We start from the raw sequence: 144,179 nt of genomic DNA, 5'->3' as shown, positions 1-144,179 counted from the left end.
TAGAGAAATTAAGCATTCACTCAGTCTTTAACATTGACATTTTTTACACAAAATGCTAAGATAGTATTTTTTTAAATCCATTTCAGTTTCACAGAATAAAATTTGAGCTATTTTATTTCAGATTCTATGCCACTACTGTGGTTTGCTCCTATTTAACTAAACGATTTAGTAACTCAGATCATCGTAAGCCCTTTTTTGAACAGGCTTCCATAGCAAATCTGAGGGTAGTTGTGGAAAAGATGGCTTAAAACAATCAGAAATCAGAATATCCATCAAGAATCCTTGAAAAGCCTTTAGAGGAACCACTGTTCAGTATAGACTGTTGGACATATATTCAAAGAATGCTCTTTGTTCATGACTCGAAATATAAGTTACATTTAATGAATATTTCATTAAGTTCAGTATATTTATTTAAAGAACCCATATAAAATGAGATACAAGCCTATATAGGTTCCTTACAATGGACTAAAGGTATCTGGCACTAAAACATTAGCAGCAGATCCTTCAGGTCCTGTCATCAGCTGGAGCTATAGATCAGACTTTTAACATCATCTCCTGCAGAATAAACCAGACAGATTATCCTCCTTTTGACTCTTGTTTGTTGGCAATTATTGAACTGACTGATTGAATTTTGAAGATATTTTTACAATTTAGCGATTTATTCATTTAACAATCAGGTAGCATGTGGAAGAACCACACACAGTCAGAACAGTCTAGACTAGATCTCATTTCAAATAATGCTGCAATTTGATTTTGTGGAACACCAGCTTGAAGTTAGCAAGGACTCTATCCAGATCAGTCAAATATGTCATGCATAGAGCAGACTCCAACTGACTGCTGTAGCAGAGTCTATGCTCATACATCTCTGGGCATCATATCGGTATTGAAACTTTTATTGTTAAAAACTGCAGTCGTGCCCAACAGGAAAATATGTGAATGCATTATAAATAAACTACTGTATAAGTGAACACACACATACACACACAAATACACAAACTGACCACAAATAGAGAACTATCTAAATAAATGAACACAGGATTTGGTTGACGATAGCATCACCAGCATGAAGGGTTTTTTAGTTTCTCAGAGTTTTGCTGTTGCTAAGAAATAATGAGGATGTCTCACTTACCTGGAAGTAACATGAAAGTTGTGCACACAGTGTTTCAAGATCCTATCAATACCATGGCTTTGACCAAAACTGGTGTTTCCACTGCAGGTAAATAAAGCTAATGTAGCAGAAGCAGGATTTTGGTAAAATGAGATTTTGGGATCTTATCTAACATGACCCATATCCATAACAGCAGTCCTATAGGAAATAATCTCATATATGCAGTTAAAATACAGTATAATATGTCTTGATGCATGCTCAATCGTCCAGGTAAGTAAATCTCCAAAAGTGGATTCTGTTCATCTGGACGTAGCGTTTTGTGGGAGAAACGTTTCGTCACTCATCCAAGTGACTTCTTCAGTCTCAGCTGACTGCAGGTTTCATCTTATAAACAGTACATTTGCATAATGACTGAAACCAGCCCAGTGAAGGAACAAATTCTCATGACCATTGATCAACAACCACTGACCCAAAGCCACTGACCCAAAGCCACTGATCAAAGCCCATGAGTTCACATGGGGCAGCAGTTGTGTGGTGGAATGAATGAGGACCCAAGATCCAGACGGCGGTGGAGATGCGAGTGAGATTTTATTTACAGTGAACAATAAACTAAGGTGAGGGCAGAACTGAACCTAAACTGAGAAAAACTAACAGACAAATCTGAAAACATAAGGGCAGCGGGGAATACACAGAGATGACACGAAGAAGGCTGGGCAGAGAGATGCGGAGTAACACTGACTTACACGGAGAAACACAAACGACATGACCAGGAACACAGGCAGACACACACTAAAAATACACACAAGGTAATGAGGGAATGACACACAGGAGGGGAGCACAGCTGAACCTAATTCACAAGACGAGACACAGACCTACAAAGTAAAACAGGAAACTCACAGACTGTTTTACAACACAAAACTCGGGGTCACGAACAGAGCACAGAGGGAAGACACAGGTGGGGATAATAAGACACGAGAACCAAACCTAAAGAATTAATACAAAATCAGAATAAACTAGAAAATAATAACAATAAACTCTAAACACTGGGTCACGACTCAGGATCGTGACAAAACCAGAATGGATGCAAATCAGGTTTGCTCACTGCTTTGATTTATTAAGCTGCAGATGTTACACTGAGCTGTTTTTCTTAAATTAATGAGCCTTGTGGGTAAATGGTAAATGGCCTGTATTTATATAGCGCTTTTCTAGTCCCTAAGGACCCCAAAGCGCTTTACATATCCAGTCATCCACCCATTCACACACTGGTGACAGCAAGCTACATTGTAGCCACAGCCACCCTGGGGCGCACTGACAGAGGCGAGGCTGCCGGACACTGGCGCCACCGGGCCCTCTGACCACCACCAGTAGGCAACGGGTGAAGTGTCTTGCCCAAGGACACAACGACCGAGACTGTCCAAGCCGGGACTCGAACCGGCAACCTTCTGATTACAAGGCGAACGCCCAACTCTTGTGTATTGTGTATCACAAACTACTACAGTATGAACAGATGCTCGCTCGTTACACCTTCGTGCTATTGAAATGGGATTTTTGGTACAGCGAGGAACAACTGACAGATTATAAAATTAATCTTTAGCTGTTTGGCACATGGACCACAATAAATGATAAACTGAAGCCTTATGGTATAGGGATTATAGTGTTAAGTGCTTGGGTGGTTTTCCAGAGAGGATTTTCTTAGAAATGTCTTGTAAAATTTCTAGTAAATCTTGCCATTTTTTACTCTAAAATTTGTAACTTTCCTTACTTCAAATTTCCTACTTTTTTCTTATAAATTTGCAACTTTCATCTTGAAGATTTGCCATTTTTTCCTTATACATTTGATAGTTTTCCCTCACAAATTTTGCATTTTAATGTAGAAAATCTTTTGAATTTCCCCCCACACCTGCCTCTTATTTTTTTCATACTTTTAGTAGCCCTTTGTAATAATAAAGCATATATAAGTACATGTGAAACAAAATGAAAAAAACAAAAACAAACAAACAACAACAGATCAGCGGCTGACTCAGTTTAAAACTAGAAACTAGAAATTATATTTTTAATGTGAGGAAACGCAGACAGTAGTTTCCCGCCTCTCCACGTCCTGTCTGCCACATTAGAGGGCCTGGCCTCAGACACTAAGATTAGCTTCAGGGTTCACTTACAAAGATGGGTTATTTAAAACAACTAGATATTGAAAACTTTAAGTCATGGAGAGGAAAACAAATTATTGGGCCATTCTTGCGATTTAATTGCATAATTGGCACAAATGGCTCAGGTAAGTAAAGTTTTTATTGGTGACGTGTTCTAGCTAGCTAGCTAATGGTAAATAATTGTTAAGCTAGCGGCTAGCCTGCGGAGTATATCTTTCTTTCTTTTTGGTTTGCTAAGTAAAGATACAATTTCTAAGTAGATGATGTAGTCCTAAGAACTACATCATCTACTTAGAAATTATATTTTTCATGTAAGGAATACAGAAAATAGTTAAACAACCTCTAAATCCCGCCTGTTATGTTAACAGACTTTGCCTAAAAAGTCAGGCTAGCTGTATGGTCGTCCTACCAGAGCTGGGTTATTTAAAATAAATTCATATTGAAAACTTTATGTCAATGATTTTAAATCATACTAGGTAAATCTAATGTGATGGATGCCCTAAGCTTTGTCATGGGTGAGCGGGTTTCTTCTCTCCGAGTCAAGCACTTGAAAGACCTGATCCATGGAGCTCACGTTGGTAAGCCCGTCTCCAACACTGCCAGGGTGGCCATGAGGTACTGCAGTGATAAAGAGGAAGAGACGGTCTTTTGTAGGATCATTACAGGTCAGTAGACTCTGCCAAGTTTTTTCTTACTTACATATTGCATATGCAAGGCCAAAAATAACAACTGTAAAACGTAAATTAAAATTATAGCGAATAATGTGTATATTTGTTTATGCATGTTTTCATATATAATGATGGTCCTTTAATATAAGTTTACCACATTAATAACATTCAATATTTATCTAGGATAAGAGAATCATCTAAGAAAAAAAGATAATATAAACTGACAGCTGGGTGCTGACTCATAAAGAAGCCAGATTTATATGGAAAATGCTAATAAAGCAGCAACCACCTTTATTATCATGTACTGGCAATGATCAGATAATAAGCATACACAAAGTACACAGTTATAACTATTATACACCAGCATAGCATGATTAGTGATCTTACCTAATACTTATTATCCCAAGTGTTCCTTTAGTTGTGATTCACAGTGGTTACATTTTTCATAATTTGGTATAATGAGCAATAATTTGGATATGATTTTATTATTATTTATACTTTATTCTCACATGTAACTTAAAGAACCATTAAGACAGGAATGATTCGATTTTTTCCTAAAAATACAAAAAAATTGTATTTGTGGCTGTTGATAATTTTCCTTGTGTGATTTATGGAGGTTAAGTGTTTTGTTTGATTTTTAGAAGTAATCAGGTTTTTGGCACCCAAGGCTGATTCATGTTTTACCTCAGGATACAGTTTTTAATCCAATCATTTTCATTTGATATCTGTTGTATTTTTCAGGGGACTCCTCTGAGTATCACATTAATGGCCTACGTGTCACTTTTGCCAAGTATGTGGAGGAGCTTGAGAAGATTGGCATTTTGACTAAAGCTCAAAACTGTCTGGTGTTCCAGGTAAAGTGCCAGAGCCTTGCACTTCACTGATTTACTGAAAGTCAACATGAAAAAAATTAACTTTGCCAGATTTGTTTGCTGTAGTGTTTTTTTTTTGTCAGTTTTCACATTATAGCTGTGGTGACTGCAGTATTGTACAACAAACTGAAAAATATGCCCCAAAGTGTTTGTATTTACCATATAATGGCATATTTTGTGGTGCAGGGATTAGGGTCAGTGATTTACAAACAATAAGAAGTTAATTAACACATAACCAGTCAAATATAACACGCTAAAAATACTTACTCAAACATAGAAGATTGCTAACAGTAAACTGTCACATTAACCCTTGCATTAATCCTTAGATGCACGAGAGACTGGACCCTACACTCTTCCATAAGTGGGTCTGCTTTTTTTCTGTGGCTCAGTTGTGGCTTTTGTCACCCACACCTTCCCATTGCTTCAGTGATCGGGGTTTGCAGTTGGGGGCAACTTTCCAGTTGACTTCTCATATGTGGTGTGACAAGCTCCTTTGAGAGCTCAGTGAGGAAGGCCTGCCATGCTGTGGTGATGCCGTTCTTTAATTCAGGGTGCTGAGCCATGAAAAAGGTGTAGGCACTGGTATCTACACCTCCTTTGGGCTTGTTGTAGAATGTGATAAATTATGTTTTTCCTCTTTCTGGTATTTTCATCCACCATTTTGTTGTGATCATCATGCTGAGGACTCATAGCCATACAGCTATTCCTTTCTTGGTGATGTAGCTGACCATGCAAAGGTTTGAGTGTAAACTCTGTGCTGTAAACCTCCCTGGACTCGGAAACCTTCATCTTAGGAAGGATGTCTGCCTCGTTCTATTGTAGAGTCCCCACAATAGTGTCTGCAGCAGACACTGTGGAAGAGGCACACTGGAGAAACAGTTATCTGTGGTGATGTTGTCTCTTGTATTTCGCAATTTACTGCACAAGTGCTGGACAATGTTTTCCCCTCAGATTCTTCTTACCTTCTTCCCCTGTTTGTAAACCATTCCAAGTATTGCACAGGGGATGCATGCATCATAAACCCAGAAGATCATTAGGCTATACTTAATGGGCTTGTTTGGCATGTACTGTAGAAATTTGAACCTAACCCTGAATGGCACAAGCTGTTCATCCACAGTGACACTCAGACAAGGATTGAATCCTTATCTGAATGCTGAATGTGTAGATATGTGTAGACATTGCATAAAAGCAAGCTCACCAGGCCATTTGCATCTAATTGTTAATAAATAACTAAATGTGAGAGTTTTTTTTAACTGGCACTGTTGGTAAGAGATGTCTTACAAAGATTGTACTCCGCTTGCTTCTCACCAGGGGGCAGTGGAGTCCATAGCTTTGAAGGACCCAAAGGAGAGAACCAAGATGCTGGAATCGATCAGTCAGTCCAAAGAATATGCTGCAGAATACAACAAGAAGAAAGAGGCCCTGCTGAAGGCCAAAGAAGACACTCAGTTTCACTTTAACAAGAAGAAATCTGCTACTGTCGAGAGGAAACAGGTGTCTCAGGAAAAAATAGAGGTAGCATACCAAGAAATTATTTTTCTCTATTCTGTCATGCTTCTACATCCCCAAATGTGGAGTCTCTAGATACATGCGCCTACAAATGGCATAAGTGTGCCTGACAGCAGATAGATTATAATGTCACAAACACCCCAAAAGTCTCAAATGATGTTGAAGAACAGTTTTCCTCTCCCAGTCTAAACTTGTGAGATCTAATGGGGTGTTCACATCCTTGCAAATTCACGTTTTCCCTGGTATTACCTGTGTGAATTCATTTGCGTTGGAAACATCTTCATAGTCACCATTACCAAGCCAACATTACAATGAGGAGTAAAGCTAATTGTTGAATCACTCCATTTAACATGACCAGGTTTTACCCAAAATTTCTCCAATTATCCATGAAGCCCATATTTAGACACCACTCAGAAGGCAGTTATAAGGAGAGCATAGAGCTCAAGATGTCACTAGAGAAAACTACAGAGTATGGCAATGATTTAGCAGAATTACACACCGACTAATTTTAGTGACCTTGGATTGATGCAGTGTGTCATCACTCCCAATGTGAATTACAGTCTTGTAGTGCTGTGTGATATGACCAAAATCTCATATCCCGATATAAGACATTTATCGTCCCGACAACAATATATATCACAAAAATGTTACATCTTCTGTAAATTCTGTGAATCTCGGGCAACTTGACTTGCGTGAAGTGTTTTCAGCTGGGCGTTGTGTACCTGGAGTCGAGTGTTAAATAAGTTGAAACGGCCACAATTTTCTTTGTGAGTACGTATTACACGGTGTGCTGCGGGGAAAAGCCTGTTCTAAGGTTTATTTTTTTTAGCACCTGACGGTTCTTTTTAGCTTCTCGTCTGTAAACACTCTACATACTATTTCATGTGATTCAATTTATTTTGAAAAATCTCAAAAGGATCATCAGCTTTATTGTGAAAGGTTTATGTGGAAAATAAACAACGACAACGCATAAAAACAGTCGCTTGTCCTTCCATAGTGTGGTTATATTAAATATAAGAGAAAGATAGAAGTTTAAGAAATTCTACAGTGACCATCAAAACGATGAAAAAATGTTGCTGTAAACGGTTTATTTTGCGACACCACGAAACAAACGATAGCATAAAATGAAACGATAGACGTTTTCATATCGTCAACCGATATATATCGATATATCGAACGGCCCTACAGTCTTACCAAATCCACATTTAACCTTACCCAGCCTGCTCTGGCCCCATGAATACAGTCAGGTATGGTTGATAGAATCTCTACCTCCATGTTTCTGAGAATAGTTGCCAATAAACAGTTTTTTCGATCCGATATATGAGAGGGTTAGTGATGTTCCGCGGGCCTTTGCGTCAGAATGACAGTGAGTTGCCGTTATTCATCTTTGCTCATATTTCCAGGCACAGAAATACCAGGCACTGTTGGATGAACTTCACCAAAGCCGCCTGCAGCTGAGCCTCGCTGAGCTCTACCATAATGAGCAGGGGATCAGTGCTCTTAGTGACACCCTGAAGAAGAGACAGGAGGCTGCAGCTGCAATGAACAGTAAACTGCTGATTGGGGAGCAGACAGTCAAAACTCAAAAGAAAGAACACGGACGGCTCACAAGAGAGCAGCAACACATTGACAAAGAGATCTGGTGTGTTAGTTTTCGTATATGGCTTCAAATTTGAAGGTCTATAAATGGATGCATTATATTTTCATTTCACTAATTTTGTTTTCATTTACAGGAAAGCCACTGGTGACACCTTTTTAATCCAAATCAAATCAGATATAATTAAAAATCTGTTATTAAATTAAGTAAACTGGAAACATTCTTTCACACAGCACACAGGAGCAAATCCTGTCCCAGTCTCGGTCCCAATACATAAAAGCGAAAGTGAACACGTCTCATCACGTAAAAAAGGCTGAGGATCTCCGTGATGCCCTGAAGAAGAGTCAGAGGATGTTTTCAACCAAAGAGCAGGAGCTGGAAGAGCATCAGCAGGAGATTTCTCAACTTAAGAAGTCCTGGAGGAACTATGAGAAGCAGGTCCAGGAACAGGGAGCTGCCCGTGGAAGAGACATTGAGCTCGACATGGATCAGGTCTGTTAGATTTCATTCCTGCTAATTTTTGTTTGAAGTGTCGGGTACTTTTCACTACACCATGCCTTAAAAGAAACAATAACTGGAGATAAATTATCTGAATTTTAGGAGCGGGACTATACCTCCCAGCATGCCCCTTCCGGTTCTCGATCTATATATGACCCCCGGCTCTACAAGCTGTTGTTCTCGTTTTCATGCCCCATCCTCCCTTTTTCAATTCTTTCACTTCTCATTAGTACAGCACTGGCGGTGACTCACTTCCCCAAACGGCAGCCTCAATTCATGTTCAAGTCTTCTGCCCTTATCTACTAAAAATGCTGTCAAACCTAAAATGAGGATGTGGGCCCAGCTGGTGAAGTAACATTTAAAAGTTATAGTTATATAGGGACTCTGTTATGATTATTATTTTTTTTTTATGCTACAGTCAGAGCGATACAAAGAGCTGAAGGAGCTTGCCTTGAAGCAGGGGGCTGTCCTCAGCCAGCAGGCAGAGAAGCTTCACTGGGAGGTGAAAACAGACTGGGTAAAGATAGCCTTTGATGAGCGCAGAAAGAAGGAAGTTGAGGTACTTTCTATGACACAGTTCTTTTTGTAGCATTGATATATTTAAATCAATAAAATAGCTGTTCAGTCTAATCTTACCTCTGTTTCACATCACAGAACGCTATCAAGTACAACCAAACACAGCTGGAAGATTTGACATGCAGAGCAGAGAAGCTAGAGGAGTACACCAAGACCTGCAAGTATGTTGTGTTTAGCTCAACCACTAAACGCTAAAAGGAAGTTGTGCTGTTTTTGTTCTTTTTTTTTTTCACTCTCAGCGAGGTGTTAATATATGTTGTATAGTTGGTCGTTAGATATATATATGTTGTTTTGAAAGCACTGTATGCCTCAGGTCATCCCTTGAGGAGTACCGGCAGCAGGAGGAGAGCCTTAGTGCAGAGCTGCAGCGGGGCCACCAGCGTACTAAGGAGGTGAATCAGGAGCTGAATCAGGTGATGGAGGAGTTGGGGAATGCCTGTTTGGACAAACAGGAGAACAAAAGGCAGCTGCAGCACAAAGAGCTGCTAGAAAAGCTCCGCAGACTCTACCCGGAAACTGTGGTGAGAAGCAGTAAATAGTGAGGCTGCAGCAATTCCCCAAAACTGTGGTTCGGGACATAACACCTAACGTACCTTGTTCTTCTTAACACTAGCACTGCCTGTACAATTTTCTTAACTAATTTGTGACACGTGCTGTTTCAGTATGGCCGTCTGTCCGACCTGTGCAGCCCTATCCATAAGAAGTACCAGCTGGCTGTCACTAAGGTGTTTGGCCGCTACATGAATGCAATCGTCGTAGCATCAGAGAAAGTAGCCTGCGAATGTATCGCTTTCATCAAGGAGGAGCGGAGGGGACGCGAGACGTTTCTTCCCATCGACAACTTGATTGTAAGGGAAAAATCAAGCTGTGCTTTCTAAATCATAGCTTGACTTTTTGGGTTTGTTAAAAATGGAAAACCTTATAAAAGGCCCTGAGAAATAATGGTGTAGTTCAAGTAGACCAAGTAGTATAAATTTGTTGTTCCTAACATCACTTCTGTGTGCACAGCTGAGTCCACTGAACGAGCGACTGAGGGAGATGCCTGGTGCCAAGATGGTGGTGGATGTTGTGCAGGTTATTGCTACCACAGTTGCTACCCAGCTGAGGAAAGTGGTGCAGTTTGTCTGTGGTAACACTCTTGTGTGTGAAACAGTCAAAGAAGCCAGGAGTATGGCCTTTGATGGACAGGAACGCTTTAAGGTAAACTTTCCTCTTTTGAGATCCACTAATTTGAGACGGAACCATAAAAAAATTTAATCTGTCACGTCTACTCTAGACAGTGTCTCTTGAAGGGACAATGTTTGAAAAGTCAGGCGTAATCTCCGGAGGCTCCAGCAACCTGCGAACTAAAGCTCGCTGCTGGGAAGAGAAGGACGTGTTGCAGCTGAAGGAGCGCAAGACCCAGCTGACCACTGAGTTACGCGTGAGTCACACTAAGTGCTCTCCTTATTCTCTGTTTTCTGCCTCCTCTCCTCCTCCTTTGTCCTCTTCCCTTTGACGTCTCAGTCCATTATTTGAAGGATGTCTCAATGTTAATTGAGGGAACGCTAGCTGGAGGAGCTGTGAACACAGCAATAATAATCTACTCTGATATCCTTTGCAGACGTTTTTCAAGCATGCAGAGATGTTTTAGGACTGGGACATGAAAACCAGAGAACAGAGCAATTAAATATTTAAAGATAGATGATAATTTCAGTAGTCACTGGGATATTACATTTGGTTGCTGATACAACCAAATTTTGTCTTGTGGGGGAATAAAGGATTATTCTATTACAACCAGGAGAACTGATAAATATACTAAACTACCAGCTTAACAAGTAGGCACTCCTCTCACTATGTGTTTGAAATCTGTGAGCATGTGTTAGTGCAAAGAAAAGGAATTTAGAACTCTGAAATATAATAAATTGTTGTATTTTTTGTTGTTTTGGTTTATACACACTGTATTTTATGCACAGGAATCAAGTTGTGTTTTGGTTATGTAACAGGATTTGATGAGGCTGAAGAGAAAAGAGCTGGACCTGAAACAGATCGTTGCACAGGCTCAGGGTGCTCAAACCCGGCTCAAATACTCCAAAAATGACTTGGAAAACCTTCAGAAGAAAAATATCCCTAAATGCCAAGCGGTATGATCTGATATAAAATGTTCTGGACTGCCACAATCATTCTAAGTTTAGAGACTTAATAGGGCGCAAAAGTGTTTTTCACACAGGTGTTGAAATCATCTGAGCTTACAGTTTCTTGGTATTTACTCTGTCATATGTTTTCAGGACATTTCTTGTCTGGAGAGTGAATTGGCAAACCTGGACTCTCAGATTCAGATGCAGATGGAGAGTGTGAAGACAAAAGAGGCAAAGATTAAGGAGATCAGAGACAAGCTTGACCAGGTGCTGCTCTCAACATATCATGACTTAGATTGAAATGTTTGCCGTTGAACTTCTGTTGCAAGTGAATTCATTGTTGGAGAAATTTCTTTGTCTCTGAATTTTCAGTTTTTCAGTATTTTTAATCAGTAAATCCTAACAATTGACAGAACTTATAACTTTTGCAGTGTTTTGTGCTGGCTTCATGAATGTTGGCCCATTTAATTCTTAACACTGTAAAGTGATTTAGACTTTTACAAAAGCAAAATGGAATTTGAAGTGTTCAGTGAGTAACTTTATTAACGGTCTGCTAGAATGGTGGGTTTCCAAATACAGTGTTTGTCTTGTGGCTGGTTACACTTGCACATATCGGATGTTGTATGGATCCTCTCTATTCTCTGTATTTAGATAGAAAACTTGGTGTTTTCTGACTTCTGCGCTGAGATCGGAGTGGACAGCATCAGACAGTTTGAGCAGGAGCGCTTGAAACAGCAGACAGAGCTTGATAAGAAACGGTACTTCAGTCACACACCAGTATTTTCTGTGTCACATGACGAACTTTAAAAGCCAAATCTTTAATGGGTTTTATGATAAACAACTCAGGCTGGAGTTTGAGAGTCAACATGCCCGCTTAAATACATGCATTGAATATGAACAAAAACAGCTTGAGCAACAGAGAAAGAAGGTCCAAAAACTGGAGGACACCATCAGTAAGGAAGAGAAATTTATGACTGAGCAGAGAAAGGTAAGTCTCAGTTTTTTATGTTGTTATAAAGCACATGACAAACATTCATAGCAATATATTTTCCATCCATCCCATTCTCCCCTTCTTATCCTTGGGGGGGGGGTTTCCCAGCTGTCTTAGGGCGAGAGGCAGGTTACACCCTGAAAAGGTCACCAGTCTGCCACAGGGCTTACACATACAAACAGACAACCCTACACACTCAACATTCAGAGTTACCAATTAACCTAACCCCACTAATTACATGTCTTTGGATTGTGGGATAAAGCCAGAGTACCCGGAGAGAACTTACGCAAACACAGGGAGAACATGCAAACTCCACACAGATTAGCCCCGGGGTGATGGTGAACTTGATATCAGGACCTTCTGGCTATGAGGCAACAGTGCTGGTTACTTCTGGTTATTTCTGGCTGTTGCCTTTGTGGATCTTAAGTTCGATTTTTTCAGATTTTTCAACCAAGCGCTCGTTTTCCCTTCCAGGAAGAGCAAAAGTTGTTGGCAGTGGTTGAGGAAGGTCAGAATAAGCTACTTGAGCACAAGAACAAGCTTTTAGCTAAGAAAAGTGAGGTGGCTGCTGCCAAGGCTGAGCTGGATCAAAAAACTCAAGTCCTTCAAGAGATGAACAGGTAACATCTCTGCAATGCTTCTAGTGCCACTGTTTTTGACATTTTGTGTAGTTATTACTGTCACCATTTGCACCACTGCTGATTGTATTGATTGTTGTGTTGCTGTGAGGTTTCCCGTTTGTTAGGTAGCAGAAAAGTTGCATCTAACCCACTACAGTTGCTGATATGCCTTTATTTCTGTTATTTAAAAAAATATTCTGTTTTTGATGCATTTAAGTAATTTTTTCCATCAGTAATATACATGAAATGAGTTTCTTTGAGCTTTGTTTCCAGTAACAATAATGTGTTATAATTGGCTGTTTTCTCTCCACCATCACTCCCAAAACGTTCCCTTCTTCCTAAGCAACCTAATGCCATGAGTTACCATATAAGTCCATGTCAAAACTTGACTTGTGTATCATGTTTTGTCATGGACTCTGTTCTCTGACTTTATTTCTTTTTATTTTGCCAAATAGGGATTTGGCGAAGCTTCAGCGAGAGGTGATGACAACAGAGACGGCTATAGAGCAAAAGCGCTTGACTAGACACAACTTGTTGCTGGCCTGCAAAATCCAGAACCTGCCCATCAGCCTGTTGTCAGGGAGCCTGAATGAAATCAGCGAGGTGCAGGTAGGACACAGAGATGTTTGGTATCTACTCTGACTTGACTGATCATTCCTGTCCTGGACTGTTTATCAAATTCAGCTCAAATTTTAATTTGAAAGAAAGGTTTAAAGTACTGTAGTGTTGGTATAGATGATCATTGATTTGTCCGGTCTATGCAGCTGGACACAGATTCTGAAAGCACTACAGCCACCATGGACATCTATGAGAGAGAGGCACGACTAGTCATTGACTACTCTGAGCTGGAGACAGAGCTCAAGGTGAAAAACAGGGCAGCATACTTATTCTCTATTGGTGTTCTTTGGTTATAGAACCAGCAAGTATCACCCATTGTGTATGGTCAGAATTTGCAGGCTGAGCAGGAAGTAGAGGCCTCCCTGGAGAACCTGAGGGAGTCAGTTTCCTCCATAGAGGCAGCGCTGCAGCGCACCACTGCCCCTAACCTGAAAGCACTGGACAAAATGAGGGAGGTGAAGGACAAGTTACAGGGAGTGAAGGAAGGTATTTGTATGAATCTGTTGAGTTTTTCACCTCAAACTGAAACAGCTGGTGCAATATAAACCCATCAGGCATAACATTATGACCACTGACAGGTGAACTGAATAAAACTGATTATTTAATGGGAGCAGTGAACATTTTGTCCTCAAAGCTGACGTGTTACAAGCAGGGAAAATGGACAAGTGTAAAGATTTGAGCGAGTTTAGCAATTGTGATGGCCAGACGACTGGGTCAGAGCATTTCCAAACCTCCCCGTCTGTAGTGGTCAGCATTTATCAAAAGAAGGAACAGTGATTGCTGAAAACCTTAAGGTGTCAGGATTCTTGGTCGCATCTTGGTGGCAGATACAACTGCACAACTTCAGGGGTCAAGTGGAGTTCATTCCTCGACAGGTTAGGGCTACATTGCATGCAGAAGGAGGGAGAACAACACAATATTACACAAGTGCTCATAATGTGATATCTGATTGGTGTATTTCTACAATCAGCAGAACCAGTTTATCTATACGTTTATATTGTTTTCATAAGATATTCAAACTGTTTATTTGATTAATTAATGAACAGAGGACTGCTTCTGTCTAAGCAGACAGATTTTTCATGTTGAAATTCATTTATTCCCACGGGTGCATTTTGCATGTTATAGTGTGTTAAGTGAAGCACCTGGACTGATGATTAAGCTTCCTCTTTCTGTCACTCAGCCTTTGAAGCCAGCACTAAAGCAGCCAGGAAGTGTAATCAGGAGTTTCAGCAAGTCAGATCCCAGCGCCTGCACCTCTTCAGTCAGTGTTTTGAGCACGTGTCTGTCATAATCGATCAGGTCTATAAAAGAATTTGCAGGAACAACAGCGCCCAGGTGAGACAGACAAACCTCACTTTGATGTTTTTTCTTCAATTTTTACATTTTCGTTGTTCTTTTCTCCTTCAACGTTATGTTTGTAAAATGTGTTTAATTACTTCTCCGTATGCGGAACAAAAACAGTGAATTTTGTATATATTCATATTGAATATGTATTATGTTGTATATAAGTCTTCAGTGATGATTTACTATACATTACACTGTATACAGGAAACAGTATATATAAGAATACAGTGGCTTGCAAAAGTATTCGGCCCTCTTGAACTTTTCCACATTTTGTCACATTACAGCCACAAACATGAATCAATTTTATTGGAATTCCACGTGAAAGACCAACACAAAGTGGTGCACACGTGAGAAGTGGAACGAAAATCATACATGTTTCCAAACATTTTTTACAAATAAATAACTGAAAAGTGGGGTGTGCGTAATTATTCAGCCCCCAGAGTCAATACTTTGTAGAACCACCTTTTGCTGCAATTACAGCTGCCAGTCTTTTAGGGTTTGTCTCTACCAGCTTTGCACATTTAGAGACTGAAATCCTTGCCCATTCTTCTTGGCAAAACAGCTCCAGCTCAGTCAGATTAGATGGACAGTGTTTGTGAACAGCAGTTTTCAGATCTTGCTACAGATTCTCGATTGGATTTAGACACCAGACAGGTCAGGGATAAAGTTATTGAGAAATGTAAAGCAGGCTTAGGCTACAGAAAGATTTCCCAAGCCTTGAACATCCCACAGAGCACTGTTCAAGCAATCATTCAGAAATGGAAGGAGTATGGCACAACTGTGAACCTACCAAGACAAGGCCGTCCACCTAAACTCACAGGCCGAACAAGGAGAGCGCTGATCAAAAATGCAGCCAAGAGGCCCATGGTGACTCTGGACGAGCTGCAGAGATCTACAGCTCAGGTGGGGGAATCTGTCCATAGGACAACTATTAGTCGTGCACTGCACAAAGTTGGCCTTTATGGAAGAGTGGCAAGAAGAAAGCCATTGTTAACAGAAAACCATAAGAAGTCCTGTTTGCAGTTTGTCACAAGCCACGTGGGGGACACAGCAAACATGTGGAAGAAGGTGCTCTGGTCAGATGAGACCAAAATGGAACTTTTTGGCCAAAATGCAAAACGCTATGTGTGGAGGAAAACTAACACTGCACATCCCTCTGAACACACCATCCCCACTGTCAAATATGGTGGTGGCAGCATCATGCTCTGGGGGTGCTTCTCTTCAGCAGGGACAGGGAGGCTGGTCAGAGTTGATGGGAAGATGGATGGAGCCAAATACAGGGCAGTATTGGAAGAAAACCTCTTGGAGTCTGCAAAAGACTTGAGACTGGGGCGGAGGTTCACCTTCCAGCAGGACAACGACCCTAAACATAAAGCCAGGGCAACGAGGGAATGGTTTAAAACAAAACATATCCATGTGTTAGAATGGCCCAGTCAAAGTCCAGATCTAAATCCAATCGAGAATCTGTGGCAAAATCTGAAAACTGCTGTTCACAAACGATGTCCATCTAATCTGACTGAGCTGGAGCTGTTTGCAAAGAAGAATGGGCAAAGATTTCAGTCTCTGTGCAAAGCTGGTAGAGACAAACCCTAAAAGACTGGCAGCTGTAATTGCAGCAAAAGGTGGTTCTACAAAGTATTGACTCTGGGGGCTGAATAATTACGCACACCCCACTTTGCAGTTATTCATTTGTAAAAAATGTTTGGAATCATGTATGATTTTCGTTCCACTTCTCACGTGTACAGCACTTTGTGTTGGTCTTTCACGTGGAATTCCAATAAAATTGATTCATGTTTGTGGCTGTAATGTGACAAAATGTGGAAAAGTTCAAGAGGGCCGAATACTTTTGCAAGCCACTGTATATCTACTGGCATATATCAAAGTTTCTCTCCTGCTCTGATTTCCTCATGAAGGGCATTTAGTACAGTTGAATATATGTGATCCAGCACAAGCTAAACTGGACATAATTTTCGTTAACTTGAGCATTTTAGAAGCTGTTACCTTAAATAATAAAACCTCATTAAAAATTTAGGCTGTCTGTGATTTGTGCTCCAGGCCATTTTGAGTGCAGAAAATCCAGAAGAGCCGTACTTGGGTGGCATCAACTACAACTGTGTAGCACCAGGGAAACGCTTCATGTCCATGGACAACCTGTCTGGTGGAGAAAAAGCCATCGCAGCCCTTGCTTTCATATTCGCCATACACAGGTAACACTGAAGTCACCCCATGGTAGAATACATGAAAAATGTGTTACATATATTAAATGTATTCTTTTCAGTGAATTATAGTTTAAGGTCAAAGAAAACCCTGTTTTTTTATTTTAATAAATGTATGTCGCTTGTTAAGCTGCAGAATAATCATGTTAAATAATAAACTACTATTGACCAAAATAATGTGATTATGGTTTTTGAGCAGCCCTAGTGATCAGTATTTGATTATGTTGACTGACACAAAGTGATGCCATATTCCTGACCCACGTTCCCAGTATACTGTGTCTGTTCTGTTTCCTTCTCTCAGCTTCCGGCCTGCTCCTTTCTTAATCTTGGATGAGGTGGATGCAGCCCTGGACAACACTAACATTGGAAAGGTAAGAGTCAAGCTGCATAAACATTCACTATTAATATCCACCACTGGGACAACCCAGTATCCCGGCAAAACGTGTAATAGACACACCAGTCCACCGTGTCTATTTCACGCTTTGCCTTTCAAGACGTGAAATCGACACGGTGGACCAGTGTGTATATTACATGTTTAGGCGTGATTTGGAGTTGGCTGGAAACTATTAATATATTGATTATATCCATTGATCAACCTCAGGAAAAAGTGTCACCAATCTTCTCCATGATTGTGGTTGTGGGTACGGAACTTGACCCACAGATACACACTACTGGTACTCTTTGAATAGTAGCCTGTCAGACTGAAGACTAGATTTAAAGGACTATTCAGTTTGGCACAGAAGCACCTTAATGCAGAACTGTTTGACCTGCACTGTGGATGGGACATAATTATGCTAATAACTTATTCTTAGTTGTAAGAAGCAGTGACATAAGCTGGTGTTGGATTGGGGGCTTCTAATAGAAAGGGATGCACTGCAGCAGGAGAACCATGTATTATTATTCAGATTATATTATTTTTGTATATTTACCAAATACATTTTGCCTACTGCATTCTGAAAGGAAACTTTTGTGGGCGATATATCAAGTGCAAATATTCACTGTCTCCAGGTGACCAGTTTCATCAGAGAGGAGTCCAGGGAGAACATGCAGATCATCATCATCTCTCTCAAGGAGGAATTTTTCTCCAAGGCAGACGCTCTGCTGGGCGTCTATTCAGATGTAACATAGCTTTCATTAATTATGAAAATTAGTGAAGAAGTTTAAATTCCTACAATGCCAGGCAATAGAGTCATTATTCTTTTGTGTTTGGCAGTTTGATGAATGCATGTTCAGCTGCGTTCTGACCCTAGACCTGCGTCCCTATCCTCTGGTTGAAGATGACAATGGGAAACAGACTGACAAAGAGACCAGCTCCGACAAAAGGCAGGATTGAGCTTTACAGGAATCAGCTGCATGAAGCCATTATGTTTTCTTCTTGTCTAGTGGCCTGTTGCATTGTTTAATGGATGTGGTTGTTTCTTAGTGTTCTTCTATTTTGACTACACAGAGGAACTGTCCAGACTAAATGTGCAGGCAGTGGAGTTATCTTGGATATCAAATGATGAGCTTTATGTTTGACTGTTTTAGAGTCGTTCTTGTTCTTTAAAGTAATTGCAATTCACTGAATATTTTTTTTTCAGATAAATTTTGACCTCAAGTTATGTTTATGAGAAGGTTGTGTGTTTTAATTTGCTTACAAAGCAAAGTTTTTAACTGAGGTGAAAAATGAAAGAAGAAGAAAAAACCCTTCATATAAAATGTAGCAACCACACATTACAGCCTCTGAAGGACTGTGTTTATGTGCTTGTTCTCCCATTAGGCACTTTGAAGTTATTGGTGTAAATGTTACCACTGAAGTTGGAAAATGCTCTGTTCATTAAATCCACTAAGTTTAATAAGTGTGATGTGTTGCTGTTATATTTTCAGCCTTTTTTAAAAAGTGTTTCCCATTTAAATGCAACAAATTCTGCTTTACTACCCATTACCCAGTACCATTGTGGATTGAGTTATGATAAAAGCATAATATCGTTGTTTTATATTATTTGCCATGTACAAATTACAGAGCCCATGAAGGTGCATAAGGTGATATTACCCAAACGCAAACTCACAGAGACAAAAAGTAAACTCAAAAAACACAGCTTTATTGCTGGCGTGGGACACGAAAAACAATACTAAACTAAACTAACGAAAGCACAATGAGCCACAGGGAACAATCACACAGCTATGAGGGAGGACGCAACACTGACAAAGAGAAACATGGGACTTAAATACACTGAGGGATAACGAGGGGGAATGAGCCACAGGAGGAGAGCACAGCTGAGAGTAATTAGGCAGGACGAGGCAAGGGAAGCAAAACTAGAAACATTAACATAGGACAGACTGTGAAAGTAAAACAGGAAACACACTGACGGAACTCAAGATATGTAAACTTAACAGACTGGGGAGTTAGAACATAAGGACCTGAAACATGGAACAGAAAGGCACAGTAGATACAACATGAACATAACGCCACAGGGGAAGAGTAAAACAAAATGCAGGAACACAGGACCTCTTTCAAAATAAAATGGGAAACATAATGAAACGCAAACATGACAACATAAGAAACACAGACATGAAGCACATGAAGGACAAGGGAGACTTAACGGGGTTGGATACACAAGGGGAATCTAATAACAAATGAACTTAGATAACCTAATGAACAAAATAAACTCAAAACTTAAAACGCTGGGTCAAAAGACCCAGGATCATGACAGATATTTTGTCTACTGCAGACAAATTATTTGTGCTAATAAGATGTAGTGTAGAAGATACTGTGATATCAACCTCCTGACCATCTGTCGCATTAATATGCAAATAACTTATTATGTATGCACAGGATAGATACAGTCATAACATAATTTTAGTGCTAAATTGAATTTAGGATGCACACAGCTACCATATAATTGAGAACACAGCAATGTGTTTTATGTTTTTGTGATTCACTGAAATTCTTGCTGATTCAACATTAAGATACAATTTACTGTAGATATTAAAAAGTAGCAAAGTGTTAAAGACTCCATACTGCATAGCTTGAAAAGCAATGAGACCTGGTTATAAAAAGATCTTAATAATAGTGAGGTGGAAGTAAAGGTTGTAGCTGAGTAGCTGAGTTATTTCTGTGATGGCTGTTTGCATCTGAAAGTATTCACAGTAAACTACAAAATAAATAACTTGAAATAAAAAATAGCACTTTGTAGGGGCTCCACTGACATTTTTTGTTGAGATACAGTCTTGTTTACGCAGAGCCTTAGACATAAATATACGTACAATAAGGCTGTATATGCGACCTGGCCACCAGTAGGGGGCGGTAATATTGAGCACTTTACAGCTAAGAAGCAGACCCCGTGATCACTATTTACGGAAGTGTATCCTCGTTTCGAATTGAAGTCTGCTCACAGGCATTTTTGTTGTGCTGTCATGCAGATATTTCTTAATTATTCAGAGCTAAATCGCTACATTGAAAAACATTTGCTCGGGATTCATTTATCAAACGAGCTTCCGGTAACCCCGTTTGTAACACATCCTAGCTGGCAATTAGTAGCTAGCCTAAACCGGTGAGCCCACAGCCCTTTTACTTCCTCTGGTCCTACATACTTGGTCCAGTAGTTATTTAGGGTCCGTTTGTAGACCGTATGAACTCTGCACAAACTGGTTTTTAGCAGGAAACTCCAGTTTTTGAAAACGTTAACTGAAGCTAACTGCTAGTTTGCTAACCTAACGTCAGCACCATGGGAGCGGAACAGAGCGGAGATGCGGAGCACAAACATTCCGATTACAGCTCATCAGGTAAGGCTGTCTGCCGTGGTGGTTTTCTCTGTTAAGGTTAGTTTTAATGAAAAGTAAACCGAGCTGAGGTTAGGATTATATGTCAAGCCACCTGCACCAACAGTCATCGGTATTACAAATCCTATTTGCGTTCACCCTCCAGTAGTAGCACCACTACTAGTAGTATACATATAATAATGAAAGTCCTGCTGTCAAATTGTGTGGGTACTGAGCTTTTTAAAAGTTACACATATTCCACATGTGCTGTGCTTCAGATTTGGTTTTCATTACATTTCTGTCGTTGCAGTGGTGCCATCTCCAGCAAAACAGAAGGCAAAGATGGATGATATTGTGGTTGTGGCTCAGGGGACTCAGTCAATGCGAAATATCCACAACGACCCAGATGTCATCAAGCTTCAGGAGATACCTACATTTCAGCCGCTTTTGAAAGGTAACGTTTAAGTCTCCGGAGTGCTGTCACGGATTTTTGTTTGGCACTTTAAGAGACTGTAAAAGAGGATCTGGGTATAGGGTTTTAGTGGCGGGTGCTCATATTAAATATGGCCAGAGTTTAAAACAAGCAGTATACCACCCGGTGTGCTGCTGCATGGTGGAGTAAACACAGGGCAAGATTGACTCATGTCCCATACCCAAGTCAGTTTTGGACCGATTTCAATTAAATGAAATAAAAATACAGTACCAGATCTTTGCATTCCTATTTACAAGGACTGATGTTGTGCCAAAAAAGTGATTTCTGTGTTTCTTATATCTTAACTTATATTGGTAAATACATGGTATGTTTATAATTACCTTAATTTTACTACATGTGTAAAGTGTAAAGTAAAGTGTGCGTGTTAGTCCCCATAGGGAAATAGTTCCTCTGCATTTAACCCATTCACCCAGTGAAGCAGCGGGCAGCCGCCAGTGCAGCGCCCAGGGAGCAGTGTGTAGGGACGGTACCTTGCTCAGGGGTACCTCAGGGTAGCCGTTCAGTGGAGTCGAACCCCCGACCTTCCGATCATAGGGCCACCACTCTACCTACTGAGCTATCCCTGCCCCCTTTGTAGTTAATCTAGTTCTTTTTGGTGACCCAAAGTATGTTTAAAGAACTATAATGATATATTTGATACATGTCTCAACTCTGAATATTTTTATATATTTTATTTATTGTTTACTCTATTTAATTTGTAAAATATGTGTACACACACACACACACACACACACACACACACACACACACACACGTAGAAAAATATTTAGTATACACATCCAGAAATGCATATACTATTATATATTGTACATATATTTATTAGTTTCAGATGTAGCCATTCTTGTATTTTGCTTGTTTACATTATTGTTTTTTGCACAACTCTGTTGCTTGTGAAGCTCGCACACAAGAATTTCACTCACATGTGCTGTACCAATGTACCTGCACATGTGATGTGACAATAAAAGTGATTTGATTTGATTTGATATTTGTTACAATTTCTCTCTCTTAAAGATATATAGATAGATATAGAGGTTGCACAGGTGGTCCAACTCCTCCACGTTGGTTCGTCAATACGTGCCTTTGCCAGAGGGTTTGCTGTGTTTCCCAGCACAGTCTCAAGAGCATGGAGGAGATTCCGGGAGACAGACTCTTACTCTAGGAGAACTGGACAGGGTTGTAGAAGGTCCATAACCAATCATTACTGCCAGAGCTGCAAAATAACCTCCAGCAGGCCACTGATGTGAATGTCTCTGAAAAAACAATGCGAAACATACTTCATGATGGTAGCCTGAGGGCCCAGCATGTTCTAGCGGGCCCTGTGCTTACTGCTTGGCACCGTTGGCCATTAAATACCTGAATTGGCAGGTCCATCTCGTAGTGTACCTGCTCTCATCTGTGAAAAGATGAGAGCAGGTACACTCCGAGTGCATGTGACAGCAACCTCACTCCCATTGGGTATCGGAATAAAATCCTTGGACTCACTGTCAGACCCTACGCTGGTGCACTGGGTCCTGGAAATAATTGATGTAAATAACAGAATATGCATTTAAATGCATCCGTAGCACAATATATGACCTATGTTGTATTTTTACATTTATCAAGTGGCAGCAAATCCAATTTGGTGCAATGTACACGTTAGCTGAAATACATAGACTGCATAGTGACCACAGTTTTTATTTAGTTATTTATTTTTTGCTTGATTGAAAAATAGAAAACTAAATAACTTCGCACTGCAACATTAGCTGTAAAGGCAGTGTAACAGTGTTTGGATTTCTGTGATCACCTGAGGTACGCCTTCATTACTCTCTTCAGATGTTTTGTCTGGCATCCTTCTTTTCAGTTTTCACATGTGCTGAGTTTTCATCTTGATTCCAATCAGTTCATTTTAAAATTCTGTGTAGTGGAGCTGAATGCCGCTGCAACCTATTAGCACTGTGTTAGAAGGCTGATAACCAAAGTTCCTGTGTAGGCACACTCCTGAAATAGCAGCCTGCAAAGCTCTGTCACATCCTGTGCATTGCTAATTACTGTAATTACCAAGTGTTACACTGTTGTCAAGTGTTACCGTGTTCCTGCATGTTCAAGTAAGTCATTTTTTGGCTTTTCTCTCCACAGGAGTGCTGAGCGGCCAGACGTCACCCAGCAGTGTGTGTCTTGAAAGGTTGGACACCGCTCAGGTTCTGCAGCTCTGCATCCGGTACCAGGACCACCTACACCAGTGTGCTGAGGCTGTGGCTTTCGACCAGAATGCTCTTGTAAAGAGGATCAAAGAGGTAAGACTGTTTTTAAGTCCTTAAATAACTATATTAACTACATGGGATGTAAACATATTTTGTACCAGTACCATAAGCACTGCTGGCTGTTGTCACAGGCTGGCTGCTCTCTCTACAAGGGCAGATTTTTACTCCAGATTCTCTTTGTGACGCAGCACCAAAGGGATTTCCGTCTCCTCCCAGGACTGAGCCGTTTATCTCTTGCTTGTTGGGTGCATGTGTAAACCACTACACTATGGAGCCACTCACAAAGACCACAAACATGTTTAAATAAACTCAAAATATCCCAATTAAATATACAATATACAGTTAGATGGAACAAGTCTGCAGGGTGTGCACTTGCTAAATGGTAGGTGTGGAGGGTGTAAAACAGAAAGCACTAAGAAAAGGTCAGGGAGAAGACCAGGTGAGGAGAATGAGGCCATTCTGCAGATTTGACCTATAGCCATATAATCTCCATTAACTCAGTTGTGGGTGGGAATAGTCTGTTTTACTTAGAAAGTTTCCTAACTGAGAGAAGTGACTCAAATGTCCACAGGGCAGCTGTATTAAGAGCTGGACAGATTCCCTAAATACTCGGGAAAGGAGCCTCTGTGCTTTCTTTATTACCTCCTTTAACTAAAGACACAGTGGAATGTTCTTAATGAATAGATAAACAGTAATGCTGAACCACAATTCAGTGCAAGCACACAGCTGCTCACAAAAACAATAAACATGTACAAGTCTGTGCATTAAAATAAAATTGGGCCTCCTTATCAATCTAAAATTGTTACATATCGTAGAAGAAAAATGAAAAGAATATAAATAAATAATCAAATTAAAAGGACATTTTGGTTTTTTTCACCTCTGTTTACTCTATATTATTATTTTTATATTATTATTATTTATATATATATATTATTTATATTATTATTTTTACTCAGTTGTATATAGTATTTGTATTCTATTTTTATCTTATTGTATATTTATTTTATTTTATTCTACTGTATATAGTATTTTATTTTATTCTATTCTGTACAGTTGTGTACTGTATTTATTCTTATTGTATTCTAATTTTTGCCTCATAACTTTTGCACTGTCCACTTCCTGCTGTGACAAAACAAATTTCCCACGTGTGGGACTAATAAAGCTTATCTTATCTGTTTTTCTGCAGATGGACATGTCGGTGGAAACCTTGTTCAGTATAATGCAGGAACGCCAGAAACGGTATGCCAAGTACGCCGAGCAGATCCAGAAGGTCAACGAGATGTCCATGATCCTGAGACGCATCCAGATGGGAATCGACCAGACGGTGCCGCTGATGGAGCGCCTCAACAACATGCTGCCTGAGAGTGAACGCCTGGAGCCCTTCAGCATGAGGCCTGATGGGGAATCCGCCACCAAGTAGACTCTTGAAAATAAACACAGCTGCTTCCTACCTGAGTCTCCGTGCAACTCTCCATCCAGGAGGAACAGCAGCTCTGTCCACCTGGAGAGAATCTAAGACTTGTAACATTTAAAGAGGCCTGCAGCTTGGCTGTGTGCGATTGCAGCTGCTTGGGTTCGTTCTCCAAGTCACAAACAATTATGTGTATTCTTTTATTTATTGCAGCCGGGTTTGCTGAACACACATGCCAGTAATCAATAGATCAGCAAATACATTTTCACACCTGCAAGCTATCCTGATCAATAACCTTCTGGGTGCATTCATAGGTACACGTGACACGTGACCCAAGGGAATCAAGCTGGGAGTTGTTGAGATGTTTTGCATGTTTTAAAGATTCTGATATGAATGTGAGCAACATAAAAACATCTAAAGCTGCTGATCTGGAGGTTTGTGGACAGCCTCCTAACACTTGCCACCTGCTCCATAATTTGTGATGCGTTAGTTTTGGATCGTTACAAATGTGTGTTTGTAATCATGATGTTTGAGTTACTTTGTCATCATATCCCATCCCGGAAGTGCTTGTGTGCATTCTTTGCAATGTTAAAATTTCATTTTGTGATATAAAGAGCAAAAAGAAGTATTATTGCATAATGAGCATCGAAATTGTGCAGTGGAAGTAAAATCAGAAATCTTGTGTACTTGGGTTTTTGTGGGAAGGGAGACTTTAAATGGATACTTTTGCTTGAGCAGCTGTGACAAGCCTGTTCACAATCAAAATATGTGAAAAATAGAAAGTTTGGACTGTATATAGACGCTGATAGCTCAGGTTTCGTAAGGAAGGATAAAAACACGTAAATTGAGGTGGACACAAAACATTTGGATTCTGACTTCTGTTACAAAAAAGGCTTTCAGATCACTGCACCAAATGTCAGCATTAACTTTGACTGTTGGTCTGCACACCAAAGGTTTACATGCTGACCTGTTAATAAGCAGAAATGTAATAACAGTTTGCTATATTTTGATCTCTTTGGGGAAATTGATCAGGTTAACTTGATGGCTTCATCTACTGAGTAGTTGCCATGTTCGCTACCCTTACAGGGGATGGATTTGGGATTTTATGTGGTTTCATGTTCACTGCCTCTATTCTTTTTAAGAAGAGAAAGCAGAGAAAAAAGCTGTCAAGAAGACGTGCCTGTGTAACATGCTCTCAACAATTTATTTTCTTTTAGGTAGAAAATAGACACTTTTTCTCTTCTTGATGCATCACTGACCTTTGTGTGTGTGTGTAAATGCCAGTAAAACTAATTTAGAAATTGGCTTTAAGGTGGCCCTGAACACTTTGCAGCAGCTGTAGTGAGGACATGTTGGTCCACTAGGTGGTGCATGTATAACACATTTCACTGGCTGAGTGTCTCATTACAACAACAATCTTTATTTATAGAGCACATTTAAAAGCCTTGGGCATACCAAAGTGCTTTACATAAAAGAATAAAAGGTTCAAACATTGATAACGGATAAAAAAAAAAAAAATAAGGAGTTATGTTCATAGATAAAAGCTACCAATAAGAATGACTACAGCACATGGGTAATAGCAAGATAAAAGCTGTACCACCATAATAAAAAACACCAATAGAAAGATAGGAGGGAATTAATACAAGAGGTCAATAGGTCACAGCAACCAAACAAACAAACAAACAAACCAGCAATTAAAAGGTGGAGAAGGCAAGTTTAAAAAGATATGTTTTAAGCTGTGATTTAAAAGAATGAATAGAATCAGATGCCCGGATGCCAATCGGGAGATTGTTCCAAAGCACAGGTGCAACAAGAGCAAACGATCGATCACCTCTAGTCTTAAGTCGAGATCTGGGCTGAGCCAGCAGTAACTGTGACGATGACCTTAAAGCCCTGGCAGGAGCATAAGGGTTTAAAAGGTCCTTAAGGTAGCTGGGTGCAGTGTTGTTAGTAATTTTAAAAGTAAACAACAAAATTTTAAATTGAATACGATATTTGACAGGCAACCAGTGCAGATCGGCAAGGACAGGAGTAATGTGGGGTAATGTGGAGACAGGAGTAATGTGGGCAAATTGCCCATAAACAGCTGTTTGAGTGTGGATGTTAGGACTTGAGAGTGAATGATTGTTAGCTTGTACATGCTCACTGTCACTGTAAAAATAAATAAAACAGCTTTCTCCTGCGAGGCCACCTGTTTTTATTTTTCATTCCTTGTGTCAGAGCTTCATTTGTGGTTAGAACAGAGTTTATAACACACTGATTTATGTCATATCCTTTTTAACAGTGATGGATGCTCATGTCTAACAGCAATGAAAACCTCAAGTTAAGATTAAAGCTTAGCTGCCCTCACTGTGCAGCCCTAGTGTTTTATTTACCCTGATCAACATTTGTAGTGCTTTAGAGCGATAACATTAGTTGAATCTGTTAATCACTTTTTAAAAGGGAATGTGAAATTGTCTTAATAATTTCGAAGTTTGTTGTGTCTGATAATAAATCGACTGTACTGAAGACTGCTGATAAATTACATTAAGCACTTAAAGACACCACTTTGGACTCTAATGTCTGTTTTTCACAACTTTAATTTAATTTAATTTTTTACATTTAATCAATGATAATCCTAATCCTGCATGGGCAGGAAAGCATTAGGCAAAATAATGAATTAAGTGTTGTGAAGGCAGGAACTTCAATAATAATAATAATAATAAAAAACAAAACATATGTTACACCAATCACTAACAGAGCCTGTGGCATAAATGCTCAATCGACCAGCTTTAATGGATGCTACTTCTTTCCTGTGTTTTAATATCTGACTTTTAATCTTCTTTATTGTATAAAAAATCTCAGAAACAATAACAGCTTCCAATAACCTGCTGCTTTGGAGATTTTTGATTAGTGCTGTTTCAATTTTGAGCTGGACCAAAGCTAGTGGGCGAGTGTACCCATTTCCTGTTTATATTTCTCTGAGGAAGAGAAAACATTTCTAGGAAAATGGGCAAAAGTCTGGTAATTTAGGCTCTAAGCTCACGCATTTTACCTGGGTGAAAATGCATTAATGTCAGAAATGAAAAGAGATTGGCCTGACTGCTTCGAGCTTATGAGAAGGCAAAAGTAACTCACATAGCCACTTGTTACAACTGAGGTATGCAGATGGGCTACAACAGCAGAAGACCACACTGTGTGCCACTCCTGTTAGCTAAGAACAGGAAACTGAGGCTACTTTTCACACAGTCTCACAAAAATAGAAGATTAGAAATACATTGCCTGGTTTCCAAAGGTTTCTGTTCGTCTGGACGTAACGTTTTCAGTGGGAGAAACGTTTCGTCACTCACCCAAGTGACTTCTTCAGTCTGGTTTAATTTAATGAGTCTTGATTTCTGCTGCAACATTTGGATGGTAGGGTCAGAAATGTGCATAAATGTGGTAGTGATTTCTTGGCTCTCTTTGGCCACCAACTGAGCATCAACTTCATGCCCTGGAGGACGGGGCTGTGGCCCCCCCACACCCTCTAGCAGATTATTACATGAAGGAACCTTTTAAAAAACAAAAAACAAGCGCGTCCATGCTCACAGGTGTACACACGGGTGATCACACCCACAAACTACACCCTTTTTGGCTCCTACCTCAAAGCACACTGTGTTCTGTTGATCTTATGTGCTGCACAATAATGTTTAATATTTAGTATTTACTGTCATATTCCCATATATCATTGTGATGTTGTTTATTCTATTACTCTTGTTCTCTTCTGCTTGCTTTCTTTTTTCTTTCTCAGCAGGTGATCCAGGTGATTGATATATGCATTTTTTTTTCTGCCCGTTCTGTTGGTTTTTGTCTTTTGCCCTTCTCCCCCGTCCCTCTTCTCAGCTGTTTCTCTTTCCCTCTTTCTTTCTCCCCTTCTTTCCCCCAGTCAAGTCTGTCCCGTATTCAGTAAGTGAAAATAAAATAAACAATAAAAGGTGAATCAAATGGACCATTACGGCAAGGCTGGGATGGTCAATTTGGTAAAGTAAATCTGTTGGGCATCTTTCTTTGCCTTTAGACAACAATTCTGAGGGCAAAAGAGCCAAACAGGACAGGCAAAAAAAATAAATAAATAAATAAATAAATAAAAAAAAACATAGATCGAAATCTCTGAGGAATGTTTCCAGCATCTTGTTGGATCTGTGCCGCACAGAATTAAGTCAGGTCTAAAGGCAAAAGAGGATCCAACCAGATACTTGCAAGGTATACCCAATAAAGTGGCTGGTGAGTGGACAGAATGTACACTGTTACAGTGGCAGTGCCCACATTCAATCCCAAATAATGACATAAAAATATTTGCAAGGAAACTCCGTGAGCCTTAGACTACAGGCTGCCCCAAACAGTTTTCCCCACTGCCAGACCTGTATGGTAAAAACACTGATTCTCTAACAGTCGAACACAGATGGGTGCATTAGAGAGCATCTTGCCCAAGGGTACTACAGCGGAAAGATGGAAGCAGGAATTCAGTTCAAATCAGTTTTATTTATATAGCGCCAAATTGCAACAACAGTTGCCTCAAGGTGAAGATGAAGATCCTAAATAAAGAGAAAACAGCCAAAACTCCATCAATCATAAGACTCAGTATTAGCACTTTGGTGACAGTGGAAAGTGAAAAATATCCCTTTTAACAGGAAGAAACCGCAGGCAGAACCAGGCTTCTGTTTATGAGCTGCAGCCAATCTAAAGAAAGATCAGAGTAACTCAAACTGCTTTTTTTCTGATAGTGAAAATCAAGGTTGAATAATAAGATAAACAGGGATTATTACAAACTTTAAATTACGACAAACTACTCTGGTAGAGTCCAAGAATAAAAATAAAGACTTTGAAATGAGAATAACAGGTTCTCTTTAGCACATGTCTGACAGTAGTTGAAGAGCATACTAAGAACAATTTCCTGACATTGTTCCTGTGTTTTGATATGGCTGTCAGCTTACTGTATTTTGTATTGACTGTGCATGTATTGTACTAAATTTTAATATGTATTTCTACTACTAAAGCATGAAAAATAGAAAGGAACAAATCTGTTGGCGCCCTTGGCTGGTCCTCAGAGTTACATAGGGTGCTGTGGTATCAACTTGCAGCTTCCTTCGTGTGTGCTTGGATGAGCAACATCACAGAAGCCTGGAAGCCTGGTGATTCCCACTGGGGTTTACACCACATACGGACCAAACTTAAAGACTAAATCAGAATCAGTGATTAAAGGATGTTGCCTCAGAAAAAGCTCGCTGCTAATGGCGAGTGGCTGGTGGTCGGGTTTTTTCTTCTTCCCCCCTTGAGCCAGTGTGGTCTGATTAGAGTTCTTGTCTATGTTGTTGAATTTTTTCATCAGCGTATAAACACCCCAAACTCAATTACACCTACAAAAGGATCCTCCTCCGGCTGGATTGCTTTGAGGTGCAGAATTAGCGCAGTTCGTTGACATATGGTACATAAGGCAGAGACAACTTTTCTGTTTGAATTTAAAGTAGAACTCCTTTGATATGTTATCGCCTTTCATGTGTAAATTCAAATGGGTTAAAAAATGTCTTAAATGGCCGTGGGGGTATTGTTTGAACATTGGAACAGAAATGGAAATTGTCATTGCATTTATGCAGCAAGGAGGTGTAAAAGTTCCTCCAAGTCTTTGTAATGAAGAGCAGCTACCGACGCTCAGAGCTGGATATTAACGCCACAAGATGATACAATACGATCTGCCACCAGGAAATTCATTCTCTGAAATGAAAGAGAAATCCAATTTCCTCTGTATACTTCTCATTTGAATATAAATCAAAGGCTGGTTTGCTGCCTTTTTCCTTCCTGTTTTACCCACTTAAAATTAGAAACATAAAAATAAGTCCAGGCCTCTTATCCCCATCATCTCTCAGGTCAAAAATACGAACCGGCACTGGTTGTTTTTCTGCAATAAGAGTGGAAATTTGCCAGATAATTGTTATGTTTTATGTCTCTGTGCTCATTTAAAGAAGAAAATAATTCACAGAGTTCAGATAATTATGTGAATGACAGAAGTCATTTTATTTATCTTTCATATCTGCTTCCAACTTCTGATTGTGATTAAACCCCAGAAAATGACAAAAAAAATCAAAATCAAAATGAACAGAACTATAAATTAATTTATTTTCCAAAAAGTAAATAATAAAATAACTTTTTTAGTCCAGAGTGAAGATTGTTTTCTGTGACTGGAAACTGAATGTGCCATTTTGATGTTGGTTGCACAAGACATGAAGTAAAAGTACAGAAGCTTCCTTGGAATCTAAGACATGCATTTTCCCCTCGTAATTCCTATCCAAAGAAATAAAATAATACTGAGCTGATCAGCTGAGACTGAAAACAGTAACTGTGCAACTAATAGGAACAATTTTGTCTGTCTATTATTCTGAACAGTTAAAAATTGACTGATTATTTGATAACTAAAAAACAATATATTTGTTTGACATACTTGGGTCTGGGACCTAACAGAGCATTTCTTCTCCACCCACCAACAGGTCCCAGCAGAGGTCTGCACCTCCACGAGGACCTGCCAGAAGTTTTCCTTTCTCTCTGAGCAGACTGTGTGATTGTTGGGGTTTCCTCTCTAATATTGTAGCATCATTACTCTGCAAAATAAAACTGAGTCAGCTGTTGTTGTGAATTGGTGCTATCTAAATAAAAGTAAACTGAAGTCAGCTGAACAAGCTGCTTCAGAGGAATCTTTGTTATTTTTTAAAATGCCTTATTATTTAAACCTTTGGCCATATTTAGTATAAGGGTCCCATTGTAAACAATATATGACTGAATATAAAGAAAGACATGGCAGGTCTGCTTGGAGATGACTGTGAGATTTTTTTTCTACAAAAAAAATCATCGTCTTATCAGGTTGAAGCCATGTGGCCCAGAACTGTTGTAAATATTGTACCTGTGAGTAGTTTGAGGAAAAGCAAAGGTTGTTTTTAGACGAATGCCTGTATTGAATGTATCGACTTTCATTCTGAAGAATCAACCTACATGGTTTAAAAAGAAACTTGTAGGCAGTCCCCTCCAGTGATAGACACCCAGTGGATCCTCCCTCTTGAGTTGCAGCCAAACATTTCTGGTGTAGTAGAAAGACGAATTGTGCCTCAGACCAGATTTATCCGGGGACATCTAATAAAGCACTTTGTTGCTTCATTGCACATTTGTGCTATGAAGGACACAGAGCTGCTACAGGAGACGACATGTTTTGTCATTCACTGCTGTAGCTGCGTTCAGAAGGACATGCGCATGTTAACGAACACATTCACTCTGCTGCTGTTTAATCTCTGAAATACACGCCTAGCTGTTTGGATCTGATCTCTCAGTTTGTAAAGGAGTAATGAGCAGTAGGTGAGTAACATTAGAACCTCCTGTGACAAATATTTACCTATAGACCGCTGAAAGGGTGAAGATCTTATTAAGGCTATTTTTCTGATTATCCTGTGTAGAAGCAGTGTTGTATCTACAGTCTGGTTAGTTGTCCCAGTGACTGTTATGTCTGACCAAAGGTATTTGAGTGTACTGGTAATGGTGGATCAAACTGTTTGCTTAGATGTGCGTCACACATTCTGATGATTGAAGAAATCTCTAAATGGTTCTCCATCTGGTCACCCAGTCAACATTAGAACTGAATGGTGTACTGTAATTTCATTTTAACAGGAAGAGATAGAATATCAACCGAAAATCCAAAAAAAAAACACATCACTGTTTTTGGCAAACACAGTGGTAAGATCCTAGAAAGCTGATATTCTGTTTATCTGGATGTTGTGTTTCCTGTGGGAGAAACACTGAAAATGCAACATCCAGATGAACGGAATCAACTTTCTGGGATTTGCTTACCTGAGTAATTGAGCATGAATCGAGACAGTAGTAAAATGCTTCTTGTAGTTGTTCATCAGGTTTGCACACATCTCAGGCAGAGCGTTCTCATTCTCAGTGCATAACATACCAACGATTTGTCACGTCCCGAGGCGTCTCATAGTAACGTGAAAGGTACCCTTCAGCGTCCTTATGATACGCTGCAGATTCTCAGTTGAATGCAATAGGACGCCGCTCGCAGTGGTAACACACCCTCAGCCATCTATTCCAGCCCTAACCTTAACCTTAACCTTAACCCTATCAGATAGTGTTTTCCAAAGCCATTCATGATCAGAGTGTAAAACACATTTACATGTATGGATTCTTTCCAAACGGCTCTCATTTCTCACTCTTAACTACCTGAAGCCTTTCATTGAACTACCAAATAAACACATTGCTACTCTCTTTATGTCAGACATGTGGCGACACTTCTGCTATGATTTTATTCGTATTTAACAAAATAAAAAAGCAGGCATAAGTGTACACATTAGTTTTTGACTGCTAGTGAAAACTTACAAATAACTCGCTCACTGAACTAACACAGCCAATCCCTCAACATGTTTGTACTCTGTGCTCATATTGCCTTCATATTAAATAAGTTTTTTGCTTTTTAAATAAATTATTTTAACATTGCACTCAACAACAAACAAATCCTCCCCACTTCAAGGGCCATTGCATTATATTTCTTCAAGTCAATATACGGGGCACAAGTAGGGGTGACGTGGACCACAAGTGGCCCCCAGGCTGCTAGTTTGAAACCCCTGCTCTAAATCCTTTAAGTTTCTCGGCTGCTGCTTTGCAACTCGAAGCTTCAGCTCCCTCCATGGATTTATTTGGACTGAAGTCTACAGACTGGCTAGGCCAATCCTTGACCTTTATGCATTTCTTCAGTCACTTCTCTGTTGCCTTGGTGGTATGTTTTGGGTCACTATTATGAAGGAAGACCCATCTACGACCTCTCTTCAATGTTGTGGCTAAGGGAAGGAGGCTCTCATCCAAGATTTTACAGTACATGGCCCTGTCAATTGGTCCCTCAATGTAGTGATGTTGTCCTGTACCCTTAAGAGAAAAACAGTCCCAAAACATAATGTTTCCACCGCTGTGCTTGACTGCAGGAATGGTGGTCTTTAGATCATACTCAACATTTCTCTTTTTCCAAGAGTGCTGTCACATCTTGAGCAGGGGGGCAGGACTCAAAAGCTAAATTCACATCTACAGATTTGAAAGGTTTATTCTCGGGCAATATTAATTACACAAGATTTAGCAGAAGGTATATTCAGAGGAAGAGAAGGCAAGGGGGGAAATCCACAAATCCAATGAGAAACGAAACAACTCTCTCTCAACACAATATACTCACTATACACAAGGGATGGAACATCAGGCAAGACCTGTGCACAGGGAAACACACAATTATCAATTACCAATAAGGTAAGTTGATGATCCAGCAAAGAATGACTGTCAGCCACACCTTAAGAAGGAGCCTTCTCGTTTTTTGCCACTGAACATCATCTAGATCTTCAATGGCAAACTTAAGCCTGACCTCTGCAGGTGTGCCTTATCCACATAACAAGTTATGATTAGGAGTATCTATAATTGATTGATGGGTTGATTGTAATCTATGCATCACTTGGACACACAGCCAATCTGCAGGAACCAGAATTCACTCAGTGACATGTAATTCAGTTTATAACATTTACATAAAAGTGTTTTTTTCTGGATTTTTGGTTGATATTCTGTGTCTCGCCATTAAAATGAAACTATCATAAAAATCAGAGACTGTTCAGTTTTTCCTTTTTTTTTAAAGTGAGTAAACTTACAAATTCAGCAGAGAATTAAATCATAATTTTCCCGCACTGTAAGTGCCAAACTCTTTACCCTAAACCAAATTTTACCTTTAACCGTTCTACCAAATATTGAAGCTCAACTAGTCATAAACAACATTTCACAATTACATAAAATCTTATTATTTTTTTTTCATTTTTTTGTCTTTGTTAGTTGGTTCTCTTTCTCCACCTTTAGGAATTTGGTTGATGGAGCAACTTTTTAAAATTCTCACCAAATAGCACACTGAGCTAATTCCTGTTTACTCAGTGAATTCTCCTGAGATTTCAAGGTCTCACTATTCCCAAGTAGGCAGCGTGGCAAAGGAAGGCTTCTGTAGTGAAGTGTGAGATGCAGTGAAATGTGAAAAAAGCACACACAGATTTAACACAGCCTCACTCCCAGTGCATTCAGTGCATTCTACAGCTGTACTCACAGGACTGATAGAGGTAATTGTATGAAATCTTTTTTTTTTTAAAGGACTCAAAAGCAAAGTATTAACTCAGCCTACTTTTTTCAACCATGCATCCAGCTGCCACAGAATAAGCTCGATATTATTGCTAGATTCCCAGCTTTGAGAACCCTGGGTAGAACTAGAAACTTCTGTCATCTGGAATACTCTGCAAAGCTTGCTGCCACTGTGATCCAACTTCTGATAAACAGAAGAGGATGGATGGATGGGTGGATGGATGAATGGATGGATGGATGAATGGATGGATGGATGGATGGATGGATGGATGGGTGGATGGATGGATGGATGGATGGATGGACGAATGGATGGATGGGTGGATGGATGGACGAATGAATGGATGGACGGATGGATGGATGGATGGATGGATGGATGGATGGATGGATGGATGGATGGATGGATGGATGGATGAATGGATGGATGGATGGGTGGATGGATGGATGGATGGATGGATGGGTGGATGGATGGGTGGATGGATGGATGGATGAATGGATGGATGGGTGGATGGATGGATGAATGGATGGATGGGTGGATGGATGGATGAATGGATGGATATTGGAAGCTGCTAACTGCAGAATTTCCATCTAATGTTTGGTGTAAACTTAGTCTTGACTTCCAGAAACAGCAGAAAATGCAAATGAATGTGCATAACAATAATCAACAAAACCTGGGCCACGCTGAGGCCTTGACTTTAAAATAATGTGGTTAAAAAACAGCACTTGGTTGTGTATTACAAAAAAAAAAAAATCTTTTCCCAGTGACTGTTTTCATGAAGGCAAAAATATTTCATCTATTATTCATAAAGGAGAGAAGGAAACCCAGTGAGACAGGAGCCACGTCCGTCACTGCTCTGTTATGTTTGACTCGCTCAGATGAGCGAGCCGAACAAGCCACTGGGAGTTCTGCTCTCTCTCGTGGTGCAGAAGCACACTCTTTCTTACTGTAGGACATTTTCATTCAGGTCCCAAAACACTGATGTTTTGCTTTTCGGCGTACAACTGTTGGTTACAAATGCGCCTTTTTGTTTACAGCTCATTTCTGCTCTTTTTTGTGTTACTCTAAATGAAATATACAGAGAGTCTCATTATCATCAGTGCTATGCACAAGTAGTAAAACACATTAGTGTCACTAAAGTCGTATGAAATATCATCACGTGTGCGTTACGGTTTTAGGCTTTGATGTTTTAAATGGAATCACTCAGATATAGCGTATTAGTGATACATCTCAAACAATGCCACTGAGCACCCCGCTGTTCACGGCAGCTTTTTTAAAAGCGAGTACACATGTACAGCTTCACGTCGAACAATAAAGAGTAGGAGGAATTCATTATTCGCTGTTATTCATATGCAAATGCAAACTTATTGTCTGAAAGAATGCCCTGCTCTTCAGTTTTCCAGCTGTGTGTGTGTGTGCTTCAGATTGAGGGGGGAAAAAAACATGCATCATCACATCCTATATCAATTATGTTGAGTGGTCTCTTCACATTGATTAGCAGATAAGAGGTTGAGCCAAATGCTTTGTTCCAGGAACACACTGTAGCCAGATGAGTTGGAGCATGTCGGTGAAAAGGCTGTGGAGGACCCTTGAGGTTTGATCAGAGCAGAACTCAGTGAGCAAGCTGGCCTGAAGTGAAATGTCCTCTGTGTTTGGTTGTTTTCTAAACATGTTCAACTGGAGAGCAAAAAAGGAAAAGAAAGAATCTCTTTCTCCCCAACATCCCATTATCTGCAGTTGTTTGTGCCAAACATCACTAGAAAGTAAAGTGATTTGTGCTGTGCCCATCTGGAAGTATACCAGAGAGAGCGTGTCTACCCCACACACTTTGAAGACCACAGTCTAAAACATATTTAAACAAACATATAAAGATATACACAGATGAGGCATAACATTATGACCACCTGCCTATCAGAATCATCAGAATCAGAATACTTTATTGATCCCTAGGGGAAATTATTTTTTGTTACAGTGCTCCATTATAAACAAACATTAACGGAGACAGACAATACACTAACTAAGAATAGCACAATATATACAGGCATATATATACATAAAAGTCACTTATTAATAAATAGCTGAAAAAGAACATGTGCAAGAAGGGTGTAGCTGTTGCAGTAACCAGTGTGTTAAGTGGATGCGTTGTACAGGGAGATGGCCACAGGCAGGAATGATTTCCTGTGTCGTTCAGTGGTGCTTTTCGGTAATCTCAGTCTCTCACTGAACGAGCTCCTGTGACTGACCAGCATGTCATGGAGTGGGTGGGAGGTGTTATCCAACATTGTCTTTATCTTGGACAGCATCCGCCTCTCTGACACCACCTTGAGGGAGTCCAGCTCCATCCCCACAACATTACTGGCCTTACGGATCAGTTTATCGAGTCTGTTGGCATCTGCTACCCTCAGCCTGCTCCCCCAGCATGCAGCAGCATAGAGGATCACACTGGCCACAACAGACTCATAGAAAATCCTCAGCATTTTCTGGCAGATGTTGAAGGACCTCAGTCTCCTCAAAAAACAGAGACGACTCTGGCCCTTTCTGTAAAGTGCTGTGGTGTTTTTAGCCCAGTCCAGTTTATTGTCAGTGTGTACTCCGAGGTATTTAATATTATCTAGGTATCTAATATTTTGTGTTGGTCCTCGTTTTTCTGCCAAAACAGCCCTGACCCATAGATTCCACTAGATATCTGCAGGTGTGCTGTGGTGCACCAAGATGTTAACAACAGATCCTTTAAATTCAGTAAGTTGCAAGGTTAGGGGCCCCATTGTTCGGACTTGTTTGTCCAGCACAGTTCACAGATGCTGGAATGGAGTGAAATCTGGAGGCCAAGCCAACACCTCAAAGTTGTTGTTGTGCCCCTCAAACCATTCCTGAACCTATTTTGCTTTGTGGCGGGGCATATTATCCTGCTGAAAGAGGCCACAGCCTCTTTTCCTGAAAGGATGTACATGGTCTGCAACAATGCCTAGGTAGGTGGTACGCATCAAAGTAACATCCACATAAATGGCAGGACCCAAGGTTTCCCAGCCAAAGCATCACACTGCCTCTTGCCTTCTTTTCATAGTGCATTGGTCGGTGGACAGGGGTCAGGATAGTTACGGCTTTGTAACCGCATTCACAACAAAGTGTTTTGTGGATGTTTGTTGTTGCACTGGCCAGCCTTTGCTCCCCACATTTATCAATCAGCCTTAGCTCCTGATGACCCACCATTCCCTCTCTGAAAAAATGCTCGCTTGCTCCTTAATATAGACCTTTTACCTGGTTAATGACACTTTACACTGGTTACATTGTGGTAATTATGCTGTTTTCTTCTCTTCTGAGATCTGGGGCTCTTAAGTTTGCTGCTAAGTTTAAGTTTATTTTTATCCTTAATAACTTACCAATTTGTATTTATGCTCTTTATTTATTGTTATTTTTTATCCTAAAACAAAGTCAAACTGAATTTCATTGTACTGTGTATAATAGCAATAAAGATCATTCATTCATTCAACTTCAAGTATTATCATGTATAGTGTGACATTGCAGATTCTAATTAGACCTGATCTGGAATGGAAATCCTTCATGCAGCAGTGAGAGATGATTGCTTTTATCTTGCCCTTTTCTGTCGTTGTCTCTTTTTATGTGCCATTTTCTTGTGATCTCCTCAGCAACTTTTTGCCAGTTCTGGCCACACTCTGCCAGCCTGCACAGGCAGAAGCTCATTCTTCTCCATGGTTGCTTGGTCAATGCCATGTTGCTTTTTTTTTTTTGCATCCAGACGGGGCCATTCTTTGATAAGAGGGTGGCATGCATAGGTATCAGCAAAACCTGGAAAACCTGGTTAGCACACTGCATTCCTAAACTGTGCAGAAGCAAAGAACACACTAATTAGAAAGCCAGTGATTTGAACGCTGGCTTTTTCAGGCACAGATTAAAAAACTGGTCAAAAAGTCTCTGGGCAATATTCTGAATCTCAAATTGACCTGATGCGTCCATCGTAGTGTAAGTACAACTGTATGTTTGAACTAGTGAATGTAGCCTGCAGTGCACTTTCTGTGCTCAGAGTAGTGCTTTTAAAATACTGGTTAAATTATGCTCTTAACCAAACACTAAAAAGCAACAGACTAATAGAATAGCAGAATCTCACTCCAGACTCCAGAAACGCAGGCTTCTTGGGTCACCTGTACCACACAGAAAGATTAAAAATGTTCAAGGAGGTACCAACAGCACAAACATGTTCGCGAGGTGCATTTCAAAGGTTTGAAATAACGAAGATAAGACTAAGGAAAAGCTTGTTGATCACACACCACCAACTTTAAGCATCAACATTATCCAAATGGATGAGAAATAATTGTAAAACACTAAAACTTGTACAGTTGTTATAAAGCGAGAAACCTGGTACAAGAAAATTTCTTGTATGATCATGCTTTTTATTGCTGCAAAGCTTGGCATTCATGGGAGCTAACTCCCTTTTGGAGCCAGTCTCAGGTAGCTCTACAGGAATTGATTTTTGCACTTCTGCATTGCTGTAATTTTTTTTTTAGCCCCAAAGGTTGCTCTTTGGTTTTCACTATGAACTCCCATACAGTGAAATTCACTTTTATTCATACCTAGAAACACTGATCAGAGCATAACTGTGAATTTATTTGCATCTGCTTTCGGATTTAGCTGTTTTCTTCGGTCTATGTGTTCTCCAAACAGATTTGATTCCCATGTGTTTCATTCTGTCTCTATAGTCCCATATTTTCCATGTTAGCTCTATCTGGCTGGCTGTCAGGCTGACTGACCATCAGTTGTTTTCATGGTTCTTTCTTTAATTTTTCAGATTCTTCTTTTGCTTGTTCCAGCCACCTGAACTGTGTTTTTTTCCCCTGGACCTTTTGTAAATGTAATCAACTTAGAATTAAGTTTTACTTTACTTCTTTATTTGCACCTACTTTGTCCTCTTTGTAGCTCCTGATTTTGATCAGATAACAGTTGAATCTTTTTTTTTTTTTTGAAATAGCTGTATAATTACGACCCGTTTCAAAGGATTTAAATCTTCAGTTTTAATAATCGGGCACTCCAGGGTGTAGGGAATACAGAAAGGACCAATTGTGTTGGTTGTCTTGTGATTTTTCTTAATAGAATACCACAGCTTTATTATATAAAGTATAATATTAAGGTTTCATTATTGTCTAGGTATGATGATTAGGTTTTAGGGTTTTTTCAAGTCCTAAAATGTTTCTTTTATTTTCTCTTGATTTGCAATCTTGACAGAATTCAGCCTGCACTGGTTATGACATGTAGCTTTTGGGTGTTAACAAATCCTTCACTATATTAATAAATAAGTCCTGAATTTCACACGGCTAGTTATATAACTACTGTCAGTAACACTGAACTTAACTTAAACTGGACTTAATGTCAAAAGAAGATCTTCAAACACAACTACATGGTGTAAATGTAAAAGTCTGAAACTTTAATCATGCCTGAGATTGTGAAACATGTGCGATGCAGAATAAGGTGTAATTGTAAACTATGATGTGGCAGCCTGGGCTTGAAAGATCACCAAGCAGCCAGCTTGAGTTTGTGACCTTTTCATTTTATGAAGACTCCTTCAAACAGATGACTCACTCAACACAACGAAAGCCGTTATTATTGTGAAAAAACACTTTATTTTTCTATTTGATGAAGGTTATTACACTCAGGAGTCGAGGCTGGCCACACTGTCAGGTCTTTGAAAGTGCACCAGAGTGAATGCGGCATTAACAACTGTTCATATACTCATTCTAGTCAGGTTTACATACTGACAAGGACTGCACGGGCAAATCTGATGAGAATATCTTCAGAAATTCATTTACTCCATGACTGTAACTAGAATTTGGAAAGAAAGCCCTGTGATAAGCATGAGGTTAGACTGGGGAACAATAAATTAAAACCAGGCTGGTAAGGCTTAGTCTTGTCCAACAGCAAGACTGGAAGTGTTAACCTGGAGTTAAATATTGATAAAATTAGCCCCACCTTCCTTATAAACACGTATAATCTGACACCATGCATTATTCATTTGTTTGTTCTTTAAAATTTTTTAATTTCCAAATCTTTCTATTGCAAGTCTGTAGGATGGTGGTTTATTGAGGACCACTACTCTTAAGTATATCTTCCCAGTGATGTTTCAAATCCATTACTGAATATTGGATTTCGTTTCAGAAAATATGACCTTAATAAAACAGCAGTGAGAAATTCCTGGCTCATCCTCCAGGTGAAGACAAGCAGTTCACATCTCATCCACGGCACTGCCTTTCATCCCGTTCCACTGGGTTAAAATGCGAGCAGTGGTTCACTAAATATGCAGTCACACTGGGAACTCTTGCAACCCTTCAAATTATCGGGTATGAAATATTCAGACCTTGCCTCTGTGGGGACAGAGCAGAAGCATGGCAGGGGCTGATTGGGTGGCTGAGTTTCCCTTTACTGCACACTGTAACTGCATTCACCTCTTACACCAACAGGGCTGACATAAATAGATACACAGTTAGAAAATATAGTAATTGGCAACTGGAAGAGGCAGGTTAGAGGTTAACTGTTTTCCATTACCGGTGATAAAAATAAACATTTGTGAGATTGAAAATGGCCTGATGTTTATATATAGCACCTTTCTACTGAGTTTAGCACTCTAAGTGCTTTCTACTACAAGTCTCATTTGCCCAGTCATATTCATACAGCACTTTTACACTATATTACCAAAAGTATTCACTCACCCATCCAAATCATTGAATTCAGGTGTTCCAATCACTTCCATGGCCACAGGTGTATAAAATGAAGCACCTTGGCATGAAGACTGCTTCTGCAAACATTTGTGAAAGAATGGGTCGTCCTGTGGAGCTTCAGTAAATTCCAGCATGGTACCGTCATAGGATGCCACCTGTGCAGCAAGTCCAGTTGTGAAATTTCCACGCTACTAAATATTCCACAGTCAACTGTTAGTGGAAGTGGTTTGGAACGACAGCAACCGAGCCATGAAGTGGCAGGCCATGTGAAATCACAGATCGGGCTCAGCAAATGCTGAAGAAATGTCACAGAGTAGTAAATCGCTGCAGACCTCCCAACTTCATGTATGCTTCAGATTAGCTCAAGAACAGTGCGTAGAGAGCTTCATGGAATGGTTTGGACAACCAGATGCGTCGAGCAACGTCTCAGATGGTGCTAGAAAGCACGCTGCCACCGGAGTTTAGAGAAGGAGAGATGTGTTCTCAGGAGACAGAAATCATGCTTTTCCATCTGGCAAGCCAATGGATGAGTTTGGTGGTTATCAGGAGAAACAGTACTTGTCTGACTACACTTTGGGGATGGCCTCTTCCTGTTCCAACATCAATGCGCACCAGTGCACAAATTAAGCTCCATAAAGATTTGGATGAGTAAATTTGGTGTGGGATGAATTAGAGTGTAGCCCTTCTTGTCCAACATCAGTGTCCAACCTCACAAATTTGGTTCTGGAAGAATGGTTAAAAAACTATAAACACACTCCTAAACCTTGTGGAAAGCCTTCCCACAATAGTTGAAACTGTTATAGCAGCAAAGGGTGGGCTAACATTGTATTAAACCCTATGGATTAATAATGGGATGTCACTCATGTTCATATGCAAGTGATGGCAGATGAGTGAATAATTTTAGTAATATAGAGGATCTGTACTTTCAAATATTTACATGAACTCACAAATGGATGTATTTGGGGCAACTTGGGGTTCAGTATCTTGCTCAAAAATACTTTGGCATGCAGAGTGAAGGAGTCGGGGGTCAGTCCACCAACCTTCCCACTGGTAGATGACCCACTTAACCACCTGAGCCACAGCTCAGTGTTCTGTGGGATCATTTAATCATAATACAAATGACAGCGTTTATGCACATGTAGTGTTTTTAGGGCAACTTTGGGGAAATGAAAGTTTCAAAGAGATAAATGACAGCTAACAGCTTAGGTAGCTGATAAGAAAATCATAGATGTTTCTCATGTCATGACTGCATCTTAGGCAGAGAAAATAATGCTTAATCCCAGGTTCAAAAACTGACATTCATAAATGTAACTTGATACCGAAGATAAAAAAAATCAGGCTAAGTGTCACAGTTTGAAAAGAGCTTGAAGTTGTCTGTAATTCTGTGGTAGCTCTGTAGCATTTTGTTTGAGTATCAATATAGCAAAATCTCATGAAACAGACTCGGAAGTGGTGTTTTCATCAACGTGTACGGCATGACCTTCAGAAAGGTCAGAGTAGACTTCAGGCTCAGCGTAAACCTCCGTTGTCAAAGTCAAGACTTCTCTACAATATTGTTATCCCACCTACAGAGTGATGCCTGGATGTAATGGGAGCTAGAGGTGCAACTATGACTCAAAAGAAAACAAATCAAGAATTTAAAAAAATTAATAGGGCAGTGTCCTTTAACCATTTTATTTAGCAGAAATAGTTTTTCTTGTTATCCTTGTAATCTTTCTGCAACACTTTAGGCTTATCTTGTGATTCTCCAGGGGTCCTGATTATTGATTTCTTCCCTGCAGAAGCTGCATGCATCCAGTCTCACATTTTCAGCTCATCTTTGTAAACACAAAGACAATATGGAGACAGCTAAATCTTTTCCTTCCCCTCCCCTTTTGGAAAGGAAACAACAAAACTGTCCATTGCAGATAACCTGAGAAGGATAAATAGCCCTGTCATGGTTTGTTTGTTCTTTTGCTAAACGTGTGTTTATAGCCCATTTGCGCTCTTTTGCCATCTATACTGTGTACAACTCAACCAAACCCAAGGTTTACTTACTTTTAAAAAAAATATTTCTATTCAGTTTATAAAATATGAGAGTTGTTTTAAATCAAATGCATGCTCAAAAAAATATTTTGTCTCACTCCCATTTCTCCTCGTTGCATGTTGAAGCTCTACTTTGAACCTTGTTAGGCTCCAACCATGCAAAGTAAGATTTTTTCCCATTTTTCAAGTGGCCTTAAACTTTTGATCGGGACTGTATATAGATTCTCTTTGTGCCTGTGGGTCAGCTTCAAGTAGTTTGTGTTCAGCCGACAGTCCAAAGACTGTTGTATTAGCTGGTGATTCTAACTTGGATGGAAGTGTGCATGTGTGCATATAAAGAGCTGTCTCCCTGTGTTAGACACATGAAAGCTGGGATAGACTCCAATTTCGCCATTGACTCCAAGCTGGATAAGATGTTAAGAAAATACATGGGTCCCCGCACTAAGCCAGCTAAAAAGGTCACAACTCAAAACAGTTATTTTATCCATACCCTGTTCTGATGGTGGATGTTTGTGTCATGAAGTCAGTGCGTGCACTTATATCCATCGTCTTCTACAAAAAGAGCAGTTTTTAACCCACGTAATCCCATGTAAGCAGTTTACAGAGTGGATATGGACATTACTTTTATTTTTATTGCACAAAAGGATGAGAGGGAGAATGTAAAATGGAGACTGCTGCAAGAGAGAAACATTTGTATTATACTGTTTGCACAACTTTGCCTCCTCGCAAGCATAGCGTGCTAATGCTAAGCTACCCAAGAACCCAGAGAGATGCTAAAGCAGCATAAATGCTAAACCCCAGTCCAGCACCGTGATGAAGTGAGCAGTCATTTGTGGTGTCGCCGCTGAACTTCAACAGGTAACAAACTCCGTTTCTATCTGTTCATATTGAGTCTCTTTGTGATGGTTTTCAACTTGGATGTATGCTGTTGGCTTTGTGTTCATACCTAAATACTAAGAGAAAGATCACGTGTCCTCGTTAGGGGCTGTAGCCCCTTGGTTTGTATTATCAGGTGGTAATTATGAGATGGTGTGTTTCATATCATTTTACAGAGTAACATAACAGTAGCGTAACAACTAGTATAACGAATGCCTTTCTCCTTGGAGAAAAAAAGTATTTGTCTTTCTCCTGTTACTTTTAAGAAACGAGTTCTGTGTAATACTTGTAATTACGGAGCCCCGCAGGGGACATGGGTGAAAAAAAAAATTAAGACGGACTTTTGCGAGATCCCGAGTTTGTTTTGCGAGATCTCGCAAAAGTCCGTCTTAATTTTTTTCTCCCATGTCCCCTGCGGTGCTCGGTATGTAATAACCTTTTACTTTTGGAGTTACTTTTTTTGAGTAATGACCACAACACTGATCACAGGCAAGATGGAAAATACCTCCAACATGCACAAACATTTGACCACACAGTATTTAACAATTTGCATGAACGCAATGATATGCTGCTTGGGGATGGTGGTGACTCTTAAAGTGAAGCCAACGGGAATTTATAAGGAATCCAATGGATAAGTGATATTGATAATGGAATTGGAATCACTAAATTCTTATCGGTTCCCATCCCTATGTTCCCACTGTAATGGCCCTGACTGTGCTTCCCTGGAGCCCGAAAGCCTTTGAAATGGCTTTGTAACCAAAGAGAATAAATGGATAGCGTCTAATAGAGTTAGTATTGCAGAAGTTTACATGTCTCCTAAAATTAGCCTGGGTGAAATACCAGTGTATTTTGCATGCCTGAGCAACTCTGGGGCACTATTCACATTCTCATTCATTCATTTATCCATCAATCATGTATCCACTGCTCCTCTCTGTTTTGTTGCTGAGCTGTGTCATCTGCTTCACCTCAGAGATCCAATGTCCCTGTTTACTTTACCCGATGTCATTTGGATTATAGCCATTTTTTATTCTTTGCCTGAGATATTGATGCTCGCATTCTGCCATTCAGCAGTAGTTATTTACTGCCACTCATACTTTCTCTAAGCGACATGCCACAGTCAACATAAAGCTGCAGCTTTAGTTAGTGTTTCAACAGTTTTTCAGTGCTTTCACAATCAGTTCTGCAGTATATTCTCTGTCAGTCACACACATAAAGAAACGCCTTGAAACGATGCCTCACACATGTCACCTCAAAAAGCAAATTATCACAATTTTGATGTTTTGTTAGTCTTTTTTTTAATAGTTTGAACAAAAGATGACAAATGACAAAACAATTTAATAACAGAGAAAACATCTCGTAAATCAGTATGTAGGGAGTGCAACTCAGATAAGTGTGCTCATTTGGGCTCCGCTGCTTCTCCAGACGCTGGCCAAACAGATCAGTTGTCAAGTGTTTGGGGAGCAACTGTTCTCTGACTTCTAATTTTGCACCCCAAAATCTGAGGCAATCACCCAATCAAACACAGCAGCACTGTTGTCACCATGATAAATAATAGGAACAGATGAATAATTATGCCAAGAGGAATCAATTCTAATTCAAAGTTTCTGACAGGCTAATGGATGGCGCTCCAGTTCTGTTGTGCTGGTGATGTGAAACGCTATTGGCCACCAATGATGGAAGAAGAAATCTCACTGCTGCTGCTGTTATAGTCTACGCTCTAACAGTGTTTGGAAATCGCATGATGTATGGAGGTGATGAGGGAAAGTATTGACTTTTTTACCTTGAACAATCATTGCTCTGACTGCACACCGCAAGGTCCAGTATTAATCATTCATTGCATCATGTTTTGAGTTAATGGTATTTCAGTGGTGAAAGAAGTGCTTAGATCCCTTACATAACACCATCTGTTACAGGTTTTCATTAAAGACAGGAAAATTCTCCTCCTTTATCTTATTTGTTCTATTCTATTATCAACACAGATGGTTTGTAAGCATCATTTTTGCTGTCGTAGCTGCTTAAACCCAGGTGAGTTCTATATACAGGTTGGTGGTTTAGTGGGTCAACTTCACCATCAATCCCCCTGATCGTGAATGATCAGAGGATGATTAACAGCAGGGGAAAGATGATGAAACAAGATTTTCCTTCATGAATGTTATTAGGATGTTCTTTTTCTCATGAAATATTGAGAAGCTTTACCTTTTCAAGTTTTCGACAATTATCTAAAAAAAAAAAAAAAAATCTAAAAGTTTAGAGGAGAAATATCTCTTAGGTTGAACTCCAAATCAAACATTTATCTGTTTTCTATAGATGTGGTTCCTTTGTTGTTGCTGAGCCAGTTCTGTCTTGCTGCTTTTTGTGAACCAGCCAGCATTTTTGAAAAGTTTGATCTTCAAGCTGCATATGCAAATCTGATGTAAATTTCTTCCCATAGCCTCTAAAGTCAGTGATTCTCACTTCGGGACCAGTAATTTCGTGCTGCTCTGGCACCTGTATATTTGCTAGAAACAAGTGGGGATGATTCTAGTTGGATGAAAGGTAAAGGACCTTGGATAAGGTCACAAGCAGATACAGATATTGTATTTATTCAGACCACTCAAACTTAAAATGACTGTGGTGTTAGAGAATACAGTTAAAGTGTTTGTGCCATCACCCAAACACTCAGTTTCACTGTTTTGACTCTGTATGATATACAAGAAGGGGGAGAATATCTAAACTGGTGATCTCAGGCCCATTGTTTTGGAATTTCAAGAAATTCTTTTGACTCACCAAATAAACTATTATTTTATGTGAGAGGAAAATCTGTTTAAAACCACATTAATCAGGCAAACACATTAGATTAGAGTCTGTTGCTTGTGTTTTTGTATCTGTGGCTGTTACTCATTTGCTATCTGGCTGCGAGGCTTGCACAGAGCTGTTATAGTTCTAAGTTTGTTTGGCAGCTAAATATGATAAGATCTTCTTTCTAATGTATCCCAGATGGAGGAAATAGTAATTTGCATCCGTTATCGGAGAGACAAGACGAGGCTGTGTCAAACTGTTTGAGAAAATTCAAATATTTTTCTCTGTCCTCGCCTTCCACCCGCCCTCCTGTGTTTCCCTTGGATTAAAGAGTCATCGGTCGACCTCAAAACATTCTTGGAGAGTCTTGAACGTCTAAAACCCTTAATTAAGCCGTGTTCTGAAACTTTCATAGCCAGTTTTCCGAACAGGAAATCCATATTCACATTTCATAAAGAAGAAGGTCATGAAGTACGACGCCAAGAAACCAGTACATGGTTGTATTTGAGCATATATTTGTATCACTTCATCAGTTTTCTATTGATTTATTCATCGATTCACTAAGCTTAGCTTTTCTGCAAAGCATGTGTGAATATCTAAAGTACACACTAAGCACCCGATGTATAACTGAACAACCTTGTAGTGTTGATAGAAAGTATAGAAATATTAAATAAATAATATTTAATAAAATATACTAAATATATGGCTTTAAGTGTGTGTGTGTGTGTGTGTGTGTGTGTGTGTGTGTGTGTGTGTGTGTGTGTGTGTGTGTGTGTGTGTGTGATACTGAGCATCAGTGGGTCTGGTGGACACTGATACCTGTTTTCTGTTTGAGTGGACTGAGCATCGACAGTTGCTTCAGGCTTCTGACTTAATCATCATGTCAACTCTCACTGCATCTTATGCTGAGTGGCGCTGGCAGAATAATAATGATAATTTACTCATTTATATTTCACAAGTGGAAGAGCAACTATTGCAAAATTACCTCTTCCCTTCAAAAACCTTTTTAAATTAACGCTTATGTGAAGTCCACTGATTACTTAACAAAGACTGCAGCCATGCTAAGCTATGCACTATGAAGCTCTAGTTAGTACAGGGTGGGATCACAGACTAAAGATACTATTCATAATACGCCACCCACACAAATGGCAGTTTTATAATATTTGATCATTATGATAATTTCATAATCAAGTTTATGGATTTTATATTAATATACATTTAATTTTTATTTATTATTGATTTCGTTTAGTTCACTAGCTCCAAGTTTAGCTATCGCCTGTTAAAATTATTCTTCTAAACTGCTGTGCATTTACCATTTAAGCCCTCGGAGAATGATAAAGTAACAAGGATTCAAATCAAGTAAAACTGAAGATGTAGCCACCATAATGTCAAACTAAAGTAAAACTTTGGAGCCACAAGGGACCATAATTGGAAAGCAGGGTAGGCAGTGCTAGGAAGCATGGCTAAGCCCCAATCAAACAGGTATAGAGACTGGTCCCCTGGCAACAAGCATTTGCTAGGAAAGTGTATATTCTCTGATGCCAGCCACCAATTAAGTTAAAAATGGAATTAATTCATTTAGTGGTGGCTGAAGTTCACAAAGATTTTGGGTTGCCAGGGGGGTCCCCCACCAATCACTAGGCTTATGTGACTAGGGCTCTAGCAGCACTGGTTAGCACATTTCATCCATAAAATGTGTGGCTGTAACACACAAAGACCTGCTAATTACAGCTAAGTAACAGACTAATAAAAGACCACAATTTCACTCTGCAAAACTAAAGCAAAAACTTATTGGGCCACATTGTTTGTCATGTATTTTCTTTGAAAGTGCTCAAAAAAGCACCAACAACACAAACCTGGTGAAGAGGCTCAATTCAATGATTCAAATCAGACAAAGTCTAAATGGATGAGTTATTAAAAATACCCACTGTTCAGTTCTCATGAAAGGCCAAATGCCACATGTTTTGTTTTTTTCCGTGTTTCTGGCTACTTTTCAGCTCATTTCACAATCAGCTCATAGTTCCTGTGTGCTACCCTTCATGTCATGTTTTTTTTTTAATTTTATTTACTTGTTGGAGCTGGCTCATATCAGATGTTATTATACACTATATTGGCAAAAGTATTCCCGTATCAGCCTTCACATGCATTTGAACATGTGACATCCCATTCTTAATCCATAGGGTTTAATATAATGTTGGTCCACCCTCTGCTCCTATAACAGCTTCAGCTCATCTGGGAAGGCTTTCCTCAAGGTGATGAGTGTGTTTACGGGAATTTTTGACTATTCTTTCAGAAGCGCAGTTCAGACACTGTTGGATGAGAAGGCCTGGCTCAAAGCCTCCTCTCTAATTTATTCCAAAGGTGTTGTGTAGGGTTAAGGTCAGGACTCTGTTCAGGCTAGTCAAGTTCTTCTACACCAAACTCGCTCATCCATGTCTTTATGGAGCCTGCTTTGTGCACTGGTGTGCAGTCATATTAAGGGCTTCACTGAGACAAAAAAAATATCGGCCTAGAGTTTTTGGTCCAGGTGTCCCATCGTGATTGCACACATACAAACATGAAGTTGAGGACCACATGAAGTTTGGAGATCTGTAGTGATTGACTCTGCAGAAAGTTGGACATCTCTGTACTCTATGTGCTGTATGATTTTATACTCACCACTTCATGGCTGAGTTGCTGTTATTCCATATTGCTTCCACTTTGTTATAACACCACTAACACTTGGCTGTGGAATATTTAGTAGCGAGTAAATTTCACAGCTGGACTTGATGCACATGTGGCATCCTATCATAGTACCACAGTGTACCCATTATTGACAAATGCAGAGGTAGTCTGTATGCCTGGGTGCTTCACTTTATACACATGTGGCCACGGAAGCGATTGGAACACCTGAGTTCAATTATTTGGATGGATGATTGAATACGTTTGGTAATATTGTGTATAAGAAAAATATTTAAATTAGTTTAGGTTGCAAGAAAATTTATGTTAAAGTAAGCGGTTGTTCAGCCTAGAAAACTGAAAGTCAATTTAAGTGTTTATGTTTACATGGATTCTGATCCAACACCACTGGGGTCACTTTTCAGTTCTCAGTTTTTGCAATCATAATCATCATAATCTCAAATAACTGTGCATTTGGGAAGATCGCAGAAACATTCATATTCATCCTTGAAATATATCAAACAGCTACTATAATAAAATATAAGTGTGAAGTAATGATTTCATTACAATATTGGTGCATGTGTAAAAGCAAGTTCTTCTAGCTATAACAGTATATGTTTATTTGAACTGCATCATCCAGACAAAATATAACATTAAAAAAACGTATCTACATGTCTGTGAATGAATCTCAGAATTGTAAATAAAGATGTGAAGGTGCCAATCACAAATTTAGATCTGGACGTCCACTAAGGGAGTCCCTCCACCAAATTTCTTCAGGATAATAAACAAACAAGCAGGCACGGAGGGATAGAAACACCTCTCACATAATCGACAGACACTCCAGCCCCCTATAAGAGCAGGACAGATGTTCCAGCAGTCCTCTTTAATTTTCTGTCATATCAAAGCTGCTGCACTTGACTTAGGCTCGTGCTTACAGCAGTGCTGTAACAGCAGGAATGCTGTGCTCCTGTGTGGTCTTACACGGTGTGATCTGCATGATTTAGGACCCTTACATTTTTAAAACAGCAGCAGCACATTTTCTGATAGTCAAACATGAAAAAACACGGAGCGCCTCATGCCTTCAGCACGAGCGCATCACTGATTCTGCTTTTAATGTGTTTTCCACGCTGAATTAGAGCAAATATCATATAAAGACAGGGCGGCATGGAGAATACACGGGCTCTACATTTAAAGGGGCTTGAAAGCTAATTATAATTGCAAATTGGGAACTTGACTCCTGGCTCTCCTTTGACAGAGATCCAGCTTGAACTCATCATTAAATGTTGCATCCACTGATATTCCCCAGTCCTCAGACATTCATGGCCATATGTATGTTAAATATTTGTATCACATTAAATGCATCTCTAACTTTTGTTATCATTTTAAAAAGAAATCTCTTTATCAGTAGATAGCTTTGATATATAACGATGGATATAAAAGACACGTTATCACGTCTAAAACCGAAGCTAAAACCTGTTACTAATGGCAACACTTGAAGACGGAACGAAAAGTTGGACTTTAAAGAAAGCGGGGAGGCACGGTAAAGGTACAAAGGAGATAACAGCCTTCATGGTGTCACAGCAGTTGTACACAAAAAAGTGACAGAAATAATGAGAGCATAAGAAGTTCAAACCATTTCCAAGTTTTTCAGCTCCACGTAGCAGACTAGTTACTTTATGAACTCAGATGCTGCTGGACAGTCGAAAGTATAGAGTCTGTTAACTGTCTCAGTGGAGAAGGAAAATCTTTGAGAAAATAGGAACAAGGATGTTCAGCCACACCCAGGTGTTGTCTTTAAACTGCATTTATGCTTATTTTGTTAGAAGACATAAGCTAGTGCCTTCACAAAATAGCTTAGCTATCTAACAGTTAACAGAAATGAGAGATAATTATATCACTGTTAGGGCTGCCACAAACGATTATTTTGATAGTCGACTAGTCACCGATTATTTTTGCGATTAGTCGACTAATCAGATCATGCATCCATTGGACGTAAAACGTACAGCTTATTGCACCAGCATGCATCTGCTCTTATATAACTATCATTAGCTTACAGCTTGAAGTGTTTAAGGTATGTGCTAACTAAAAATAAAGACAAGATGATAGTTTATTAAATTTTAATGAAGTTTGCAGATTGTTTCAGTGAAGTTTAATAAACTCCTTGCTATCTAAAATATAACAGGACACCGGAGTATATTCTCGAGCATCTCTCACTTCTGATAATCAGCTGTCTGCTTGACGTTTAGTCAGCTGTGTAAAAACTATAACTTTAATCTCAGCCAAACCGATTTACTCAGGAACAAATAAAATACTAAAAAAAGCCAAATAATATCATTTTTAAGTTATCTCAGTGACTTATATATCATGTTTAACCTGAGTAGCGAAAGACGGCGGTGGGTTTGAAAACGATTTGCCGGGAGTCCGGTGTTCTCACCGGCTCTATTGAGCCTTGAACCCCGGCTAGCTAACGAGCTAGTGGGTAACAGACGTCTCCGAAAACGTCGGAGCGCTTTTGAAAATATGTGGTGTCTTGATAAACTGAGCAGATATTTGAGGTTTACACAGCTACATTCTCGCCTGAAAATATGTTAATATTAACACTAACTAGCTGCTGCCATTGTTGGAAACTGAGCTGGGTTGCGCTATGAATTCTGGGACAGAGCTTCTTCTTCTCTGGGGTTTAACGGCAGCTGGCATCCTTGCACATGCAGTGCTGCCATCTTCTGTTTCAGTCCGTTATTACACTCTTAAATCCTACTACTTATTCCTGCGTCTTTTGTGATCTTACAAAGCTTCAAACGACGCGTCGACTATTAAATCAGTCGTCGACGATTTTGATAGCCGACGTAATCGTGACTAGTCGACTAATCGTGGCAGCCCTAATCACTGTGGTAACAGGACTTCATCGTTCGTCATCATTTGCCTTTTATGGTTTGGCTGGATTGGAATTGGGAACCTAAAATCTCTTCAGCTGTTTCATAGAAGAATGCTGCATAAAAGACGGACATTACCAACAGTCAAAGATTAGTTTGTAGGTTCTCATTCTGAAGTCTTAGCTGGAGCATACTCACTGACTGACACATTTAGTTTTTGAAGAGCCACAAGGTAACATATTAGAAGGAAGTGCTAAATAATCAGCTTAAATGCAAGACTGAACTTTGCCATTACTGACGCACAATTAACCAAACATCGACGACAGTCAGATAACCAGGTTGGCACCCACCTGTCACTCCCATGTCCCAATAATGTCCTTTGGAACTCCAAGTCGGGGGTTCGACTCCCAACCAGAGCATCTGTATTCAGTAAGGGTCCCCCAGCTAGACCCACCCCATGCTAACCTTGGAGATGAGCAAGAAAGAGATAACTGAAGCCATACTGGCTTGGAAGTCACCCAGATTAACAAGGTCCACATCAGGTGTTGAGGAACCAGCAACACTGATGAAAACTGGGCTACTGTAACAAGAAAGCATAAGTGGGCAAGGGATGAGAACCGGGCTTTTTAAATAATTCTAATAGAACTCTATTAGAATATGCCCCAAGGTTTCATTAGGTTTATTTTATAACCTATGGTCATTTCAATAAGGGGAGATCATTAGAAAGAATGAACATGATTTGTTGAAAATATGAACAGAATATAGATAGGCGTTTGGCCGTTAGACTCCAATGGCCTGTCTTGGCGGATCGGCGCTTGAGTGATGAGCGGTGGACATGGGGAGAAGGTCGGTTGCACAAAGGCGTCTGCAAAAGAGAAAGACAGATGCGCAGTGAGATTTAAATTACGCAGCATGAATCCTGATTGGCCTGGAGAATGCCGGGAGAAGGTGATCTGACCAGACCAGTGATAACACAAACAGCTTGACAGCGTGGGAAAGTGAGAGTGAAAAAGCTTAGATTTAGCCAGCAGCACCTAGGAGTGGACAGATGTGAGACCATCAATCTTCCTTATTGAATGCATAAGTTTCATTATGAGAGTCTGAAAAGAGGATTATCCAGGCTAAGCACACTAGCTCATAATTTGTCAGTCACAAAGTATGAGCCAATGAATGAGCGCCATTCTTCTCAAAATCCATTTCACTTCGCAGGTCAGGTCCGGGTTCAAAACATCAAGCCGGTGATGCTGAAACTGCTGAGCTCGAGGTTTCAAAATGCAACTTCGTAAGCCACGAGCCTCTGTATACCAGCTATGTTTGACATAAAGCGTGACTACATTTATTTATGCTGTAAAGTAGGGCATTTTGACATTGGAGTGTTTTGTTTCAACTAGCCTTTGGAACTGGCCTCAAGTGGCCATTAGAGGAACTGCAGTTTGCCACACTTGGAAGCTGGCTTTAGGATGTTTTGCAGTGTGTCTGGAGATCCCTTTTTAAAGAGGACCAGAAATGTATTTTATGCATTTCAATCATGCTAATAGTGTTAGTAAAAATAAATTTGCTTGAAGTAAAAAATAAAAGTGCCTACACAAAGCGACTTGGCATAGCCTTCCAGCTATGCAAAGTCACTACATAAGCCCCAGGGCTCACAACTCCCTGAGGCAGGCACAAATGCGATGGTGGTTTTATGCGATGCTTACCCACTTAGAATAAATAAAGCGGCTGAAGTGACATGCTCTGAGTTTGTGTAGCTATAGGTGTAACACGTTGCCTCTTTAAGGCAGAAAATCCAGAGAGAGAGAGAGAGAGATAGTGCAGGGTGGGGGCTGGAGAGAAGAGGAGAGAAAAGTGGGAGCCAATAAGAGGCAGTGGGAGCAGACACAGTGTTTGTGACACCTTGTGGTGGAGCGTGAGGGGGTGGCAGAGTTTGAGAGAGAGAGAGAGAGAGAGAGAGAAAGGAGGGGGTACCACTGGATAGAGAAAGAGAGAGAGAGAGAGGGAGAGATCAAAGCGAAAGAAGAGACAGAGGAGGAGAAACGAGGATGAGAGATAGCAGCATTGCAGCGAGAGCGAGCGCGCGAGAGCCCTTCCTGCCTTTGCAACGAGTGTTTACTCCACTTTTCCTGAGAGCCGGTTATCTCCCCTCTGCGTGAGTCATGGAAGTGATTTACTGTAGGTGAGTGGAGCGGCGCGGCAGCAGAAATACACAGATCTGTGCGTGTGCGTGTGTGTGCGGACCGTGGGGAGGTAAGATCGCTCCGTATCTCCCTGGATGTTATTTTCACAGTTTGGTCCCTCCATCCTCTTTTTCTTTCCCATCTCGTCGTGAGAAGCCGTACAACCAACTTCTGCGGAGTTTGGGTCTTGTTCAAACAGCCGCTTCTCCTCCTTTCCCCACATTTGTCCTCTCAGGCGTAGGATACTTTGTGCTCGTGCAGGCTGTACACACACTGTGTAAAGTGTGAAAGGCACGCTGCAGTCTCTCTCTGACAGTCTGAGCAGCATTTAGTGCTTCTGTATTGACAGTCGGACTCAACGGGGCTGAGGGCTGGAAGAGGATGAGAGGGAGATGACTCAAATCTCTGCTTGAGGGACCTGGAGGGTAGCAGCATCAGCGATGATGATGTCGATCTGTAGAAGAGCAGAGATGGAGACAGAGAGAGAGAGAGGGAGGGAAAAAAAGAGATAATCTTGCACAAATAAGCTTTGGCTGCTTGTCAGATTTTTACACAGTATTTTTATGTCTGTGACAAAGCTGATGCCAAATGCGTGCATGTAGATCCTGTGTGATGGCTCCACAGCTGGATCTTCTCCCTGAGCATCTCTCTATGTCCCCACTAACTGAGGTGTGCAGCCTGTGGTTTTGTTGGTGTGTGTGTGTGTGTGTGTGTGTGTGTGTGTGTGTGTGTGTGTGTGTGTGTGTGTGTGTGTGTGTTTAAGGCAGGTGATCAGAGATTTCTGGCTCAGACATCCTGAGTGACAGCTGAGCTCTATCACAGCTTTCATCATGACTCAAGCTGGTAAACTGTAGCTCAGCTTGTGACACAACCCCCCCACCCCCCACCGTCATGAGGGAATAACCTGCCTTCATCTCATGGCTGGATTAGAGTGATTTACTGTCGCTCCCCGTTAGCCTGGATGTGTTTGTGTGGGGTCTGACCTATTATGGCACCTAATGGCCTCATATGTTATTTCCAAAAGGACATTGTCAAATGGTAAGCACTGTTGTCAGCCACATCCAGCTGGACTGACAACAGTTGTTATTAATGTTAGCTCTAGTTCTGACCCCTGTGAAAACTACTACTGGCAGATGTGCTGGACAAGAATTAATAGACCCTTTAAAATTAGAAATTACATTTAGTGCAGACTGGATTTACCATCAGCCAGGATTTCCTTCACTCTTGCTAAAGGACAACTCCAGAGGATATTTTTATATTTTCTAGCTGGCCTGCAAAGTAGTCCTCCACACAACTCTTGATTGAATGTACAAAATATTAGGGTCACTGCCCTCGCATTGATCTTCAGGCCCTCTCTCCACATCCCTGTTTTCTTGCAGCTTAAAAATCCTTTTTCATTCGTCTCCTCCTTTCTACCTGCACTCCCTCTGTTGTGATTCATATAGATTTAATACAGGGAATCAATGAAGGAAATGGCTGGATTGACCTCATCTGTGTTGTTTGTGGAAAGACAAAGAGCTTCTGACACCTTTTTAGATTCAGTTTGTTACCCTGTGAGAACTGCCTGTGACTTTTAAACAAACACATTCGCCTTCTTTTAAATTCGAGACATCATATGAAAGATTCAGAGGTGCAGACAGGTGAAATAGCTCACGCTCATGGATCGATGAACAGGCAGGGAAAAAAGTGTAAATGAGAGAAGCAACAGAGCTAATAAACACGAATAGCAAGTTGTACCACAGTTGGTATTACTTACAAATCAGTGTCAGTCTGCTACCATCATATCGAGCGAGCAGAGCTAAATTGGGCAAATAAAGTTTTTGAAGCATGCACCGAATTTCTTGAGAGCAAAACAGTTTTTTTGTTTGCTTGTTTTTTACAGTACAGTCCTTTCATGTTCACTCACATCACTCACTGCACTTTGAGAAATAGGAGTACATTAAAAGTGCACTGCTGTCCTTAAAAGTGCAGTTTAAACAGTAAATGGACAAGTACTTATAAAACACTTTTCTACTCAGCACTCAAAGCACTTTTTACTCCAAGCCTCCTTTACCCGATCACACAAGCATTTTTTTCTCTATATTCAAGCACCTTCTCTAATATTCACACCGCAATAGATGAATTGCAACCTAATGATCTGCTGACATGGAGATTGTAGCTGGGCAGCGAATCGTCAACCGACTGGTAGACAATCGGTCGCTCTACCTCCTGAGCCATAGCCGCCCAGTCAACACCGAAGTAGCCTGCAGGGTTAATTAGTGGTATCCAAAGTAATTAGGCGTGCAATCTCAAGGGTAAAAAACCACAAACAATGGTATACATGTTCCCAAGCAATAATAGGTGCATCATTGCACGCTTTCATTTAGCTTTTATGATTAAATATAAATATAAAGGGCAGCACGGTGGTTAGCACTGTTGCCGCACAGCAAGAAGGTCCTGAGTTCAATGCCACCATCAGGCCGGGGTCTTTCTGTGTGGAGTTTGCATCTTCTCCCCGTGTTTGCGTGGGTTCCCTCCGGGTACTCCGGCTTCCTCCCACCATCCAAAGACATGCAGTTTGTGGGGATAGGTTAATTGGATAATCCAAATTGCCACTAGGTGTGAATGTGCGAGTGAATGTGAGTGCGAATGGTTGTCTGTCCCTGTGTGTTGGCCCTGCGACAGACTGGCGACCTGTCCAGGGTGTACCCCGCCTTTCGCCCTATGACAGCTGGGATAGGCTCCAGCGCCCCCCGCGACCCTGAAAAGGATAAGCGAATGGATGGATGGATGGATTAAATATAAAGTTTGGTAAAATATTAATGTTGCTCTTAGATTTTAAGATTTTTACATTTTAACATGCAATAGTAGAGAGAAAACTCCAACAATGAGGTGACTCCATAAGTCAAGCACTTGGCAACAGTGGGAAGAAAAACTCCCTTTTAACAGGAAGAAACCTCCAATAGAACCAGGTTCAGGGAGGGGCGGCCATCTACCGTGATGACCAGTTGGGCTGATGAGAGGGAGACGGGACAAAAGACAAGCTGTGGAAGTGAGCCAGAGATTAAATATTAACTAATTACTAAATGCAAAGTAGTAAGTTAAATAAAAAAAAAAATAATTCAAGTCTCATATTGTGTTTCACTTCTATATTGGTAGCAGACTTTTAGCACTTTTGCCTCACAGCATGAAGGTTCTAGTTTCAGTGGGATCATTTCTCCCTAGGCCTGTTTGGTTTTATGCTATATGAACTGCAGTGCATTTCCGAGGCTATGAATTTATAATTATAAAAATATTGATTGATTATTACCCCAGGATGCAGTATTTAAATTTTTTTGTAAAAGATGCATTTTTGTACTCTTACATTACATTTTAAAATGCTCCTTCAAAGCTGTTCTCTATTGGGCCAGAGATGTTTTCTGTCAATTATCTTATAGGATAGCACCCCAATGACAAGCTTTTGTACCTCTAATAGGACAATAAAGGAGCATTTTTAACACTCTCGTGACGCAACTTGTCTTCTGGTTACAAAATATGAAATGTCCACTCAAGATTTTTTTTATATCTATGAATGTTCCTCAGTGCATTTTAAAATCTCAATTGTCACGTTGCACCTCTGTCTTTGAGAAATATTGTTAGTAAGAAAGCAGAAGTCTGATGGGAGCAATTCGACTTTTGCCAGTTCATAATAAATATTCACTTTCTTTGTCACTGAAACACAGTTAAGTGTTTATGCTTGCTCAAAAGCAGCACTAGAAGAGCCTTGCTGGTTGAAAAGTTTCACATTTGTTACCGACAGGAGGTGCTGGGTGTGGTAACACTTGTTATGCGCAGCTAAAATGTCTTGGTGCTACATCACTGCAGCTGGTGTGAGAGTGGAAGTCAGCAAAAAACAAAGAAAATCTTGGTTGACTGAAATTGTAGCTTCTCTTCGATTTATTTATGTTGGATGGGTTTGTGGTTGTCATTAGATTAATTAAATCTCCTTCAATACACTGAGTGCATACTCAAGGCTTATTCACCAAAATTAATTAGAGATAAAAGTAAAAAACTAGCATTTTAAGTGATATTACACCTTGTTATGATTACAGATTTGTACACCTGCCTATACACTGCTTAGTCAAATCCAGGTGTTTTTTTGTAATGTAATCTTTTACATTACATTATTATGCTGAAGAAAAACAAGCCTTTCTGAGTAATAAATCCCACACATGATATAATTCTTTATATATCTGGTGAAAGAGGAGGCTTCTCTTGTAGCATGGTATGCGTGTTGCTGCTGCTGGCAGGTACTGGGAAGCTGCTACAAACCTATAAATAAATCACACATATTGAAATATGTCAATTCTGCTGTGTTTACACTCAAAGCCTTGGATAGTAAATGTAAGATGTGTTGAAACATCGGTACAGAGACAAGTTAGCTTTCTCTTTTTAGAAGATATGGTGTGTGGCTTGCTGAGTTTGTGATATATAAAATGAGATTCAACTCGACTTTTTCTTTTTAATGGGGTCCGTCAGTTTGGAGATAAGTAAACTTTCTGCAAATTTTGGTTAGACATGCAATGTTCATTAGGTTATCATGGACTGAGGAAGAAGGACCCAAATACATACCAAAACAAGTAAAACTGTGAAAACTGACTTTAAAAAGTCCATGAGGTACAAAAATCCAAATAGTCCCCCCCCCAAAACAACTGGTGCTCTAAAAAAGAACTCAAGGACAGGCTGGGCTAATAGGGAATGAGCTGGGAAACTAAACACAGCTAAATCACATAAAGTAATGAACAATAGTTGAACTACAAAACATAATCCAATGACATGACAGAGAAAGTAGAACTACGCAGCAAGTGACTGCCACAATAAAACAGGAAACTGTCATGGTCCAGAGTCTGCGACTCCGTGTTTATGTTTAGTTTATTAGTATTCTGTGGTTTTGGTTACCTTGGGTGTTTGTACTCTTCTGTTTCATGGTTCATGTTCCTATGTTCTGTGTCCCCCAGTCTGTGTTAAGTTGGTGTGTTATGTCATTGCGTGTATGTGTTTCCTGTTTTATTGTGAAGGTCTGCGTCTTATGTGAGAGTTTTCAGATTGCCTCCCTAGTCTCGTCTCGTTAATCACTCCCAGCTGTGTTCCCCACCTGTGTGTAATCTCCCTGTGTTCTCTGAGTGTATTTAAGTTGTGTCTTCTGTCATAGTAGTTGCTGGTTCTGTAGTAGTTGTCTTTTATCCTGTCTCATGTCTTTTATCCTGTTTTCCTTCTCTCACCCCAACCGGTCGCAGCAGATGGCTCCGCCCCTCCCTGAGCCTGGTTCTGCCGGAGGTTTCTTCCTGTTAAAAGGGAGTTTTTCCTTCCCACTGTTGCCAAAGTGCTTGCTCATAGGGGGTCATATGATTGTTGGGTTTTTCTCTGTATCTATGAAGCGCCTTGAGGCGACTTATGTTGTGATTTGGCGCTATATAAATAAAATTGAATTGAATTGAATTGGTTCGTCTGTGTTGTTTCCCCTCGGTCTCCCTGCATCTCTCCATGTGTATTTCCCTGCATCTTAGTTTCTGGTTGGTGTTGTTAGTTTACCCAGTTTAGGTTCCCGGTTTCATGTTCACCCACCATTGCTCTTTGTACCCACCCCTGTAAATAAATACTCACCTGCACCAGAGCTGCCGCCTTTTGGGTCCTTCCTCCAACTCCACACGGCTTGCCCCGGCAAACCGTGACAGAAACAGGAAACCCAAAGTGAGACAGAGACTTAACCTTCCTGCCTTCTTGGGACCTTTTTGTGCCACTGCTATGTGTTAAATGGCTGCCATTTCCACTGTGTTCAGTGGAATATCACCAAACTTGCCACAGGATAGTTTTTACCTGTCAATGTTAATATTCCAGTGTGAATTCCTTAAATCAGCCTAAAATGGCTGAGCAGCAGAAATCCCCACACCCATCACCCTGGGGACCATTTTCTGCCCATTGACTTCCATTATAAACGCTATTTTTCAACCCCAAATTATCATCATATGATTTTATTTTTTCTTCTTTTCTTGGATGTCAATGAAGACTCAGGGCCTTGAAGTTTTAATTTTTAAATTGCAAAAAAAATGCAAAAAAAATAATGGCAGGTCAAAATGTATGTTGGTGCCAATCTTTGGTCCATCTAAAGGCCTACTTATAATGACAATCACATATTACTTCAACTGGTTTTTTGTGGAAATATTTAGTTTCGTTTTTTGGTTTTTGGGGCTTATAACACAGGGCGCTCATGTAATAACACTGGGATTTGAAGGGTTAAAACAACGAAAATATAATTAAAACTTTACATGAATATTTCAGGGAGAAGTAGTTTTACAAGGTTGGCTAATTTAAAGTGGAATAAAATATGGATATATGGTCTTTTTATGGCGTGGCTGAGAATGGTCCCTAGGGTGATGGGTGTGAGTTTTTTAAAGGATGGCAGGAGGGATAATTAAGACACAGGGAACGCAGGATAAACTGAAATACCGAATTATAAAATATTAACAAAACTAACCATGACCAGATCCCACATAGGTAAACTATAACAAAGATGAAAATTAGACAGAAAGAAACCAACCTGGAACATTTTGGAATACAAAATATGAATCTCTAAATATCACAAATGCAAATGCAAAAACTCAAATTCAGGCATGAAACCTGACGTAGGTTTGGTGTGTTCAAAGCTGTCACAATTTAGGGTGTTTAAAGTTTCTTTTTCCTGCATTCCAAAATTTATGTATTGGTCTTATTCGGCTATTGCAGTTTCCATTATGTCCTTTTTAAAGTAACACATTGTCAGACCAACAAGGATGTGCTTGCACAAGAGCAGGTCAACCGGCCAAGCTGTGAGACCTGAGACTATAGCAGGTCTTACAGGTTTAAGATCATGTCAAGCAGTTCTTTAACATAAAAAAATCAATAAAATAAAAAACAACAGTTTTGCTTGCTTTTAATTTCTGGGTCCCTTCTTTTGTCCTGTCTCTCTCCCCTAACACCCAACCAATTTCTTTTTGTTAAAAGGGAGTTTCCTCTTCCCACTATCGCCAAGTACTTGCTTATCGGGGGTCATTTGATTGTTCGGGTTTTCTCCATTTATTGGGTCTTTACCTTACAACATAAAACACCTTGAGGCAATATTTGTTTTTTATTTGGCACTAAAAAATTGAATGAAATTGGATTGAATTGAACTGAATTCTGCAAAAACAGAGTAGCTGAACATAAGCATATTTGAGTAGACAAAATCTGAAATTCAGTACATATTCCATTTTTTGATAGTTAACCTCCAATCAATTAAGTTTCACTTCTGAATCATTAAATGAATCATTTAATATCAGTCATTTTATGTTGTAGCTGCAAAGTTATGATGCACAAAACAAAATGCAGTACACAAACAACAAGGCTCAAACAGAACAGATATGTGAAAAAAAGCATGTCACAACAAACCTCATAACTAGAAAAGAATAATAACAAAACAATTTCACAATGGAACAATAGAGAGTGTGTTTTGATGTGCCTTGGCCTTGAGTCGTTGCACTCCTTTTCAGCTTTGTCTTCGACAAACTAAAGTGTGAAAAATATGGAGGGTGGGTGGACAGCCTACTTTTAAGCAAGCAAGCGAAGTCTACACGGCCATCTGCTCGCACCAGAATTTTCTTTTAATCAAGGCTGCAGCCCCACAAGAAGCAGACTCCCTCTCACTCCCACAATTTAGCATCTTGTATTAAGTGGGAACAGAACACTCAGCATAAGATGATAGCTACATCAAATCCAAGTTGAAATCCAAGAGTGGCTTTGGTGCCATAAACAGATGCTCCATTTGACAAATTAGTCAGAGATTTGCTGTTGGACGCTCAATGCTGATGCTTTTCCTGAGCAGCTTCCTTTTTATTTTTAGATTCTTTTTCTAACTTTGTCACAAACACACTTTATGTTAGAGTTTTACTGAAATTCATTAAAAATGTGAATCAGATTCTTCGAATACACATTAAAGCGGAATATAATGCATTTAAAACATAAGTATCTATGAATACACATTCAGAAGACCAAGTACTTTATTGCAGTGTTTCCCAACCACTGTGCCACGGCACATAGGTGTGCTTTGAGAAATGATCAGGTGTGCCATGCAAGATTATCTGGTTCCACCTGATTAGTGCTCTAAACGATCGGCGTAACGGGCAGAACAATTACATTCTCTTCCACTAGAGGGCAGTACAGCTACCTGCTCTAATTAAATGGGTTGCCAACTGACAGTAAAACAGAAGAAGACTAAGAAGAAATTACATAATAGTCATGCTGTGAGCTGACACAGCACATAATAGCGATAGATAAATATTTGAAAATAAAAAGTAATCAATCTGATCTGGGTCCTGGAGAAAATTCCGACCCAGATCAAGGCCCTAGTATGCGTAGTGGTCAGAAGAAAGCAAAAAATGGGATATTGGGGACAACCTGAGCCAATTCTGCTATACCTGGTGCGCGGGGAAAAATTATCAATATGCTTTTTGTGATATTTTTGTTTGGTGCTGTGTGCCATGGCTCCAAAAAGTTGGGAAACACTGCTTTATTGTACATTTGGTGGTACAATAGCTTGCTACTGCGGCAGTACCCTCGTATGGACCTTCTTATTGTGGTAGGACCATTGTACCCTTAACAAAGAGTAAAAGTTTGTACTTTTGTGGTTTGTCCTTTACAGACACCAGTCTTCAACTTTTAGTGGCACTTTTCTATGTTCATGTAAAGCTACAAAAACTGACATTTAAAAAAATGCATTCATTCATACACAGTGGTTTTCACGTCTACCTAGCACCTATAGCACATTTTTAGCTCATTTTTGTAAACACAAAGACAGCATGGAGACAGCTACATCTTTTCCTTCCCATTGCAGATAACCTGAGAAGGGTAAACCTGTGTTTGTTAGTTTGTTTTGTATAAAATATGATTATAAATTAATTCAAACATTAACAGATAAAACAATAAACAGGTTAGTGTGGAGCAGGGAAATTATTTTACTGCTATTGTTAAATAATAAATATAATCTGCAGCATGGATATTGCATTCAGGGGTTGAACAGTGTGTGTCTTTCAGAAAGGCTAAAAGTCACAGGCTGACAGGAAACAGGCTTGCAGAGAGTTTGCAGAAGCAGGAAGTTATTTTGAGCAGCAGGCTAAGACGAGGCTTTAACAATGTAACAGATAGCTTTAAGATGGCCTTAAGATGTTTATGATGATGTTAATTTTGTATTTCAGGTGCAGTTATGACTATTTTATACACAATGCATATCTGTGCTTATTAAAGAGTTGGAGCTCGGTCAATTAATTGGGGGTTGGAAGCTTTGTTCGGCGCGATGTCCGGACAATCTATTGTGCAAGTGACTTGGAGCCATAGAAGGAATTGCAATACATGCTTACAAAACACTTATATATCAGGTCATTTTATATTAAGGTTTTAGTAGAGGTTCTTGGTTAAAACATTTATTTAGTAGAAGACATACACATAGTCTCAGTGAGCCTCTGTCCTGGTGAAAGGTCAGAAGTGCAACAGGTGAATTGAGAAAGAGCATGTGAGGTCGTGACACACACACATGAGTTAGATTTATTTAGAGGAGAGATTAGTCATGTCTCGGCAAGAAAGAGGAACAATTCACTTTAAGACAAGAACGGAAAGTACCAGCCATGAAAATAGAAGATGATCTTCTGGGTTAAAAGTCATTGTGGTGTTGATCTGATCTATGTATAAAATGTATCTGTGACGCATGAAGGGGCGTCAGTAAATCAAACCCTGATGCTATAAAATATCTGTTTATGCTTTGATTAAGTCGAAGACTACTTGCTGTCGGCGTACAGAGTATCTTCCCACACGTGTGTAGTCATTAAAATCATTGTTTGACCAAGACCTTCTGGACCAAGGGTGGTTTGTACTCTCCCCTCAATTTTGAACCTTAACATTAGGATAACCCTTTAATGGCCAGCACCCCTGTGGGTACACAGTACCGTACTTGTATTGTTTAATTCAATCCAATTCAATTTTATTTTATTTATACAGCGCCAAATCACAACAACAGTCGCCTCAAGGCGCTTTATATTGTAGGGTAGACCCTACAATAATACATACAGAGAAAAACCCAACAATCGTATGACCCCCCTATGAGCAAGCACTTTGGCGACAGTGGGAAAGAAAAACTCCCTTTAACAGGAAGAAACCTCCAGCAGAACCAGACTCAGGGAGGGGCGGAGCCATCTGTCGCTTCTTTGGTGTTACGTAACGAAACACTTACCAGACACTTTGTCTTTCTAGAACAGGAACAATGTGCTATAAACATTCCTCAAATATTTTGGTTCATATTGACATGATAGCATCACACAGCTGCAGATTTGTTGGCTATACATCCATGATAAGAGCCATACATACATCACATCCCATAGGCGCTCTATTGAACTGAGTTCTGGTTACTGCAAAGATAATCTGAGTAGAAAGAACAAAATGTCATGTTCAAGAGCAGCGGTCCCCAACCTTTTCTGCGCCACGGACCGGTTTATGCCTGACAATATTTTCACGGACCGGCCTTCAAGCTGTCGCGGATAAATACAACAAAATAAAACTAGTACCGGTACCGAAAAAAAGAAGATTTATTCATAACACACATGAAAAGACCGAGGAAAACCGAGTTAACGATAAAAATGATAACAAAATAACGCTGAAAACCAATAAAAACCCTGAAAACCATACATTTCACACCTGAGCCTCAACTCTCGCGGCCTGGTACCAAACGACTCACGGACCGGTACCGGTCCGAGGCCCGGGGGTTGGGGACCGCTGTTCAAGAGGATAATTTGAGTGTTATGACAAGCTGTGTTGACAGCCTTCAGAAGATGGTACACTGTAGTCAAAAAAGAGATGGACATGGCCAGCAACAATACCCAGGCATTGTTGTGCCTGTCTGAATTTTAGCTGCAGTTCCCTGATGTTAGCTAACAGGGGTGGCACCTGGTGTGGTTTTCGGCTGCTGTAGCCTATCAGCTTCAAGGTTTGACTTCAAGGTTCAAGGTTTACATTCAGAGCTCTTCTGCATTCCTTGGTTGCAACAAGTGGTTATTTGAATTACTCTTGCCTTCGAAGCACTCTGGCCAAGCTTCTTTGACCTCTGACAATAACAAGGGATTTTCAGCTGGTGCCAGCCAGTGGATATTTTTTCTCACATTGTGTGGGAAATACCAGCAGATAAGCAGTGTTTAAAATACTCAGACCAACCCGTCTGGTACCAACAGTCATGCTCCATTCAAAGTCACTTAAATCTCCTTTCTTCCACATTCTAATTCTTGGTTTGAACTTCAGTAAGATGTCTTGATCATGTCAACATGCCTAAATGCATTGAATTGCTGCAATTGGCTGATTAGATATGAGCGGTTGAACAGGTGTACCTAAAACGTCTGCTGTTACAGAGATGCTCAATAATGAGAGTGTTCTGTCTGAACACATACGCAATGTTTTGGGAAAAAAACCTGTTCATCAGAGAAAATGCTGTTTGTGAAAGTCTAATGCTCAAGTCTGACTGAACATGCAGTCCTTAGTCTCTAATGGACAGACACTTCATTGGAGTGTGCGTGGGTGAAAGAGCATTATAGTCTTTTAAATGATAAAAATAAAATGTGTCACCTTATATTTGTTTCTTTTCTGCTCTGTTTCTTTTTTCTTTCAGGCTGTCTTATTGTTGTGATTAAATCTGCCCCATGCCAGCCCAGAGAGCGAACACAGGGGACAAGCAGCACACAACCTGACCACATCAGCAGGCAGGTACTGGTTTTGTATTCTAACTCTTGTAGTTTCTTTTTAATGGTGCTTCAGGGTTCAGTATGTGAATGATTTTTTTCCACAATGTTGTCAAGTTTGTTGTAATCACACATTTTAATTGTTGCCACAAATGTGACTCTTGTCATCAGAACAGCACAGGCACTGCTAATCATTCTGTGTCATCATTTCTTCGAATGTGATAATTCGCAGCTGTAATTGTATGCAAAATCTGTGAATACTGTTTGTTCTGGAATTGGGCTGTGAGTCAGAAGTCTAAAGAAAACAAGCAGAATAACACTTTGATTTTTACAAACCCTTGAATGCTTATCAGTTCTGACCTACCTGAGGCAAAAGGAGATGTGTTGAGAACTCAGATCCTGTGAGAACATTTTTCTGTTAATATCATTTTATTTGTATTTTGAAGCATTGAAGAAGAGCATTTAGTTCTTTCAGGTTATGACAGTTTTTCTGGTTAATGTAACTAAAAGCAAAACTAGGTGTAAAAAAACATTTTAGTTATATGAAAAAATATAAACAGAGGACGTGTCCTTGGTTTTGATCTTTTGCCAATTTGTCAGTTGCCTGTCGTTGCCTCCACTTAAAATTTTGCCAATGACAAAGACTTTCTTTATTATAATAACTAAAAAAGATACATATGGTTGATGCTGCTCTTGCAAGCCACTTTGCAACCCAGCTTTACCACAGCACCTCTATTTCATGTTATTTCAGACTTGATCAGTGCCATTTCCAGTTGACTGTGAAGGCTGCTCTGTTCTTTGCCCCTGCTCTCCCTCCTTTTTAGACTTTCCAGGTAAAGCTTGCAGAATGACAGGGAATTCCTAGAACAGAGCTATACCAAATATAACTGCAGATGAAATAATAGTCCCATTTTCTCTAAATGACTGCAAATTTAACAGTTAAACAGGCTCTACTGGTTTATACCTCAGAGTTACGTAAATGCGGGTTAAAGGTTCATCGAAATTGATGCGTCTGAATCTAAATAGCATGTGTTCAACTTCCAAGCTCTATTTCTCAGCAACACCAACCAAAACTACTACCCTATATGATAAACACCCACAAATGTTTGTGTCCAGTAAAAGGGAGACTTTAACATGCATAAAGATTGTTGGTGCTGATCGGGTGTATGCAATTGCTTCAGGGTGTGACCTTAATCTTTGCCTTTCCTGGAAGGAAAGTATGTAGGAGATTTATGATGCACTTATAATCTAACTTGTATATCTAAATAAAACTCTTTTTCTTTCATGCTGAGAGTTGGACGAAATGATTGACAATAAAGATGAAGCTGCAATCAGCTTAGCTTAGTATAAAAACTTGAGATTGAAGAACAGATAACCCGCTGTAAGCTTTGAAGCTTTATTTTCCCCCAAACAATTTTTTTTTTTTTTGGTTGGGTTTCAGTTAAGCTGCTTTTGACTCCTCCCTCGTCACAAAGGGTTGCTACAACAGGTAGCTCTGCATGTTTGATTTAGCACTTTTACACCAGATACCCTTCCTGATGCAACCACAATGAGTATTTGTGTCTCCAGCTAGAATCAAACAGCAACCTTTTGTTTGCCAAGGAAGGTTTCAGACATGTCAGGTATCAGTAAATACTATTAATTCTCTGTTGCTGACTCTTTCAGATTGAGAGAAGGTTATGATATTGTCGACACCAACACTATGGTCCAGAGTTCTTCTGAAGTAGACATTAAATTGTAAATGTATTTATTTGCTGAATTACGTAGTACTTTGGCAAATAACTTACAGCATTAACTGTATTACTCTGGGTCAATTCACGTGTACGATGACGTTTGATATTCTCCACAGGTTGCTTTGCTGTAGCTTCTAATATACTAAACCATGTGGATGATTGATTAATGGTCACATTCAGTCCTTGTTTTAGTTTTCTTTCAGCTTAAGTGTTGATCGGTGCTAAGCGATTCCTGATAAAAAAAATCAATAAAATGGGACACAGGGATGAATTAAAAAATACTTTTATTAACATGCAGCATGCATGTTTGCAAGGACAGGCATCCTGAAAACATTTAATTGGAGAACCATAGACCATAAAGTCTGTAAGTAATAGTTCATCAAACTATCCACATATTGAAGTGGAACAGACCAATTATTAATTATTTAAGGGTAAAGCTGGTATAGCTTTCCTGACTATTCTCAGATTAAGACAGTAACCAACCAAGAACTGACTGCTAACACAGCTTCTGTCTGTAACCAAAGCTTGATACATCATATTTATGTGGAACTGCATGGAACTTCACTGTTGTCCCGAAACTATTAAAAACTCATCCACATGTCATTAAGAGATATCTTCCTTCATTACCATAAATACATATCCTCCTGCCAAAAATGCTTCTCTTGGAAGAATACACTTAAATTAAAATTTCACAGGTCTACACTACCCAGTATGTTACAGTCTTCTGGGGTTTTTTTAAATACAGAAACTATATATTTTGTGAGTCTTGCACGAATTTCCTTATTTTTATATAAAAATGGGAAATATGTGCAGTTATTTACTGAAGCATGTGGAAGCATTTTGTACAGTTCTAACAAGCTTGAAAGTCGATGTGTTCTGAACACCTTTCTTCTTCAACACAGTCTGAACTCTCTCAGGCAAGCTTTTCTGTGATATCATTAAGTAGTCCTGACGAATAGTTCTCCGGGCTTCTTGGAGGACATTCCAAAGCTCTTTAAAAGCTGTGTTTTGTTCTGTTCTCTGCTGAGAAGATCCCACACTGCTTCAGTAACGTTGAGATCCAGCTCTGGGAAGCTGATCTGTAACTGATAATGTCGTAGTGTGTGCTTTTCCTATCCAAGTATGCACGTGATAACTTGAGAACAATGCGACGTCGGATTTTTAAATTCATACCACAAGTGCATCTGCTGGGAGGCTGAGGGGTAGAACTGGACGCTTCTGTATTTTTGCTGTTTCTGAAGGACATGACATTTGGATAATTTTCATTTGCTGTAATTTTTCTTAGGCTTCCCACTGCTTCTTTGTACTCAGATTGTCCAGTTTCCCTATTATTTTTACACAGTGCACACAATGATAGACATATCTAGTTTTGTTGATGCAAAAATATTATTTTATGTCACACTGTGTTATCCTTGACAATTTTCAAAGATTGAGCTAAAGAAATATGAACATGTTTTTGGCTGCTAGTAACAAGTCCCTTGTTAGTTCCTTGCCGGTGCATCCCCTGGTGCCTTTGTCCATCCATCCATTCGCTTCCGCTTATCCTTTTCAGGGTCGCGGGGGGTGCTGGCGCCTATCCCAGTTGTCTTAGGGCGAGAGGCAGAGTACACCCTAGTGATGGGATTTCTGGCTCTTTTTAGAGAACCGGGTCTTTCGGCTCGGCTCACTAAAAAGAGCTGGCTCTTTCGGCTCCAAACAGGCTCTTCAGGTTGTTTTGTTGCTTTAATTAATTTATTATTAACAATAATATAAAATTATGCACAAAATGAATTACTAATGTAAAAAAAAAAGTGGTTTTATTTATATATGTTTATATATAAATATATACGGTGGCCCCTAGAGACAAAGCACGTACAAACTCCAAAAAGCACGTACAAATTCAAAAACACATTTCTAGCGTTAACTGAACTTCCTAAACAGAGCTACCTAGATCACACAGTGGTGTGCGGATCGATACTGAAATATCGATTCTTCCGATACCAGCAATTTATGTTCTAGAATCGATTCTCATATTATAATATCGATATTTTAGTACTCTAGGGTAAATTTGTAGTTTTTCCATTAAAATGAACGCAGTGGAAAGAAACTATATTCGGATCGTCTAATTTGGAAGGAACTACTTCCTCTTACGCCTTTCATAGTCATGTGCGAAATACGGCTGTATAAATGTGTCGCAGCCCCTGGTGTGCGCACTCACAACAATGGCTGAGCGCAAACAGAGTCCTGTGTGGACGCGTTTTACCTCCACAAACAGCCCAGACACGGTTTGTGATATATGTGGCAAGACAGTGAGGTGTTGTGGCAACACCACTGACCTCGTCAAACACCTTGGAGTAAATCACATTACAGAATATGATAAGCTTATGTTGAGGTGAACTGAAGAGGAGGAGAGGGACGGGTGCTGCTAGGGCGAGACAGACGTCTCTCGCAGACGCACAACGTCAGTTTTTTTTTAAATTTCTATATGATTATTCTGCATTATTAAGCAATAAAAACAAGTTGTCTGATGTCCTCTAATCATTATGAAGCAATATGGTTATGTTATTATTACAATTACATAATACAATTACATATTGTATTATGAAATGCAATGAAACATTAAGTTTTTGTACAGAGTATCGGTATCGGATCAGTATCACCAATACCACCCTGAATTTTACTTGGTATCGGATCGGAAAGGAAATCAGTGATATCGCACATCACTAGTTGTTGTCCCTGGCTCTCTTTCTCTCTCTCTCTCCCTCTGGCTCTGTTCCTGTGCTACTGAGTGTAACTACCGCCCCTCCCCCCTCTTCCCAGCGCAAAGCACAAGGCTCGCATGCTGGGTGAAGCGGAAAAAAGTGCGAGAGAGAGGGTGAGAGAAAGAAGAAAAAAACCCCCACGGCTCGCGATAAGGAGCCGGCTCGCGTCGTTCACGTCAAAGAGCCGGCTCTAAGAGCCGTTTCGTTCGCACCACATCACTAGTCCACCCTGGACAGGTCGCTAGTCTGTCGCAGAGCTAACACATAGACAGAGACAACCATTCACTGTCTTCTCATTCACTTCAGCAAACACACCTATGGGCAATTTAGTGTTAACCTAATTAAGTGTTTCCAATTAACCTATCCCCACTAACTGCATGTCTTTGGACTGTGGGAGGAAGCCAGAGTACCCAGGGAGAACATGCTGACTCCGCACAGAAAGACCCCGGCCTGATGGTGGAATTGAGCTCAGGACCTTCTTGTGAGGCCACCATGCCAGTGTGCCTTTGTTTTTCTGTAATAATTCATAGGTTAGTGTTAAATATCTTAACAGACAAGAAATAAAATCATCTTCTGAACTTTTGGAAGCAAAATATGAAGAAATGAGAGTTGTCTCATGATTTTTGCACAGTACTATATGTATTATCCTGTATGTCCCTGCACATCATTAGGTGTGGAGTCCAAAGTCCATTTAGAGTTGAAGTTAGGTTGGGAAATGAAAAAAATAACTCGGTGCAAAAGTGCCAAAAACTGCAGTTACTCTGATGGTCATGTGAGGCTGGCTCCAAAAGTGAATGTATCCCTCCAAATTCCCATCTCTGATATTTAGCCATGAGCAAACTCTAACCCTTTTGTGACTTCAAGAAGGAATAAGGCAGTGCCGCACCACTTAATAATATATTAAACTGTCAGCCTAAGAAAATAGATTTCAGTCCAAAACCTTAAACGATCATAATTAAAATGATATAAAACTGATTCATCTTTTGCTAAAATTAATTCTTCATTTTTGGGAGTTCTTTCATATTTCAGTAAGAAACGCTGGTGCGTATTTCTCCTCGTTGCAGGTTTGTTTAGAAGGCTTTGATTACAAAATCTGCCCCGAGTCTGACTGAACTTTTATCCTGAAGTAAGATAAGGGTCAAAGGGAAACCAGGCATCGTCAATAATACGTTTGTTGTCTCTGTCAGATTAGCTCTTTTATTTCGGTTGTGTTTTAAAGGCGTTTGGTCTGCCTCCCTCTAACTTTTGACAACTTAGAAGAGGAAGGCTTATTGTAGTCCCACAAGGCTTAATTATCCCTCCATCTGATAACAACCTGGTAAGAGAGGAGGTCGGCCAGAATGAGAACAGGAACCAAGGGAGGGGTGGGGGGTAGGATTAATGTAGATTGTCTGATATTACCTGGCCTCTGATCAAAAGACTGTGTTGGCAGGCGGAGCACATAATCCTCTTGATTTCGCCTGTCAGTGCCAAAAACTTCTGGTACTGTGTAGCTCAGTGGGTAGGGCAAGACATTACTGACCAGCCAATGGGAACTCTGCCATATCGTTTCCATAAACACATATCTTAAAGCATGAATCATATTAAATATTTCATCAAAATGCACAGGTAAGTACTGACCTCACAGCCCTAGAGCAGAGTGATTTTTTTTTCCTGTCATTTTTGTTTTTATAAATATTGACAAATTTTCGTATGATAGTACTAAGAGTTTTGTGGCATTTTAATATATCCATCCATTCTCACATTTTACTCGCTCTCTGTTGTATTATCTGTGGATCTTTGTGTCCAGAGAGAAAGCAATTTTGAGCAAATTTTCATCTTTAGTCATCATCTTTTTTTTCTCTTCTGAAGTGCATCTCTCTTGCAATAAGATGCAATAAGATGAAATATTATTAGAATGGTTTTTTTTTCAACTCAAGGACATTTTCTCAAAAAAAAAAAGGAAAAATAGACAAAAAAGTGATGTTTAAAAAAGAGAGCAGCTCAAAAGACACTGACAAAAGAAATGATGATTAAGATTATTATGATGTGTAGCATTATATATAATAGTAGCAGCTTTAGTCTAAACATACAAAAACCACCATATGCATATCTATGTATCTGTCTATGTCATATATGCTTAATGCTAAGCTTACTGTGCAGTCACACACATCAATATGTCCTCTACAGAAAACAAAGAAGAACTTGCAAACAATCTATCAAGTGCAGATCCTGATGCCACATTCTGATGGACAATGTTTCTTTTAAAGCCCATTTTTTTGTATAGATCTGTGCTTTTGGCTTCCTTTAAAAGACGTTTTGTGCATAATCTAGTTTGAAAATAGAATCTATCCTTTGAAAGAGCTGTCCTAATGCTAAACTGCTTAATGGATAGAAAAAGCAGCAATTTGACTTACCTACAAAGAAAGTACCTAAAAGAAATCTACCCATATTTTGCAACATTACCAACCATGGTTAGTTACTATATCATGATAATTGATTTTTCTGACATTTGTCCCTATTCACTTTAAGAAACTTTCCCACAGTGGATTCACCTCCATGCTGAAGGTTACATTTTAGAGATGATCTCAATTGATGATATATGATTATATCAGATAGGAGGAGAGGAGAGCCGAGCGTCCATGTCTAATGATTCAAATAGCCGCTTTCACCTCTGTTGGGAAAAGTAATTATGAGAAAGTCACGTGAGGCTGAAAAAGGGAATGTGGATGAGGACAAGATCAGTGAAATGCACCATTCATCTTTTGCAAAATAATTTTTTTGCTGAAAAATTGCGACATTTGTTGACAAGAAATTGTTTTGCATGCAAAGCAATAATTTAAAAGTCTAAAAAAGGGACGTTGATTATAAGAGGAACATAAAAGAAGAGATGAGAAGAGTTCGATTCAATTGTGTGCAAAGATAAAAATTTAAAAAGTGCAAACTCATTGGAGTATGTAGGGCAGCGGTCCCCAAACCCCGGGCCTCGGGGTTTGGGGACCGCTGCCCAAACCCCGGTCCCATGTTTCATTGCACCATAGGTGCAATGAAACATTGCAGTGCAATGAAACACTGCAATGTTTCATTGCATTTCATAATACAATATGTAATTGTATTACGACCGTGAGTCGTTTGGTACCAGGCCGCGAGAGTTGAGGCTCAGGTGTGAAATGTATGGTTTTCAGGGGGTTTATCGGTTTTCAGCGTTATTTTGTTATCGTTTTTATCGTTAACTCGATTTTCCTTGGTCTTTTCACGTGTGTTATGAATAAATTTTCTTTTTTTCGGTACCGGTACTAGTTTTACTTTGTTGTATTTGCAATGTAGCTTGCCATCACCAGTGTGTGAATGTGTGTGTGAATGGGTGGATGACTGGATATGTAAAGCGCTTTGGGGTCCTTAGGGACTAGTAAAGCGCTATATAAATACAGGCCATTTACCATTTATTTATCCGCGACACCTTAAAGGCCGGTCCATGAAAATATTGTCGGGCATAAACTGGTCTGTGGCGCAAAAAAGGGTGGGGACCGCTGATGTAGGGGACACTGGGGTAGCATGTCCTATACAGTAGATCTGGAAATAACAAAGCGTTGTATGATGCAACACAAAGAAGGAACATTGCCAAAGTCTCCATTATTAAATAACTGTGAGCTGCTCTGTACAAACCTCAAAAATTTTAAGTTACATGACCTGTTAAACTGTTCACAGATACATGCATCAAAAGTTGGTTCAAGGAAATAAACTTGCAACCTTTGCTCATTTGTTAGAAGTGCTGCCATTGCTGTGCCTCACGTTTTATTCACCAAATAGAACCGCGTCACAAGTGTCAGAAGTCCAATTGTTATTCTAAGCAATGACAGACCTTCTCTGCATCAAATCATAGCAAGACTCAAGGTTTCTGTGGAGGTGAGGCAATTCACTTTAAAACACTGTGAGGAAACTGGAACATTTGTTTCCCAAACACGATCAGGCAGGCTGAAAGTGCCCACACTGTCAGAGGATCCAGACATTTAGCTGTATTGGCAGAGAGACGGAGAAGCAATTTGATCACAGATGATGTGAAAAATGCTTAATTTACCCTTGTTAAGGGACTTCTTACAGATAATGTAAATAAAGAAGAAGAGTCAGAAGAAGGCTGTCCAGCAGAGGAGTCAGGAGTCTCCAAACCGCTTCTTGTGGAAGGAAACAAGGTCAGATTGGCGAGGTAGTCTGAGACTAACATTTCACTGTGATTGACTGAAAAAGGTTTTAGATTTTAGGTTAGTTTTAGATTACTGGCAGTAACAGAGAGGTGTGTGTAAGTGTTATCTACACTGAAACGAGTGGGGAGAATATTCAACATTATGGCTATCATAATTTAGACCCCTGCAGTGAATCGACATCTTCCTGACCAAGGAGCATTACGGTCCTTGGAGTCATACTATTCTGACTGGTTTATATATTTATTTATGAGTATCCATGTCTTAGACCAACGTGCGCTGACTGTCATGGAATAAAAAAGCAGCCACAAAAAAATCCGTCAGTCAGATTTTTCCTACAGAAGCCAATATAAATGAATGATAAGCAATGATAATGCTGTTCATAATGAGCAAATTAGTTACTTAACAGTTCAGTAATCACTGAGTGGGCCATAAATTTGAAGCCAGAAGGACAATCAGATGGAAGCTTATCAATCCTCCATGTATATCAGCACCCTGCTGAACTGTGAAGAGCACACGAGTCAAACACATGGTCTGTGACATGTGTTCGACGGTGTTTCAGATCAGGGATTATTACGTTAATTAGCATGGATATGCTCTTCAAAAACTGAAACCCGTCAGTGATTGGATCAGATAAGCATTTGACATTCAGAGCTTGCTTTTACCCCTCTCTTTGCAAATCCCAGGGAGGATTTCATAACAGACGCCTGCCTGCTACTGAGCTGTCAAATTCTATTTTCTTCTTTACCATTTTTACTGTCTGCAGTAGTGCTGTGCTGTGTATCAGTGTTAAGTTGTTGTAGAGTAGTGCCATTATGTTTTCCAGCTGAATATCGAGTAGTATTTCTAGACTGTATATAAAAGATGAATATAGCCTCTGGGTCTGAAAAGTGAAGCCAAAGGGGAGCTTCTTTAAACCTGCATTCTTCCTAATAACCAGCAGAGGGCGACTTGTTTGGTTTCAGAAAGTTTGTGTACGGAAGTCAAGTGTCCTTTTGTCTTAGTTTCTGTTGGATTCTTGCCTTTTCACTACTTTACACCTATGACTTAGTGAAACCCCGTCAGCCTGAGTGATCTTTGTCCTCACCATCCTCTGTATTTTCAAACTGTGGATCTGATTGTGATGTGCTGTTTATCTTGCAACCTCTTAATCACAAGTCATTAGTCAATGGCCAATACCTTCTTTCTGAGTCTTTGAATTAACATATTTTAATAATGGTAATTCTCTTAGTATTACCCAAAAATGAGTGACAGAGCCCATAATGTCATCAGAACATTTTTCATTAAGGTTAGAGTCAATTCCTGTTTTCCCACAGACAGGATCAGATGTCTTTTTGCAGCCACAGGTATCACCTGCTGGTGGTTCATCTTATATATTATCTGGAGATGTAAGTGAACTTCAATGTCTCTTTTTGTGCTCTATGTCCAAGTCTCCTTCCTTTATTCACTGCACATCACTTTGTGATCAACAATTGCTTTCTATTCTGGATATTCCAGGCTCTGGCATTGTAGGTAACCCTTGTTTATTTTGAACTCTATCATGTTATTCAGCGATAGTTTTTCTGTGTTTTCTACATTTTTGACAGGGTTATATTGTCTGAAACAGAACACAACAAATTTTCACTCTACTAAAATTATAGTTGAGTGATTTTTGCAAATATGAGCACGCTGCCAGTCCCCTGACTACATAGAAAACAAAAATTTTGACAATTTAACAAACAGTGCCACAAAAGAAAACATCATTGAGTAAAAATACATAAAAAAAAATCTGGTGCTGTTAGGGCTCTCTCACTCAGACCAGAAAATGGGTTAGTGACCCCCTGGCAATCACAGTTGGCTCGGGAAAAAAACATTCCCCAATCAGTTGGTAAATGGTTGCTGGAATTCCCTGGCTGCTGATACAGTACGTAAAACTGGTCACAAAAAGGGTGCTGCACCAAAAACCTCTTTGTAATTGGTTTAGGTGTTGGCAGGTTGCCATGGTTGGTTGTTGCATAGACGATGCAAGCTTGTCTGCAAGCACTTGCCAACTACTTACCAAGTGGTAAGGAGATGTTTATAGATATGTTGTCATCTTCCAGGCAAACTGTGGGGAACCACAGCAACCTGACAGTGACCTCCATACGCCTGTTTGCAACCAACTTCAACTAGTAATAACCAACAGCCAGTCACCAACCAGCTGAGGAATACACATTTTTTTCTAGAAACCATGACTGCCAGGGGGGTAGCCGACCCTACCGGCTCAAAAATTATTAGCTCCTCCTCTTCAGCAAAATATTTAGTCAATATGATAACCTTTGAACATTAGAAACTTTCAGCATTCATTCAATTTGATTGCAACAAGCACCAGCATCTGGACAGTTGGTAGTGCACTGCAAGTAGTGCAAGCTTAGGTAAGGCCACAGCTGTTCTAACTAAAACAAATAATTCCTTATTCGAGGAAGACATTTTGAGATGTCACGGTAGGAAGACCACATGTGTAAATTAACAATAACAGATTCTTAACGGTTTAGGGTTGTTTAAAAAACAACTTAAAGGACATTTTTTTAATCCTTAAGATTTATTTAACACTTTAAATAATAAGTATGATCAAATACTTTTTAACAAAAGAGAAATTCTTGGTAAAATGACTACATAAGTGATGTAAAGGAAGATTTACTTCTCATTCCAGTGCCCTTACAACTCGTACTTTTCGCCATCTATCTTGAGTCATTTCAGAAGAGAAAAACAGTAAAAGGCTCTTGAATTCTCAGAGTGAAAAGCTGCTGTCCATCTTCTTTTTTCCCCCCAACTGTCATATGTAGACAAATAAAAGTATGCTGGCTTCTTTCATTCTATTATTCTGTTACCCTTGACTTCATTGAGTAAAACAGCCCTTAAGGGCATTTTAAAAGTAGAAGCATAAAGCAGAAATGCACTCAGCATCTAACTTTAAGTGTGCCAAACTGCAATTTGAAATGAACTTTACACAACTAACCAGATATATTCTTTGCTTACAATAAAATAGTGATTTTTCTTTTTTACTTTGGCCCTCCAGTATGTGAAATAAATTTGAGAAATGATTCTAGTTTGCATGTAAGTGACTGAGGGGGCCTTTGGGCTATTTTTAATCTGAAAAATATGTCCTGCGCTAAATTGGTCAGTCTGTTTCTCTTATTCATATTTCCGCCACAGTTGGCCCACTGGTGTGGCAATGATGATGGAAATTTTTATATATACTTTTTAACATTATAAGCTTTCATTGTATTGTAATTTTTCACTTTTAATGCAGTAAACTTCCTGACAGAACTAGAGTAGAAAGATTTATGGCTACAGACAGTCATTGATAGATGCTTATTGCCCAAAGATAGATATATCGATACATGAGGACTCTTTTAAGAGCTGGCCGCCCAGCCAATCTGAGCAATCAGGGTAGAAGGTATTTAGTCAGCGGGGTGACTGAGGACCTGAAAGCACTCCTGCATTAGTCTGTGGAGAGAGGCAATCCTTCCAAAAGGAAAACATTTTATGTAGCACTCCACCAATATTTGTGTCTTTGTGGTAGAGTGGCTAGATGGAAGCCACTCCTCAGTAAAAGGCAGATAACAGCCAGCCTGGAGATTGCCAAAAGGCACCTGAAGGACTCTCGGACAATGAGACACAACATTTTCTGGTCTGAAGAAACAAAGATTGAACTCTTTTTCCTAAATGCCAAGTATCTTGTCTGGAAGAAACCAGGCACAACTCATCACCTGTCCAATACCATTTCTACGTTAAAGCATTGTGTGGAGATGTTTGTCAGTAGCAGGAACTGGGACACTGACTAGTCAAGGTTAAGGGAAAGATGAATGTAGCAATGTACAAAGATATCCTTGATGATGTCCTGCTCCAGTGCGCTCTAGACTTTCAACTAGGGCGAAAGTTCAGCTTCCATCAGGACAATGACCCTAAGCACACTACCAAGATAACAAAATGAGTGGCTTCAGGACTATTGGGTAAATGTCCACGAGTTAAATGGTAAATGGCCTGTATTTATATAGCGCTTTACTAGTCCCTAAGGACCCCAAAGCGCTTTACATATCCAGTCATCCACCCATTCACACACTGGTGATGGCAAGCTACATTGTAGCCACAGCCACCCTGGGGCGCACTGACAGAGGCGAGGCTGCCGGACACTGGCGCCACCGGGCCCTCTGACCACCACCAGTAGGCTACGGGTGAAGTGTCTTGCCCAAGGACACAACAACCGAGACTGTCCAAGCCGGGGCTCGAACCGGCAACCTTCCGATTACAAGGCGAACTCCCAACTCTTGAGCCACGATCGCCTGTTAACCAGCCAGAGCCCAGACTTGAACCTACTCTAGAGAGATCTGAACATGTCTGCGCACCGAACCTCCTGATCCTGACTGAGTTTGAGAGGTTCTTCAAAGAAAAATGGAAGAAACTTCCCAATAGGGTTTCCAAGTTTGTAGCATCATAGTCAAAGACTTCAGCATGTATTTGCTTCCAAAGGTGCTTCAACTAAGTATTGAATCTAGGCTGTGAATACTTATGTACATGTTATATATGTTTTTTCCAATAATATTTTTTTTCACTTTGTCGTTATGGGGTATTATGTGTAGAATTTGGAGGAGAAAATTTATTTAATTAATTCTGGTATAAAGCTTTAACATGAAAAAATGTGGAAGAAATAAAATGCTGGTAATATTTTCCAGATATACTCTGCTTTAAATTTCAGCCTCTTAAGGTTCTTCTTCTTCTCTGTGCCCTTTGACTACTATTTCTATTCTGTGATCAGTCCCCAGTTCATCTATTTTCGGGTGTTAAAATATTGCCATATTAGTTACAAATTATATTTTAGTTACCAAAATAGTTTGGTTCCTTGACAGTCAATAAATGTAATTTGCGTAATGTTGGGTGAGCCTCACACACTTTCACAGTAGTTTGTGGTGACTTTTGTATCATTTTATACAATTTTCATTCCATTCACCATTCAGATTTGTCACACTGGATAGCAAAAAACAGGACGGTGATGACCAAAATTCCAAACTAGAGGCTTGTGGTGGGGCGTGGTCTGCGGTGCCGTGCAGGGAGGGCGGATGCACCTGCATGGCATCCGTAATCACGCCGGGTTAAAACACAGGGACTCAGGTGTGTGGGGGTTGTGTTGTGGTGAGATGTGAATAAAGACGGCTCTAAATGATACTCCGTGGTCCCGCCGTGCCTTATTCTCGCCACAAGGCTTAAAAACAGTAGTCATCAAGTCACGACAGGAACATTGACAGTAATTCAAGGAATGGGGAATTGAAAATGTTTAATTTTACAAGTATGCAAGATGCACCTGAATGCATCATTTTTTTCTGTCTGTTGAGACTTTGTTAGTTGGCTTTCAGGTTTCATTAAGAACACAGATTTCACAAGGCCTTCTGCTGATTCAGTCATTAAACTGTAGACTGCTTTAGTCACGCTTAACTTCGCAGCCGGTCGTGTTTGATAGGAAAGACACGCGAAAGGAAAGGTCGACCTCTACTATTAGTCTGTGAGTAGGTGGGACAAACTGCATTATTCCACACCAGACCCTATTTGTACACACATTGTTTTCTACATATCACCCTTTCCTTTCAGTGTTGGAATTCCCCTACTACACAAGCAAAGAAAAATGAAATCCATAAAAAGGTAAAGGATAAAAGCAGACAGCATACAGATTCAAATACAGTTTAACAGTAGAAGATTCTTTTCTTTCAGCTTGCAGGCATGCATAATATAAAGCAGAATGTGCTTAAACTGGGGCAGTATGGTTTGGCAATTGTTCTGAGATTATTGCATGCAAGATGATGCAAAGTTTGCCTTGCTGCGATGTTTAAAGATCCCAGTTGGCAGCTATATACAATACGCGGCTCCTCCAGTCCTAACAAGCTCAGCCTGTCTCTTCTGTTGGTGGCAGGTTTGCCAGACAGCCACACCTTGTGAAGGACCCAGTTTCAAAGTTTCCTGACAGATCCTTTTGATTATCGTGAATGTTGGCAGCATGAAACAAAAGGCATTACAGAGTTATTTTCTACGGGAACAAAGGCACTGGCTCACCACATTCTTAGAGCAGCTATAAAAAAATGAAACTCCCAACATACTTTAAAGGGGTTACAGTGGGAGTTGCTCTTTAAAATTACTTTTCTTTTGTCAGATCTGATGGTTTGAACCCAGCTGTCCTCAAGCCAAGGTCTCTAAAAATCAGAAAGAAGATGTCTGCGTGTTATGATCTAAGCAATGTTAGGAGCTGGTGGTTTCTTGTAGTCTGCAACAATATTTAGATGGGTGGTCAGATACTGAACAACCATCCCTGTGAATACTGAGTAATACTGAGTAGGTTTGCATTCATCCAGGTTATACAGCCCGTTCTCACTGCCGAGGCGTAACATCCTGACCATTTGTCACGTCCCGCGACGTTCCTGAGGAACGCGAAAGGTGACCTTCCGCATGCTTATGCTACGTGCCAGGTTATGGGTGAAATACAGTAGAATGATGGTCCCGCGGTAATATACGTTCCAGCCATGTATTCCAGCTCTAACCCTAACCAGCACTTTAATGACGTTAAATAGTGTTTTCCAAAGCGATTTAAGTAAAATGAATGAACATGTGTAGATTGATTCCAAACGGTTCTCATGTTTCCTCATTTTTTCCGTTGACAATTTGTCACCTAGCGTTGGGAGTGAGAACTTGTTGGGTTATAGTAGTGCTGAGAGCTTGAAAAAGGCAAATGGATATTTCGCCCTTCTTCCGAGAGGCTTCTTAACCTCTAGAACAGCCAGTGGCGAGTCCGAGGGACTGGGATGAGGGGGTCGATCCAAACATCTTCATATTATGTTGTTATCAGCTCAAGTTCATTTGGGACTTGGCTGTACTTTCAGGTAACACCAGTGTACCAGCAAGTTGTGAAGACCCCGTTCCTATATGTAATGGCAGCTTGGCAATAGGCAAAGCTTCTTGAGTAAATGAAGTTCAGGCTAAAAAAAAAAAAATCCATCAAGGTTAAAGGTCAACCAGCACCCACCCTAAAACACCTCAACGGCTACTTTAAGGTTTTAGATAAATACTGCAAAGGTTAAACATGCTTCATGCACATCCTGAATATAAACAAATGAAGACAGATACTTAATACTCAAGTTTGAGTATGCTTTTATTTCTGCATGTTAAGGCAACTATAGTAAAACTAACTAACTAAATAAATAATATAAAAATAAAGGAAGGAAGGAGGTGACATTCTGTGAATGAAACCTTCTTTCAGCTGTTCGCTTATTGACAAGATGTCACTCCTCATGTTTGATTTGGCAGATGCCATATGCCCGATGCACTTCTTGAAACAACCCCAAAGGGATCTGGGAACCAGGGATTTTTTCCTAGTTAGACAAGTGTGCAAACCACACTATTGGGCCACTGGGCAAACTTCAGAGACAAAGACTGCAAAAAAAAAAAAGTGCAATTCAGAAAAAAGAACCCATGAAAGACACATATACATTAATAACTTTGCTCTCACATACTGTCAGAAGTAGGAGCCGTACTTTGCCTCGCATTAAATTAACTTCTTTAAATTTGGTTACTGCACTTTCAGTTAGATATTCACTGTAATTAAAATTTCCCCCAAATGTGCGTAGTCTATAACTGAAAATCAAAGGTTGTAAAATGCACAGACAATCTCAAAATCAGTTAGAAGTCACATTTATAGACCGTGTGACTCAACAGGACCCCCTGCAGCGTGAAATGTAAACAGTGCCTGAACATAGTCACCTGTGCTGCCAGCATGTCTGCCTTACTGACATGGTTGGAAATAGGTGTTGTTTGTCTTCTAATACCATTTAGAAGATATTTGCATATTTGATCTCAAGAGTTCAAATATGCTAATTTCTTTCCAACTCAGCCTTGAAAAGTGAAGCAGCATCACTCCTTCATGAAAAAATGTAAATTTTCATCTTTATTTTTGCTGTGAATTGAACAGGTTTGTTTAATAGAGTTATGCCGTCATGCCATTTCACAGAGGAGTCCACAGTAGAGTGTTACATAAAGAGGTCTCCCTAAAGATGAGAAACAGAATCACAGTGGACGAGATATCTGTGTCTTTGAACAAAAAAGGTGCCACATCAGATCACAAAGTGGAAGTGAGAACCGTACGAAAATGCATCACACATTACGAGATCAGTGAGAAAATCAGATTGAATTTAACCGTCTACATCCACACAAAGGTCCAATAAATAAGGTTGTTGCAGGGGAAAAAAAGGGGGATATGAGGGAAGTATTGACTTTAGGAACAAAATTAGAATTGATCCGGTCAGCAGAGAGAAGATGTTTTACACTTCCTGCAGTGAATTGTTATACTCGTAGTCGAAGTAAACCTCTGGTAGAGCCATCCTCTCATTATTCTTCCAGGCAGGCGTGCAGTTCTCAGACTCGAAATGAGAGTAACTTCAGATGGCTTAAAAATCTTAATTGATGAAGCTGAGGTTGATGTGCAGGTCCTTCTCTGTCACTTTCTCTTCTCGTCAAAACGGCGCCTCTGTGAAGAAAAACCATCAGGGAGCGAGACTCTGCTGCTCTCTGCCAAGAAAGAAAAAAAGAGAAACCTTTTCTCCCAGCACATCCACATCTCCACTTTAAAGCGGAAAGATAAACTGTGAGACTGTGGGATGTCCTCAGCTAATCCTTTTGAGAACACAAACAAAATCCCACCCCAACAATCCTGTGTTAATGCTGATGAAATCTTTAGGAACAAGGAGGCTTACAGCAGCTAAGTATTAGCTGATTAATATTCATCTATTCATTTATTGCTACTAATTTAAAAAGAATTTAGAAGTGATGTAGGACAGTTTGGTTTAGCTTTTCAACTTCTTTTCGTCTTAGAGGACCAAACAGCAAATCCTCTTTTATAAAAGTCCGTAAGTCATGTTTTTTCTTTTTTCTAACTTAATTTATTATAGGTATATCCAGTCTAATCCAATCCACTCCAATTTCATCTAATATGAAATATGAAATTCCCATCAAAACCGCTCAACAATCTTCATGTGACATTTTCACAAACGTTAAAGGTTCGTTTTATTACCGACAAACTGTGTCAGTCGGGCAATTTTCGTGTCAGCATGATGAGGGAACCTCATGATGACAGTTTCAAAACCCCTGGAGTCAGACATGTTTTCCAAAGTGAGACAGGAACATGTCAAATATAAATATGTTTGTGTGGATTTCATAAGATGTGTTTCACAGTGAGCACTGAAGTTCAGTCTTGACAACAAAATGTCTTACTTAGCCTAAAGCTGCATTAGCTAAAATCCATCCATCCAAAATCTATAAGGTGAAAAAAAAAAAAACTTGCTGTAAGCAGTCAACCCTCTACCTGCAGCCTGTCCCTATCTATTTTAATTCCCTTCCATAAACATGGGCTTATGCATATGTTTCATAAACTAAGAACAAGCCAGTACGTTTTAGATTGTCCAGAATAAACAGGGCCCAACAGAGCTGTGGCCCTAAAACATTCATTGGGTAACAGTTACACAATTGTGTCTTTAATAGAAGTGGTCAGGATAATATATAAAAATCCATCCATCCATCCTCTGCTGTTTATCTGGGTCTAGGTCGCTGAGGCAGCAGTCTATAGAGATGCCCAGACCTCTACTCAGCCACCAGCCTCTAGCTTTTCTGGGGGAATGCCAAGGCCTTCCCAAGCCAGCCAAAAGTCATAATCTCTTCAACATGTAGGTTTAGGGTCTCCTCTTAGTTGCTTGAGGAGAGACCCCTTCCACTTCTTTGGTGTCCCACCAAAGAAGTGGAAGAGGTAGCCGTGGAAAGGGAGGTGTGGGCATCTCTTCATAGACTGCTGTTCCAATTCCCAAGGCCCAGACCGACAAAAAAATGGATGGATGGTGCAGATGGTGTCCTGTTGTTTGATAAAATACAAAGCCTACTTTGTATTTTACTTGCTCAGTTTAGCAGGTCCACATGCATGCTGCTCCTTACACTTTAAACATTGTGCCTAACTCATGATATCATCTTTAATAGTAGTGGAGGGGGTAACTTTATTATACCTGCTCCGTAAATACAAGTCTGAATTTCAGAATTGTTATTTATCCATCTTCTTCTTGGCATGCAGTCATGATTTTGGTTATCACTACCTTGGGTGTTAATTTGAGCAGTAAAAGCGTGGAGGCTTTTCTTATCCCTTGAACGCTTCGTGACACTGCTGTCAGCCCACATTCATATCAGATATTTATTACATCCAAGCAGAGATGTAAACAGTGATCCAAAAAAATCAGACAGGAGCAGTAATTTGGAAACAAGCCCAAAACCCACATTGTAAATGTAGCTAGAGAGTGCAGAAAAACGGCAAGCCATCATTTCTCAGCTGTCTGCCAAAAGCGTGCACAGGAAGCTGCTACTATAAGATGAACATAATAGAATGCTAATAAATCCTTTGGAGATCACCGGGAGTTCAGACTGATGTTTCCCAGAATGCTCATCAGTCAGACATGTGAGGGGTTGACTTACTCCTGGAAAGCATCTTGTTTCACCGTTGCTTTGCTTCATCTTGCGAATAACTGACATTCCTTTTTTTTTTTAGACTGATGTAAATAATTACAGACTGCAGCTATCATTTACAACTTCACTGTTACTCAAACTGGCAACACATCACTCCTCCAGCGTTTTCCTGCTCACGATGTCCTGTTTTCCCAGGACATTCCCGACAGTCCTGGCTAGTTATCATCTTTACTGCGCTGCTGTAATGCATGAAAAATTATATAATTTAAAACACATACTGGTACTTAGCCATAGTTTTTTAGGCGTTACTTTGAATTTAATCCTCGTGAAATTAAGTTTGTGAATGGACTTTTAAGCATCCTTTCATTAGTTTCAATGCACAAATCACTTGCTACATGTTTTTATATGAAACCTGAAAGGTCAAATGGCCAACATACTCATCCTTTCTCCAAGGGTTTGACTTGTCTTTGACTCTAATATAGAATATAATTTACAAAGTTATATTCAGCTACCAGTCCTGTCTACACACTGGTTGAAATCTGATCACTGCAAAGCCATAAAGCCGTTCGGTCATATTTCACGCTCTATAGATTACACTAGTCAAGACAGAAATGTGCCATCACAGGAAAGTTAGAAGTAGACAGATGAAACCATGCTGGAAATGCACCCCTCCACTACACAGCTGAGGCACTGGATCTCCTCGTTGTGGAAGAGTTCAGAGTTTTTCCTGAAATATTTCTTCTGTCTGTTGCATTGCAGCAAAACAGGAGGAAGGTTTAATTTTTCACACAGTTTTTGCTTACTTGTTACTTTTCGATGAGCAAATCCTTGATTTCTTAATGACAGGACTCTACATAACAACCATTTCTCATGGAATGCTCTGTGATTAACGGCAAAACTGTCATGTATCCAACGTCAGTCTAAACAGTGATGGGTTGGAACTAATCGGGAAAGAAAAAATATGACCAGGCAACATTAGGCCTACACAAAAACAACATTAGTTAAAGATGGTAGTGATGATAATGATGATGAACAGTTGGTGGACTAATGCCAATAAAACTTAATTTGATTGTATAGAGCGATATTACTACAACTAAATAATGTCATTATCAGAGATGGGCAGTAACGCGTTACAAGTAACTTTCTTCTTCCAGTCAGAGAATGTTGCATATAATTTAATGTTTGCTTCATGCGTAAAGTTAAAAGATTAAAACTAATAAAACTAGTTTCAAAAAGAAACTTTTTTATTTGATTACATTTTATATGATGGATTATTATTATTATATGATGGATTGGGCTGAAAGATCTATTGCTTTATTACCTATTCAGGCTGTAAATAATTTTTTTAAAAAGGTAACTAAGTAACTAATTACTTTTGAAAATAAGTAATCAGAAAAGTGCCCCTCCCTTCCTTCCCTCCCCATCTCCAGCTGCCTCCCTCTTCCCGCTCCACCACAACCACCCACACATGCAGGGCCTTGGAGTAGGGGTATGTCACCAGGGTGCAGAGGAGGCTACCCCCCCCAACCCCCTTCTGGCTGCCTCTGCCTCAATTTTATCCCACAACTTAGACATTCACATTACTCACACTCTCATTGCACATACATATAGGATCTTGGGGGTGGGCACGATACACGGAGTCCAAATTACCATCAGGGTGTACACCTCACCCCTGGCGTCGTTGCCCACCTCTCAATTTTGAATACACGTAGACATTGAGGGCTAGCAGGAGGGACCATGTGCTTACCTGCTGCTCCTTGGCAGGTAGCTCCATGCCCTCCTGGGTTTTAATTGCACCTTAGAACACACATGCATCAACACTACAATGAGCAGGTGGAGGGAGGTTTGGAGTCTTCTCTCACCCCCGTTCTCTGCGGCCTGCTGGAGCGGGGGGGCTAGGAGGAGTTGGCCGTCCGACTGCGGTCTGGAGTGTGGGGCCTCCCTGCTGCTGCGGAGTCGGGGTGGTCTGCCTCTCCCCACCGCAGGGAAAAGGGTAACACCACCTGGGTCTGGGTGCAGTTCCCCCCTCCAGGGGCAAGGGTACCTAGACCCGGTTCGTAGAGTACGCTTGGGGAGTGTGATTGTGTGTACAGCGTCTCTTTATGTCTGTCTCCATGTTGGTTGAGTGTGGAGTAAGTGCATATGAGAGCATGAGGGTGGGAATGGATGTTTGTGTCTGTGTGTGCCTGTATGTCTGTGTCTATATGTCAGGTTGGGTATCAGACGCCACCTCTCTGGGGACATCTCAGGCCCTCCAAGGTTTGGAGGCCTATCTCCCCCCACCACCACTTCCCCTGCCAGTGGCGGACTCCCTCAGGTGTCGGTGCGTTGGTGGTTCTTTGTGTCTGGGGGTGGGCGTCCGGGTACACACCGGCTCACTCCTTGGCGGCCGCTTATCGGGGCCTGGAGCCTGGGGCTCGCTCGGGCCACTTCGGAGGTGGGGTGCCCCCGGCCTCGGGCTCGGTCACTCAGGCACAGCTGGCTGCTGGCGGAGCTCACGGGCGCGTCACTGCAACTCCCCCTGGCTTCTGCTCCGCGGCTGCTGAGTGAGCCCTCATCTGGGACTCTCCTCAGCTCTTACTGGGACAGTGGCGCGGCTGCCCCTCTGTTGGTCTTCCTTGGTCTCTTGTGTTCTGGGGGCCTCTGGATGTCTGGAGTTTTGATCTCCTCCATACCTGCTTCATGCCCTGGAGGACGGGGCTGTGGCTCCCCACACTCCCTAGCAGATCGTTACATGGAGAAACCTTTGGAATGCAAGCATGCTGATCCACACAGGTATGCACACAGGTGTACACACGGGTATTCACAGACGCGGACTACAGCTTTCTTGGCTGCTGCCTCAAAGCACATTGTGCGCTGTCTATCTTGCGTGCTGCACAATATCGTTTATTATTTAGTATCTACTGATATCTACTGCTAGCTAGTTTATTGTGATGGTGCCGTTTTTTTTATTATGTTGCTCTTTGTTGTTTGCTTTCTCTTCTGTTTTTTTTCTCCATACAGGTGACCCAGGTGTTTTTTTTTTTGTTTGTTTGTTTTTCTTTCTTCCCCCCCTTCTCACCGTCTCTTCTCCCCTTTGGTTTTCTTTCTCTCCCTCTCTTTCTTTCATTCTTTCTCCCTGTCCTATCCCCCAGTCATGTCTGTCCCGTTTGTAGCAACTGAAAATAAAATAAATTCATAATTATAATAAAGGTCAATCAAATGGACCAATATGGCAAGGCCATGATGATCCACTTGGTAAAATAAATCCACTTGGCATCTTTCTTGGCCTTAAGACAACAATTCTGATGGCTAAAGATCCAAACGGGACACAAAAAAGCAAAAAAAAACAAACAAACAAACAAAAAAAGATTGTGTGGCAGGGGACAGTTGATGATGTGGCACACTTCCTTGCTGGCATACTCAGGATGGCTAAGAGGGAGTGTTGTCTTTCAAATGTAAATCCCAGTTAAAAATGATCCAGACATTTAAAAAAACAAAAACAAAAAGTAACGGGATTACTTTTGGGGGGAAATAATCAGTAATTAGTTACTGATTACTTTTTTCAAGTAACTTGACCAACACTGGTTATCACAGTGGCATATAGCAGTCACATTTAATGTGATGCAAGACCCTGTGGACTGTATCAACTGTAAACCCACACCTGATGAACTGACAGGTCAGTTACATGTAGTCCTTAGTTGATGTGGGAATTCCTGCTTATTATTTTTTTAATGCTTGTAATCTTTTGAGCACAGCTTTGAGGCGATGAATGGGCTAAAAATGCCAGAAAGAGCTCATTAACATCAGGTACATTTGTAAATATATATACTTGAAAAATCGCCTTAACTGGAGTTTAAATCTCTACTCTAATCCTTGCATATGGCCATGACTGCAAATACTATAAGAATGAGATCATGAGGTTACAAACGCAAACAGCTGGAATGAGTTTCCTTCATATGGGTTGAGCTTAAAGTAAGATAGGTGTTATAGTTTCTAGGGATGCACCGATCAACCAGCCAGGGACTTAATTTGGCCAATTTCCAGCTTTCTCGGTCCGAACGTATGAGCATCTGGTCAGCCTGCTGCTTACAATTATGAGCTGATTGTTTCATGCATACACAACATCCACACAGTGGCGCATGCAAATAGTTGCACACACACTCACAGCCACACACTAATATATTTATAGTGTTAAAGGTTGTCACAGTATGTAAACACACAAAGTTTGTTTAAATAAAACGTGCGACAACACAATGAAAACGCTTGCGACAACAGACCGAATCAGACACGGAAATCCCCCTTAGCTTAATATTTGAAAGAAGCTAACAAAGAAAAAGTGACTAAAGCCAAAGCTATCCAGAGCCCAAAGCCAGCCACAAGCCAGCAGCAGGGATCAAAACAAAGGATCAAAATTTTCAAAGCAATTTTTTTTTCATTATGAAAATAATATTTTGCATCGGACAATTTTTTTTCTTGATGTAATTCTTAGAAAGGAAATAGCAATGTGCTATTTGTCATGTGCCAAGAGAATTGCAATCCATGTATCTCTAATAGTTTCCAAGTTTGTGGGTTTCCTCTAACCTATGGGAGAATTTTGAGACGCTATTAGGACAGTTTGCCCACAAATAGCCAATTAACAGCTGAAACAGGAAACATTTAAGCCAATCATGTTGTTACTCACAGTGAATGTTCTGTGTTCTGTATTACAACTATTTCTGCGTCATAGTAGAAGGCATAGATTTCAACCTCTGATTGTGGTATAGTGACTTTTTTTTCTTGTTCTTCGAGTCTGGGTCTGCCAGAGGTTTCTTCCTGTTAAAATAGATTTTTTCTTCCCTCTGTATTTGCTCATTGAAAACCTCAACAACCAGAGGACAATCTACTATTGTAGGGTCTTTACATACCTCATGGCATCAAGCACCTTGAGGTAAATACTGTTGTGATTTGGCACTATATAAACAAAATAAGATTTATTTGAATTGAATTGCTTGTGTGGGATGAGTAGAGGTGGGTAGAGGCTAGGGCCACTAAGGAATGTATAATGTAATACATGCGGAGCAGAAGTACAACTTGCTTTTTAAACCTTATTTTTGTGCAAAGCCAACAAACTTTTAAACTGACTTTCCTTGAAGCCAGAGGAATTATCACGAGTCTGCTTATTTAGCCTGCTGACTGACTGAACTCGTACATTTTTTTTGTTTTTTGGTCGTGAGCTCAAGGTGACAGCTTGGATAAATAATAGTCTGAATGCTCTACTGAACTGAATAAGCCTCGAACATCAGACTTATTGCGGCTGCACTGACAACAGTTTGGGAATTTAAGTGACAGCGTGCGCTTCAGAGCAGAGCTTTGTGCGCTCTGACACCTCTCCCTCCTCTCGCTCTCTGTAGAGGTGTGGGATGATTTCAGAGTGAGCTGTATAGTTTCAGAGTCACAAAGACTCGGGCATCTCAATGCCACTCTTCCACTGAGCTCACACTGATGTTTCTATTACACTTGTCGCCATGGAGACCAACATCCTCTCCCCCATATTCTGCTGCATCTCTAAATCTTTTCTGTTTCCCACATATGTACCGCCCAAAGTAGTGGCAATGAGACTGTGCCCTTTTTAATGCTCTGTGCGGATTTCCCTTGTTCCTGCAAAACTGAGAGGAAGTGATGTGCTTTGAGAATACTTATTATCGTCTGTATTTCCCACTCAGGCAGTTTCATTTCAGATGTGAAATCTCACTGCGGGCAGCTAGTGCGTGATTTGCACTGATGCAGCACACATTGTCATGCGTCTACAGTGACAAATAGCATTCTTCTCACCTTGGGGCATTGTTGACTTCTCACAGGAGCGTTGTTTGTTACTGAAAATGTGGTTCAGACTAGCTTGGCACTTCCCAGAACAACCCCCACCCCTTGGTCTTTTCTCACGTGTTGAAATTTATTATTGGCAGGTCCTCGGTGATATCAGATCCCTTCGCCCTATTGCCCCACAGCAAGTCAAATGCAACAACAGCAGAATTGATTATATGTGGACCACAGAGCAGCACTCAGAAAATGTGTTTACTGTAGTCTCCCTCTCGTCTAAATGCCAAGAATCAGCTCTCAGCAGACGCTCGCCTGCCCGATGAATGTTTAATGAGTCACAGAGCTTCTATAACTGCCTGCACAAACACATTTTCAAACAGGTAGATCAGCAGCGTGTCAGTCCTGAGGCATTAAAAAAAAGGTAAATGCAGGAAAGTATTTTTGCAGAGTTATGTCTGTTTCCTGGTTTATATCCCTGGACCAGCTAGATTGTGTTTTGATGATTAGCTTAGCAGGTAACTGGGAGCAATTTAATTATAGATTCATGTAATAATACACAGAATCTTAAAATCTATATAGTCGATAAGAGTCATACTGACAGATTTCTTTTATTTACTACAGAAGCATTTCACCGATCTGGCTAACTTACTACTACAAAAACACAACCTCCTTGACAAAGGTAATAATGATAATAATCATAAAAATTATTATATGACCCCTGGTACAGTGTACCAGATGTGATGTAAAAAAATATAATATATTTTAATGTTTTCCTGCATTTTGTGCAACAAACAAAATGTTATGTTGCTTGTAGCCGTCTGATAACACCTGCATCCTCAGTAAATTCTGCTGAAGTGCCCTTAAACCACACAGGAGTACCATCAAACTGTCCATCAATGAAACAATGACAGGATGAAATGAAGCAGCTGGATTCACCTATTTTAGTCCAGGACACTCACACTCTCAACACAAATATTTGAATCCTTTTTCCTCTCACAATGTTTTGGTGATTTATAGTTTTGTGTATTAATTTAGATTTTCTGGGTTGTTGTTTTTTGTTTTGTTTTTTTTTGGGGGGGGGGGGGGGGGGCGGTAAAATATACACAGCAAATTCAAAAGTGTTAAATTTTTTGGTGTTAATAGTCTCCTTGCAAAAGTAGAGTTAATTTTACTCTAAGCAGAGTCACATTCTTTTAATGTAACTCTGAGGTGTAAAATGATAGTAGTTAAAATCGAGTGTTAAAAATGAGTGTTTCTCTGTCAAATCTGGAGGTGTTACAATGGAAACATTAACTCTTGACCTCTTAACTCTGAACTCCTAGAGGGGCTATGACACCAACAGAGTGAATTCACAGACTCCGCCCCCAGCACGGCTCCAATCGAAGCTGAAGTGAAGCCGTTTCGGAACATTTTGCTCTACATATTTGAGTTGTTTGCCATGCTTGGTAAGTCATTTTTTCAAAGATTGTTTCAATTATTATGAGCTTTTATTTCTGTGGCTCTTTGGAGTTGAGACAAAGCTGTGTGAAAGGCATTAGCCATGTTGCTCGCTGATAGCATAATATTCTGTTTTAGCTAGCTGAAAGGTATTGTTTGCGGGCAAATACCACAGCCTTGAAAAAAAGCTTGCATGTGAATTTTCAGTCAAACATTTGGTCAAATACACCTAAAACAATGTCTAGAATGTGAAATGTTGGTATAATGGTGCTACTTGAAGCCTGAAAACGATCGCCCATAAAAAAAAAAAACTAAAAAAAAAACGAGCAAACAGCAGTAGCAGACGTCCTGACTGGATTCTATGGTAGCATTTAGATCCCTCCAGAGTTTTGTGCACACGGTTTAGGTAAAAATGAAAAAAGTTGAGGTTTTACATTTAGTTCAGTATTACCTGTTGCCTGTGTCCTTGTTTTTTGGGAAAATACTTTACACAAGTAATGGCTCAAAGAGGATTCCTTTTTTTTTTTACTGTGCTGCAATTGTTTACTGGATTATTTGTGCCATTAATTACTGTCAACTAATTTTTATTCGATCTCCACACAGGATATGCTTGTGAAGATGGAATATGGGGGAGAGCAGAAGTGCGTTGAAGTTCCACAAAGGGATGAATGAAGGACATGCATATTGTATTGAAGAAATAAGTGATGAGAATGCTGTTATTTGCATTTACCAGCTCATCTATGTCAGACCTTTTGATAAACAAAATTCTAATGAAAGTGAGAACATGTACACTGTTACATCTTTCAGAAAATGTTTTGAAATTGTGGTGCACAGTTCAGAATAAATGTTTTTCAAAAACCATTGCATCTTTTTAGTAAATGTTTATTTCCAAAAGAAATTTCTAGAAGTTCAGAACAGTAAAATTCCCGCTTTTTAGAATGAATTAGAAGATAACTCTTACGTAGTTAAACTAAAATACTCTTTGAGAGTTAATATATAAACTCTTAACACCAAGTGTTAAATTATCAACTCCAGACAGATTTGGTGTTTAACACTAAATCAGAGTTAACGTACCAACTCTCCAAAAAGAGTTAAATTAACACTCTCTGGTGTGGACCCATATAGACACTTTAATAGTGTTGAAATCAAATCCGACAGTGTTAATTTGGACATGCTGGATTTACTGTGTACTTGATTAAGAATTGACCTGCGATAAGCTCACAAAAGCTTTTAACAGAAGGAAATGCTGAGAGAATGATGCTGTGAATTTTTCAGCGTTGCACGACATGAATTGTCGACATGAGTAATTCTAACTACTAGAAATATGCCATTTCTCTTAGATGATCATGCTGGTGGTGTTAGAGTGCGACAGTTACCTGCAGAAGTGTCACGTGGACGTTATGTAACACCACACAGACTTTCTAACAAGGAGCTGGCAGGCTTTAAGAGTGTTTGAACTCTTATGCACTCTCACATCCACCTCTGTTGAGTAATGAGGGCTGCTGAGCATGTGTGAAATACACTAAAATTTCATCACATATGAAATTCTTTCTTTATTGTTTGTCAGATTTTCTGTCCCACTTCCTCTTGTCCTCTTTCTTCCCTTTACCTTTTTTTTCATCCCCACTGCTTTTCTTGGATTAAATGAACTGGTTAATTTTGTATCTCCAATCTGGAACATTTGCAATGCAATAATTTGCCAGTCTTATAAATCCATAATTTAGTCACTGGAGAACACAGAAAACATTAAATGTTTATTGTGAGAAAATGTATGGAACGCCAGGACTGCCATAATGAATTAATTAAATACACCATTAAATAATTAATTAAATGTGTCAATAATTAATTAAAATTGGAATTAATTAATTAAATAAATAGTTATGACACATGTAATTAATTAATTATTGACACATTTAATTAATTATTTATGTATTTCACATTTTAATTAATTATTGACACATTTAATTAATTAATTATTGACACATTTAATTAATTATTTATGTATTTCACATTTTAATTAATTATTGACACATGTAATTAATTAATTATTGACACATTTAATTAATTATTTATGTATTTCACATTTTAATTAATTATTGACACATTTAATTAATTATTGACACATTTAATTAATTATTTAATGATATATTTATTTATTTCATTTTGGCAGTCCTGACGCCTGGCTCTCGTCATGAAATAATTTTATCTGTCAGCCTCACCCATCAAACTCAGGGGGCGGGGTTAACGCTGCCCATGCAGCTTCTCTAACATTTGATTGGTTGCCGTGCAAAGTAAGTCAAAACAGGTCGATCCTAGATAATCGATTGCTTGTGTAGACTTGGGGCAGCCAGTTATCCCAGAATGCAGATCAAATCACAGGCAGCAATGGTGGTGGTGTAGTTTTAAAATACCCCGTTTTTCTGTCACCAGCTACACTTTTAACAGTGTTTTAGCCGCGAATGTCGCGCCGTATGTCTGGTCAGGTTGTCAACATAGAACATGCTTGCAAAAGTGCTCAGATGTTTTCAGAGATTTCACTAGCTCTGCTAACAGTTAGCATGCAGAGTGCACCGAGGGGGTACATTAACCGGTTTGTTTACATATTCCACTCTCCGTGTTCCACATGTTGCATTCGCAGATTCTCATTTTCACCGAACGATCGTCTCTTTCCGCCTGGTCTTGTGTCTCTGTGCTTCTGTAACATAAAGAACGAGCTGACATTTTTCTCACGAAACCAGCGATCAGCTCAGCAGACCCTCAGTTTACCTGCATGCATCCTCCTCCTCATCTGTCAGCTGTTTAACACCTGCTGCTAATTCAAGAAACACGCCTAGTTACCTGGTGATAGTCACAGTTTAACTGGGCAGCCGGTGCTCGATATAACGCAATGTCAGCGCATTTTTCTGCACAAGATAAGTAAATATAGTATTTTCCCCGAGCGCAGAGCTGCTGGAGCTTGTTTCCTTACAGAGCACTTTATAGGCGAACAGCTTTATCAGCGGCTGATGTCCAATCACCAGCACACAGCTTTGAAACCTCAGCTGAGTTTTAGCTCTCAGTGGTTAAACGCTGGACTTCATTCACTCAGGTTCTGTCTGTCGGGTCACGTTTACTTCGCTGTTTTATTTACAACTGAGCAAATCGGTTTGGCTGAGGTTAAAGTTACGTTTCATAACTGCATAGTTTCACAGACGTTTAATGGTTCACTGGCACATGTGTTAGACTGAACTATCATCTAAATATCATCTGTTTTTTAATAGTTATTCAACTGTATTCTAAGCACCAGCTGTCTGTTAGAATGTGATTTTTTCTCTCTCTGTTGGCAGAGGTATAAAAATGCGCAGGAAAATCTGACGTGCATGGCGAACTTCACCGACGATATTTAGGGAGGAATAAACACACATCAAACATAAATGAACCATTTGCCTGTCTCCATAATTGAGAGAATTTTCTCTTCTTATGTCAACACTCTCTCTCTTTTTTTTTTTTTTTTTTTTTTTCTTTTTCGGTCATGTTATGTTTACCTGTCAAAGGCTTGTTACAAACTATGAAACACATTGTGCAGACTTCTGGATGTTAGAAGAAAACGAATACTGCTCATGAATGAGACTAAAGGCAGGAAGGTGTCCTTTAAAACTAAACATGTTAATAGGACCTCCCTGTTTATATCATAGTTTAAGATATAGCACGTGTATTTCAGTAATAGCCTGCTGAGGCCACTATACGTGCTGGCCTCATATCAAATGTGAAGGCAGACTGAGTCTATGTTTGACGTTTTTTATATCTAATCTTCCTTTTCAAACATTTAAACAGCAGCGAGTCTGCAGCTGAGGGAATACAAATTCAAATTGTCGGAACAGGTTTGCTCGTTTCTTGGATTCATTTGGTGATTTATTAAATGTATAACTGTTATTCTAATCTGCTGCTGAGTCTCTTACACTTTTCTTTATGCTGTATATTTTCACGTCTCTGGAATAGTTGGCAGTTAGATAGTCAGCTGGGAAACTCTGTGTTAACTCATGGAGCTGAGGATATCGTGGATATGCTGACCTCGCTGCGTGGTGTACAGAGCGAGGTCAGCATGATTAATATTCACAATAAAAATATTAGCCGAACATCATGAAGTCTGTATGTGTTTCATAGTGTCGAACAACCTTTGTACAGTTAAAGCCAGCAGTTACTACATGACGGAAACACCAACGTTATCTCTTTTATGTGTTTATACACAGGTCACGCTGATTACTGAACAAAAACCCAAAGATCAGATGTTAAACAGATTTATTTGCTCTCTCTCCTCCTTAAACATGTTTTTAATGTTAGTTATAATTCAGAATTGGCGACTGAAACACGTAGGACACATAAGAACATCAGGAAATAAAACATCGATAAATATAACCTCAGTAAAAGAAGTCAGCGGGGGTTACTACAGCTGTGTACCGGGGCCTGCGCTTTGTCGGTGGGATTGCTTGCGAGGCGAGCGGGTCTATCCCACGCTTTGCCGTGAGACTGGGCAGACATCTCCGAAATCATCGAAACACTTTTGCAAAGAGGCTGTATCTTGACAAACCGACCAGACACATGAAGATTAAACCACTACATTCTCGGCTAAAAAAATATTAAAACGGTATTTGGTAACACACAAACAGGGTTTTTCAAAGCTCAGTTCTGTTAGCTTCCACATGCCGGTTGTTGTGTGCTAGAAACAATGGCCACCAGGCCAAAGCAATGGTTTTGACTCGATCAGCGTTAACCCCGCCTGAGTTTGATGGGTGAGGCTGACAGATAAAATTATTTCATGATGAGAGCCAGGTGCCAAGACTGCCAAAATGAAATAAATAAATATATCATTAAATAATTAATTAAATGTGTCAATAATTAATTAAATGTGTCAATAATTAATTAAAATGTGAAATACATAAATAATTAATTAAATATGTCAATAATTAATTAATTAAATGTGTCAATAATTAATTAAAACGTGAAATACATAAATAATTAATTAAATGTGTCAATAATTAATTAATTACATGTGTCATAACTATTTATTTAATTAATTAATTCCAATTTTAATTAATTATTGCCACATTTGATTAATTATTTAATGGTGTATTTAATTAATTCATTATGGCAGTCCTGGCGTTCCATAAAAATGTACCACTTTTGAAAAAAGCATTTAGCTTATTTTAAATTGATGGCAGCTCTCAAAAAGGATTGGATGGGGCATGTAGCATCCTTGAATGCCACCCAGTGCACGCTACACTCAACTGCGTGTGTTGCAGATAGTGGGCTTACAGGATGTTACACTCATACCTCTTCTTCACGCTGTGCCCAGCCAGGACCTATGGGCTAAGGCCACCAGAGGCAACCCTTGGGCACCCTCCCCAGGCCTGGCTCCAGGGTGGGGCCCCAGTAACCTTATCCTAAGCAAGGTAAACTGGTTCCATGGTTTGCCTCTCACAGGTTGCCTGATACTCTCTTCATCTGGCCCTTCATCCAGAACCAATTTGCCTTGGTCCTGTGCACCCTCACAAGCCTGTCCTCCACCATGGTAAGGCGGTGATTCACAAGCATCTGACTTGCATGCCTCCTGGCTGGATTCTGGGTGAGGCCCCGGGACATACTGGAGAGATTATATCTCTCAGATGGCCTGGGAACACCTCGGCGTTCGCTTGGATAAGATGGAGAAGGCTGGGTGGAAGGAGGTCTGGGGTTCTCTGCTTAGGCTGCTGCCCTGTGGAAGATTGGTGGGAAATGCAGTTGTTGGAAGGATGTTACATTATTACAATGTTAAACTGATACTATCAGAAGGTGACTGAACTACCATTAAAGAACAATAACAAAACCAAAACATTTAGATCTCTGTGGAATAAAGGTGTGGTATGGTGAAATTAGATACTACTGCACAAATCAAACAAACTACTACAGCCGTCAAAAAGTTCTGAAAATATATTAAAAATTTGTTGCAACTCTGCCTGATAAAGCTGACATGCCATAAGTGTACCCCAAGTAAGCCGTCATTTAAGAGCAGTTTGGGGTGGAGGAGATCTTTGAAGAAGCGTCCCATAGTTCCCAGTGAATATCAGATTTCTTTTTATCAGTTTTTTGCTGTAAAGACCTGTACTACCATGGCAGTAATTTCTCACTGTGAGTCATTATATCTGCCACTAAATACTGCTGGACTCAGATAAACACCTAGAGCACAGATAGAGCTGAGACCTTTATGTGAACCAAGCATGAGGAAACCTGACCAAATGAAAACATCTCTTTCAAAGTGTCTCTCTCTCTCTTACTCAGTTTTTAAGGTTAATCCTTTTGTATGTTTTGCTCTTAAATACCTTTGAGCAAGGCATCTGACCTGTTGTCCTTGTCAGTTCCCGGTGTACGTCTATAGCCGGCGCTGCTGAAAGCATCACACTGACTGACTTTCCTGTGATAAATTAATGGAGGAAGAAAAATTTTATCAAAGTCATCAAAGGCTATTAATGTTTCCAAGGCTACCGTGTTTCTCAAACTGACCCAGCGCTACTCACTCCCCCGCTACCACCACAAAACCAACCACCTCCTAACATTTCTACAGAATTTTGTCATTTTCCGACATTCAGCTCAGCTTTGACATCCCAAAAACCTTGGGGAGAAAAAAGCTCACTGGGTTAGTAACCACGCCCCATCATTGATCCTGACACTACATAATAATCAGTCGAGCTTTTTGCATCCTGGCTCCAACGAAAAGACCGACACACTGAATGCAGAGAACGCTGAGACGAGCAAGCCTGTTCTTTAATAATAATAATGAACCAAACTACTTTAAAAACATCTTTTAAACAATAATAGACGTATTTGTGCTTTAACCTTGTAGTCAGACAGGCTTTATTTCCCCCGTTGCTCAGAGCTGAAAGCTCTCATCTGCATAAGCTACATTTAAAATATACAGTATTTTCCACAGTTCTGCTGACTGACAGATGATGAAAGCAGAATATATTACAAAGTGTTTTTGAAGTCTACATCAGCGTTGAAACAGGCGTAATGTTTCCTGGGAGATTGATTCACTTTGAAACTCTTCTCCTTCTGTCATAACTTTGCTTGTATCAGTGTTTTTTCCTATACGCTTACAGGCAGTTTGTTAGCATCAAGCAAAACAAGTTGAAGAGGCAGAAAATGATTTATATGAAAAATTAGCAGTATTAAAAATAATTTAGCCTTTGGCAGATGAAATAAACACTAACATCCTCTGCTTTCTGTACCTACAAATCTTCTCTTACATATTAATGTTTTAACTTGATGTTAATTTCATCAATTCTACATTTAGAAGCTACCGACACCAACCGAACCTCTGGTGCTGGGGCTTTGTAGATTGTACGCTTGACTTGTCAGAGCGCTTTAGACTGTGTGACTCTGGGAGAGAAATGTGGTGATGGTGGTGTTCAAAAGACTGGCCCCATTTTTCATTGTGAGACGCATCCACCAACAGCAAGATTTAGAGCTTTGGAGACAAAAGAGGCGCTTCTGAAAACTCTGCAAGTGTTAGAAGTTTAGGATCAAAGAGCAACGTAGATAGATGACCCGAGAGGCTCTCCTTGCATTTTATTCTTTGATTCTTGGGCTGCCGTTCACCGTACTGTTATTGCACTGCTGGATCTGACCAAAATAGATATCATACAGCCTGAAACTGGCTACGGCCAAGCTTTTGTTAGACTTGTCTCACACAACGTGCAATTAAATTGCAGGATTACTGATATGTCTGTACAGCAGGGGCGGGCAATTAATTTTCTCAAGGGGCTGCATGTGAAACTGGGACTGTTGTGGAGGGCCGCACCAATAAGCTAAATTCAGTTTTGCTCGGTATTCATTTTATCTCTTTATAAACTGCTACTGGTAAGAATAGATGTTACAATTAGGCAACGAAAATGGCACAGTACAAACTGCAACATTTTTTCACTACCAAATCAACATTTCCAAAACCAATTATGAAAATAAATTGCATGTTTTTGTAAAATTTTGAAGACTTGCTATTTTGCTCATAGTTCAGTTACTTTATCTGCAGATTAGGAAATAGGAATAGGAAATGCGATGGACCGTCATGTGAACAGCAAATGTAAGAGCTGCCTTCCATTCTGCATCTGGGAGTCCCACATTATCCTTGCCTTTGTTTTCACAAAGCTTGTGAATTTCTGCTCTCATGTCCCATACTCTTTTTAGCCCAGGCTGAGCCACCTGACACCCGTGTGTTAGCCTACGTCACCATGTTCAGTCTCATTTGCCTCCAAAAGTGCAATAAACGGCCTTTACATATTCAGTGCTCTCCTCACCCTCATGAACAACTTGCATAACACGTCCTAGTGTATTATACAATGCAAAAATATCCATTCATTGCTGGGTTCATTTGAGTAAATCTATCTTTCATCCACTTCAATAGGATGACATTTTTTCTTTTTCACATTTGCAACACCCATTTGTTGTAACACCTGCCAGTTTGTCCCACTGCATGCTGGAACATTCAAATGTAATTATCAAATATAGAATATAATGTGGGTTTAATTCTAGGCTAGGCTAGGACTGAGTTTGTTTTTTGGTCCATGAATTTCTAGTTTCTAGTATTTTATGTGTTAGCACTAATCAGATGTTATCTGTATCGTGCAGTCCATGGAAGCATCATACTAAGAAAACAAGTATACAAGTATCAAGTCATGACATTTGAAGTAAAATGTTTGAGGTCTGAAGATAACATTCGGACCAGAAATATGTAAACTTTTGCTGTTCTGTCATCCTACTTGAATTGTGAGTTGAGACAAAAGCCCCAAAACCTAAAAACAGGTCTAATATGCTGATTGTTTCCAAATTCTTGTCTGTGTATAAAAGTATTCCCTCCAAAACCCAGCTGACATTTTAGACATTCAGAACAAAAGTGAGAACATGTTACAGATTATTAGTGTAACCATAAAACTTGCAGACAAATTCTAAAAACTGTCAATGTGGTTCACCCTCTCTATCATTAACAGACACATTACACTGCATCACATGTGACTTGAGCTTTTTACCACTCTTTTTGTGGAGCATGTCATGCATAAAAAAATGTTGCTGCAGTTAGCCACCCACTTGATGTCATCCCCCACTTAATTATACAAGTCAGGTTTCTAGAGATGAAAGTTTGGGTTGTCATATCTTGTTTTGATAGTTGTTTTTTACTGATACCACCTCTCAGAACTAAAACTTGTGTAGCACTTACGTGGAGTTACATAAAGTACCGATGGATAATTACCAAAGTAATAAGCAATTTGGGCTAGTGTCAGAAGACTGAGAACGACTCTTAGAGCTCTGGTACACGAATGGCAGAGAAACCAGACAAACACAGTTATGTGGCTTTAAAAGTACTTTAGTGAAGTTAAGCCTTGCAAAAGAAATTTGTAAACAACACAGTATTACAACAGGTTTTAACAGAATGTCAAGTATAAAAATTTCGCCCAAAGTAGCAAAAAAAAATAGAATTAAATAAAATTGTGCACAAGTAAAAGAATTAGTCTTTTTTAAGTCCAAATGGTACCGGTGGGGCCCATAGAATTCGTCTGACAAGGAGTGTGTGTGTGATTGTCTGTCCTACCGTACTACTTGTACAGTAGAGGATTGTAGTCCATCAATGTGCAAATGAGTGTGCGTGTACATGTATATCGTCTCCTAGGATCTTGGGTTGGCTCGCCATCCAGTGAACACTGGAACACTCTGGGTTCTGGAATCGCTGACCTGGTCTTTGGATTCGTCCCATATAAAAACCTGACCTATAAACAATGGCCAAATATATGTCACGTGCCCTTTAAGGATAACTCTCACAAATTAAACTAAAGTAGTGTCACAGTGCAGTAACTACTATTCAGATCAGCTATCATCAATTCAATCATCATCAGTTCAGTCATGTTGTACAACATTAAAATATCAAGTTTCAAAGGTTAAAGTATCAATATCCAAAATTTCACAGTATCAAGGTTCAATACTTATTTGTAACCTGCAGTAACATTAAAGATTATCTACAAGGTTGCAAACATGCAGGAATTATAGTCACCATATAATTCACTTTCATTGTAAACATTAATTACATCCATCAAAATAACTCACTGTACATATATATCTAATCACAAATAAATAAGTATATTACCCCTTTTAAGAAATGGAATAATATGCAAATGCTTATCAGAAATTGAACAAAGTGCAAATAATCAATTTCAATAACACGTAAACACAAGGACTCAGTCCACAAATAGGAGTATTAAAATAGACGTGCTTAATCCCGCTTGTACCATAGGCCTACCAGTACAAGTGGAAATACACTAAAAATTACCTCCAAGTATTCAATACTGAGTATTGTAAAACAACTGATTGACATCAAAATTTAAACAGGAAGCAGGATAAAGTCTGATTACAATTATCTCTCATAAAGTTATTTTTAGCTGCTTTAACCATTTACAGCTTTTCACATGTTAATGACTTAGTTAACGATCTAACTAGCATAACAACAGCGTTTCAGAGACATCGAACAACTGTACCCACACTCCGCACATCACGTGTCTGATTAGCCACATTTAGCTTACCGCCGTCGAGTGGATGCTCAGCATTTACATGGAGCCACAGCTCAGTAAACCCTCCGGTTTCGCTCTGCCCTTGACAACAAAAGTGCAAATACATAATTTGTGAAAAATATCAGTTTAGATGGTATTTTTTTTTTAACTCGTTAGAGGTTAATTTCTCCAGCTTACCGATAACAAAAGTTTTAGTCCGTCTGCTCTGTTCGGCTGTAGAAGCAAGAGACTGAAAACTTGGGAGCTGGTACTAAGGAGGGACAAGAGCTGCCTAGAGCTTCACCGATTGGCTGACATGTGAGGAGTGGGGTAAAACAATTGGCTCTCATCAGAGCTCATCAACGCTCTGAGAAAACTTAACCCTTGTTTGACCAGAGCATATCATATATAATCTGCATCCCTTCTATGTTTAAATAAATATTTTGATCTCATTTCACTTTCATTAACAGGGACAGTAAGAACAGAACAATGAACATTAAATGTTTTAATTTTTCTTCTCTTTTTGTTTGAGATGATTTTAGGAACTGGGTTACACTTGCATCACCGCCTCCCCGCTATGTTTCCTTCTCTTCGCTTGGTTAAACAAAAAAAAAAATCACAGCTGTCAAAAAAGAAGCTAAACTTCAATTAACACTTTTCTTCCCACTCTTTACTGCAGGTCCTGTGCGTGTCCTTTAGTTTAAATCATAAACTGATCATTTTTGAATGCATTAAATGAATTCAAGTACTTGCATGAAGAACTTGGTTTCATGTCCAGAATAAAATCAGTTAGACGGCAAAACTCGACCAATCTAAACTGGTCTGCCTTGTTTGTGTCAGTGTTAGAATTTAATCCTCAACAATAATCTGAGCATTAGGATTAGGCAGAGACCTTGTTGCCATTTTTTACAACACTTCAGTGATGTTTCATTCCAAGCTGATGATGCTGTGACTTTGTCCCTGTAATATTTCAGCTGTCTGGTGGACTTCTATGACTTCCATGTATTGTGTAGGCATGCAGCCTCAGCTTACAGCTCTTCACCTGTGCAGTTATGTCAATCATAACTAGCTAGCTTTCGCTGTAAACAATACATGGAATGCCACAACTGCTGCTTTATGTTAATTAGGCTGCAGCGCTTTTTCAAGGTGTTTATTCCGCATTTGATGTTGATGCAAACAAAGTTTTGTCACAAAGGCAAATTTTGGTGATCATAATTTACATATGGATGACATACATAGACGCTGAACGTGACAAGTAAGGAAGAAGCAGGGTACAAACATACGTAATGCTGGTTTTATGCTTGCCACGCACCCCCTCCACATCGGTCGCTTTGTGCGGCGCTGCAACATCATCTCACCGTCACTTCTATTTATGCAAGCTGTTAAAATGCACAAAGCTGTTGCGGTATTGTCCTGAGTGACAGGTGTCGCCACAAAGACAATACCACCACATAGGCGCTGATATAGCAAGAGAAAAAGTCAAAAGTTTTCAAACTGTTGCAACATATCCAGTTGTATATCTGAGTTTCTGTACTGGAATATTATTTTTAAAAGGCGGTAAAATATGACTGTACATTCGTGTCTTTCACCCAGCTGTGGCAGTGGTGGCAAGTTACAAATATCAAGAGATGCACGACCGACCGAAGTGCCACAAATACGGTGGTGTACGCCAGAGGATGTGATGTCAAATAAAAAGACCTGCATATTGATGCATAGGCTATAAACAACTTTGTAGTAGCATTTCTATGTGGGTGAGAATTATGTCCTTGGCAGTTCCAGGTATAAGGTGACCGTTATTGTTATTCGTTTGTTTGCCTTTTTGTTTCACTCAAACTAAATTCACTATATGACGAATAAACGCATTTTAGGAAAAGTCATGAATTTTAACAGTGATAAATGATTTTTAAAATTCAAAGGTGTCACAATCACTCCCGTGGCAGTTCGAGTATTAAACTATCAAAATGTATAATCTATTGTGGAAAAAACAACAACAAAAAGGCTGCTAGCAACACTCTGTGAATGTAAAGTTGCTTTTCCACAGTAACACGCACTCTGTGTCAGAACAGAACAGCTGTTTGGCATAGGCCTGCTCTCCTTGCTTCAGCCTCTTAGTAGCCTAAAATTAACCCCACAGCAAGTCATACACACTGCTGCCACTGTGAGGAGAACAAGTGAAAGAAAGAGAGGGAGAAGCAGAGCGCTGACTGTGTTTTGGTCTGCCGTAATTAGTGACTGAACTCAAGGGACAGATATAAGCTGAAACACTTAAAGTAAAAGTCGTAACATTTTCCTGTGTAGCACCCCACCCGTGATACGGAGTCTAAATCCACTTACCTCAGTTTGGACCCCCTAGGCGGGGTGTTAGGTTCGTTACAGCCTAGATACCACAAAAAGGTTCTGGTATAGACAGGAATCAGGGAAACTACCAGTAAACCTTTGCCTGCAAGTTAGACTTAACCAGTAGTAAAAGAATCAACCCCAGACAACTCTTTAACACAAACCAAACGTTTACTGAATGTAAGGGCAGGAAAAAGTAATGTATAAAACACCCTTTTCTTAACTCAACTCAAATGATATCCAGCTCCATAAACAAATGAAACATGCTGTGTAAATGAAATATTTCCCTTTGAAATTATGTTAAACAACACAAATTATGTTATCACCTCTTGGTAAGTGACTCACGAATGTACACTCAAAAATATGCTATATAATCCACTAGATACACAATATTCACACATGGGCCCCACACACACTCACATTCACACTTGTTGCAGGCCTGTTTGCTGCTCACGCCGGACGATGGAGAAAAATCCTCTTCTCCCCAGTAAGAGCACGAAAGTCCAACTTACAGTTCAGTTGCTCGGTAGGTTTCCGTTCGCCAGTCCCAAACTAAATTCACTCTCCGCTCTCCCTGCGGACCGGATGCTGTCTCTGCTACAACGCGTTAGCCAGTCACTGTCCAGCTCTCCGACAGTCCATAGCGGCTGCCTCCGTGGCGCAGCCAGGCAGTCCGGGCTAGCCTTTAGCCTCGGCGGTCGTAGCTGGAAACACAGTTTTTTCACGGTGGTGCGACCATTGAACACAAAGTCACTTCCCCCACACTCTGTTGCGAAGCTCTCACACGGTTAGCTTTCTAGTCCGACACTCTTTTGTGCTAGGTAACTTCAGTAAAACTAGCTGAGTCTCTCACTTTGGTTCAGCTAACCTCGTGCATCTCTCCATGCCGTTCTCCTCTCTTCCTCCATTACAACAGATACACAGGTCCCGTTTCCTGCTACCTTCACGGGCCTCCAGAAAATTAGAACTCTGAACAATACTTTAACTCTCTTCAGAGTTACATACCATAAAATAATACTTTATGATTAACATAACAGGTTCATTGCTCTAATTACCTGTATTTACCTTGTGACATATTACAGGGCAAATTACATTCAGAGTACAGTTAAATCACATAATATTAACTGTGAACACCTTATGTTACTGTGGCGTTTAAGTCCATGGGAATTACGAGTATCTACTCCCAAATTCCCATCCGGGCTACACCTGATTCTTATTTATTTTTTTCTTCTGGCTCTTTCAGGGTGTTTTTTTTTTTTTGTACAGTTAGCATTTGATTATGACAATAAACCATAAAGACATATGTATAACTGCTAGCTTTATAGTTTTGCTTAAAAACATCTTAAAAACAATGCATATTCAAAAAAAATGTGATTAGCTTATCTGTATCTTGTTACTACCATATTCACCACATCAGAGAGCCACATCATCTCTGTGTGCTGCAACCAAACATGCAGCATGAGCGCATGAATACTCCTTGCAGGTCTTGCAATTGCACATGTTCCCATTCATTTTTAATCACATCTACCCCTCATGTACAACAGCAGGAAGATGGTAACTGTTGGAGTCTAAGAAACTTGCTGGCCGCCTCCACCTTGATGAATAAGTAAACACATCGAACCAGGCAGAGATGCAGTTGGTGAAATTCCCAGCTGGAAGCAAGAAGATTTGTTTTCTTCTGGAAGAAATGCTGTTTACTTGCTGATAATTCCACTGCTCGCACTCTCTGAACTCTATTAACATTTTCCTTTGAGTCTGGATTCCTGCATCAACTTTAATTCTGGCCGGGAGATTCAATTTTAGTGCCTCAATCATACTCAGAGCAACTCTGATTAAAACATATGCAAAAATCTTCTCGGTCTTGACAGTTGCCTTTAAATAAAGTGGCTTTTGCATAACTCTTTATTTACCTGAGTTTCTGATTCAAAGCGCCTGACATGCCTGCTGTGTTGTTAAACAACTACTCTGCCAATCAGCCAGAGATAGAGCAACAGTGGGTTTTTCCTGTTGAGAGATTGTGTTTAGTGTGTCCTCAGTGATTCAAGTGGGCAGAGAGAGTTTTTTAAGGGAATCTCATGCATTAAAAAATTACAAATGTGATAACAGGTGTTGCAAATTTGCTTATTTTTCCTTGGAGATGGGATTAGATTATTGTTAAACAAACTGGTTAGGCTGCTTTCTTTCTGCTAGATTTTAAATATATATATGTTTTAATATATATGTTACTGTTGGTTTTCAGCATTGCATGATATGCTCCATAGACCAATAATCCTGTTTCTCCTTTTTGTAGTCAAATCATAGATAGATAGAGCTTTAAAAACAAATAATAGAACCTTGAAATCGACGCTGTACTTACCTTGCAGCCATGTAAAGATGCAAGTATTGGAGTAATACTGTCTCTCTTTTTGATCCCTGTCAAAATCTTTGCAGCTGCATTTTGAACACGTTGCAGGCAGAACAGACTTGACTGACAGTTGCCTAAATAGAGAGAGTTACAGTAATCAAGACATGACAAAATAAAAACATGGATAACTCTTTCCAGGTCCTTAGATGATAAGATAAGTTTAAGTTTAAAAATGTTTGTCTTGAGTTGGAAAAAACTGCCATGAAACAACTGAGTTTAGTCTTTTGTCCAGCTTGAGAGTAGAACTGAAAATGAAATGAAGGTTTTAAATGTGGAGAGGTACATTAGTTGATTGTGGGCACAAGTTATTTATTATAAGACAGACTTGCGGTTGGCAAAAATTATAATCCAGCAGTTTATGTCACTAAGACAATCTGAAACTTTCTGCAATGTACCATCATCACCTGGCTTCAGAGAGAGATGTTGTTGAGGTCCCTTGTAAGGGATCTCAAAACTGGATTGTAGGTGACAGGTGTAGGTGATTTTTGGCCACCCCCTCTGTTCAAAGATGGTTGTTCACATCGAGCATAGATGGCTTCTTTCACTCCCCTGTCAAACCACCATCTGTCTTCTCTGTCCAAAATGTGAATATTGGCATCCTTGAAAGAGAAGAGGAAAGGAAGGAAGACGAGTTTCTCCAGAACCTTAGACAGAAATGGCAGCTTAGAAATGATAAATCCAAACCAGTTTTTTTAGAAGCGGCTAGACAATAGTTTAAGAGAATGAGGAACAGTCCCTTTGGAGACACTGCTATAACAATAGCGAGGGTGTTGGGGTCAACTGTCTTCACCACATCTCTGAAAAATGGCGTAGGGAACACGTCCAGAGAGGAAGTAGTTGGTTTCATGTGCATGATTATATCAGTAAGATTAGCTAAAGAGACTGGTTTGAAATAAGTGAGAAAAGAAGAGCATGTTTGTGGCTCACAGGGGTCTTGAGATTAGAGCAGAATATTTGCTCTGATATTATAAATTATTTTAGTAATGAACCTCGTGTGTGTGAGGCAGTCTCAGCAATGGCTGTAGTGGCGGGACGCAGGACAGAATTAATTGTGTTAAATAGGACTTTAGGATTACCAGAATTCTTAGTGAGATATTTAGCTCTTTCTGCCTTGATGGTGCGCTAATAGTTATTCAAATAGTCTCTAAACACATTCTACTTTCCTGTCTTACTGCATGAGTGGCATTATTTAACCAAGTTTTAGTTTATACCGTCTGCATTTGAAATGAACGATTGAGTCCATAATGTTGGTGCGAGGTGAACTACAGCATGCAAGTAGCTCATCAGGAATATTGCGATGATTAGAACTTCCATTAATAAAGGAGATGTAGCAAAAGCAGCAGATAAATGGGGAAGGTTGAGACGTTTAGGGTGTATTAAAAAGGGGATGAGGGTTTGTTTAGGTGAGTGAGGAATGGGAATATTGAAGAAAATGAGTTTATGATCAGATGGACACGCATCAAACAAGATGAGGTCTGTGTGTCCTTGCTTGTATGTAGGGCCATTGACAGACTGGGTTAAATTAAATGACTCCAAAGTTGTAAAAATTCAGCAAACTAAGGTTTGGAGGTGTAAATATTGAAGTTACCAAGAATTAGAAGCTTCGTTGTCACAAACGAAAAGTCTGAAAATTCCTGGATGAAATCTTTGATAAGAACACGTCTATACACTAAAGCGCCGAGTACAGGAGAGGACAGATCCGTCACAAACAGCTCTAGTACAGAAGTACTGTAGTCCTTTCTGAGCATCACTCTGCATTCAAAGTGATCTCTGAAAACTGTTGTGGAGGTGGCCTGGCAACATGAGGTTGCTATGAGGTTGCCAGGTCACCTCCACAACCTGTTGTCGGGGAGGTGGTAACCTCGTGTGTTGAGGAAATTACAGTTTTCAGGAGTCAGTTTAACAAAAGGAGCTAAATCACCGGCTGGTAGCCAAATTTCTGTCATAACAAAAGGCGAAACCATAGGAGACAAAGAGGTCATGGAAGATGAAAGTCTTATTCACCACAGAACTTTCACTGAACACCATTTAAGGGGCGGAGAATCCAGTCTAGTTGAGAAAAATTAGAGACTGTCCAGATGGATGGGACTTGCAGAAAAAGCTTTCCCAAAAAACGAGTAAATGCATGCATAGCGTGGGCTTCAAACGATCCCCAAGGGGGCACAGCACACATAAGTTTAGGGAGGCAGCCGAGTCCTCGTATTTAGACGTAGAAGTTCAGATTTTGAATAGTGAAGCATGTAGCTATTCGCATAAAGGTCCAAGCTTTTGATATGGCTATAAAAACAGCACAGTCCAACAATAAAGCCAAGCAACACTCGGCAAGCATACAGTTAAAAAAGGAGTCATAGTTTCTCCATTTGTTCACACAGCCAGGTTAAACCACATTAGCCAACAAGCCACAGGGCTACGATTAACAAGCCGCTGCCAGAAAAGTAGTTGTAATTACCTGCTTGGCACTATGTATACCACCCACAGCTTGAGAAGCCAGATACTTGAGGTGCGTTAACCAACCAAACAGCAGTGAGGGCTCGTGTTAGGCTGGTGAGTTAGGTGCTCAGAGGAGTTGATTAGCACGATAAACGATACAGCCCAGGTTTTCCAGAGTCAAATCAAAAATAGTGCTCAAGGGCTAAATGGTACGTTAAATACTTTACAGTGAAAATAAAACAAAACCAAATAAACAAACATACAGAGAGCAGCGGCAGAAAGACACAGCAGCATACGCTCACTGCACCACTCACTACGCCTACCTCCAGCTAGTATTTTGGCCTTAACAAGGGCAAGTGGGGGAGTTTTTTCAACAAAGCAAAGGATTTACAACATAGCATTTGTAAACTAGTTTTCTTTAAGAAGAATAAATGATCTCTATTTGTAACAGAATGATTTTAGGAAGAATTAACAGGGTAAATATAATTGGGCCTGTGAAAAACTGACCTTTGTATTGAGCTATAGCACAAATTAGTGCAGTACAATGCTTTAACTTTGTAATACTCAAAGCTTGTAAAACCAAGTTACAGCTGAGCGTTATCTTCCAATTTGCATACAGTAAGTTTGAGCTGTCACATGAGAAAGCATCAAACTTCAAACAAAAGATATTCATTTAGACTTGATAAAAGAATTGTTGATGTTCACAGAGCAAGAAATGAATATACAAAGTTATCACAGTGTTTCCAAGTGCCAAGATTGGATCATCATCAAGAAATTCATAGAGAGCAACACAGCACAGAACAAGTCTGGCAGAGATAGGAAGTGAGAGAGTTCAAAGACACCGGAAAAGAAAACTAGTGAGAGATGTGTCTGAAGACATCTGCCGAGACACGAGTGAATGACTTTGCCTAGAAGACAGTCACTATAACCTCACACAGAAATGGGCCGCAAAATTGCAGACCAAGAAAAACTCCACTTCTGCAGAAGAGACACCTTCAAACCAGACTGACGTATGCTAAGAACAACCTGGAGAAAGATCATGGGTACTGGAAGTGTGCCTGTTGGTCAGATGAGATTAAATTGAAGCTCTTTGGTGGTGGAGGTGCTGTTTATATTTGGAGAAAGAAAAAAAGAATACCATCCCCACAATGAGACATGGTGGTGGGATTATTATGCAGTGGGAATGCTTCAGCCCATCTGGAACCGAGAATCTCGTACAGGTGGAGGGAATCATGAAGAAAAAAAGACGTGCAAAGATTTTGAAAAAAACCCTCTAAGTTGCCACTTTGTCTTCCAATATGACCCAAAACTGTCACTTCAAGTAAATAACTACCTCCAGAAAACCAAGGTGAACGTTATGAACTGGGCTGCACAAATCCCACTGAAAACCTGTGATTGAAGTCCAAGTTCCATGATACAAGACCATCAACTCTGAAAGAACTTGAGAGTTTTGCCAAACAAGAATAGGTTGCAGTTTCTCAGGAGACACGTGTGAGACTTGTTGAAAAGTACAGCAAATGACTGCCGGCTGTTATCCAGCAAAAAGAATACACAACTGTTATTATGAAGCAAATAATTACTTTTACCCTCTAGTTTGTATTTTTTGTGAAATAACTTTCTTTCAGTGTATAAACTAAGCTTCCAAAATAAAGCTTGTTCTGTTACTTGTTCTGAAAAATACAAACACGGCTCAAAAAATAAATCTGCAGAAGATCAAAATTATTGGATAAAAAAAGATTGACATGTACAGTATGTATTTTTTCAGCCAGCATGTACACTTCAGTACTAGCTGATAGCAATTCATTTTTGCTAGCGCCCTAAATGGCAATTTAAGAGTAATTTTTTCTTAAGTCACCAATAAAACATACATCCAATTTTTGTGCTTTTTCATTTGGAAAGACAAACATAAAACAAAGACGCCAGGTGTCCCCGTAGTCTAATTTTCAAAGTAATTCCTACCATAAATGAGTCTGTGTAGTTTTAGTATGGTGACCACGGTGTATACAGACTCCTCTGTAAATAAAAACTCAAAGTTTTAAAAAAATTACTTGCGTAACATTTATCATGTTGAATATATTAGAAAACTTCATTTAAAAGAATCATTGAAAAACATGCGATGTGAAAACACTAAAATGTTCTCCCTTCATCAAAAGCTTTCCTGATGCCTGTTTTCCCGACACACCCACACACTCCAACCCACAAACACACAGCAGCTCAGCAGTGTCCGTGTCAGTTCATGTGCTGCCCTGGTGTCAACAGGCAAATGAACAATGGTGTTTACCAAATGGCTTTGTTGTTCAACACGCAGGCTTATTAAAATGGCATCCCATTACAGGCGCTGAGCAGCAGTTTTAAGAGATTATTTGCATTCTGTGAAACCACGTTCTCTTCATTATTATTCCGCATTGCATATGGATTTTCTGTGACCATAATAGCTGTTGATATTCATATTACAGGAAGCTTAGGAAATGGGTAGGGAATGAGGCAAAGGCGGAGCTGCGATTGTGTACACACAGATGCAAAATTTTAAGCTTTCTTGCTTTTGACATTTCTGCTGCTAAACTAATGAAATGTCCAAGAATTTATCTTCCACTGATCTTCTGTCAAGCAGAGGTTAACAAAAAGCACAAGATTCGTCTAGTAGCTGTTTTGTAGCTTTCAGTAAATTCCACTGATCTTCATAATTACCTTCAGTTAGCCATAAACGCTTGACGTTCAAACTTCAATGCTGATCCCAGAACACAATCACATCCTCTTATCTGCAATAGAGCATTTGATCGTATCTTACAAGCTCAGTCTTTTCTCTCAAGACAAATTACAGCATCAGTCAATTCAGAAAATGCACCCGCACATTTTTTTGCATCTAAATGAGAAAAAAAAATTTGGGGGGGGGGGGGGGGGGGGGGTGTAGGAGTAATGTCTGACCGGATTGTTACATAGCAACAAATTCTGCACGGATAGTTGCTTGTGGTGGATGAATGAGAAGCTAATTATCATTTTACTGATTTTGCTTTAACCTCCTAGCACCTGGCGTCCACATATGTGGACATCACATTTTGGGAGGTCTAAACCAAAATACTTAATTTTTCTCTACAAGGGCCTGATATCCACTTACGAGGACATTATACTGCTACTGTTCTATCAAAATTTGAAACGAATGTCCTCATATGTGGATCTCATTTTTCTCAGAGGTAAAAATTAGGTAAAGAAAAAAAATTGGTAATTCTTTGCTTTTACATTCATCGGGTCTCAATCGACCCAAATAGCAAAGAAAAATTAAAAATGCATGCCATGAAAGAGTTCGGGTCTTAGGAGGTTAAAGTCAGACACAGTTCTCCGTGTTTTATTTCATACGACTTGTCAACCTGGTGTTATCATGATAATGATCATTGTATAACCCTGACAGTATGTCTTGCTGTGTTGTTTTTGTGGCTACATTTACATGTCGTGCCAAACAAAATCTTTGAAACAGCTGACTTGAATGAGATGCTGTCATCTTGTCTATAACATTGTCCAAATGTATGTGTGCATCAGTGCCTACATCCTATTAACTGTTAATTGGCTTGGTCTGTTTATGGAAAACAATCCTAACAAGGAATTTTGAGTGTGTTGACCTGAGCTCACTAATGACGTAGAAACCATTGTCTAATTAAATTCAGAAAATACGACCAAATGAGCTCTGATCTTTGGTGCTTAGCACTAATATGGTAACCTCTAACTTAAAAACAAAAACAAAACAAAAAACAGCAAAGACAAATATGACATAACTGAGTATTCAAAATCGCAATCAATAAAACAAAACAACACATTCAATTTATTTATATAGCACCAAATCACAACAAAAGTCGCCTCAAGGCGCTTCATAGATACAAAGAAAAACCCAACAATCATATGACCCCCTATGAGCAAGCACTTTGGCGACAGTGGGAAGGAAAAACTCCCTTTTAACAGGAAGAAACCTCCGGCAGAACCAGGCTCAGGGAGGGGCGGAGCCATCTGCTGCGACCGGTTGGGGTGAGAGAAGGAAAACAGGATAAAAGACATGCTGTGGAAGAGAGACAGAGGTTAATAATAGATATGATTCAATGCAGAGAGGTCTATTGATCACATGGCATCACCGTGGCTACATCTGTCTTTTAAACTCAGTGGTTAGTATATTAGTACCTGCTTTGCAGGTAGAACAACCTTAATTCTTCATGGCAGAAATTCAACAAGGTGCTGGAAACATTCCTCGAAGATTTTGGTCAATATTCACATGATAGCGTCACACAGTTGTTGCAGATTTATTGGCTGGACATCCATGATGAAATCTCCTGTTTCACCACATTCCAAAGGTGCTATATTGGATTGAAACTGTAGGGGCTATTCGAGTACAGTGAACTCACTGTCACGTTCAAGAAACCAGTTTGAGATGATTTGAGCTTTGTGACCTGGCACATTATTCTGAATTATGTCGCAAACAAGATGGGTACACTGTGGTTATAAAAAAAATAACATGGTCAGCATCAATAGTCAGGTAGGCTGTAGCATTTAAAAATATGTACCGAGGGGCCTAAAATATCTCTCGCACCATTGCAACAACACTCCCAACCTGAACCACTAATATAAGGATGTATTCTTATAAAGCCCAGCAGCGCCTCCATTTCTTGAGGGTTCTGAGATGGAACAGGCTGCAGACTGAACCGTGCCACTATCGAGAGTGTGCTGGTGCACGCCATCCCTGTGTGGTACGCTGGTTGCACAACAGCTGACAAGAAGAGACTACAGAGGGTCATCAGAACTGCAGAGAAGGTGATCGGCTGTCCACTCCCCTCCCTGGACTTAATTGCCAGCTCAAGATGTCTCTCCAGGGCCAGGGCAATTATAAAGGACCACCTCCATCCTAACCACCATCTCTTCAACATCCTGCCCTCTGGAAAAAGGTTCAGATCCATCAGGTGCAAAACCAACAGACTAAAGAACAGCTTCTTCCCGTGGGCTGTCAGAACTCTTAATGCAAACTAAGAGTGTGTAAAGACTTCCCCAACACATCCACTCTGACACTGCTGTTGATCATCTATGTGCAATATCTCAGTCTTTCCATGCTATGTGCAATATTTTGGTCCCAGTAGAACTACCATCTCCACCCTAAATGACCATGGCCCCTCCACCCTTATTTAATTATTATATTATATAACTGCCCTTGTATACAGACCCACAATGTTTCTGTTTCAATGTTTCTAACACATACACCATGTATATAGTTTCACTCACATATATGTATACATATACATTGCTTTTTATTTTATTTATTTTCCCCCTCATTGTATATTGGTTTCTCTTCTTCTTACTTTTGATACTAACTAATTTCATAACAATATTCTAATAAATATAATTATTAATAAGTGTTTTATGGTAATGCCCAGCTTTGCCTGAAGTTGATATCAAGTACAAAGGCAGTCTATTTTTAACTGGATTATTTCTTCTTCTGTTTTCTGACTGGCGATGATCACCTGTACATCACGTTTATCTGTTTACTGTGAGTTTATCTCAGCTTCACAGCACCAAAGAAAATAACAGTGTTATCATTATTTCAGTTTTTGCCTTTTGGTTTTTGTCAGTGGCCGTACATTGAAGTTGTACATTGAAGTTAGTCGAAATTTATTTTTTTTAAAAAGAGTAGATGCTGGTTGAAGAACAGAGATCATACTTTAAAAATATGTCATTCTTAAAAAGCCACAAACCATTGATGCTGCAAGGACGTTATCCTTTCAGTGGGTGTGTTTAAGACTTTTCTTTGATTGTTAAGTTTTTTAGTAGTTTTGAATCTAGGAAATCAAGTGTAAACAGTCTTTATAGTAGCACAACACCCAAACACAGAAGAAAGAAAAAGAAAGAAGAGCAATCAAAAATAGAATATACTCACAGTATGTTCATCAGGTACACCTGCTTAGCTTTTAATGCCCAAGAAAGTTACTCAAATACACAGTTGTTACAACCAACGTGTAGCAAACAGCATCTTTAAATAAACACAACATCCAGACTTGAAGCGATGGACTACAGCAGCAGCAGATCACACTGGGTGCCACTCCTGTCAGCTAAGAACAGGAAACTCGCCAAAATCGGACAGTAGAGGATTGGAAAACGTTGCATGTCCTGAGTCTCAGCTCTGCATCAACATTCAGAGTCAGAACATGCTGTAAACATCATGAAAGCACCATTCAGGCTGCTGGTGATGATGTAATGGTGTGGGGGATATTTTTCTTGGCACACTTTGAACCCCTTAGTACCAACTACGCACCGTTTAAATGCAACAGCCTACGTGAGTATTTTTGCTGACCACGTCCATCCGTTTATGGACACAGTGCCCTGATGGCTGCTTTGAGGAGGACAAGGCGCCATGAAGCTCAAATCATTTCAAACTTGTTTCTTGAACATAACAGAGAGTTCACTGTACTCAGTAACCAGATCTCAGACCAATATTACACCTTTGTGATGTGGAGGAACAGGAAGTTTCCATCTGACAAATCTACGAGTGTGATTTCATGTAAATATGGACCAAAGTCTCTCACCTTGATGACCCCCTGTCATGAAGAACTTGTGCAGTTCTAAAGGCAAAAGGGGGACAAACCCAATACTAGGCAGATGTGTGACCAGTGAGTATATATTGATAAAAAGTCTAAATGGACTACAAACAAAAGATTACAAAAGATTCAGCTTTTTACACCAAATTGTGCCTAATTATTTGATTATACTATCATGAGACTGTGACTGAATTGCATATCAGCATCACACAGAGACAACAAACAGTCCACAACCGAAATCCGAATCAGAGGAAAACCAAAAAAGCCTCCAGTACGTACTGATGGAAAACATTTAAACTGCAGCTTTTGGACTGTTGTTCTATGAACAGGTCTGTTGAGGTGTTTTTCCCCCATAGTTCTCTCCAGGTTCCCCTCAAAAAACAAAACATTTTTGATAATGATTCGTGTAATTGGAATATTAAAAAGGTGCAGCATGTAGCATTTATGCTGAGCAGCAGATCTTAGTTGTTCATTGCGGGGACGGAATTTACCTTAGAGGGTAACTGCACCGATTTTACACATCAAAGTCTGTTTGCAGTTCTCGCACAGGGGGGTGAAGAGCACACGTTTGAAAAATGAAAAAAACAAAACAAAAGATCTGTGGATGGGGAGCTGCATAGTTAGAAAGACGTGAGCTTATCAGACCTCTCTAGACTGGACCTAATCTGCGCTTCAGGGTAGCAGGAAGTAGAATGCATGGAATAGAAAAGATGATATCTCTGCTCCTGCTTCTGCAGATTTTTTTTTTCTTTGTTTCAAACAGTTGTGAGTTTAACTGGAGTGTTATGCGTAATCAAAGGGAAAAATTTTCCACAGCTCCAAAATATGTATACCTACTTAAAACTGTCTGAGTAAAATCAAGCAAGTATAGGATACTCGAGCTGTAGTAGTCCCAGTACTGGTCTCAGATTTTTGCCTAAAATAATCAGATCTCTGTGAGTTACTGCAAAGTGCAGATGCTCTGTATTAGTGATTAAAGTAGGCTTTTGCCCTAAGCACACATAATTCTCTACTTCTAAAGCATGATGTGTGCTGCAGGCCTGCAGTACATGTAAACTGCAGCTGGAGCGTATTTACCTTTCAGGTCATAGACGAACATAAAAGGCTTTTGCGGTCCCAGTGGTGGCAACTGTAATGAGGATGGGCTCTCCACAGCAGTCAGTGCTTTGACCCACATTAGCTCTCTGCCCAGGGCCCGCCGAGGCAGGATGGAGATGGAGAATAATAGCAGGATAGAGTGTGAGACGTACAATGTGTGTTAAATTATATTCACAAGAGTTCCACAAGACGGCATGAAGTTCATAAACTGGAGGGGATTTTAAAAAAGCCATTAAGAGCCCTTGGCACAGATTCCCAAGCACGTCTCAGCGCTATGATGATCTGTTCTAAATCACAAGTGAAACAACCTTACTGCAAAAGCATTGTCATTACTATTGTTCAGACTGCAGTGACTTTGAATGCAATAAATTTGATGTAACATCACTCACTCAGGGCGCTTTTATTTTGTTCAAGGTGACACACAAGGAACTCCTTTTATTTTAGGCTTTTTAGTGGGATAAAAGACTGAAATGGAAAAATGTGAGACATGTGACTGGAGTGCTAGCATTTTGCATGCTGGAAGTCACAAAAGCAGCAAATTGAAGCTATATATGCTGTATCTAATCAGATTTTTAATCTATAATTATCAAACTAACCTAACAAGAAATCAGTGGGCACCGCTGTTAATGCCTATGCTAATGTCAAGCCAAAAACAGTCAGCAGCAAATCCACTATTTCCACATATTTGAACAAGTGTGAGGAAAAGACTGAGTTTGTTAAAAATAAATGAACTACACATTTATGAGATTTCTTTCTTATGTTTTTTTTTTTTTTTTTTTTTAATCTTCAGCAGAAACAAATGGGCTGACTCCTTTATGCAGCAATATCAGACTGATCGCTTAAAAGATAAATGCTCTGTGTGATCATGAGCAAAAGGTTGTTCTTATATTTGTTTTTGAAAATAAAATTATAGTGATAAGGAGTGTGGGGATATACTTGATATCTAGTTAAATGCACCTAACATCAACATTTTCTTAATTTCAAAAACAGTTTTAAATGTATCATCCACAGTCTAGCAGATCAGCAGATGCAGACCTATTTCTTTTTCTGCAAAATTTGAGATTTTTTGAAGTCATGCTGTCTGTAAAAAACAAACAAAAAATTAATAAAAAGGCAAATCTCACTATAGAAAATCAGTTTACATATATATACGAGCTAATTTCAGCTGCAGATGACGATGGATGTGGTTTGGCATTGTCTTGCTGAAATATCCAATGCATTCCCTCAAAGACTTCATCAGACTGGAAGCATATGTTACTCCTGTATACTATAAACTTCTATATATAGTTTTCATATCATATAAAAACTGCTTGAGTGCGTTCAGAGGCAGTAATGCAGCCCCATACAGTCAGAGATGCAGAGACCACAACAGAGTTGTTCTACTTTGCCTCAATCTATTTTAAATGAGTTTTGGCCCAGAGAAGACAGAAGTGCTTCTGGATCATGCTCACACATGACTTCTTTACATGACAGAACTTTAAACTGCATTGGTAGACGCCACGGTGAAGCGTGTTCACGGACAATGATTTCTGGAAGCGTGGAAGAGTCCACACAATGATTTCCACGACAGTTTTTAATGTGCGTCCAATATTGGTTTTCAGCCTTGTCCTTTACACACAGACATTTTTCCAGATGTTATGTACTGTAGACTGTAACAGCCACTGAATTTGATAATAAGAAGAAAGACGATGAAACAATTAAAATGCTCCACAGTTTGTAAATGCAGTTTTTTGCAGATTGTTGAATCTCTGCCCATCTTTACCTCTGAGGAACTCTGCCTCTCTAGGATCATCTTTTTATACCCAATCTAAAATTGTCTGGGGTTTTTTGTGGTACGGTACTATAATGCCGTTTTGTCAGAGCGCACATGTTTTAATGTTTCATACAAGATATCCTCCTGAGGGTGGTGTCTGGGCATACCAAGTTAATGCTCCCATTTTAGAATCAGAATCACCAGTGTGTGTTAGAAGGTTGGCGTGATGGTGGTGGAGGTGGGATGAGTTGGTTATTCAACCAGCAGACTGTGGTTTGCATTCGTTGAGGATCTTTGTTTGGTTTAGGCACTTAAACTGACTTATGTTATGTTTAGGAAAAGGTTGTTATGTGAGGGAAAATACACTGGGCTTGAAAAATGGCATCATTACCCAGTCGGCGGCTGTGACAAAACTAATTGATGTTCCAGGAATGAACAAGCTTGAATACAAGTATCGGGCAATATTTGCCTTGTTGACTGATATCCGCCTGTCGCTAAATGGCTTTTATCGGAGTCACGTGCTCATATTTATCTCTCGTGTCACATGAGTTTTGCACTGACTAAATGGTCGAATATAATGAAGACAGCGTGTAGAAAACAGTCTTAAAACAGTTATTAAATACATTTTTAAATGACAACACTTGAATTAAATAACAGGGGGGTAAAAAAATCTGCAAATAAATTATATCAATTCCAGCCATCATCCAAATTGATATAAACAATATGAACAATCGGTTTTGGAGTTTCACATCTAGAGAATCAGCAACGACTGAATCAGGAGGAAAAACGAGTATGTCTCGAGTCTGCTGACAGTAGCATGTTGCTGTTTTCTTTTCCCTGAGAGGCGTTTACAGCATTTGCCTCTAAGTGAAGCTCCTACTTTAAAACACACAATGAAAATAGAGAGCAGGAAAGAAAAAAAAAAAGCTTGGCAATAAAACAGAGGACATGTGTTTTGACTTTAACTTTTGTTCTGAAACCTGTTAAAGATAATGGTGCCCCTTCACTGTGTTATACGGTACCTTTCTTTCATTTCTGCTTTTTCAGGCTGAAGTGTGCCGATCATCCAGGCGCTAGCTGTCTCTGCTCTGTTTTAGTTGTGCCTTGCTTTTGTGTGGCAGAAGCTAATTGATGGGTAATTAGCTTCATGAGCTACACCTGGGCACGGTTAGCTGTAAAAGCCACTTTCTTCCTCCAAACCGTCCCTCAGGCTCTTCCTGGCTTCCTGACTTTGCCCAGTGCGGTTCTTTTTCTTCCTGCGATTGTTTGTGCATGTAGTTCACTACTGACCTGCGGAAAAACACCCACTCTTAATTGAGTTATGTTTTAGTACATACATTTTAATTTTCTAACTTACCACCGTGTCTTGTTCCCCATTCCTTGTCGTCGTCCAAAAGCCCAGTTTGCATGGAGCTGTAGGGAGGGGTAATGTGGCTGAGAGCTATCTGTGATGAATGTCTTTACACAGCAGATGTGGTACAGTCTCTGCTAGTGTCATTAATTATTTTAAATCATCCGTGTTCATCGAGTCAATAATGAGCCAGCTGTCATGTATAAGAATACATCCCTGTGGAGTCTCTCAGCAATTTCTCTGCTGCAACAAGTATCTCATCCATCTTTTCCTGTCTAAATGTATACAGGCGAGAGTTTTGCTGAGAAAGCGGTTTCTGTTTCAGCATTTCACACAGTTACACGCGTTCCCACTTGGGAGCCTCCCAGTACAATCACAGTCTCCTAGTGCTGCTACTGACACTAATGGGGATTAAGTGCCTTGCTGAAGGGTACCTAGATGGGAGTTGTTGAATTCAAAGCATTTCTCATTTATTTTCTCTGATAACACTTTCACAGCACTTTTCACAACACACTCACTTATTAAAGCTTCACAAGCTTGGCTCCTATAACTTTCATACAGGCTTCAGGCCTTCAATTTTCCAAATTATTCCCCAAATCAGACTTTTTCTTTTTCTTTTTTTTTTTTTAAAGAAGCTCTAAATCTTCATTTTAGCTAGAGTTGGAATGAAGAACTAGGCACATTGGAGTTTGAAACAGAGAATACATTGAATGAAAAAGCTCTAATATGTATGTCAGATTCATATTTGCTCCATATTTTGGTCTGAAGCTAAAATACTGACAATGTTCCTTTGAAGCTGCGTGGGTGCGCAATTGCGCACTGCTGGCACGGTCTCTGCACACAGAAAATCTGCGTTGCGCACACACAAAAAAAGGGATTAGAACGATGCCACCTTATCCCATAGTCCAGCCAATGATGCGATTTACATTCGAATATACGCAGCTAATCAACGTCGTTGACAGGCTATGACAGCGTCTTTATGTGCCGACACCAGTGTTTTAGCTAGCAAAGCAGCGTGGCTGATGTGGAGTGAAGCCACGGTAATGACAACGTGGACAACCATTGGAGATATGAGCACGACAGACGGAACAATTGTGTGAACTTTATACCAGTTTTTAAATTGTGTTGACAGGCCACGTAAAACCAGAGTTATGATAAAAAAAATGCAATGTTTGTTTTCTTCCTGAATACTATCGTTGTTTATATTTACTGCAGGAAGAAACAGTAAAAACGGCGTTTTATAAGGAAAACGCTCGAATGCATTCTCCGCCTGTGAGCAAAAACAAAACCTCCACTCTTTCCTATTGGTTGAGAAATGTACCATGTCGACCAATCAAAAAGTGATATGGCAACATGGCATTTAGCTGTTTAGGAAAGGGGGAAGTTTTAGGAGTGATGGCGGTGTTTTGAGATGTGAGAGATTTGTGACGTTTAGCGTGTTTGGAGTCTAAAGTTAGTGTGTTGTCTTGTGTAGTTAGTGTGTAGTGTAGTCAATAGTTTCTTGCGTGCGTCAGAACAATGATGCGACTGCTGAATGTTACAGGTGTTACAGGAGTGATACATCTCCTGCTGTCAGGCTGTTGTTCTCCTTTATCTCATAGTGGGCATTAATTATTTTTTGGAGTGGCACAAATAATTTGTGTGGCATCAAATTTGATGCAGAACAGCTGATTGTTCTGTAAATAGTTTGAAATGTTTATTTTAAAAAAAACCCCGCCTTGGTTGCATTTTTAGGTAAACAGCTGCAAAAAACTTTGTTGTTTGCAAAACTCAGTTACTGTTTTTTTGAAGAAGTAACTATATAATTAATTACCCAACATTGGTCATTATTTACTGTATTTTGCAGACAGAGAGTTACAGGACTCTCTCCCAGACCACAGACTCATAATACAAGTCAGAGCCTTATAAAAAAAAAAAAAAAAAGTTGTGTTTTCAAAATTGGAGTTCAAGTTATTTTTACTTCCAATAGTGTTAACGTACTGCACAGGTCATGAACAAGATTTTTTTTAATTTTCATTGTAAATGGGCTCAAGCAGTTAATTAAAAGTAGTCTAACATAAATGTAAATGCTGTAATTTGATTATTTTAATAAACCATGTAACTTGGATGGATTTGATGCTGGCGTGACCACAGTGCACACGTCTGCTGTTGCTCACAGTGGTCCAAGAGATCGCTCAGGGAGTTTGTGTGTTCACTCAGACACATGAAAAATTAGAGGGAACATTGCTGCCAAAAGGTTTCATATGTTTGGAAGCTACAGAGCTGTTGTTGCAGAAGCTCAAAGAGGGCCCACCGACTGTACATACTTTCCATATTTAAATAATGTGTTGTGATAACTTGTGCATCTGCCAAGAGGATCAATATGGAAAAGAAATAGAAGCTATTGAGCTAGCAGGCTACACCACACAGCGACATTACCGAACAGTGGACAGTAAGCACAAAGGAGGGGGGCTCTGTATATATGTGAACAACAGCTGGTGTACCAGACCGATAACAGAACGTCACTGTTCACCGGACATTGAATATCTGACTGTCAAATGCAGGCCCATCTACCTACCTAGGGAGTTCACCGTTGTCATAATAACAGCTGTTTACATACCACCAGATGCTAATGCTAACTCGGCAATCACACTCCTGCACACAAACATCAATAGTAAACAGAGCATTTACCCTGACGCTGTACATATCGTAGCAGGGGACTTCAATCACGCAGACTTAAAAACAGCAATCCCCAAATTCCACCAGCATGTCAAGTGTGCCACTAGGGGTGACAAGATTCTGGACAAAGTTTATTCCAACATCAAAATGGGCTACAGGGCCAGACCTTTGCCACATCTGGGTCAGTCTGACCACTTGTCACTGTTTCTAATCCCTGTATATGCCCCCCTCAAGAAAACTGCTCCTACCATCACAAAGAATATTACCATATGGCCAGAGGGTGCCTCTCAGCGGCTGCAGGACTGTTTTGACAGGACTAACTGGGATATCTTTGAACATCAGGACTTGGAATTGTTCACAGACAGTGTTCTCTGCTATATAAAACACTGCATAGACACTGTTACAGCAGTCAAATGTATTCGGGCTTATCCCAACCAAAAGCCCCGGATGACCCGGGAGGTCAAGCAGCTGCTAAAGGAGAGGAACATCGTGTTCAGGTCTGGCAACAGGGACCACTACACTAGCTTGGTACTGTAATAGGATGCCACTGCTGGAACAAGACAGTTTGTGAAATTCCTTCTCTTCTAAATATTCCACGATCGACTGTAAGTGATATTATGCGGTGGAAGCACGGTGGAACCACAGCCACTTCAGCTATAAAGTGGAAGACCATATAAAGTTACAGTGGTGCACAGTGTGTAAAGTCACCAACAATCTGCTGACTCAGTAGCTGCATAGTTCCAGATCTTCTCCTGGCATAAACATCAGCTCAAAAACTCTTCACCAGAGCTCAGTGGCATGAATTTATAGGGCTGAGCAACTCCTGTAGATGGCCCAGTACTTTTGTCCATATAGTGTAGCTCATTAACATTGTCTCACAGAACCCTCACTATCAGAGGAACCTACCTAATCAAACTAGTGTATCCTGCCGTGTCTTGACATATCTGCAGTATCCATTATGGGGTGTAAAAGGTGGCATATGCTGACCTAAACTGCCTCAGTATTTGACCTTGTTTTCCTGAAACTCTATCCCTTTAAATATTAACGGAAACTGAGATATCAGTAGTGTAAAGAAACTACTTCTTGAAGCTCCCTGAAGAAGATCAAGCAAGCTTGAAATTGCAACACTTGGGAGCTGCAAAGGCAAGCTGTGTTCTTTTTCACTTTTCCATATCAATTTAAATAAATCTTGCCCTGCTTTTTCTAATGACTGGGGTTAAAAAGAAAGCGACAATATAGACAGTATAGACAATATATACATAGACAGATACATACATCCCATTTGGAAAGGAGATACAAAAGGAGGAAAAACTGAAACCCTGTCAGCTGGGCTATAAAAATGGCTTTGATTTCTGGCAGCTTGAATATGCAGTTCAAGAACAGTCACTCTAATTTAATAAAGTTTACAGCAATTCTCTGACTTCTCAGAACGATTCAGGACTACGTAAAATGCATTTATTTACTTTTCTCAAAAAATTTATTTTTCCTCCAAAAACCTTAGCCAGGACGACCTGGCTTCTAATACCTTTACGCATTACAGCAATTTCCCTTTCTTTCCGTCGGTTTAAGAAAACACGTCGGGAAAAAGGAAATTACCGCTGTTCTTGCTCCTTTTTTTTCCCTGTTGTGTTTGTAAAACAAAAATATTACTGAGCAGGACAAATCTCCCCCTCATTTCCGTTTTTGGAGAGACTGTTGTTAATGCGCAGCACTTAAGATAAACCCTCCTAGGACGCATAACAATTTTTAACGTTGGAACTCATTGGTATTCCCCTCTACCTGTTATTATTTCGCCGGCTCTAATCTAAAATGACTTCAGTCCTAGAAATGAGCTCACAGGGCAGACGCACTGATAATTTGCTGAGGGGGAGAAAAAAATAACAACTTGGCAGAGAAACATTTTAAACTAAAGCAAACACACTAACAAATGGTGCTTATTTATTCACAGACGCACCTTCATTTCCATATAAATGTACGTGACCTATAAGGGGTCTGTTTGTTGTTTAGACTCACTGAGAGAAAGCAAACAAAAATCTAATTTCTTAGTATTTTCTCTTGCAGCGCAGGCATGTGGCTCTTATTTGGCCTTGTTGGACATTCTTTCATTGTCTCAATATCTGATGTTCGCAGGCTTCTATCTAAAACGACGGTTCATGTGTGAGTTGGTGTGTAGGTGGTTTAGGGAAGACGTTCATAATATTGACTTACAGCCGTCGTTGTCTTTCCACTTATTTTCATCGCTGCATCTCTCAGGTGCCGCCGTTTGGAGCTTTTTCATGACAGCAACATAAAATGGCTTATTTCTCTTGCAGATGGCAGATCTTTTGTTTTTTTTCTCCCCCACCTCTAAAATGGAACTCAAGCAATGAATAACACAATGAATAATAAGTTGTTTATTCAGTTATTGGGCCCAGCAGCAGGCCTTTGCAAAAAATTGTCCCTGTAACTGGGGAGCTTGTGGTTTCTCACACTGAATGCTGCATTTTCACGTTACGAAACATCAAAATTAGAGAACGTGTCCTGGGATGCTTAGTTTTTGTTTTTTTAGATGAGGTTCCAAATAGGACATGCTGTGTAGTCGGGGTGATTCTTTTTCATTAGAAGACACTGAGCATATATCACCCCAAACAGGCCTGGGAGCGTTTGTTTTCTTTCGAGAGATGTCACTGATGTTTAATGACTTCTGAAACATCACCGGGCATGTGTTCCTTCTGCACGCAAGCTAAACAGATGACCGACAGACCCCTGCGCAAGCAGGTAGATTAATGACAGAAATTATCCATTAATAGCAGCCGTTTTGCATAATCCAATGATAAACCTTCAAAATCAGCCTTCTATAGCCTATTTGTGCCGTTGCCATTGGCCACATCTGTCATGTTGAGCAGCTCATCAGAATCTAATTAAAGATGGATATCCTTCCAGCTTTGTGATTGATACTCCAGGGCTGCAAAAACCAGCAATTATTATTTTTTGATTAAGCCCTTAAGGCCTAGTTTGATGTAAAAACGGCTCAAAAACTGTGTGGCCAAAATGAGCATTGAACCCTGTTTGTTGGAGAAACTATTGGAACACAAAAAGTCTCTGAGCTAGCCTGAACCACGGAGTCAGATGATGATGAATCTAAACCAGAGCGCGCAGCAGCCTTGTAACAGGGAATTAGTGTAGTACTGATGCTACTCAACCAGCTTTAAAAATTCTCAGTTCCAGCTCTCATGAAGTCATAGTGGTAGTGTTTTTATTAAATAACCTCGTCCTGATACAGGGACCACTTTGAAACAATTGGAAATAAATGTTTTTGGTCTGGCCTTTAGTGCTATTTATGCATCTATATTGTTTCGTGGAAGTTATCCAGTTTTGGTGATGTCGGCTGTAGAGATGTCTCCTTTTTCTGTGGAACAATAGGAGCAGCTGGCTCTCTGTGTGGATGAAAGTGTCATGGGATGGTAGCAGTGAACTGGTTCTAGTTAGAAATGGCTCCTATGCACTCAGTTGCAGACATGCACATAGACACTGTCATTCCTATTAGACTTTTTTCCTACACAGAGCCTTCCATTCCAGTCTGTGGGTGTTAAAAGACAGCCCAGGTCACAGACAATAACATAGGATCAAATGCTGCTAGAGCCTCGCATTCCAATCCGGTAATGCCATTTACATCACTCTGACCCAAGTCGACCCTTAACACTGGTTTAACCTCCTAAGACCCGAACTCTTCCATGGCATGCATTTTTAATTTCTCTTTGATATTTGGGCTGATTAGGACCTGATGAACGTAAAAACAAAGAATTGCCAGATTTATTTTTTTTGCCTAATTTTTGTTTCTAAGAAAAGTGAGAGCGACATATGAGGATATTAATATAAAATTTTGATAGAACAGTGGCAGTATAATGTCCTCGTAAGTGGATGTCAGGCCCTTGTAGAGCAAAATTCAGTATTTTGGTCTAAATAACCCAAAATGTGATGTCCACATATGTGGACGCCAGGTCCTAGGAGGTTAAATCTGTTCACTGAGTTTCTGGATTTTTCCAAGTAACTGGGTCAGGATATCTGGGAGTGATACATGGCTGTAGAGTTTTTCAACAAAACAATGAAGCTGGATCAAAAGTAACATGGGCCACAGGAAAAACATGTATTTTTGAATTCGGAGTGAAACGCCCCTTTAAAGCTGCACTAATTCAATTTTTTTAAAATTCAGTTTCTTGTATAGCAACTGTAGAACTATATAACTATAGAACAGGTGTTTCATATTATAAAGTAAAGATCCCACAATATTATAGAAAGGACCGCAGTGATCAGCTTTCCTATGAGCAAACTCTCTGTGACAGTGCAAAGGAAAAAACAAACTCCCTTTTAACAGGAAGAAACCGACGGCAGAACCCGGCTCGAGGACGGGCATCCTTCTGCCATGACAGTTTGGGTGTGATGGGAATGAGAACAGTAGGGAGAGCACAGAGAAACCACAAATGAGGAGAAAAAGGACAAAACGCAGGCTACAGGAGACTAGACAGAACTTAGTGAAAAGGAGTGAGTGGAGGATGAGCCCACAGTGTATCATAGCGTGGTGGCTCAAACATCCTATGGACATACACAGCCTGAGGACAGCTTTGCAGATCACTGCTGTTGTAGATGTTAATGATAGTGTCACTATCTGGCTCTGGCATACTGTACTTGTGGTGTTGATGGTCCTGCAGAAGATGTTTGATGCTTTGTATCTTTGTGATTTGTAGTAACAAAGTTCTAAAGACACAATCTATAAATTGGTCCTTTGCTGGGCTGTCTTTCACGTGTAGACACAACATTAGTTCATCCCTTGAATTGGTTTATTTTTTTATGACTGAATAATTCATAGGTCAGTGTTAAATGGCTTAACAAGCAAAAAACAGTCCTCTGAAAATTAGCAGGTGCAAGGACTGGACTGAAAATGAAAAAGCAGTCAAGAAAAACTTTGAAATCCTGGAGAGCTATTGCTCAAGACCACAAATAACAAGATACTCTAAACCAAGGCACAATGTACATTCCAAATTCCTTTAATTTTAAATATGTTTATATTGTCTATTCTGTAAAATAGTCAGATGCAGAATTCACCTGCTTGCTGCTACTACTGCACATTCACCCAATGCATATACTATATATATACCGTAAATGTCGGGCTATAAGCCGCTACTTTTTGCACAAGCTTTGAACCCTGCGGCTTTTAGTCAGGTGCGGCTTTTCTATGGATTGTCCATGATTTTTGTCATATCGTAAGACGATTTGTTTTGTTTGTTCTGCTGTTGTACGGCACTACGTTGCCTGGCGGAAGGATCGGGGTTCAAGAGTGGTATGTTAGTCACATGTCCGTCCGCCAGGCAACGTAGTGCCGTACGAAGTAGCGCGAAAAACAAACTTCAAAGTAGCGCTACGCATTCAGCGGGAGGCGTGGATGATGAGCGGCGATAAACTTGCAAGTTATGCCCAAAAAGCAAGTTATGCCCAACTCCACCGGTGGATTCTGACAGCGTGGAAAAGTGTGAAAACATCCACGATCACCAACGGATTTTGAAGGGCTGGACTGCTGCATGATGGAGAGGAGGACACCGCCACGGCCCTTCTGAGGGTGTTCGACTCTGACACTGACAATGAGGATTTCTTTGGTTTTGAAAGTGACAACGAAGGAGAGAAGAAGAGTGGATGACGAAGCCATCCTGAGCCTGTTTGTATCCGACACTGGAGAAGAGGACTTTGGTGGTTTTAGTGCGCAGGAAGAAGAGAAAGATGGTGAATGACTGACTTTTCTTCTTGTTAAAGCTGTGTCACTGCACCTGAGCCTAAAAGGTAGTCCGAATCTATTTTTCTGGTGTGCTGTAGGCTACTGTTATGTACTACATGTGCAAATATGTACCCATAACTTGTTTTTCAAAATATTAATAAAAGTGATGTCTCCAAACAGCCATCTCTTTCCTGACAATTCCCTTTGTGCATATTCTCTTACATATGATAAGTCAACATTGAAACACCTGCGGCTTTTGGTCAGGTGCGGCTAATGTATGTACAAAACAGGATTTTCCCCTGATTTTAGCTTGTGCGGCTAATATTTAGGTGCGCTTTGTAGTCCGGGAAATACGGTATATATATATATATATATATACAATGTTCTTCCTCTACCCCCCCCCCATTTTTGCACATGTCGAGAAGCGTGGCAGGCTACATTTCACTGTGTGTTTTACCTTGAACCTTGAGCAAGGCAAGTTTATTTATATAGCACAATTCAACAACAAGGTGATTCAAAGTGCTTTACAGAGACATTAAAAAACAAAAACAATAAAAAGCATGATTTGAAATTGATTTAAAAAAACAGTAGATAAAATCAGTAGTTAAAATATAAGTTTTGAAATTTAAGCTTAAAAGTGTGGATTTGGTGCTTTATTCAAATGCAGCTTTGAGTAGGTGAGTCTTCAACCTGGATTTAAATAAACTGAGTGTTTCAGCTGATCTGAGGCTTTCTGGGAGTTTGTTCCAGATATATGGAGCATAAAAGCTGAATGCAGCTCCTCCGTGTCTGGTTCTTACGGAAGCGTAGAGCTGCCACCAGGCAAAAGAAAAATACAAGTGTATCACGTTATAACGTAAAAGGTTTATTGTTCTAACAAGATACTTTTCCTGTTTGTACAATATACTTTTCACGTTTGAACAACATAATATCACGTTATTACAATATAATATTTATATTGTACGAACGTGATCCTATATTGTACGAACGTGATAATTATGTATATTGTAATAACGTGATATTATGTTGTTCAAACGTGAAAAGTATATGGTACAAACATGATAGTATATTGTACAAACAGGAAAAGTATCTTGTTAGAACAATAAACCTTCCACATTATAACGTGATACACTTGTATTTTTCTTTTGCCTGGGTGGCAGCTCTACGCTTCCGTAGGTTCTGACTCTGGGAACTGATAAAAAATAGGATCCAGATGACCTGAGGGATCTGGAAGGTTCATACTGGGTCAGGAGGTCACTGATGTATTTTGGTCCTAAACCATTCACAGCTTTATAGACCAGCATCAACTTTAAAGTCTATCCTCTGACGGACAGGCAGCCAGTGTATAGACCTCAGAGCTGGACTAATGTGGTCCACTTTTTTGGTCTTAGCGAGGACTCGAGCAGCAGAGTTCTGAATGAGCTGTAGTTGTCTGACTGATTTTTTTAAGTAGACCTGTAAAGATGCTGTTACAGTAATCAAGCCTGCTAAAGATGAATGCATGGACTAGTTTTTCCAGGTCCTGTTGAGCAATCAGATCTTTTATCCTTGATATATTCTTAAGGTGATAGTAAGATGATTTTGTTATTGTCTTAATGTGTTTTTCTAAGTTTAGGTCTGCATCCATCACTACACCCAAATTTCTCGCCTGGTTTTGGTGGTTTTTAGATGTATAGATTGAAGTTCTCTGGTGACCTGTAATCGTTTTTCTTTGGCGCCAAAGACTATTACTTCAGTTTTGTTTTTGTTTAGCTGGAGAAAATTGTGGCACAACCAGTCATTAATTTCCTCAATGCATTTACCAAGAGCCTGTACAGGGCCTTGGTCTCCTGGTGACATTGTGATATATATTTGTGTGTCATCTGCATAGCTGTGATAGTTTATTTCGTTGTTCTTTATAATCTGTGCCAGTGGGAGCCAGTGGCGTGTCTAGAAAATTTTTGTTGGGGGGGCCAGGTAGGGGCACAGATTTGGAGAAGGGTGGCAGATGTAATTGGCAAATAATGTTTAAAACAAATTCTACCAACCATTAACCATAATTCAATAACCTTATAAACCTAATAACCGAATGCGCTTTTAACTCTTATTAGAATGAGATTTTAACCACTACGGTGCAAAGTTTTTAGATACTGCGTTGATAAAGTACAAGAGATACAATCAGTGCTTTGTCAGTGTTTACTCAGCATTCAAGGACAGCAATATTTGCATAGTATTTTTACTGCCATGTAGTGCACATATGTTTTGGGCAAAAACAGTTTTTAATATTAAAATACGAACATTTGTAACAAACAATTGACAAATTAGCCAATGCCAATGCAAAACTTTATCTGCCTGTTAAAAAAAGAAGATAATCTTCTCACAAACTGGTGATTTTGAAACAGGAAAAAAGTGGAGAAACAACTGAAAAGACTAACATTTGAATAAAACCTGAAAGCAAGTAAATACTTTCTATGCTGCCTTATGGTAAACTTCTATACATTTTACGTCAGATAAAAACTTTGGTTGTAAGATTCAGATAATTATTTAATAAAAGCTAGATATTTTAAATGAGGATAAGAAAGAAAAGTATTTCTTTGTGCCCCACCTTTCCCTGTTAATGCCCTACATGGACCCCTGGCAACACTTTGCTAGATCCACCCCTGCACAGTTACCAGCTGTCAGCTACCTAAAAAAGGATCCTGGTGTTATTTGTCTCTCAGAAACAGTTCATAACTTCCCTTCAACTCATTCATGTTAACTAAAAGGTAAACCTGTTTCTCCATCACCTGTTCAGCTCTGATGATTCAGTAAGGACATCTCCTGGTTTCATCTTCATGTTTCCCTCTCACCACATATCCAAACCGACACCATGACCAGCAGCTTTACAGCTGTGGCTCCAGCAAACATCAGCTGATACTAGAAATTAATATTAAATAAATTCTGACAACAGCTGATCAAGCTTAAACATGCTGTTGTTGTTTAGCGCGACATCCGCTGGTTTCCTCTTTCTGGCGCAAAGTGGGCGATAAACAAACAAGAGAGAAAAGCCGATCAGCTGATCATTGATCAGTTTCATGATTGAAGTAGCAACAGGAGAGGGAGGGGGGAGAATGAAAGAAGAAGAGGCAGCTGTGCAGCGTAACGACAGAATAACTCCAGCTTTGTGTCTTTTTCCATTCTAGCTAAAGTCCGGGACAAACTGCGTCTCTTCTCAGCTCAATACGAAACGTGTAATATTTTCTCTGAATGAGGGACCATTCCATTTTTTTAAGGAGCCGTTGGCAACTCTACTAACTAACCTTATGAATAAAATAAAGTTCACTATCAGTAACATCATAGCACCCACCCAGCTGTATAAAAACTCCGTCAAGCTGGCTAGAACGCAGTACGAGTTATTGCAACTGAGGGTAAAAAGTCAGCACAACGAAAATAAACTCCACCTAAACTTAGTTCATATCTGACCCAGATAGACTGCAGGTCATGACTTCTTACCTGAAGTTCAGTTCACCTGACACTCGGACTGGCGGCTGCCTCGGGGCTCTCCTCCTGCCTCCCCTTCCCTCATCCACCTGCTGGCCTCTGTGGAAGCTCCGCCACAGCCACCACCAAACAACTGAGTTATTTTTACACATCGACCTGCATCTGGCCAATCCACCACCTCTCATTGTTCATGCCATTACAAAAAAAAATAAAAAATAAGTCACCGGGCATATGCCCGGTATGCCCGATGGCCAGTCCAGCTATGTTAACCTGCAACCAAATCTGCAGCTCCATACAGCAATGTTACGACTTGGATTATATCTTATAACTCATAACTCTTATGTTAGCTCCCCTCAGCAGCAAACTGTCTGAAATATTCCACGGCTGCGATAATTCTTTAAGTGTTATTTTTTCCTTGGTATTCTAATTTCACCGAAGTTTACTAAACTCAACAAACTTAATATTACTTGCCGGGACATTTATTCTGTCCTCATTTTCTTTCACCGAAAAATTGTTTCCTGCAGTGCCGTCTTTCGTGCTTGGCTCTCCTACCTTTGCTAACGTGATGCACGTAGCGCAGAAGCGATGCTGCATTCACTTACACTCGGATATCTGAGCTTCACCGTGAAAACATAATCGTACATTTGATATCTGATTGAATTTTATTGTTTTGCCTTTGGGGTGGCACCTGGGGTGGCCAGTCTGGTTGGGGGGGTTGGCCTGTGCCCCCCCAGGCCACCCCGCTGGACACGCCATTGGTGGGAGCATGTAAATGTTAAACAGAAGGTGTCCCAAGATGGAACCTTGGGGAACTCCACATGTGATACTTGTCTGCTCAAAAGGGTAAGTTACCTATTGATACAAAGTATTTCCTGTTTTCTAAGTATGTTTTGAACCAGTTTAGTACAGTTCCTGAAAGACATGCCCAGTTCTCCAGTCGTTTGAGTAATATGTTGTGGTCAACTGTATCAAATGCTGCACTGAGATCCAGCAAAACTAAGACTGACATTTTTCCACTGTCTGTATTCAGACATATGTCATTAAACACTTTGGCCAGAGCGGTTTCAGTGCTGTGGTTCTGTCTAAAACCTGACTGGAAGGCATCGTAGCAGTTATTCTGTTTTAAGAAGTAACTGAGCTGTTGAGAAACTGCTTTTTCAATGATCTTACTTAAAAACGGGAGATTTGAGATCGGCCTGTAGTTGTTCATTTGTGTCTTGTCAAGATTGTCCTTTTTCAGTATAGGTTTAATTACAGCAGTTTTTAGTGGTTCTGGAAACACACCTGACATTAAAGAACAGTTGACGATCTGTAACAGGTCTGACTCCAAAGTCTTTGAGACCTTTTTGAAAAAACTTGTTGGCAGGACATCTAAACAGCAAGAGGAGGAGTTCAGTTGACCTCAGATGTCCTCCAGGTCTTTGCTGTTAATAGGGTGAAACTGTTTCATGGTGTTTAAACAGTTTTTCAGTGGACACAGTACATATCCTGGATCTGCTGTTGATGTACCAATTGCTTGTCTAATCTTTTGAAATTTGTCTGTGAAGAATTTGGTGAAGTCATTGCAGGCCATGGTCGAATGAAGTTCAGCTGCCACTGGCACAGGAGGGTTTGTTAGCCTGTCAACTGTAGCAAATAAGACCCGAGCATTATGACTGTTTTTAGTGATGATGTCAGAGAAGTTGGACCTCCTTGCACTCCTCAGTTGTAAATTATAATTGTGAAGTTTCTCTTTATAGATGTCATAATGAACCTGGAGGTTTGTTTTTCTCCATCTGCGCTCAGCTTTCCTACACTCTCTTTTTTCATTTTTCACTAGTGTGGAGTTTCTCCATGGAGACTTTTTCCTTCCAGAGATAACCTTCACCTTAATGGGAGCAATAGTGTCCATTACATGTAACATTTTAGCATTGATGCTATTGACGAGCTCATTGACTGACCCTCTGGACAGGCCAGGTGTTAAGGGGAAGACCTGGTTAAATATCTCACTACTGTCTTCAGTTATACACCGTTTTGTGATCACTGAAGTTGATATATTTGTGTGGGCTGAAATTTTACTTTCAAAGAAAACACAGTGATGATCAGACAGGCCCACATCAGACACAGTAACCTTCGAAATGCTCAGGCCTTTGGAGATCAGTAGGTCAAGAGTGTGTCCTCTATTATGTGTGGCCTCTGTTACATGCTGAGTCAGCCCAAAGTTGCCCAGAGTGTTACTCAGGTCTTTAGTCCCTTTGCCCTGAGGGTTGTCCACATGGATGTTAAAATCCCCAACAATAATTACACAGTCGAAATCAACACAGATCACAGACAGCAGTTCACTGAGGTCATTAAAAAAAGTCTGTGCAGTATTTGGGAGGCCTGTAAACATTAAGAAACACAACTTTGGATGGGGCCTTCAGCTGTAAAGCCACATATTCAAAAGACTGAAAATTTCCAGGAGATAGCTGCTTACATTGAAATAATTCATTAAATAAGACAGCAACCTCTCCTGCTCACCCTGGCCTCACTGATAAAACTGTAGTTAGGAGGGGTCGTCTCAATGAGAACAGCTCCACTGTTACTTTGGTCCAACCAAGTTTCAGTGAAAAACATAAAATCAAGGCTGTGCTCAGTGATTAAATCATTAATTAAAAATGTTTTCCCAGCTAAAGATCTAACGTTTAATAAAGTCAACTTAAGTGTTTTAGAGGTATTATTTGCCCCGTGTTTGGGAGCAGTCTGTGGCACACAAGGTATATTTACTATATTTAAAGATCTTTTAGAGTGCCACTCCCTGTGTTTTGACCAGGCCACATGTCTCCTTCTGTCACCTAAAAGTACAGAACTTTTAAAACCCTGTCTACCCTAGTAGACAGGGTCCCAGCTTCTCCTGGGAAAAGTCACCACTGCCATAATCCTCATAGCCCGGACCCTCCACACATCACACATCAGACTGTGGAGACAGAGCATGAAGGTGGTAAGGAGGAACTAAGGGGGGCGAGGCTGGGCAATGTAACTTCGATTGCTCTGTTGAGGGCGGGGCTCAATGGCGAACCTTTGGCTGCTCTGGTGGGGGGTTTATGGGGGACAAAAAGGGATTGGGCCGGGGGTAGATCTGAGCCCAGCATTGACCCGCTCCATCATCTCCTCAGTGAATTTCAGGTGTGGCGAGGAGGGAGAAAGGGGGGGGAGGGTGATGGCCTGTCAGGGGTTTGGGGGACTGGCGAAGGTCGTGGTCCCTGGTCCTGGTCGTTGGTGTTGTTGAGAGAGTTGGAAGCAAATAGGGACCCCTCTTCTTGCCTCTGATGTCTCTCCTTTCTGAAGCTCATCCCAGGTGGGGGCAGATGAGGCTCCTCCTCAAGGTTTCTGGTGGGCTTTGTCTGTTCTTGGAGTACTGTTTGTTCCTCCGTCTGTTGTTTGGACGCATCGTTTGACCCTGTATGCAGAACAATGTTTGTCACAGTTGGATATTCATCTGCAATTTGAAGAATTCCCTCCTTCAGGTTGTTGACCATATTCTTAGGAAAGCAGAGGACTTTAGTGTTCTTACCGCACATGCTTTGTACATCCTTTACAGCAGAGTCAGCCTCAATCAGAGTTTCAGGCCAAGCCTTTAGCTTTCCCTGTGGCTTTTTACTTTTCAACAGATTTTCAGACCTTACTTCACATTCAGTTGTTTTGGAGGTTTCTTGTTAACCTTCCTATTCACGGTTGTCCAGTCCTGTTTCCTCCCGTATACAGGGGTAGAAGAGCTTCTCTGTCTCGTACGAAGTGAAGGCCAGTCGGTTTCAGAGATTTCAGCTCGCTGTGCCCTGCCTGTGATACGTCCTCCCCCTTCCAGGAGACATGATTTATGTCTTGGTTTTGCACCAAGACAGTCCAAGGAGGGATTATCGCTTAACGATTTATTATAATGCACAGTCTACTTTCTTGGTCATGTTATCTGTGCTCCTAGCTGTGTACTAGCTTGCTCATCGTCATTGTTTTGAATCAAAGGCAAGGTTGTTTCATTTCCACACAGTCCATTTACCTCCACGTTTACTTCTAAGCGATGAATTTTTGTCTCCAGTACTGCAATCTTCTGCAGGAGGCTGTGGTAGTCATCTGTGGAGAGGGAACGCATCTTGTTGCTAGTTAGCCTAGCGGTTAGCACCTTTCCAGGCTATTGAGGCTGTTCGGTGCCCAGACGCTGTAATCAGGCTTCAGCTGTGTCTAGGCCACAGACACACAGAGCGCTGAAGATACGGTAACTATAAAAAATGTTGCTGTTTCTGTTAAGAACACTTTAGTCCTAATGATTTATAAGCTATCGCAGGTAAGCTCGTATGGAAAAAAGGGGAAAAAATCAGCTAGGGTTGCCAACTCTCTGAAAAATAAATAAGGGACACCTCGTGGCCAGGGCCGGGCAACCTAGTTGTCTTCACCCTTCCCAGTGTGGTAGCTCTTTTTTGTGTGTGTGAAATTATTTTTTAACCATTTGACTTGAATTTGATTTAAGCAGATGCATATTCTTTGTGATATGACCATATGGGAAACAAATGATCATTTAGCCATTTATTTTTAGCTCAAAATGACAACATTAACACAGTAAAACAGGTCTCTTTCTTAAACAGAAGCCTGTCATGCTTAACTTTTGAGAATAAAAGTAAATCTTTCTTTAAAAGAACTCTGTCCTGCTTAACTTAAAATTATATAAATTAATAGAAAGCAATAGAACGAAAAATATTCTTGTAACTGTGCACATTTAGTGCATTTAGTACAATTGGCTTCAGTTGAGGTATTATTTCAGCTTTTCTAATGCTAATCAGCTGCTCCTGTTTGTAAACCCACTTGTTCCCATGATTACGCATCATAACTCATCATCATTATTCATCTATGTATTACTTTTATGTATTAGTCATCTATTTGTTGTAATCATCTATCCTTGCAGTTGTTTATTACACAAAATAAATTATATTATCACACTTCTGGCCACATAGCGCTGATATTCACTGCACATGCCCATATTAACCTTAACCAGAGGGTTTAAAAAACAAACCAGTGTTTACATACCATATCTGCTTCTGCCGTGGCCTGGTGGACAAGAAATTGGTTAAGGGTTCCCTGAGCTTTCACGCCCCTCATGTTCTTCATGTGCCCACCATTAGAAGCATGCCTATGGAAAAAGTGCGCCGGCACACAGTGCAGTGCGCTTTATAGGTGTTATGGTGACCTTTTCCAGCCAGGTGTTTCCCTTTTCCCATTCCTCCCTGTGCTTTTGCAGCCTTTTTTTCTTTCTCTGAGCGAACAAACATTGCTGCTCTAATGCTGGGCTTCTGGCCCATTTTGAGACGATTTTTGAGTCGTGCGACCGATTTGGTGATCGGCCCAATTTTGGCCTTCATCGTGCATCGTGTAGTATACGTGGGGTAACGAGAAGCGATTAACACCTCGAGCAGCTCCCGATCATCAATCGCTCGTGAGCCGCTCACACTGCTCACGCGCAAACACGTAAACGTCGGTGAAAAAGACGGAGCAGCACGGCAGTGCAGCGTGTGATCTGGACACAAGCGATGGAGGCACAACTTGTAGAACTTCGGAAAGCTCATCCGAGCCTTTTCGATGTGGCATCACAAAATTATCACGACCACAACAACCGTGAAAATAGTTGGATTTACACTGCTGCTCATTCACAGCTGCCTGATCAATGTTTTTCATTAGCAATTTAGCAAAGTTGATGGTGGTGGTTTGTGTGTCTGTGTGAGTGAAAGACAGAGCGACAGATTTTCTGTTATAACCTTCATGTTATGGAGGCACAGTGTGAGCACTCGGGTCGCATCAGAGCATCGGGCGGTATAGTGTGAGACCTGCATCGTGACCTACCAACTTCTAACCCCTGCGAGTCAATCGTGCAGTTTGAGCAGGAGCTGAATAACGTGACTGAAAAAATCACACAGTGTCTGCCCAGCTTTAGGTGTACTGTCGTCCGAGACCGCAGTGTCGGCGTTTGTTTCCCTGTTGGCCATGCTTCTTGTTGTGGTCATCTGTTGTCTTCCGGTATTTTCTCCGCAAGCGACCTTTCCTCGACCAATGAGATGAGCGGTAATCTGAATTGTCATAAGTGTGCTGTCAGCTCATTGGTCACAAAGCAGGAGAGGGGCTGGGAGTTATGCTTTCAAACAAAGCGTTAATTCCATTAACATTTATAGACTACTTTTGATTCTCACTGTATTACGGGACAAAGTGCGTCCCTTATTAGCTCAACACGGGACGTGTGCTTTTGTTTCTAAATACGGGACGATTCCGTTTTTTAAGGGACGGTTGGCAACCCTAAAATCAGCATAAAAATCAATAAAATCAATAAAAGAAGCAAAGCATTTAAAGAGCAAAGAGAGGAAGCGTCCACACTCACAAAAAGGGGGAGGAGCAAGCCTGTGTGGAGGCACAATCCGATTGTTCAGTGATGACGCGACAAATCCTACTTCCGGGCCTAAAGTAGTCTGCGTTTAATATGGCTTTTGTGTTGTTAACATGTTTAATGTTATGTATTTTCTTCTATTTAATCTCAAAAAGCTCCTAAAACAGTCAGTGATCACTGTTGACCTCCCTCGGCTTTTATTACCGCTAATCATTTATTTAAGCTCAGTTTTTAAAACCTTAGGATGTAACTACAGCCCAGCCCATGCAGCAGTATATGAATGACTAACCTCGTATTATGGATGTATTATCTCAGTTGTTCTCCTGCCTGAAGTTTGGTCCTTTTACAGCATCCTGCCGTGCGATTGCATTTGTTCCTGACCACCGAGAACACTCACGTTAACTTTTATTGAGTGGAAAAAAAGTTAGCTTGTTTATATTATGCTAACATAGCTGTGTCGCTAGCGGTCACGTAGCACATCATTATATACCAGCTAGCCCAACTTCAGTAACCCTACAAACGTCACTGCTGTTTAGTTTTCTGTCTTCATTTATGCTGGAAGTGATAACAGAGCTGTACGTTTTAATTTGTTTCCAAAACCCCGCAGTCAGGACATGCTATATTGTATTTAGATAGAAGCTAGCGAGCTAACTCCCTGCTAACTTCTAACTCCGTTAAATGTCATAAATTCCGTTTTCATGGATGCCTGGATGTTAAACTCAATTGTTACACCTGGTAGAGCAGAACGCTGATCATTTTATTAAAGATGAAAGACTTTAGATAGTTTTTCAACTCTCAGTAATGCCATAGTGATCGTTTGATATATGGACCTGCAGCGGAGTTTAGGTCCAGACACGGCTAGTGACGTCAGACTGAACAACCGGATAGGAAGAAATCTGGGGCGGGTCAAGAAATTGCACAGTACTATATGGAATTACTGCAGTCCAGTCTAATAGAAAAGAAGGCATTTACTGTTCAGTGTCACTCTGACACAGACTGTCTGCAGTGTTGACAATGTGACGCAGATAAAAATAGGCAGAGATTTGCTTAATGTGGGAGTTAAAGGACATCCCCAGGTCACAGACAGTACGAATGGATCAAATGTTACTAGCTTGACAACAGAGAGGGTTACCATCTGACTTCACAGTTCCCTCTGCTCCACAAAGCTTTTTAGTGTCTTTATTTCTATGGCTTACACCTTTTAATGCAAAAAAGAAGCAAAAGCAAAAGCACACAGAGACTTACCTTGGTTAGGTTTTTCTCTGGAATTAGTGGCGTTGGCAACAAGAGTGTAAATATTGTCTATAAACATGTCAAGTGCCAGGCAACAATATCTCAAATGAATACTAATGTTACTGGTAGATGCATGAAAAGGTGATAACACATCAGCCATAACAGCCAGAGAAGGTGATAACATCTTACTGTTATATTTATAGTTTGCACGCCAACCACCAGAAGCCATAAAGACATTTTTCCTTATTTAATACAACAGATGTCATTTGTGAATGATTTAATCAATTGTAAATCCTTTAAAATGTTACAAGTTTCTGAAAAGCTCTTTGAAGTTTATTCAGTGCAAACACAGAGTTTAGTGTGAACTGAAAAATTTTCCTATTATTTTTTTTTCTTTCCAGCAAATTGAGCAACCTCACTCACTACAAGCAGTCACGATAACCTCTCTTTTGTTTTCTTTAACAACTCTGCCCTGCCTATGATTTTCTTCCTTTATGTGTTTTCCTTCTTTATATGTCATGTTTTATTCTTTTAATTAAATAATTTTTAAAAAGAGAATCTCTGAGGTGGAAAAATTGTCACATAAGAATCTGAAGCCTGTGAGTATTGGGCTTTTTTGGAAAGATAAATTACATAAAGCAACTCTGTTAACAAAATAAATAGAAATGTTGTAAATTTACAAAATGGTTTATTGGCAACTCCCATCAGCACTTTCAGGACTTCTTTTCCAGTTAAACATGAGGTCAGCATACCTTGCTCTGTAGTCTTCACAATGCACAAATTAAATTACAGCTCCTGATTAAAACAGATTATGAGTCCTTGTTATTCTATTACCGTAAGTCTTCCACTAATCCTTCATAACGATGTTGTAATCCCAGTGTTCACAGGGATTGAAATAAAACCGAAATTACTTTGCCAAGCTCTCATAAAGTTTTATTTGCTTTTTGATGTCTACATTTCTGTTTTATCTGTGATGTTCAGCAGTGAGAGACTTGATCATGAGGGTAATGTGGAAGTCCATGGACAAGATGAGGTGCTTCAGGAAACGATCCATCTTCCCTTTCCTCGGCTTTCTCATCGCCTTTCTGCTCTTTTTCAACCATTATATGGATGATGGATATGTGCTGGTAACTTTAATCATGTTGTTGTTTGTTTTGTTTTTTGAAATTTTGACTCTTATGCCTGAAGTGTTCCTACAGGTGTTACTCTTTGTGTTTGCATGTTTGTGTGTGATTTAGGAGGCTGAAAAAAGACAGCTAGGAGAGACGCTGATCCATCCTCCGAACTCTGAAAGATACGTGCACACGTTCAGAGACTTGTCCAATTTCTCTGGGACCATTAACGTGACGTACCGCTACCTTGCGGGGCTTCCTTTACCACGTAAAAGTAGGCATTTCTACCAGATACCAGTTTGAATTCATTTTTACTTCGAACAGGAAAATATTTACTGACTGAACTAACTGTTTTTCACTGTTGGAACAGAGTACCTCACCATTGGCTTGTCGTCGGTCAAGAGGAAAAAGGGAAACTACCTCCTGGAAACGATCAAATCCATATTTGATCAGTCCAGTTACGAGGAACTGAAAGAGATTGTGGTTGTCGTCCATCTGGCGGACTTTGACCTGGTCTGGTGTGAGAACCTGGTGCAGGAAATCACCAGGAAGTTTGCACACCACATCATAGCTGGACGTCTCTTAGTAATCCAAGCTCCAGAGGAGTACTATCCGTCTCTGGACGGATTGAAAAGGAACTACAACGACCCAGAGGACAGGGTCCGTTTCCGCTCCAAGCAGAACGTGGACTACGCTTTCCTGCTCAACTTCTGCACAAACCTCTCCGACTTCTACATGATGTTAGAGGACGATGTGCGCTGCTCCAGGAACTTCCTGACAGCACTGAAGAAGGTGATCACCTCCAGAGAAGGTTCCTACTGGGTGATGTTGGAATTCTCCAAGCTGGGCTACATCGGGAAGCTGTATCACTCCAGAGACCTGCCGCGCTTGGCTCATTTCCTGCTCATGTTCTACCAGGAAATGCCCTGCGACTGGCTCCTCATCCACTTCAGAGGCCTGCTTGCACAGAAGGACGTGATCCGCTTCAAGCCTTCACTGTTCCAGCACATGGGCTACTACTCCTCTTATAAAGGTGCCGAGAACAAGCTGAAGGACGATGACTTTGAGGAAGACTCCATAGACATTCCCGACAACCCCCCTGCCAGCCTTTACACAAACATCAATGTCTTTGAAAACTATGATGCCACCAAGGCTTACAGCAGTATTGTTGATGAGTATTTTTGGGGGAAACCTCCGTGCACTGGAGACTTCTTCATAATAATCTTTAACAAACCAACAAAAATCACCAGAATTAAAATCCTGACCGGCACAGAGGACAGACAAAATGATATTCTTCACCACGGAGCTCTGGAAGTGGGCCAGAAGTCTGTGGACACCAAACAGGGCAGGCAGTGCACATCCTACATCACACTGGGGGAGTTTAAAGTTGGAAACATTGAGGTTAGCAATGTGGACCACAAGATAGGCTTTGATATTGAGTGCGTACGAATTGTCATCACTGCCAGCCAGAAAGAATGGCTCATCATAAGAAGTGTCAGTTTATGGACCGCGCAGCCTGTCGCTCAAATATAGAAATAAAGCTTTTTAAATGATTCTCTGCTCGTGGTGATTTTGGATGCAGATGCTGTGACTTCATTTGGGACTTCTACTGTTTGCTGAATTCAAATCAATCCACATTTTTCTTGGGTTGGCCAGAGATCTGCTGTATGTTTTCATTGTGATGTATTAAATTGACTACTGATGTGTACAGTATGGAGCTTTTATACTTCTGTTCATTTTCAGAAAATCTGTATATAAAAATATTCAAACTTGGCTGGTATTATATCTCTTTTTTTTTTTTTCAATTAGTGAACTCCAAGGGTTTTTCCACAGAGTCTGTGGTTCAAAAGATAAATTTGCTGCTTACTTTTTAAATCCACAGTGGGGGGCAAAATACACAAGTGTAAAATAAACAAAAACATTTTTATGGCACAAAGACTCATCAGCTACCTTTTTGTTAGTATTGTCTAACAGAAGTGAGC

At 40.0% G+C, this 144,179-nt stretch overlaps 3 protein-coding genes and 1 long non-coding RNA gene across 4 annotated transcripts; 3 read left to right on the top strand and 1 right to left on the bottom strand.

Moving 5' to 3' along the window:
- The first annotated feature begins 3,271 nt into the window (after positions 1-3,271).
- On the top strand, positions 3,272-18,214 carry smc1b (structural maintenance of chromosomes 1B). The gene is made up of 25 exons (XM_085411130.1): positions 3,272-3,380; positions 3,732-3,920; positions 4,665-4,777; positions 6,107-6,310; positions 7,708-7,946; positions 8,135-8,393; positions 8,818-8,958; positions 9,054-9,136; positions 9,289-9,496; positions 9,638-9,823; positions 9,984-10,175; positions 10,252-10,398; positions 10,961-11,098; positions 11,243-11,359; positions 11,744-11,850; positions 11,939-12,080; positions 12,558-12,703; positions 13,159-13,312; positions 13,468-13,566; positions 13,651-13,807; positions 14,502-14,656; positions 16,721-16,872; positions 17,183-17,252; positions 17,890-18,000; positions 18,095-18,214. Exons 1-25 carry the CDS (start codon positions 3,272-3,274, stop codon positions 18,212-18,214), a joined length of 3,738 nt encoding a protein of 1,245 aa, XP_085267256.1.
- A 1,993-nt stretch (positions 18,215-20,207) lies between these two features.
- borcs5 (BLOC-1 related complex subunit 5) lies at positions 20,208-26,951 on the top strand. The gene is made up of 4 exons (XM_085412933.1): positions 20,208-20,646; positions 20,933-21,076; positions 23,231-23,388; positions 24,542-26,951. Exons 1-4 carry the CDS (start codon positions 20,589-20,591, stop codon positions 24,773-24,775), a joined length of 594 nt encoding a protein of 197 aa, XP_085269059.1. The 5' UTR covers positions 20,208-20,588; the 3' UTR covers positions 24,776-26,951.
- A 39,742-nt stretch (positions 26,952-66,693) lies between these two features.
- On the top strand, positions 66,694-143,960 carry LOC146665329 (alpha-1,3-mannosyl-glycoprotein 4-beta-N-acetylglucosaminyltransferase C-like). The gene is made up of 4 exons (XM_085411129.1): positions 66,694-66,791; positions 142,067-142,212; positions 142,324-142,471; positions 142,568-143,960. The coding sequence occupies exons 2-4, from the start codon at positions 142,084-142,086 to the stop codon at positions 143,728-143,730; spliced, it is 1,440 nt and encodes a 479-aa protein (XP_085267255.1). The 5' UTR covers positions 66,694-66,791; positions 142,067-142,083; the 3' UTR covers positions 143,731-143,960.
- On the bottom strand, positions 102,594-103,982 carry LOC146665330 (uncharacterized). The gene is made up of 3 exons (XR_014912382.1): positions 103,873-103,982; positions 103,708-103,776; positions 102,594-102,900 (listed from the first exon to the last, which is right to left on the bottom strand). It is a non-coding gene; the product is annotated as an uncharacterized LOC146665330 (long non-coding RNA).
- Positions 143,961-144,179: the final 219 nt, after the last annotated feature.

Source organism: Rhamphochromis longiceps, linkage group LG7 (genome assembly GCF_057381845.1).
Source record: "Rhamphochromis longiceps isolate RC_006_pf linkage group LG7, R_longiceps_female_GT1.1, whole genome shotgun sequence".
Lineage (NCBI taxonomy): Eukaryota > Metazoa > Chordata > Actinopteri > Cichliformes > Cichlidae > Rhamphochromis > Rhamphochromis longiceps.
The sequence above is the reverse complement of the archived record's forward strand: the minus strand, read 5'-3'. Positions and strand labels throughout refer to the sequence as shown.

What these genes read in the sequence shown, in the direction of transcription:
- smc1b (XM_085411130.1), top strand. Translation starts at nt 3,272, where the DNA reads ATGGGTTATTTAAAACAACTAGATATTGAAAACTTTAAGTCATGGAGA. An exon ending in ATGGACAGGAACGCTTTAAG is followed by an intron (nt 10,176 to 10,251) that starts GTAAACTTTCCT and finishes CGTCTACTCTAG; the next exon opens with ACAGTGTCTCTTGAAGGGAC. An exon ending in TTCATATTCGCCATACACAG is followed by an intron (nt 16,873 to 17,182) that starts GTAACACTGAAG and finishes TCCTTCTCTCAG; the next exon opens with CTTCCGGCCTGCTCCTTTCT.
- LOC146665329 (XM_085411129.1), top strand. Translation starts at nt 142,084, where the DNA reads ATGAGGGTAATGTGGAAGTCCATGGACAAGATGAGGTGCTTCAGGAAA. An exon ending in TGGATGATGGATATGTGCTG is followed by an intron (nt 142,213 to 142,323) that starts GTAACTTTAATC and finishes TGTGTGATTTAG; the next exon opens with GAGGCTGAAAAAAGACAGCT. An exon ending in GCTTCCTTTACCACGTAAAA is followed by an intron (nt 142,472 to 142,567) that starts GTAGGCATTTCT and finishes CTGTTGGAACAG; the next exon opens with AGTACCTCACCATTGGCTTG.
- borcs5 (XM_085412933.1), top strand. Translation starts at nt 20,589, where the DNA reads ATGGGAGCGGAACAGAGCGGAGATGCGGAGCACAAACATTCCGATTAC. An exon ending in TTCCGATTACAGCTCATCAG is followed by an intron (nt 20,647 to 20,932) that starts GTAAGGCTGTCT and finishes CTGTCGTTGCAG; the next exon opens with TGGTGCCATCTCCAGCAAAA. An exon ending in TTGTAAAGAGGATCAAAGAG is followed by an intron (nt 23,389 to 24,541) that starts GTAAGACTGTTT and finishes GTTTTTCTGCAG; the next exon opens with ATGGACATGTCGGTGGAAAC.